The 144,179-nt window shown below is 43.5% G+C and overlaps 1 protein-coding gene across 7 annotated transcripts; it reads left to right on the top strand.

Moving 5' to 3' along the window:
* Positions 1–26,274: 26,274 nt before the first annotated feature.
* pbx3b (pre-B-cell leukemia homeobox 3b) lies at positions 26,275–127,962 on the top strand. Of its 7 annotated transcripts, XM_061260119.1 has the most exons (12): positions 26,275–26,365; positions 27,054–27,814; positions 28,789–28,862; positions 102,100–102,341; positions 105,785–105,975; positions 107,316–107,451; positions 108,549–108,578; positions 117,966–118,131; positions 118,786–118,863; positions 119,481–119,593; positions 121,385–121,474; positions 125,927–127,962. In XM_061260119.1, the coding sequence occupies exons 2-12, from the start codon at positions 27,618–27,620 to the stop codon at positions 126,017–126,019; spliced, it is 1,410 nt and encodes a 469-aa protein (XP_061116103.1). In that variant the 5' UTR covers positions 26,275–26,365; positions 27,054–27,617; the 3' UTR covers positions 126,020–127,962. The 7 variants fall into 7 exon arrangements, with proteins under 7 accessions (XP_061116103.1, XP_061116102.1, XP_061116104.1 ...); XM_061260118.1 differs by lacking the exon at positions 26,275–26,365 and having other exon boundaries at positions 26,426–27,814; XM_061260120.1 differs by lacking the exons at positions 26,275–26,365; positions 108,549–108,578 and having other exon boundaries at positions 26,426–27,814.
* Positions 127,963–144,179: the final 16,217 nt, after the last annotated feature.

Here is a 144,179-nt window from a genome sequence, read left to right as displayed (position 1 = left end):
TTTTAAATAATCCTTCGCTGAAAACTTTGATTATAATCTTTCCTTTTTTCATTTGTTTCTTGTCTTCACCTTGGTGGTATGTATTTCTAAAGTTATGAATCATTGCATTTCTGTTTTATCTGTTTTTGGTTTTGAATTTCAGCAGTAACCTTAATGGCAAAGCTCACATGACTAAAAGCTAACATTTTGTTTTAATTGAAGCCATGTATGGTGGAGCATCATTTCCAAAGGTACTAGAAAGCACTATCCATTAGGCAGGTCAAATTGGTTTTGTCTGCTTTGTCAACGCTTATTCCAACATAAATACATTGTTTTGTCTTGCATATCTATGGCAGCCGGGCCTAATGGTTAGCCTAAAGGGAACTGCTCTAGTGAAACTGAAAGCTTATGGGTTTGATTGCCAATCAACAATTGGGTAATGCCATTGTATCCTTGAGCAAGGTAATTACTTCATTAGAAATATCCAGCTGTATAATACATTGCAGGTACAAACATAGCTTATGCAACTACCTGCAGATTAGAGCAATTCAGTCAGGGGTCTTCATGAAGAGTCATCAGTGTGTATCAGACCTGTCATATGTCATTGTTTTGGATACAAATACTTTCCTACACTTTACTGAGCTTGTCTGGAATATTGGAACCCATGAAATACTCTCAAAAAGTAGTTGGCTCTGTTGCACCAGGCAAGATCAGTCAAGTGCAGAAAGGTATTTGAATCCAAGACTATTACATATTTGACCCAGGTCTGCTGTGCATATAGTAAGGCTTCAACAATGATAATCCCAGTCATGCCCAAGTGAAATATCCGTCAGATGAGCAATGGGCTCAAATTCCTAATGAACAATGCAAACAGAAAAAAGCTTTAAAAAACGATGGCGCGTGATGGCAGACACACCGTTTTTCGCCTTTGGGGCTGCTTTAAATTTGTAATGAACTGGATTGTTCTGGGGCGTACCTTTGCCACTAATTCCACCACTGTCAGCTCCTTCAGGGAAAATTACCAGGTTCCCTATAATATGCTAGAGGACAAGGAAATTAGAGGGGCCGAGACAACCACACAAGAGCCTGCGTGTGTGTACAAAATATATTACACGTTACCGGGGGGTGCATTATACCAGTCGTGTGTCAAACACACACTCACTCTCAGGCACTGTCAATGTATAAGCACTCTACCTGTCCCTCAAGCTGCTGGTGCACGAATACATGCAAGAGCAAGAAACACAAAAGAAAGAAGGAAAGAAAGAGATAATAAATAATCAGCAGGCGGGGGGGGGTGTTTCACAAGAATTTTAAATACAGGATATAAGTGCTTCCAAGATAAAGGTGGGGCTTATGTAAAGTAATGCTGTAAAGTAATGTTAAGATGCGCATTTGAAATTGAAATGAGGCTGACCTCACATGAATAAAAAACATGTCGGAGTACCTGATAAATGCGTTCAATAAATTAAGCATTTCATAGACGTTAAGAAGATACTGATTTGTAACGGAAACTAAATGTTTCAACACTGAAGGCTTAAAATCAGAAACAACACAAAGTGCATAATTATCCTCCTAAAGGAGGTATCAAATTAATGTTCCTTTCTCTTAAATCTTTACTAATATCCCTGTTACATTACTAATGAAGGGCAATAAAATGAGCGCTTTTATAAATGTCACTGATACATGTGCTTCAGCCACCAACATTTCCAAGCTTTTAATGTTACATATTCATGCCCTCTCCCTTGATCTAGGAGAGCCCAGATAACACTTTTCTAAAGGGGTATGATCATCTTCTTACAGATTCCCTTTCACTATTTAGAAGAGAAAGAGATGAAAATGTTTAAAATGTTAGTAGAACACAGCACAATAATGAAAATGGAAAATGTTCAGAAGCTAGATTCAAAGGATAGCAAATCTTAACTTTGCAACTGAATGGCTGGAACTGTCTTCCCTCCAACTGCCACCAAGCCTTTTTTCTCGATTTTATTTTCTACATCTAGTGCAACAATTTCTTTTTATTTAAAATGTTCTGATGCGACTGACTTTTTATGAAGGCAGTTCATTTTCATGCACATTTTTCATCGCATTGTCAAGCAGTGAGATCACACAAAGATCATAACTATTCAAAGCAGCTAAATGTAATTTCTGAAAGTCAAATAATATGGCTCTGTGTTACAGGTCATTCGCATGGTGTAATTAGACTTCTCCTTTATTGTATTTGGCTACGTTTTTCTTCTATCTCCCTTTCTCTGTAAAGATATTCTCCCCTGAACAAAAAAATCCCTCTTCTTTCACAATGATCTGTTCTCAATCACTGTTAATGTTAACTTCATGTACACATAAGAGACTTGATAAAGATTCATTAGTCTCATTAATGGAATAGTGAGAGTCGGATACCCACATCCCTTTCCATAGAAAATGGTTCTTAATTTCAAAGTTGTTCTGCTTTATTAAAGCTCATTACCATTTCTCTTTTAATAAGCACTCTTTAAAGTCATTACCTGCAGTGGAGTTAAAGGCTGAGCTATTAAAAGGTTACTTTAATGTGAATTACAGCCTCCCAATATACTCAAGGTAATTACTATTGGAAACTGGTTCTGGTTTAATTTAATGCTGAAAGCTTAATGAAGGATATGCCAGAGTAGCAAAATTGACAAAAATTATTCATGGTCAACAGACCTATTTATGCCATCTCCTTTCACAAGGATAATATCCTCTTCGGCAGTGAAAGAGACCTGCCTCTTTCACACCCCAACGTTCCCATTTTTCTTTCCCTATCAAAAAATTGGATGTGATGAGCATTATTTTTAAACAATTGAACAGGGATGTCAGATGTTCTTTTCTTATCAGTCATATTCTCTTTTTTCTTCAAACCGCAATCATCGAGGAGAGAGAGAAAAAGAGAAAGAACACCTTAATGAATCTCCTCTTCATCCTCTGTCCTTCCAATCAACCCCCCCCCCCCCCCCCCCCCCCCGCCCCCCCAGCCCCCCTTTGTCAAAGAAGCTAGTAATACCAGAATTTCATCTTTTATGTGTTATCAAGCCCACCCCATCCTCTTTTTAAACCAAAATACCAGCCTGGGACAAAGATAAATATACTGTATGTATGATTTGGAACTGAGAAAAACTGTGATAGCAAAGGCTATTTTCCATTTGTGCCGAGTTCAACCAACAAATCTCACAAAATTTACTGGTGCTTATTTTTTATTATTGCACTGAGGGAGGATAAACCATTGGTCAGAATACAGGACATGAAAACTATTTAGAGATACCGGAACATATACAGGAATTTGACATGACTAAACCACAACGACAACAAAAAAACAGCAACAAATCATCAAAATAACCAGAAAAAAGCAGGCATTTCTTTACTTTATTAACAGCAATGATTCCAAATAGTTTGTTTAGCGTTTGTAGTTCATGGCAGCTACTTCAAAATAAACTCCAAAAGCAGGGACTGTTTTATCAGAAGTATAAAGTGAAATGATGAGGGGAAAACAGGGGGGGGGGGGGGGGGAATGAGAATATTCGGGGAGCCAGGGGAAAATTTCAAAGCACCGGCTGCTACCTGCCCCATCCATAAATCTGGAATCCAGCTTAATTCAATCTGGTTGTTGCATCTGACTTGGCGCACCACAATTCGATTACCACAACTGTACTTTCTAACTGCTGTCAAAAACAAGTGAGCCTTATGTAAACATCTGCCAAGGCGCATGGCTGCTTCCGATTAGGCTGGCCTTAAATCAAACCGCAGCCATGAATCTCTTTCTGACACTAATACTTTTTAACTTCATACACACAATTAAAATGAATTGCGGCCAAACATATAGGACAAAACTGCATTAAGGTCCCATCTTCCAATCTATAGCTGAGCCATAGACTTAACCTTTCAGATGCTTGTCTCCACTCTCTTATTATAAATACGGTGGTGGTGGGGTGGGGGGGGGGGGGTCCTTTTAAGGATGAAGGAATATTTGCTGTTGGATCTTCACTTATAAAATAGAAAAATACTGCTATAACTGAGTTTGAAATGCATAGGCTACTGTTGTTCCACAAAAATGCTTGAAATTATTATTTATATTACTATTACTATTTTACTATTTAAAGTGTCTCCCCTTTGCTTAGACCCATCAACAGAAATGGAGAAGCTTGTGTTTAATTTTAGCCAGCAGATCGTGAGACCCACCAGGCCTGTGACTGACCATGGCTCCGTACTCTGACCTTTGTGCTTTCCCACAAAATCTTTGAAATGTCTGGATTGCTCACATTGATATTCATTCAGCAAACCACTCTTTTACTCTTTTTTTCTAAATAGTCCATAGCAAACTGAAATATAACTACTTTTAACCCAGGGAGGTTCTGATCTTGAGGTTGAGTTTCTTCAGTGCCATCCACTGAAGACATCTTGTGGCCATATGCTCAAGTTCAGATTTTAGTGACAATCCTTTCAATCTCTACAAAGGGAATAAAGACAAGGTAACATGCCCTTTTTTCCTTAGAGAATATCACAACAAGGACAAAGGCAGCAGCATAAGGCCAATTTAGTTTTAATCATGCTGCATTTTTGATTTGCACAAGACTGAACAATGCAATACAACTTAACTAAATAAATCGGCTCATCAGCAATAACACAGGCAAATGAAAATCAAACTGAATATGAAACCGGCGCATTAGGAGCCAGGGCGAAATATGCTGCAGGTGACAACAGCAGCTGCGATTGTTCTCCGTCTCTCAAAGATATTCCGAAAGATGCGCGCGTTCGAATCAGATTCATCTTCATAGCATGTAATTACGGAGCATCAAACAGGAAGTGTTGTTACAACAGCAGCCGTCCGAAAACGCTGCCGAGAGCGTTTCGTCTTCAGCCCGTTAATTGCCTCCGCATTCATATCCATTCAGACCGCGAGTCTGATAGCGTGTGATATCAAGCCTGCCGCCCATTTCTCTCCTTTTATATGCAGCTGTTTTTTTCTCCAAAGAAAAATGTTTAATTTAAAGACCTGTTTCATTGAACTCTAATGCTAATAAACAGCGGGATAACTGGATACAAATGGCCAATAAATTTAAAGCAAATCTCTCTTGCACTCTCACTTCAGAACATATTACATCAATGTATGGAATAGCAGACACGCCGGTGCCAACAGACAAATGGAAGAACAAGAAGTCTTTGCAAACCAGCTAACATTCATAAAGGTTGGCAGGGGAAGAACTGACCTGATTTAAAATACAACTATGACCAGTTTGACATTACCAGCGGTTTCAAAACATAGTTGGAGCTGGTCAAACCATGCTGAGCGTAGAGATGGTCTGAACTGGTCAAGCAGCTAGTCAGGTGTTTCCAAGCCTAGCTTGAGCTGTTTTTTCAAGGCAAGTCAGATATATAAAATGTGCACTATTTCAATGTCTCCCTCTGTGGTCTACAAACAAGTCAAATACACGAGAATGATTTATTAGAAATTGTTAAATTTTATCATATGGGCTCTACCTGAAAAGCTGGATACCAAAGTTTCAAGTGAGTCTTGCAACACACTGTGTCCCTTGTGGGGAGGTGGGGGCATGGGGGGAGGAGGGGAGGCCAGGGTCTGTCTTGAGGAGCAGGAGATAAATCAGAAGGAATGGCCACTCTGCAAAATACTTTTATATCGCTGTCTGCACTGATGGCAACAATCCATTCCGATGGGTTGACTGTATTTCTCAAACATTACTTCGAAACCAAGGACTTCCCAACATAGGTGAGGCTGTGTAAATACGTGTGTACTACCTGTTAGCAACATCCGTGCCCCCGCCTCCCGCTCACCTTCCATGGTTCCATGGTTTAGTGCTGACCTACCTTTTCCTGAAATAATACAGTCTTACTTCAAAGTAACATGAATAAACATGACAGAGAGACATTTACTTTATGGGTGAGAGTGGTGTTCGAAGGTTGATGATATTAATCCATATTTTAAGGTGGGCCAAAAATAGGTTCTTCCATAAAACTTTAACAAATGTTGCCTACTTTTCCCATAGCACCCTGACTAACCTCCCACATACCAGAAGTTCACCAGCAGTCAAGCCGTCCTGCCATCTTTAAACCTCTCCTTCAAGCACTCCTTCTGAGCTCTACTCACACAGACAGACCCCAGCAAGAGAACTGCAGGTTATGTTTGCCAACTGTTCTGCTTTTAACATTACACAATGTAACAATTTAGGGGTAACCTCATCCACCCAACTGACCACCCCACCCCAACATAATAGTAATTATTAAGAGGACAGCAGACGGGAAATGGCAGTTGTAAATGAGAATTCATGACAAATGTGCATGCACAGGCAGATGTGAAAAGATTTTTTAAAAGGCAGGCTGATGAATTTTCACTCATTTCCAAATGTGTGGGGGAGCTGGGGGGGGGAGGGTGGTGGTAGCATATCAATCCCTTTTAATAAACCACTAAATAATTGAACAAAATCACGGATTTCTTTCCATCTGCCATCACACTCTTGTTTGCGAGAGTCTATGAGTAAATTTAAATATATTCATTATACACAGGGCGTGCTGATTTATTCATAAATAAATTCTTGCGGTGTTCGAAGTCTGAAGCGAACCTGTGGATGCTACCTTCTGTCAGCGACGTCGGAGTGAGTTACCATCCCCTCCGCGTTCACTTCAAGGGAATGTTTAGGAACAGCGTTAACCGGAGAAGGGGTGGGGAGAGCTGGGGGCAGAATGTGGAACGAACATCGTCCTTAATTAAACGGGCTAGTTTACCTATCCATCCAAACTGATGCCCACTAAAAGATTGATTGGAAAAGAGTGACTGAAATAGTTTTGATATTGTCCTCTCTCTCCCTCGCTCTCTTTCTTTGTCTCTCAGGCAGAAGGCGGTCTGACGTTCAGAGGTTGTTTTTTTCTCGTTTCTAAGCCAGGTTTCCAGATGCTGGTACCGACTGAGTTCCTCTCTCCACAGTATGACAATCCTCCCCCCCCCCCCCCCCGCCCCGCCATCCTACATCACACCCACCCCCCCGCCCGCTCCTCCTCCGTCAGAGACTGACAGCTGGGCTTAATTACTGCATTTTAAAGATGTGCTCACCGGCGGGCCACAAAGCTTTCAAATCAGCAATTTTCCTTTATTCGCATAACACAAGGAAGAAAAATAATAATAGCGGTGATGATATCGGTGGGTTACAAATTGTCGGGAAATTTTCCCATTTTTTAGCAGCTAAAGTGCAAATTTGCTTAATGTCCAAGATAGCGCGGGGAGCGCATCACTCTTAAATTCAATTTTTATTTGTCTTTTTTGTAAAAAAATATGAATAGTAATTGCCTTTTTTAATTAATCTGTGGAAAATACGCCGCGTGAACGTTTTCGCCAATCCGTTTCTGCTTGCTCTCAAGGTTGTCTCCCTTTAACTCTGAGCCTAAGTGAGACTTATGAAGGCCCAGAAGACCCTCGTCATAAATCTCACATGCCGTTTTGCAGGATGATAATTATTAGGGGGTCATCTGTTCACTTTATTCAAAAATACTGCATTAAAACAATGTAAATTGGGGGAAGAAATTCAGCGAAGTCAACCGGGAGGAGTTATGTGGGGGAGGAGCAGAGTTTGACCTATGTAGCTATCAAACTTAGTTTCCAGGAGTACTCCTGGAATGGCTGAAGAGCTGTTGTGGACTGAGGGAGAGGGTACCACTGCCAACACTCAACACAGTCTGTCCTTGAAATCCTTTCTCCTGAAATGGGACCCAAAGGTTTCTGCTATAGAGTGGGTCATGGGAGGGGACAGACAGATCCCAGCCACAGAGCCAACCAAAGACCCCGTATTATGGATTCTAGCAGTGGAGTGTGTGGAGATGAGGACAAGTCGCATCAAGTTTTCTTGCCAGAATTAACAGTAGGAAGTAGCAGTGGATTCTGGGATTAGTAGTAGAAAGTGTTTATTCCAGAATGAGCAGAAGAAATGGTTGATTCTAAATTCCACAGACAAGCAGTCCCAACTTGCAGTGCTGTTTGAGGATTTAAAAGAACATTCCGAATAGAACGTCCGCTTATTTGATCAATCATTTGATTGCGCCTCATTTACAATGTGATACATTCACATTAAAGAGTAGGGACCGCTACGATGACAGTTAAACTGACAGGCACACGCATAAAGAGTTAACACGGTTGAAGTGACAATGATGACAATAGACAAGCTTTTCAATTCATTTTGTCAGTTGGTTGATGGTGACTGAAAATAAGGGTGATGCTTTAATGCTTTCTTTTCAGGTGTTGGCAGAGTCTACAGACCTATCGGTGACGTGGGCCTCTCTCTCCGCAGAGACTTCTGCTTCTCTTGCTCTTTTCTCAGCCTTTCAAGTCTTCATGCTTTTAAAGCGGATGGGGGAGAGAGAACAGAGCGCAAAACAAACAAGAAACCAACGAAAAATATGATCACAGGGCATTATCATTACAAGTATAATTCTTTCATTTTTCCTGTTGTTGACGCATATCTCCCTCTCCTCTTCCCCCTCAGTTGTGAATGCAGGTTGTCAGGACGCAGGGAAAGCAGGGCCAGGCCTGTCGCTGCCTGTACGGAAATGCCGTCGCTCTTGGGAGAGATTTGGTCTCTCTTCCCCTCTCAGCAGTGAAACAGACCAAGGTGCCGCTCTACGTGTGTCCTGCTTTTCTGCCACTCTGGAGGACAAAATGTCACTCTGTTACCTGACACAGAAGATGGAGAAACCGGCCTCTTAATCGGGATGAGGAGAGAATCCATCCAAGCACTGCGCATGGCCTAAATTTGTTTCTGAAATGAAAATTGAAATTGCAAACAATTGGGTGAGGAAGGGATTTGTCATACAATCAGTCTGATTCAGGAGTCAGATGACTGCTGTTCTAGGGTTAGAATCTAAATATATTTTGACATAAAATGACAAAAATCTAATGCATTGGGAGTGGCCACCCCCCAATACACAGAACAAATTAACATGTACTATTTATTAAAATAATTATTATTCATAGTTGCACTATATTATAAAATAATGGTTATGTATTTATATATGAGCATGAGTCAATGAGAATAATAAAGCCACATAAAACCCTAAACAGAACAGGATGTATTGATATTTCAGATGATAGTTTAATACCCACACTTTGACAGAGACGCACATTACACACATCGCATTACATACATTTTCTACTAATCATAAAGAGACCAAATATCTACAGCAAAGGCCACTCTAAATGTAATTTCAATGTTAACATTATCCTCTTTTTAAACTTGTGTATTTTTTTGCAATGCAAGATTTATAATTGACATTAAAAATCATAAACCATTTCAAGATATCATAAAAACAATATTAACACAGGGGAGAATATTAAAATGTAAAATCCACAGTGATGAATAGGAATTCTGGGAAATAAATCATTATTAATGGTCTTTGAAAAAAATGCTAATGTACACGAGACTCCAATGAATTTTCACATCGAGAAATAAAGATATATTTAAGTTATGGGCTGATCATGTTTAAATAGGGAAGACACCAATCCTTCACTAAAATGTCTCTGCACTGAATTTAGCTAAATAAATAACACCACTTTAAAGATCACAATATTTAAATCAATAAGTAGGCTATAACCTTAGCTCACTCTGTGCTTCCACATACTGCATTACACATTTGTATCAATTTTACTACATGAAATATAAAAACACACACATATATGCATGCACACACATACACACACACACACACACACACACACACAAACACACAAACAGATACACGCACACACACACACACACACACACACACACGCACACAGTATATTACACCTCCTTAACAATTCCTCATTAGTCATTATTCCACTTCCCACATCATATACCAATGAATTTTCACAAATGTTGAAACAAGATTTGCCAAGTGAGGACAGATGCTTTTCACAGGGAATACAAATAATTTTTTCTGAGGTGCAAGCCTAATAAATATGTAAAAGAATAAAAGTGACAGTATTGGACTTTCTTTGCAACACGAGTAGAAAAATTTAGACTGAGGAATACCATTTTACTACAAAGAGTTCTATATCTTATACACTCTCACTGGTGAACTAGGCCAGGCTAATTATTTCCCTGAATATAAAAACAGATTAACTCAAGAACACACAAGGGAAAAATGACTGCTCATCTACTGTAACTAAATAATTACACAGATAAATAAACACATAAAGAGGAATAGCACACCAGGTCACTGTCATGGTTATGCACTGTGTGGAATGGTTCCTGTCATCAGACCCCAGGACAGCCACTGCCCTCATCCCTGTCTCCCAGGTCAGTGAGTCAGTGGACAAGCCAGGGCCCAAAACAGGTGCCTGCATCTGCCTGACGAACGGTCGGCACTGGCAGATTACTTGATTTGATAAGCAGTACAACCCATCGGTAACATAACACATCACAAATTGTTTTGTCAACAATTTATGGTACTATTTATCAAATGACCATCGCAGTGCGCTGAGTTATGGTGTCATATCTGGCATTATGTCAATAGGCTCCACTCCACACAACCTGCCCTGATGGCGGCCGGGCGGTGGTGATTTAGACGCACTCCGCTGTGACCTTTGTGTGACGTTTAATTCATGCGAAAGGAAAAAAAGCTCACCCACTCCAGGGAACAACAATTGGTGATGTGTTTTGAGATCCAGAAGATGAATGAGTGAACTAAACTGACGGTTCGTCCCTTCTACCGAAACCTATGGAATGTCTTGCACTTATATTATCTAGAATATGAACTTGCCTGTGCGAGAGTATTTTATTCTCTGTCCTATTCTGGGAGGCAGAACATTATCTGGATTCTGTTCATGGAATGATCTGGAAGTAACAAAGTAGCTTCACACTTTGTTTTCCACAAGATAGTCGTAATTTTTTCATTGAAGGTCAGAAAGTTGCAAAGACATTGCAATATGTCCCACAGGCCTTACAAACATGACTTTACTGAATGTACTTTGCTACAGATGGCCAGACTGTCTTCAGACTTGACTCCCAGGTAAAGGGAGGGTGGAAAACCAGCAGTACTTGGCCTTGAGGACATTGAGTTGCTGGTCCCTGATGTACTGTAGAGGGAATAATTTCAGTGATTCAGAGTAATCTTCTCACTCTTAACTTTCACTCACACATAAAATAAAAGCAGGATAAAATAAAAAACAGAGCTGGATTTTGATTTGAGGGCCAGAGTTGATGATCCCTGTAGATCCCAGCATTGTGCCTCTGTAAAGCACAATAGACAGACCTGCACAAACTGTGTAAAATACTGACCACAACAAAGGCAGAGTAAAGCAAATAGCAAATATAAAATGTTGCTGATCTGAACAGTCTGTGCTCTGTTAAAGCCTTTGTTGACAAGTGTCATGACAAAAATGGTGCATTTTCAACTGAAGAAATTGTTGCACTAGTACAGTGTTGCACACCTGTATAACTTTGTTGTGTGGTGGACACAGTTATACTTTGTTACGCAGTGTTGATTGGACAGCCAGATAGAACACTTAATTTCACTGTCGTGGATAAGCCAGCCGCCGATGTGGTTTAAAAAATGGAAGCATCAGCTGTTTGGCATCTTGTTACCATAGAGACAACATAACCATTGTCACAGGCCTTCGTGAGTATAAATGCGAAACGTCCTGCAACCCTTTAATTTCTGTCGCACGATCTGTCAAAAAGGTGCAACAAAGTACAAATCAGGCTTAAGTCTTATATGCAGACTGCTCAATCTGTGACTATAAAGCACTGATCTGAACAGTCTGCAAAACACACTGATCAGAGTGCAGACAATGTGCAACAAAGTGCACCTGGGTGAGGAGGATCAGTGGCAGCCCAGCTGTGCTGGTGCTTCTGTGGTCGCTGAAATCCCAGCTGTGGACAGACTGGGAGAAGACTGACAGTGCTGACAGTGTCTCCTCCACCACTGAGCCCCACAGACGACTGGCCTTCTCCAGAACCTCACTGACACTCCCACACATGCCCAAACCCTCGCTGGTCTGGGACTGCCGGATATGGGTCCGGATCATCCAGGACCCGTCTCTCTCTCTTTTACCGCCTTCTCTTTTTCAGAGGACTTCATTCACTTTCTATTCCTCCTTTTCTAGTTAACTCTTCCTTGTTATGCTGTATCCTGTGCCATTAGTATCCACCTGCTAGCAAGGACAAAAAAGACCTCACCATCCTGTTCTGTTTCTTCATCAGAAACCAATGGCTCTATTTGAGGTTTCTTTGAATACCAGTATTGTGCTCCGTAGCCACAACTGCTATCGGGTTTTTTATATGGTAGTAATGGTTAAACCATTGCCTGGAATTTACCATATATTCTTCCATATTAAATACAGGACAATACATTCCATGGCTCTGTTCCTGGTTAGTAAGTGTTCATTAAATTAACCCAGGCTGTCTATTGTCTTCTGTTGACACAGGGCAATATTTCTCATAGTCCAGAGTATGTAAATGCTTTTAAATTTTCAATAAAAAGTGTAACTTCCTACAATTGCAGTTAGCATCCCCACACTCTCAGAAATAAGCAGGGGTATATTTTTCTCAAATGTACCCAGTAGGTAGAATAATGTTCTATTTCAGAACTAATGAGTACCTTTTACTCATTAGTTCTGAAAAAAAGATACAAATGAATGATGGGCAGGGTTGCCGGGTTGGGGCACAATTATTTGTACCGAGAGGGTACCACCCCAGTGACAAGTGTTTGTACCCTTTTAGGCACTTTCCATACATTTGTCTTCTGAGAGTGCAGTAAATGAGACCAGTGGGCCACTGGAACAAGCAGCACCTTCACAGAGTCCCTCTGAGATGAGCGCTAAACGGCAGAGCACCGTGCCGTCTCTGTCATCCCTCCGAGGGAGAAGAGTGTGCGGTTAGCGCGGTAGCCCTCCCTCACATTTGCCAGTGCCAAACACGATGACGATAACTCCTCAACAACGAGCCATTAAATCAGGGGGCCACCTGTTTTAGAGGGGCGCGGTGCCTGCACCCCTTCCCCAATCGAGGCACGGGGCTGAAAGGTGTACGGGAAGGGCGAGCAAACTCCCAATCAAAAATTACTGCTGCCCCATGAATGTGTCATATAAATGTCGGTATGCTAATTGCGCATTTATAACGCTCTTAATGGTGTGTTAATTTACCTCCCACACTATGATTGCACTTGAAATGAGTTAACGACTACAGAGGGAGTTAACAACATGTAGTGGCAGATGCAGTATTTCCCACATATTTATCTACCTTTGGTGGAGTGTGTAGAGAGGCAGCTCAGCTTGGAAGCCCTCAGACCAAAGAAATGGGTGCTGTTAAGCCAAATTGGGCCTTTTTTTAAAAACAACTACAACTGTTTAGTCACAGTTTTTTCCTTATTAGACCATTTTGAATCTCCAAACTGAGCTGTGATCCAGGCCCATTGCAGTAACATCATCTCATCATCTTGTCTTCAGGTGCTTCCACTATAGACACACCTGAAGGCTCATTTGCACTCTTAAATGGTTTCAGAAGCACAGGTATTGAAACATAGGGGCACACCAATAGGGGCTCCAACAAGAACTGATGCTTCCACTATAGACACACCTGAAGGCTCATTAAGGCTCTTAAAAGTTCTTCAAACATTGGTGTATCTACGGCAGGCTGCACCTTACTAACCTGTTCACACTACTTTGATACTCAACTCAAATTTCTCTCCCCAGTCTAGTGTCATACATGGACTAGGACTGGAATCTCTTAAACCTTTTTATTGCTGAGCTAGCCTCCCTTCTCTAACATGAATGAAATAGCACATATTTTACGCAGCTCATACATATGCATATCCGTTCCATATAGAGTATACTAAGCTCTATATGGAGTGCATTAATTAGTCTATTACAAAAGCAGGATGGCAAGATTTGAAAGGCAACATCATATAAAATGCTATATATTCCATTCAATAAAGTATAGATCTAGTTTGTCGAGAAGTGCCCTCCATTTTTTTCAGTACCAAAGAACATAAGCCAGTGTGAAATCCTTTCATGGTTTCTTAAGCAAATCAACTCCATTATATGCACACATAATGCTGTTACTCATTATTTAAAAAAGAACATTCTTGGTCACTACTTAAATACCACCTCCAAACTATTTTCTACTCAAGGTATGTTAAGATGATTTATGTCTGGTTGAGCTGAATTTGGGTTTATATCGATTATAGCAGACTGGTAGCTGGGTGCTAACAGGCCAACGTGTCATGACAGGCCAACGTGTCATGACCAGCTTCCTTGTGCATTTTGGGAACTGGAGGCAATCAGAAAGAATGTGAAAAGACCTCCATATAAACCAAGTGTTTAGTCATCACTTGTCAACAGAGGGTGAGAACATTACTTTCAACCTCACGACAGGACATCCGTTGGAATAAAATGTTGATTTTCTCCACTGTGAAACAGCTTCTTCCTTTGAAATACCTGCTTATGTGTGACCTAAGGAAAAACACTGGGCCTACATTTCATTTTAGATTTAGTTTTATTATTTGGCCAAGTCACCCTAAATGTAGACTTTTTCCGTAATGTAATCCTTTTGTCCATCTGACCATTTTCAAGAGCTTCTGTTTGGGCACTGGTGTGACGAGTGATGAATATACCTTTCACGTGGCGCAGAGGACGACATGCTCCACGCACCCCTTCCTCTCCTTCGCCCTGCGAGGCTGGGTTGGCGGGCGGTAATGATGACAGAGGGCGGGGCGAGGGGAAAAATACCGGGAAGCGATTAAAGGAGTGTATAAAAGGGCCGAAAGGCCGGCCGTAACTTGGTTAGACGAGGCTGTGGCGCTGCCTGTTGGCTCATTTCCTCCAATCTCCCATCAGCAGCAGGAGATCAGGCAGGCGACACCCAGACCAGGACAGACAGAGTCCGGCTGCCGTTGCCATGGGAGCACGGATCGGAACACAGAAAGCCCTGAATCAGACATTGTTTGTTTGGTTTTTTGTTTGTTTCAAACTAATGGATAAATGAGATGAGGTAGGGTACATCCGGTGTCTCCTTCACACAGTGATGCATCATAGCTTTGACTACAGTATCAAAGCAAACATGATCTCACATTACAACAGTTTGTAAAGGTGGTAAAAGTTACACACATCGTGTGAAAATAGGTGGGAGGAGGAGAGGTATTTTCAGATGTCACATTTCATAATTGTATTTTGACTTGATTAAAAACAAGTAAAATCTCAAAGTTGTAGATTGTACCTGACCTGACTGAGGTGAGTGGTGGAAAATGGGAGGGGGGTGGGGGGGTGGGGGTCAGTGACAAGGGATGAGATTTCTGAAAACACGCCCCTAACTTCCTCACTTAAACCATATCCCTGCCATCACAACAGAGCAAGCCATTCTATCAGTAAATGCTAATCTCCTAATTAACAAGCTAATTAGGTAATTACGGCTTTGCAGAGGGATGCCTAAATGAAATATGACAACACAGTCACTGCTTTCTATGGCACCTGTGGGTCTTCTCAGCTGTCAAGGAAAAAAAACACAATATCAATTTCAACAGATGACAAAGTGTTGTCTTTTTACATTCCGTACAGTATCCATGCACTCGGCAGTCTGTGCGGCCTTCAAAGGCTTCATTTTATTAGTAATGATGGTGGAGACTTTAAGCTCCGCGTTTGATTCCTCCGCAGACGATGAAGGCCGTCATTTGAAATCACGCCGCTCTCCTTACCCCCCACAGTGCTGTGTTTCCCCAAACAGATTCAAAGCTGGCTACCTACGGAGGCAAAAAAAAACAAACCGCCTTGCGCGGCAAAGGGTTTTGTTTGTGCGATGCTCGCATGATGTTTATGTACAAATGCAGATTGAAAGGCAATCCTGTCAAATCCTGACACTTAATCAGGGTTATAATTACTGGCACGGCTCAGGGAAGAACTGACATTCGGCCAATCGGCAGCAACAGAAGGAAGGCAGGAGCGAGTTTGCGGTTGGCTGTTTCAAATCGGGCCGAGCAATGGTACACACTGACCTTATGGTGCATCCGTTTCAGATTGCATTTTACACTCTTCACATCACAACCAGCAGTCAAGCACTGAACTGACAGACAGACAAAGGAAAATAAATTTAAAGGCTTGTGTATCTGCAAAGGTCAACCAAAAAATTGTAACCTTTGACTTGACTGTCTGAATGTCATGAAGTGAGCCACCTGTTTACCAGCAGCCACCTGAGACATTAACTTCTGTGTAGCTAATGCAGTAAAGGGCTTTGCATCATGTAAAATAATGGTGTCTTGTGATTTCACATGTGGGATTGAGTTAATTCACTGGTCTGCATCTTAGGTTGCATTGCACTGCCATCCCACCTGACCACTTGATAGATATGCTTTGCTCTAGTTTCAAAATGTTGAGACAGAGAGATGTGGTAAAACACCCCATCAACTCAGAAAACACACTGTTAGCTGTTTGAACCGAAAAGATCACATTGAAGTGGATTACTAGCAATGGTAGGCCTATCTTCCCTTGTACTACGCACCAGCATCTGTAACTGATAAATGGCACTGTCCATTTGGGTTTTGTAAACACAAAATGTGTGTGTTCCAAGATTAGCCAAATAAAGTTTGTGTTTCGAAATCATCTGCCTACCGTCCATGAAGGAGTCAAACCTCAGCTCTATTTGAATCTGTAACCCAAGCCTGAAATCAATGAGAAATATGGAACAATGTCAAATTTGGTGAAGCACCTGGTCCACATGCAGTCTGAGAGGTAGGCTAAATCAGTTTGGGTTAGACAAACATTAGCCAACAGTTAGCCAAGCCAGCTAAAGTAACAGTAGCAACCCATAGCCTTGTTGTCTTACTGTAGGGCTATTCATTTCCTCATGTTTTTATGAGTAGGCAGGCCAATTGAATGTTTAATTTCTACAGTTATTAAAATAGGATGTTAACCTACAGTAACGCATCACTGACACAAGTTGTTCCAAAGGGGAGGTACCATTTTTATTCATCAAGGATCAGATTTCCCAAATGTACCCAGAAAGCACAGTAATATTCTCTTTGGGTACAAAGTACATTTTCCAAGAAAGAAGGTACAAATTAATGATATTGCTGGCAAAGGGTATACATTTTTTGTATTATGACTTTTATTCTATACTTTTTAAGGAACATATGCAAATTATCTCATGAATAATTTTAAAAGTGAAAATTTGCATAAAACACTTTTTTTCGAGTCCGAGTTCATTTTTCTGTTTCAATGTGATGAATGACTCAATAGATGGTAATTTACAGAGGGGATTTTCAAAATAAGTGTTTTATTGATGAAAAAATACTATGTATATGCTGGATTCTTCAGATATTTCCACATAAAATATTGCATAAAACAGAAATGACAAAATAAATCAAAAAAGCTTCTGTAAATTACCAGCTATTCTGGTTAAAAGCCTTTTTCCTTAATTGAAATAAAAGGACATTTTTCCCAGTTTGCACTGCTTTTAAATAAAGCCGTATACTGTGCAGTATTTAAGTTTTTGGGCAATGACACATTTTTGTTACTTTGTTGTGAACTTTCACCTTTAACATCTATATTCAGTGAATATATACATATTATACATAGTCGCCCAAATTTTAGGGGACCAAATATAATTGGACAAATTAACACAAACTGAAATAAAGTCGTCATAGTTGCAAATCCTTTGCAATCAATGACTTCCTGAAGTTTATGACATCACAGATGCTGGGTATGTTCCCTGGTGACGCTCTGCCAGGCCTGTACTGAAGCCCTCTTCAGCTCCTGCTTGTTTCAGGGGCTTATTGCCTTCAGTCTGGTCTTCAGCAAGTGAAATGCATACTCAATTGGATTGAGGCCAGTCAAGAGCATTCCACTTTTTGGCCCAAAAACTTACTAGCTGTATGTTTTGGATCATTGTTTTGCTGCACGATGATGTGTAGTCCAATCAGTTTTTGACCTGAGCAGACAAGATGTTTCTGTATACTTTGGCAATCAAAAATGCTGCCGCCGTCAGCAGTGATATCATCAATGAACACAAGTGAGCCAGTTCCAGTGGCAGCCATATATACCAAAGTCGTAACAATACCTCCACCATGGTGGTATGCTTTGGATGATGAGCTGTTTATTTTCTTTCCATCACTCTGGTACTGGTTGAACACTTTGATCCAGGACTCCAGCTTTGTTCCAGGTTTTTTAATGTACATTTTTGCAAGCTGTAACCTGGCCATTCTAGTCTTGAGGCTTGCCAGGAGTTTGCATCTTGTGGTGAACCCTCTGAGGTTATGCTGGCATAGTCAGCTTATATGCTTATATATGCCCAGTGACCACTTTATTAGGTAGACCTGGGCAGAAACGTGTTGTTAATGAGAGAGGTCAAAGGAGAAGGGACAGACTGGGCAAAGCTGACAGGAAGGTGACAGTAACGCAAATAACAGTGCTATGCAGAATAGCTTCTCTGAACACACAATGCTTCAAACCTCTAAGTGGACAGGCTACAGCAGCAGAAGTCTAAGTTCTAAAAAGTCTAAAAGTCTAATAACTACCAAATAAAGTGCTCACTGAGTGTATGTTTATATAAAAGTGACTTACAGTTGAATAGCCTTAGCAGGGGACACTCCCCCTGTAGCAATGTGTGGTTAAAAGCCTTGTTCAAGGGCATAGATCTTATCATGGCTATACCGGGACTTGAATCACCAATTCTCTGAACAAAACTCAATTTAGTCCAGGACTAAGCTTTAACTTGTATCTGTGAAACCAGCCCAAAATCTCCAAATTGACCGATCCAGCCAAAATCCCTTTTCACCTATGGTGCCTCCCCTTCAGTTCTGATGTGATGTAGCCTTCTGTTGTTTTTTTAAGAAAATAACTAGGCTATTTCTCCAGAATTCCATTCATAACTGCAGGGCCCCAATAATGAAAAGCAAAGTCATTTTACCAAGTTATTTTTTCCAATTATTTAGATTTATCTGGCTCTAAAACATTGTTCTACATGCAAGTTCACAATATCTACTCTATGAATTTAGGCCATGCCTGTTGCAAAAGACCCACAAAGGTTTAACTGCATGCTCTACACTGCAGAGCCAATTTGTCCATTTTCAGATCAGTTTTTCATTCACTTTATTTTAAAGGTCCCCACTCCACTTTCTGTGTTATTGTGAACTAACTATTGTCAACTAAAACTGTGGTAGCCTAGTTGTTTACACGTATAGGCTATTGGCTGATATCCATATGCAAACGGTTTGTAAAAAATTGTATATATTGATTTAGCAAATGAAAACATATTTACTTTTACTTAATTATGGCCCCTATAGTATAGTGACATATTAGACAGAATTGTGAAGTGCCTTATATGTTAACAAAAACCTATTATTCCAGTTCTAGTATTCCAGTTCTATAACGCATACTTTATCATTTCTGTATACACCAAGTGTGTTTTAGTATGTATTTATGTTTTTTTCACTTCCCATCATTGGTAGTGGGACGTGGGACCATTGGACAGTTTTTTGTTCATTCCGGACTCGCACGAACACTGACAGTCTGGACTTGATTGTTTCGGATTGGAGATGGTGACTTGCACTTCAGACTGGACTTGGACTCGAGGTTAACTGACTTGACTAATGTCAAATAGCCTACATTACTCACAAACATGCCAGAAAAAAAATGCTGCTAACAATATAATCACAGAACTAACAAGTTATCTTGCCAGAACAGGCTATAGGCTGGACGAGGTCTGTCCAACACATTTGAAAGGAGAATGGATTGTGACGGCGTATTTGACAGCGCTGGGGAAGCTCACAGCATTTCAGAGAATAAGGCATTCTGAAACCCAAAACGTAAAACTTAAGTAGTACTGTGTGGATGTTGCACATCGATAACAGATGAATTCAGTCATAAGATAGTAGCTTAATTCATTTTATTTCTAGCCTACAGGTAAACGCTTAACACAGGCACTATTAGCCAAATATTTTCAAAAGCAAGTCGCTTGTGTATCTATATTGTCATTTTATTTCAGAACGATGTAGCCTTTGCTATCGTTAGATATAGCACAGCCACTTGCATAGGCGTGTTCTAACAAGCTACCGGATAGTATTTGGCTACAGCCAGCTAATAATACGCAGACATCAGGTCAGTCGGCTACGACGTACCGAATAAACCTGTAATGATGCCAACGGTCATTAACCTAGAAACACAGTTATCAACTGTGCATATCTCTAAGGGTGATTTTTTTACTGTTTTCGCTGTTAGTATGCGGTTTGGCAGTTACCGGAAAGTTTGATAAAACACATTACATAGGTTTCATATACATTTCCTTAGAAGTTTTAACTGGCTCACCTTTATACAGGAAATGCGGAGATTCATCAAACCGGTCAAATGGACAGCGTCCAATGCTGTGAGTGACGTTAAGGTAAGCCAATGATAGTTGCAAGATTATGAGTGATTTCAGAACCAACCAATAAAAACATGTTTCCCATAAGATGCGGGAACAAGGTCCTTTTTCGTAACTCAAACATATTAGAAGCAGCGTGTCGTATATGTAACGTTATAATGTAGATATTTTTTTCATTTCTGTCTTCCCATTCTTATCTTAGCGAGCTTGCCACATATCAACGGGTCTGTGCAGTTGATGCTGATGAACAAACAAGGTACTTAATTCAGATACTCAAATATTTTGAGTTGGCCACCTGACAACCAATCGATAGTCATAACATTGGTTTCGCCAATTGGTGAATAATAGTAATATATTATAGGGCAATGGGTGTGATTTGGCTTTCACGTCAGTTTTATTAAGCAATTTTTGTTGTGAATACTCTCTCTCTCTCTCTCTCTCTCTCTCTCTCTCTCTCTCTCTCTCTCTCTCTCTCTCTCTCATTGTTTGTGTTCATGTGAGATTTCAGATGATACTGTATCATTTATTAGCATATGAACTGAACAAATCTGCTTAACTCAGGATACATACCACAAGTTGTAAATATAGTAATATAGTATATAGTATGGATTCAATAATTTGTAGTGTAGCTTATGGTTTGCATCATTGTCGTTTTTACTATTTGAAGGAAGTGTAATTTTATGTGAAGTGTGTAACTTGCCGGTTATGTTCGTTTTGTAGACATAACTTCTCTACTTAAAAAGAATTGCAAATGTTTTGATATTTTATAATTACAGAACTATCAACAGAACTGCTGACTCCTTTGATATTTTTACCTCTCAGATATCAATATACCTACCAGAAATAGAGAAGCTTACAGTGATCAAAAAATGATGGCCCAAAATGAAAAGGTATGAAAATGTATAGTGTATATTTTTGCCACCTTAAAGAAACTCATTAAGAAAGCAGGTACAGTATAAGAGCTTTTCTTCAAAACAAAAGTGAAATTAAATATTTCAAAACAGGTTTCTCTCAGGTATCACGCTGGCCATGTGTTGTCATGTAGCAAATTAAGTTCTACAATAACATTTCTAAAAAACAGACAAGTGTTCTCTGTTGTTATTTTCATTTAGACATAATTGAGTTTTCTATCCTCATTTCTATCAATTTTCCAAAATAGTGATGTGAGTTTTTGCTTTTCTCATTGCATAGTTTCTATGTGCAGTTTTAGTTGTGTTAAACTTTGCTTTAGCATGGACTACTGCCTTCCATAACAGCAAGCAATGTGGCTGACATTCATGCTAAAATAATAGCATGGCTATTGTGAAAATAGTCAGAGCGCACGTGTTCTTTGTTGTTGTACTACACACATTTTGGAGAACCTTAAAGCATTTTCCAAGAGGATTGGAATGGATTGTGGGAATGGATTGTGGATCTTTGCGTGGGAATGGATTGTGTTGACACGCAGCTGAAGACGGTGGTGAAAAGGCGTGCGATGTAATGCAATGAAGAATCATGCACTGCGGTGGAGGAGAGGCTCCGGCAGTACCTTTGAGCCCTTCCTGACAGGTATGCAGTGTGACTTGACAGCTCAGTATTTCAATGATAAATGCAGCCGTCCTGGGACTCCCATTCACTAAACTCAAGAGTGTGTTGAGCTGATACTTCAAGGTCAAGTGAATAAGAAAGAGTGAAACCACACAGATCGTGGGGGGGAAAGAAAGAAGGGAAAAAAAGAGGCCGATGGCCCAGTGGCGGATCTTCTTTCTCCTCGTGTCTTATAGCCGAGGCAGCGAGAGGAGCTTCGCTGACTTCCTCATCCCTGCTCAGGTCCTTCATTCCCAAACTTCAAACACATCTTAACACACAGAACCATGGCTACAATAGATACAACAGAACTTAAATCAGTGTAAATATTGTTAATAGCCTAAACGTGATAAAGAGTTTCACATATGACACATTACTGTGGTGCACACATACATTTATCAGGTTAATTTGTTTACATTAACATCAGAATTGAATTTTTCAGTGGAAAACTAGTATAAAAAGGAATCTATTTCTAAACGTATCTCCAAGTCCATATATGTGATTGAGTAGCAGAATGTCTGCTCTTTTTTTGTGGAATAAATAAATCAATGATATGCTTATTTTGTCCAAGTTAGAATCACACATTCGTGAACGTATTGTATACCAAACTTGGGAAACAGGTGATTAACTTAATTCAGTAGAATTCATCAAATTTCAGAAGGGAACATTCACATTCAGATACTCATGAATTTCCACATAATACAATGCTCTGGTCTTTGTGATTCAATTGTCTTCTTAATGAAACCCAGAATGGCAATTATCCTTGACCTATAAAATAAACAATAACTGTTAGTGGGGGAAATGAACACACTGGCTGATCCCCCTGTAATTTCCTGTATTTAGGCTCTGTCCACACTGCCATTTCTGTGCTGTTATCCAACACTGGCTCTTTTTGATATTATTAAAATCGACACTCATTATAGTTTGTTAGTTAAAAATTGATAAATGTAAATCAATATTTTGGTCTGTGTAGCTCCTTTCTTAAAATCTTTGCAGCATTCTCCATCTAATTTAAAAGTGTAAGACCATGAATGCAACATTAGGTCACTCTTCATTCCCAACATGCCACTCGCCCCATTCTTCAACTGCAGCTATTGTACCACACACAGCTTGCTTTGAAATGTATCTGCAAATTTGTAACACTGTCATCCAACTAAAACATGCCTGCACACACATGCACACTCACATACACTCATACACACTCACACACATACATAATCATGTGATCACACAGAAGTGGACACAAAATAATCTTCAATGCAGTAGCATGTATGCACTAAATATCTGCTTTTATATTCCAGCATTTTGCTCTTTGGTCGTCGTGAATGAAATGTGACATGCACAATGAAAGGTGAACACATTATTCTTGTCCAGGCCACAGTAATAACAGCCAGTTTAATCAATATATCACTGATATTTTAAACATACGTCCTTCGGTAAATTGCATCATTTGATGTGTGTAAAACAGCTCAACGTTGCTTAACATTTGTATTCAATAGCATTTCTATAAGTTCTGCCGCCACAACCACTGGAAGCAACTCACCAAGTGAAAAATATCAATACCACCAAGCCTTATCAATCAATGTAAATTAATTCCGAGGATTTAAAAATAGTGGTAAAAAAACAAACAAATCTTAACATACTAGTCTTTTTCTGTCATGTCTCGTCTTTTGTTTTCCATCTATGAGATTTCCCCAAAGGAAGTTTAATGCCATGCATACCTGATTATTTGCTATTTAATTATCAAATGTTAATTCCCCTTGTAACAATGTGCCAGGATAGGCAGCCTACAGGGCATTAGAATCAATTCATGCACCATGGATTGTGAATTGGTGCCAACATTCACTAATTCGCAGTGCACTGCTGTGTGCTCACGCATCTGCAGAATTGTATGATTGACTTTCCAAATGTATTCAATTTAACAACTTTATTTTCTCTTCCCCCATCCCCCCACCCCTTTCTCATTTTAGATAATTATTCCCACCTCCATCAAAGCCTGTCACTGTGCCTGTGTAAGAACTGTGGAGCTACAATCAGGGGGTAATATTTGTATTTTATTTTTACAAGAGATTTTTCATTTTAAATACAATTCAGTTATATATTGTAACAATACCAACAGTACCATCAGGTGTATTCTTGTAAAATGAAACCTGTCATGCTAAGAATTTGTGAATGTAATATCAAAATGTATCTGTTCGTTCCTAAATATTATTTCTCCAGTCTGAGTTTCATAGACTTTAAGTACCCTTAAAAATTATAATATCATGCATATGATATGAATAAAAATAAATAATGACCAGCATTTGCCCTGGCATTTCATCACAGAATGATAATATGTTTGTTTGCAGTTATTAGTGATTGTCTAAACATGAATAAACACACTTCATTGAAAGAGATAACTAGCATTTCCATTACTCTTGCAAACATGGAATTTAAAATGACAAATGCGCTGCCACACAACTTAAACAAGGCGGCCACCAAATAACTGAGACTGTTACTGATGGATGGCTGTGACTAGATACTTGAAAACTATGGACTTACCGGTAGCGTGTTTGCAGTGCTTATCATTTTAGATTAGGATTGGGCACCAAGATATGATCAGTACACTCAAGGCTTCAGTCAGCAATTACATTAAGCAGGGCTAATATATAGCACATAACATCTACCTGTCATATATCAATAAATATTTTTATACCTTCCTACACCATTCTACCTTCTTCAAAACTAGTTCTGTTGGCAAACAAGCAGAAGTAGTAATGAAGAAATCTGAGATTACAAATATAATTTTTATGCAAATTGGTGTTCGTCCTTAAGAAGTCAATTCACACCAATGTCACCATGTCCAGATATATATAGATGTTAAAACTTAAAGCAACCATTTTATATTTAGGCACAGATTACTTATTTTACCTGAAACAAAAACAAAAACCACTCATTGGTTATTCAAAGACAATATCAATTCACAATGGCAATATGGCATCAAAATCAAAGGTAAAAAAACACTTTGTATTAATCTGTCTCATGAATGCAAATTACGAATTACAACTTGTATTTTAAAATACATGCATATAAATTATATAAATGTCCTTTCAACTGAAGGAAATAAAATATTTTAATATTTAGTTTTTCTGATCCACATTATGATGAAAACTTGGATTGGGAATTAAGGGGGGTAATTATTATTCAAATCATACTGCCCCATTGCAGTTTTTTTCTTTATTTATGAAGTTTGAGAGATGTTTTAGACAATATATTTTCGAACATGAGAGACCATTTATTTTGGTAAATGTGTTACCATCCGTACGATTGGGGATACGGGGGATGAGACAGCCTCCTCTCCTTTGTGATCCCAATAATCATTCCGTCCCACCTCATTTGTTAAACTTGCGTATAATGCCCTGTTACGTGTACAAAAGCGCGCAGTAAGTTATAAGCAGTTGCACTGAGAGCTTAGTTACTCATGAGCGACACATGTACGTTTGCGCATATTCAACTTTAACTATCCACAGGACAACAAATAGGCCTAAAATTATGTTCCACGCCCCCAGACTCAAACAATAAGTAGCAGGGGCTTTATTTCCTACGAACGTAAAGACGAAAATAAAAACAACTGCAGTTGTTAATCTGAGGAGATACACAACGTTACCGCACAGAATCTTTCGCTGAAAATGTATCCCTTTATGAGCAACCCCAAAGTTTCAGAAGTAGAAAAGAGGGTTAATCGACACGTGTTTTCTGTCAAAAACAGTCATCCATAGCCAAAAGTGTCAAGGAAGAAAATGCAACGAACAAATCAACGTTAGCCAAAAGCATCTTCACATCTGCAAGATCTTCTCCCTCCGGGCACATCGATTTTCGAAGTTCTCCACACAGCTGACAAGCTAAGACATGGTCTAACTGTAAGTGAGACGAAATGCACATCGGATTATCAAAACATGCTTTACTGTAAATAAATATATTGCCAGCCACCACATTGAATGCAAAGTCACTTGATTAGACTTCACAAAGATTCGAGAGAATTTTCCCACAGTTCGCTTGTAACTAACAAAAATACACCCCACATTTACGGGACGCTTATAAAACGTAGCCACTGTATCCTTACATCCCGCTCATCGACTTGTCTGCTGCCATAGCAACTATAGAAGAGGACAAAGCAGCGCCGCCTGCTTGTGCAGTGGATGTCACCCGTGGCAACGGCCAATCAGAAGTTACTGGCTGTCTCCACAACCATGTTGAGGTGGTGGATTCTCTGGGCGGGTTCTAAGAACCAAATGCAGTCTCCCGACAGGACAAGTCGCCCGTCAGTCTCGTGCAGATAAGGCGTGGATTGGTGAGAGAACGCTCAGTTCCAATATTATAAACATGGCCTCTGCCTGCCTACCTTGCGAGCAAGGCTAGGTAGAGACGTCTGTACCATGGTCTTGGAAAGCGGAGAGCGCGAGCAATTCATTATCAGTTTGGTATCAAACAATATAAAACTAAGGGTATGCACTTTCTTTTGTTTGTTGAATTTCCAAGTGTGTACGAGGAGTGTAATGTGATGGCATTTTGCTGTACGCTCAAGTGAGGCTAACGAAAAGTGGGACTCGGGCGATTTTTTTTTTATTTTAGGTCCTTGCTTCATTTATTATTATCACTATTATACATTGCTCTGGTATTTTGTTTTCGGTGTTTTCAGCGAGAAGAAATGACAAGATCATAGACCCCTCCTCTCATGGGCGGAGCGTGCATTTTTATTTCGATTTTGTATTTTTTTTCTGGTCCTGATCTGACACGTCTGCATTGAGTGAGTGGCATTGGCACATTGTCAATCGCTCACTACCGCTGCCATCAAACACCATAAAGCACACAGTCAGAGATTCGGACTCATAAATTTCAAAAGGCAGATATTTTTGCGCATTGCTTTACAGCGTGTAATTAATTTTTCGTTATTGTTTTATTCATTTTCCAAGTAAATCTGCGAAACTTTTTTTTAAATTGAATTTGTATTTTTGCTATCACTATTATTGTTTAGCAGCCGGTACTAGTCATTAAATACATTTATTTTTCATTTATTTTTGGAAACATTTATATGTTGAGTTTCTCAAGTATTTTACTACCAACATAGGTATTGTAAACTACTTTGATTTGCATTGTTTATTTATTTTGTTTTATTATTTGTTTCCCACTTAGCGTCGGATGTTTTGTTTCCTGGTGGTTTAAATTGGGATTTGAACAAGTTTGCAAGAAGAATTACGCGGGGAGACATAATCGCAAGAAAGGTTACTAACATATGAAAGAAATCTGCAAGGAGCTTTAGCAGTCATATCCAACACGTCAAATCAAAGAAAAAAGACCAATTGGAAAGAAGATTCGAACAGGATCAAAGGGACAGCGGCTGTCATACGAATACCGAAGTGTCAACAATGAAAGTATAGATATTGGAACTGCAATTACGAACAAAATATTTATCATATATTTATAAAACGGTGCTTCGATTCAAGGAGAGAAGAAAATATTGCCAGAAGAAAGTGTTTACTGGGACATAGATTCGTCATACTATCTCTTGATAGTGCCTCGTATCAATTTATCGCTCTTTCTTATTTTTTTGTGCGCAGTTGTTTTAAGAATTAACGTTATTCCTTGGTCCCTCTTGTGCCGAACAGACTTGAGAATTGGCTTTGCATGTGATTTTTTCCAAGCTCCATTTCTTTGCGTTGGTTCGTAAGAAGTGCATTGATTGTGTTGCGGCAGACTATGGACGAACAAGCCCGGATAATGCAGGCTCTCGGCGGTGTCAGCCTTGCTGGTCACTCGGTACAAGGAGGCATGGCACTGCCGCCACCGCACGGACACGAAGGGACGGATGGGGACGGAAGAAAACAAGATATTGGGGACATTCTGCATCAAATAATGACCATAACTGACCAAAGTCTGGATGAGGCGCAAGCAAAGTTGGTTCCTTTTTAATGAATTATTTACTGCACAAATTGTTGCACACAGCAGAGGTCTATTGTGTTTATATTGTACAACTAGCTTATTGTTGACGTAGCTTTCCTGAAAAAAAGATACAAAAGCATGCATTTAACGTGTGTAATATTAAAATTGGATAAGGTTGTGAATAACAGCAGTGATGAATGTTAAGGAGATAATGACACATATAACTGAGTTCGTGTAAAAATCATAGTATTGTGGCGTGGTTAGCCGCTCGCCTTCCTCGAGATGGTTACATTATATTTGAATCGTGAGCCAATTTTACTTGATAGAAATGTTTATTAGGCGTAGTATTTGTAGCATTTTGGCACCACATAGTCACTTACAGAAGAGGCAAAATATTATAAAATCAACATTAGCAAAACTGCACACATTATATTGGGAAAATACATAAGTGTGTTTTAATGGACATTTTCAAATGTATTTAGGATGAGTGCTTTGCTTTATTCAGACTGAAATCTGGCTAAAAAACTTCCAAACTGCCAAAAGATAACTTTACCAAACAGCAAGTAACCGTTCTCTTCCTAGGTGTACGTGATAGGTACTGCTTACTATCCTGTGTAATCAGATGTCATGGAGCAAATCTTGCATCGCACACTATACAAATATGAGCGTTATGTACTTTTACTATGTCAAATTGTATGAAACAGGCGTGTGTGAGCAAACACCGACCCATCAATTCTATTATACTCATTCTACGGACATTTTCTGTAGCTTAACTTACAAAAAGCATGCCCACGCTTTCCTAGAGCCGCGATAGAGCCTAAGAACACGTGTGTGAATGAAAACAGGGATGCATTCAGAATATGAAGGCTGTTGTGATAACACGCACACTTATTTCATTCATATAAAAATGCAGTGTATTTTTTTGCATACTTTAAAAAAAAGTAGTGATTATATACATTTTTTTTTGCTTTTCCCTGTACTGAAACAGGAAACATGGACTGAATTGCCACAGAATGAAACCGGCCCTCTTCAGTGTGCTATGCGAGATTAAAGAAAAAACAGGTAAGACCGATACATTTTGTGTTAAGGAAACAATTAAAGAATAGGGGAGTATTGATAGCAAGCTACATTACCGTGGCACAAAACGATTGCACACCGCCATCTTTGCTCTTTTTGTCCCTTGCACCCCATGGTCAAATATGAACACACGTACCACAGTTACATCCCCATTCGTAATCGCATCCAACACTGGAAAATGAATATGGTTGTAGCTTCTGAAAAATAAACAAATAGGCTACACAAGGGTCATAACTGAAGACCCCTTGATATCCGTGCTGTTATTGCGCGGAGTAGCAGGCAGCACTGTCCTGTGCTCCGACCGCTTACTCAACGTCAAATGACTTGGAGAGGAGACGCAGACAACTGGCATGTGCTTGTTTACACTGTCGAATTCTTGCATTCTTCCTTATCTTATCGTAAATAAGCGGAGAAAAAAAACCTTACAGCGCGTCTGTAGATAAACCACACACCACACGGAGAACGTTGGAGTAACAAACCCTTCACCACGCGCCATGCATTTCTAGTTAAATAGTCAATCGCTGTTAATCAACGCGAGGAACGTGTGAATAAATATTTTTTTAAATACATGTATTTGCTACCTGGTAAATATTTTTGTGTGCTATTTAGATGTGAACTTTAAGATAATTGTTTTTGCTTGTTCTAGCGATTATTATTGGCGCGACGCGTAACTGCATCTGACTCGTTCCCACACGCCTTATCGGCAACAATGAATCAATAATGCGAAACGTTACAAGTGTGACAGTCATTTTAAAATATAGTAGGCTATGCATACAAATACGCAAGGTTTACTGAGTAAAACTTTAGGGAACTCTATGAAACAAATAATAAAATGCTGAAAAAATTATTATACGCGAAGACTGTGCATAGTGTAACAGCCTTCGTGAAATGATGTGGAATTATTATTATTATTATTATTATTATTATTATTATTATTATTATTATTATTGAGAGAGAGCGAGATAGAGAGAGAGAGAGAGAGAGAGAGAGAGAGAGAAAACACATTTCATTTTGTCATTAAACCTTTGCCATTCATATATGCGAATGACACTATAGACAACCACGTGGCTAGTTATTGTAGATTGTTTTCATTAATTGAAATTAAGCTAATTTTATTTTAAATATACTCTATATGTACTTATATATCTAATTTGGATGTTATGCATCTAAACTACACTACACATAGCCCACGGTTTCACCTCCCCAAAGACAGAACAGTAATCTCAATAACCATTGTCTTCCTACACACAGTCTATATTAAGCAAGGCATTTACAGGCAACATACTCTAAAGCACCAAGTAATACAAGTACTTTAAATGTTAATCATTGGCGATATTTTCTGTCCATAGTGTCAGACCGCAAAAAATATCCAGATTTACAATTAGCATTGTGCTTACTCGTTTGTAGAAGTGGGAACAAAAGTGTTTCTGTGTGTGTGTGTGTGTGTGTGTGTGTGTGTGTGAGAGAGAGAGAGAGATAGAGAGAGAGAGAGAGAGAGCGCGCGTGCGTGCTTGCGTGCGTGCGTAGCGAAATATACATTTTAAAATGTTAAACGATACGAGGTCATTTGCAATTGGGGAAGTTTTACATTTTACTACGATTTCATGTTCATGTATGATTTATTGTAAATCAACCGAACATTAGAACTCGGATATGAAAACCGCGCTCAAAAGGGGAGAAAGTGTCCGAGAATCATTTGATGACATGAAACATTAACATGTGTCACTGAGTCGCAATAGATTATTTTGTTTGATGGAAGACTCTACGCTTTAATCAAACACGTCCTTAGCAGCGATGCAATGTGCCCAGCATCACATAAACGATAGGGGAAACTATTTAGCAAAGTTTGTCGGAACGGAGCTCCGTACAATTATAAAACACCCTTTGTACGAAATGACGCGAAGCTACATTTTGCATAAAAGGTAACATAGTTTATACGAACATGCGCAGGCGACATTTAATCACTTTTTAGGAAACGCACCATATCCAAACAGCAGGAAAAGAAAAACAAAAGAAAACAATGGTAATGGATTATTCTTTTTTTGTCCTGTGTCTTGGACGAAGGCGACTTCATGGAAATAAGGCATCTCAGAATATCAAAGGTGAACCGAGGCGAACAGGTCAGCAAAAAGGGTTAAAATAGTTAACGTTGAGATGCCAGGTTTTCCACGCTTCCACTAGGCTACTTTATGTCATTTTCGATTTTTCAGAATCAAATAATAACATTAGCTAAATTATTATTTATGCACCGAGCATAGGTTTTCTGGGTTTTAAAGGAAGGTGTATGTCAAACGTGTTCTCTTGTTAGAGTACAGCCTTGCCATGTAATCATTTCAAAGTAGGCTATGAAGAGTATCTGTTGATCCACATCCGAACGGTGAACCTTGAACATACGTAAATATTTTAAATATGTACTAGCCTATATTAAGGTTGTCATAAATAAAAGGAAATGAAGCAGCAATTTGTGAAAACTTTTAGGCTACATTTCCCATTATATTTTTAAAACGTTTTTCTATTGAGTGGTCAATCTTCAAGAATAATAATGCACGCGCAAGCAAATCATTGTTCGCACTGTTTTGTGTGTCACCATTGTGTTTTCACATGTGTGACGGCTTAACATGGTTAAGTGTCTACTTTTATATATCAACAGGTAGGGGACTGCTGAATGTAAGATTTTTATTTATGTTATTTTTGGCCTGTTACTGCTTTTTTCGAAAGGTTCAATTAAGGCATGTTATTATTTTAAAAACTATGTTTGGAAAATTCAGAAGTTATTTGAAACTTAAGAGCCCATGTTTAATGCTCAAAATATTAATATTTTTTGATCTGGCCTTTGACTCACATTTGGCCTTTGACTCACAGCATTGATAAATGTTATTTGTTGTAAACCCGTGTGCAAACGCGAGAATCTTTGTAAATCAGGGTACCCTCAGGCAAATAAGCCCAAACGAGAAAGGTCACGATTACCAATTACAATTAAGATCAATATAATTTGCATTGTACGTTATTTTCCTTCTGATTATTAGTGTGTATCAGTAGTACAGTAAAAGTGGAAAGGGTATGGGCTGTGGTTAACGAAGGAGACCAGCGATGACAGCTGTCAATTTAGTGGCGATGGCCAGAGAAGCAAACATAAAATAGAGCAAATGCAAGATGAACGGCCGACCACAAACGGCCACCCCTGAATGACATTCCTTTACCAGGGGCCTCCTAATAGTGTACGTGATGGGTTGCCAGATTTGTGGCCATTGTGAGGCTTATAAGCAGAAGTGACTTGGGGAACATCATAAAACTTAATGAACTTCGGGGCTCCAGGAGGTGTTTGCTTGGGGAGGGCAGGGCCTGCTTGGCTGCCCTGGCTGCTTGAGGTATTCTTTATGTCTGTAGAGCAGGAGAAAGGGAGAGGGAGAAAGAGAGAGAGATAGAGAAAATGAGAGAAGAAGAAAATGATCACTAAATGTTTTAACCCCGGGGCGACAGCCTGTAGATGTTACTTTAAGCCGTACAAGAGCTCAGGAACTCTGAGGCCAGAGGCGGGAAAAAGAGAAGGAAAAAAGAATTGAGAGAAAAAGACAGAAGAGGAGCGTTAGTGGTTGTGGTTGTGGTTGTGGTTGTGGTCCTAGTCTTAGCTGACAGGGTCAGTTTGATCTGCTGGCACAGATTCAGGAAAGGATGTTCACACGTTGGTCATAGTGTCTGCTCATCATTGCTTTTATGTTCACACCTGTGTGTGTGTGTGTGTGTGTGTGTGTATTCACCTGCATATGTGTAGTACTCTTGTATCAATTTTATTTAAATAGATATTTATCATCACCAATTTACATGTGAATTTTTAACATACTTGCATACAGACTGAACGTTATTCTAACATACTCCACACACAACCAGCATAGCAGTAAGATATTATTAATTTGATAGATGGTTGTTTCTATTGCCTATACTGTATGGGGTACAGTACGATTTCTTTCATATTTATAACATGATAAGGAATTGTTAACTTGATGCCAAACGTTGCAGTAAACTGAGGCTTGCCCCATCACTTGATTTGGACATATGCATCTTTACAAAATGAGATAATTAAAAATTGATTTTACTGATCTAATGTTTATTGAAAATCTCAGATTTTGAAAAGTGCAGATTTTGAATGACAGTCACCACGATTCCGCATTCAATAATGAAGTTGTTAAATTCACCGCATTTATGTTGAACATAAAAACACAACAGTTGGACTGTGCCTTTAAAAAATTAGGTAACATGATTATATTATTCCCATTAATTGAGGCTTCTCGCAGAATAACACCAAACAAAAACTATTTTATCTGAAGCCGGAATTCTTACCGTAGTTCATTCTCCCATCACTGAAAACCACCTACAGCGCCTGCGTTTCCACGTGCACATATTGTGCTGTGTTTAATATATTTATAGCCTATATTGTATTAAAGCTATAATTAAATATGCATAAAGAATAGAGTCCCTAAGTATGCTAATTATTTAAATGAGCTTGTTTACCAGCTGAGTTCTTGTAATCTTCTCTAATCCCTTTGATGTTCACTGTTTGAAGGGTTTTATTTTTTCACAAAGGCTAAAACACTAACAAGGTACTTTGCGCGTTACTTAGTTTATTGTTGCTGTTGACACTGTTGCTATTAAATCAGCTGTCATTGTATTCATACTCTTACTGTACCTTTATTTCCCACTTTTTCATTTTGGCATTTTGGCCATGCCCAGTCTTGCAAACATTAGTACAGCGCTGGGGTTGGGATTTAAAGAGCCTGCCTGCTAAACGGTGTTTGCTCTCTGTATTTGTTTAGCAAAGACTGGCTTTGAGAAAGATGTCGTGTTTGTTTTCTCAGCAGGCCTGTTGAAGGACATTGTCTTATCTGGGCGATAAGCGAACCTTCTTTTGATAAAGCACCTTCCTCATGTCGAGTTTTCTCTTTGCTTATGGGTGTTTCTGTGTGTGCCGTATCTGTGTATGTGTGTGTGCGTGTGTGTGCGTGCATGTGTTTGTGTGTGTGTGTGTGTGTGTGTGTGTGTGTGTGTGTGTGTGGATGACAGACAAAGAGAGGAGGTGATAGAGAGAAAGTGAAATACTACATATACTACATGTGTTTAAGAGAGATTGTGTGTGTGTGTGTGTGCACATTTATGTATGTGTGTTTACTTGTGGGTGTATGGTCATATGGCTATATTGATATAGTAAATATGTACAATTTGTATACCTAATATGTAATCATTACGTGTGTCTAATAATAATGCAGTAAGATGACTCTAGTTATAGTTCAGGATTAAGAATTTCACAGTGTGTCCGCGAGTCGAGTGTAGTAGCTTTGATGCAGCGGAGAGAGATGTTTCTTTCTGTAATCTGACCTGTGGATCTGACTGGGCACTGAGGACAGAAGAGATATAGGGGTTTCTGTAGACTTGCCTCTTATGCTGTGTGCTTTGAGTCCATTCTCCTCTGCCAGTCCTCACAAGTACAGGTAATCCTGTCAAGTAGAGACAATGCAGAGGACAGAGGACTGAATTTCCATTAAAAAATAAATACAGACAAAAAAAGAAAATATAATATCCATGTTGATACAATTTATCCAGGGTTCATTGTGACTTTAAGGCAATGAATGTGTGTGAAAATGTGTAAGGCTCCAATCCAATATGGCTTTATTTTTTTGCAAGATGTAATATGCCATTTTCTAATTCTTGTATTTGCTGTAGTGAAGTGCATTGGGATAGATTGAATAAGCTCTTTGATAAGTGACTGAAAAGACTTAGAGGCAAGCATTCCAGCATATAATGATAAATCAATCTGTTCTCAATTTCTTCTCAATTTCTTCTCTTAATGAGACTTTTTCCAAAGACAATTTTCTTTCTGTGCGAAACCTAAAAAGAGAAAAGAACTGGTAGCAGATGAAACATTCATTGTTGAACTAAATTTCATAGCTGCTAAGGCTTGAAGGCAAACAAAAATTGTTGGATTGAAACTGAAGTGTTTGCCTGGTAGATGTGTAAACAGGGACAGAATGAGGATGTCTGTACATGTGTTTAGGGAGATGGAAATGTGGCGTGTGTAAACGTGTGTGTTTCTGTGTGTATGTGTGCGTGTGTTTCTGTGAATGTAGTGTATAGAGAGGAGGCAGCAGATTAAAGAAAAAAGATTAAAAAACATTCTGTTCTTGATTAAAGGGCACAGGAAGTATCATTGTAACACGGCCCCTGACAAAGTAATTGTCACGGGAGCGTTCTGACTGTGTTAAAACAGGAGGTGGGTTTACATTTGGGGGGGACCCCCCCTGCCCCAGCTCAGCGGGGTCAGCGGCCTGCCTGACCGGCCTGTGCCCGGGCCCTCAGCGAGGCCGTTCCACCGCTCCCCTCGGCCTCGTCCGCGCCATTTCCCAAATTCCCCGGCCCTTTTGGAGTTCGCTGGAGCGGCACGCGATCCGCCGTCATTAAGCCACGCTGAGATCCCACCCCGGAGAAGATGATATTCACTGTAGTCTCCGAGGGGACGTGTTAACCGCACGTACACAGCCAAGCGGAGCTGCCGTCGCAGGACGCACACGTGACTGAGTTCGGCTACGTTTCTTCTTCTTCTCTTCTTTTTTTGGTGATTTAAAAATTAATTGAACGGGGGGGGGGAGGACGGGAGTGTAGAGATGGAAACAGTGATACAAAGATTTTTTTTAGGGTGAAAGGACACATTTTCTCTGAAGTTTATGTAATGGGATTACATGAACATTCGCTTGTGAAATCCAGAGGTCAGTTTGCCTGTACTTATAGAAGGCTCTCTGGTGCATGGGGGCAATAAGGATTGCTGTGCAGTTTACCATCCGGCTGTGAGTTTAGTGACTCGGTAGGGGGGCATGGGGGGGGGGTGCAGAGGGGGGCACTAAAACTTTCTTTCTCCGGCAGGAACAGTAGCTGGCGTTGTGTAGTTGTGAAAAAGAGAGAGAAAAAAACGAGTGCGCGGGGTGAATAAGTAGATGGGAGCGTTTTGCAATGCAAAGCGGTTCGTGGTGGATTGGACCATTTCTTGGCACTCCTCTAACTGCTATTGTAAGCCCAGAGCAGATTTCCCTATTGCTAATGCCCTAGAAGTATTAATTCACTTTGATATGCTAATTAGAGGGCATTATGCAAGAAATGAGATTAAGTGGCAGCATGGAGTCATTTGCCTGTCAGTAAATTGAGTGTTTTTAGCAGGAGGGGTTTGTTTTTTTCACTTTCTCTCGGTTTTGCATTTAAATGAATTGATTGAGAGGTATGAAGAGGAAGCTACTCCAAATTTTCCTTACTTTTTGTTCGGAGGTTTTTTTTTCCTTTTTTTATTTCTTACTCTATGAAATCACATCTTGTCTGGGGCTGGGAAAGAGAGGCTTGGCGAGGGGATGATTTGGAGCGTGTGTGGTTCTCTGTTTTTTTGCATGTCAACGGCATCTGATGGTTTGCATAATTAGCGTGCTGTAAAACTCTTTGCTGTCATTTTATTCATTGTCACCGGTGGTTACGGCCCGCGACTGTCACCGTGCGTACGGTGGGAACCGCGGGAATGTCGACCGTAAAAACCCAACCAAAAGTTTAATTGTCTGAAACGTTTACCCTGTACTTAATTACGGCAACGCTAAACAGATACCAGGCTGAGCTATCTGTGTGTAAAATATTACATTTCCCCTTTGAATGATACCAGGTTTCTCTCTAATTTAGCCAATATGAAATAGCATTAGGGAGTAAAGTCTGTTTGTTGAGTCCATTAAAGGAATGAGCCTGGGAGGATTGTTTTATTCTGTCCTGCCCTTGTTGTTGTTTTTTTACGTATTGATAACTAATATCTAAAAAATATAGTGTAATATGTAAAAAAAATAAAATAATTGGAGTAGTTTACATAGTGAGAGGGAGCGGTCTGAGTTTGTTTTGATGAGACAGGCTTGCGGTAATGAACAGGGTTTTGAATTTTTTAATTTTTACTTAATGCCGTTTGCTTTCTACCACGCTTACCACCCCCACCGCCCCCCCACCCCCCCCTTGTCCTCGGCCCCCTGGAAGCCTGGCCCGGTGTTGCCGTGGGGAACGACAAGAACAACAAAGGTGAAAGATTACCTCCGTACGGTATTTCTGACCAGGGGAAAGAGAGAGGTTCTTCTGCTCCTCTTCTCTTTGATGTGAGGTTTAATCAATAGAGAGAGATTACAGAAAACTATTACAGGGGGCGAGTCTCAGTGCATGGCAGCCAAGGGCTTAGTCCCCTCTCTCTTCCTCTGCTCTCCCCCCCTCCCCCGCTGCCTGTTCCCCGCGTCGCGTCTCGCCCCTTTTAGCCGCGTATTGACTCTCTGTTTTCCTGACCTTTGACTCCTGCTGCTCAGGAACGGGGGAGTTCAGGGGAGGAGAGGGAGAGAGAGAGAGCGCTGGGGAAAGCTTGCGGTGGTAACTGCCCCGGCCGGCGCGGAGAGCAGTGGATTAGGGGTATTAAACTCCAGCGGTGCGGTAATCTCAGCGGCGAGGAAGGGAAGGAGGGAAAGGGAGAACGGGGAAGGGGGGAGCAGGCTCTAGCGTAGCTAGCGGTGGCGGCGCGTGGGGTATTTTTAGCAGCTCGCTCGCGGTGGCCTTTGACCCGGCGACAGTCACCTGCAGGTGAGCTTGTGCGGAGGTGCAGAGGGTGCTTTTTAAACCTCGCGGGAACATCCACTTTAAAGGTCCCTCACTCAGGGCTAATGAGGCGACTACCTTTTAATGTTAACATGATTTTATTACTTATTATTATTACTATTATTATTAACAAAAAATTATAATTTTAGCCTCCTGAGACCCTGCGTCCTCAAACGAGGACATTACATTTGGCTTCTCTGAGCTCTATACAGTATTTCTCTTAACATAAGGGGCATTTAAATTCAAATAAAATAAAATATATATATATTGAAAATATTTGCACTGTTTTTGCCATTCAAGACACGTGTCATTTGACATTAAAGTAATATGTCAAACAAATGTAACATACTCAAACTTTTTTCTTCTTGGGTGTCAGGAGGTTAAAATTAGTATCTATATATTCTGTTGCTGTGAATTAGCCATGGCCTATTTCTTTGTAAGCTGGAACTGAACAATAAAGCTGCATAAATAGGTTATATAAAATTTGAAGTGTTGACAAAAAAATTTCCAAAATTAAAAAAAGAAATGAAAAAAACAGAGTGGCCATTGAGCCGCGGTGTCTGGTGACAGCTTCGAGGCCAGAGACCCAGATCTCAAAGTAAATATTTGTAAAGACGGCCTTGTTCCTCGCCCTCTGGTTTTTAAGCGGCGTGGATCTGCCGTTGAATGGCTCAGTAAATATATGCCGGAGAACAGAAAGCCATTCAGCGGCGAAAACAATTGACTTTGGCTGCTTTTTTTGTTGGAGTGTCCCCCAGTGATGTGTCTGTGGGGACTAGATAGCGCAGGGGCAGAATGGCTCCCCTCTGCCGGGGTCCTGGCCGTCTCCGAGGTGGGGGCCGCTCGGCTTCCTTTACAGCCGTCCGAGGAGCCCCCCCAGACCCCCTTCCCTTTCTCCGAACAGCGGGGGTGGTGAGGGGGGTTTAGGGAAATAAAAACCCAAGAAAAAAAAAAACGAGGGAACGGGAGAGTGAGAGAAAAGAAGTAGGAAGGGGCCGTGTCATAGCCAACCCCCCCCAAAAAAAAAGAAAAGAAAAAGAAAAAAGAAAAATCTGTAATCTGGTAGTTCCATGCGTCTCCCCAGCCTTTGTCTCCCTCCCCTTGTCTATTATGGGGGCGCTTGATGCACCCAAACACCAACACACTGCTCAGAATTGGGAAGGTTTTTTTTTTGCACGCGAATGAATTGCTGTTGATTGCTTCCTCCCCCCCCCACCCCTCTGCCAAACCCCCCTGCCGCAAACACACACATATCCCCTACACCCCTCTTTCTTTCCCTCTCTCTCTCATAGCTAGAAGCGTTTTCTGTGGGCTCCTGTACAAACGCAGCCCATAATTGTTTTTCGCACATAAGTTATGCAAATGAGCCTTTATGGCAACTGGCATAACAATTAGCATCCTCCAACAATATTTTAGCAGGTTAATTGCGAAATTTCTAAATTGTACATCTGAGTTGTTAATTAGGCATGACAGAGGTGGTGAAATAGTTATCTTCAGGCACTGGCAGCCAGAAGCGTCTGCTTCAGACGCAAAGAGCAAGGATTGATTAGAATTGAGGGTTACAATCGCGCAAGCTCGGGACCATGGCTGTTGTCAAGTGGCTCTGTGCGTTTTTTTTATTTTACTCCTCTGTTTTTTGGTGTTTTTATTCTCCCCTTTCTGGCTAGGACACATTGTCCAAAGCGTGGCAAAACAAACACGCACCCACACACAGGTACACTCGCACGCACACACACACACATACACACACACATGCAACACATTCTTAGTGCAAGAATCAGAAACACGTGAGAGTTCAGCGTGTCATTAAAGCTGTCTCAGTCCATGCCAGTCTTCAGTGACAGCACCCCCCCCCCCCCACATAGCAGCATTATCAGTGACACTCCTTTATTTGATAATCTCATTTACTAAATATGACCCCCCCCCCCACCCCCCACCCCCCTCTGTCATATGTACAAATTCATTGGACATGATTTAGTCTTTCATTTAATTACCCTCTCCTCCAGACCCATTGTCATGCTGGATCATTGGAAAGTGAGCTGGAATATTATGGGTGGGATTCTCTTTCTTGGGTGTTAGGATGGTTTCGTTGCAATTATCAGTGTACTGATAGGAAATGCATCATACTAGAGAATTGGGGCTTAAAGCTTTCGGATTGTAAGTAAAAAAAAAAAAAAATTTTAGGTAATTGTACAAAAACTTATGGTGATGTTCAAAAATAAAATCATCAACAAATACGCACAAATATCAACATTTTATTTAAATGGAAAAATAATCTTAGTAGGTGTGGAAATTGTTTGTTCTTCACTGTGTTTTAGTATATTTGTAACACTATTATTTTTGCAATAATTCAATTATTTTTGCTTTTTAAGATTGTCCAGTTGTAATATTTTGTGAACTGCAGAAATGCAGAAATGTTAACCATTTTTTATAATGAAGGAATAATGAGGGAAGTCTGTGTGTATGTGTGTGCATGCATGCGCGTGTATGCGTGTGTGTGTGCGCGTGTGCATGCATGTGTATGTGTGTGCGCGTGTGCATGCGTGTGCATTCGTGTGTGTGTGTGTGTGGGCATGTGCATGTGCATGTTTGTGTGTGTGTGTATATGTGTGTATGTGTGTGTGTGAATGTTGACAGGAGAAGTGGGTTGGATTCTGATATGGTCACTTTTGACCAGCAGCCTGTCACTCAAATGACACGTCTCCCCGCGTGAAAATCCTGCCGCCAAACTTCCCCAGACTTCCCTCAGCATTGGTCTGAAGGATATGGCAGTGGCCCCTCCCCCTTACGTAGGCCACCCCATTCCCCTGCTCAATAAATGTAAGCACATAAATAAATAACAGGGTTTTATTGCCGTGATCTCATTACAGCCCAGCAATCCAGTCTCCTTGTAAACCTTGATCATTTTTTTTTGTCAATGGGAGCAGCTTTCATAATATTTTTTTGTAATGTTAATTAATTTCAGCCGAAGCCATTAAACTCCTCTGAAGGTTAGCCAACGAGAGAGACATCTCCTAGGAATTGATAACCTCTCTCATTGTGGTGCCTTTTCCTTATTTTCTGTAGTTTTGCTGGGTGTATGTGTGCGTGTGTGTGTGTTTGTGTGACCCTCTTATTTCCCCCCACGGTCTAAACGAGGCAGAGGCCTGGTCCCCGGGGGTCGAAGGTCACGGCGTCACCCGTGCGTGCCACCTGCCTCTCCCTTCTCCCCGCGGCGGGGGCGGGGGGGGGGGGACGGTAACGTTTGGGGTCGTTTCAGAGGCGCGGTAAAAACGCTGGCGACGGCTCGCACTCCGTCACTCGGCGGCGCCTCGCCGGCGAGCCGTCTGAGACTGATGTATTCCCCGAGCCCGGCCCGGCCCGCTCCCCGGCTCCGCAGAGATGGGCTGATGAATCTCGTGCCACCTTTGGCTTGTCAGCTATTCTTCCCCGGGTTAACCAAATTGTGCTCGGTATTGAAACATTAAATTTTCATTTAAAAAAAGTAAATGTTCCACCCGCCGCTGCTGTTTTAATATTTTACATTTTTTCCCCCTGACATGTGTATATGGAATAAGTGCTATTTGCGATGCGTTGTCATCAATTATTTTGTCACTGAGAATAAAAGCTGGAAAACTCATCCGCCCACTGCCGTGTTTATGCCACATATGTAGCAAGATATGAAATTAGCGAAGCGATTGAACTTTCCTTGCATCGGCGATGTGCGCAGAGACACATTTCCACCTGTAATGATGGATAATGGAATTGTTTTAACACCCGTACATGATACCCTCCCTTTCTGGACAAACATAGGCTGTAAATCCCTTATTTATTAATTTTTTTTACTTTGTCACCAAGTGTAGCCGACTTGCGCTAGTTTTATTCCGTAGCGCGCACGTGCGTGTGTGTGTCGCTGATAATAATTTCCGTGATTTGCGGACGCCGTCCGCGCTGAAGTCGAGCTTTCGGCTCTCTGGGAGGCGATAGGCCGGTTCCCCCTGCTCTTTCTTGCGTTGGTGTGTGTAGCGCACATGCGGTAGGTAGCGCACGCTCAAGGGCACGAGCCGGCGTGCCAGACTCGCAGCTGAATCCAGAAGCGGGAGAGGTGGCTGCAGCGCCGGTCACGGATACACTACCTGCGAGAGCTTATCTAATGATTTTAGATTGGGTTTCCTGCTAACGCCACATCGGCGAGCGGGCACTGCTCCTGAAAGGCAGGTTGTGAAAGGCGCCGGTGGGGGGGGGGAGGATTGAGAATGTTTTCTTGGGTTTCTTCCATTTGCATCCTCGGCTGGCTAGCTGGCTGGCTGGCTGGCTGGGTGATGCTGCTTTGTCAGATGGCACAGTGATATTGCATTTGAGTTGTTATTAGTGTAAAGAGGGTCAGATGGAAAGACTAGTACAAAGCAAGTACTCTCGCAGTAATGATACTGCTATTTATAGATTCCCCATTTCATTAGCTCCTGTGTTTCAGGGAAGAACCATTCTCCGGGGGGAACTGATACCTAGGTTCATTTACTTTCTTCCACACATTAAATGCGTACAACCTTCAATGTAGAATCTTTTCTCCTCTGGTACAGGGATACCGTGATACTGTTTTCCTCAATGGTGGTTCCTGTATCTGTTCCACTCTTTGTGATTTGTCGGGCCATAGTTGTGTTGTTTCATGCTGAATTTGTATCTTTTTGTGAGCGATTTTGACATTTTGACATTTGTAAACTTGTTATTTATTGATTAATACATTTATTTATTTATTTATTTATTTATTTGCATTTGAACTAGATAAATGAGAGGTTTTGAAAAGTTGAAGAGAGTTTTTATTTGCTGAATGCAGAATCACTTGGCCTACCATGAGTAATGTCCAGGATAGTGTTCTTATTTCACATTTTATTTTTGACTTCGTGAAGTTGCTTTTTGGCTTTACATTTACATACACCTATTGTTCTGCACATAAGCACTTCGCAGAACAAGAATGCTTCCTCGCTGCCTATAAATAAAATCAATAAAATAATTAATTGTATAACGTCTAATGTTTACGTTCTATTAAGCAGCCAATAAAATCCCTTGTAATTTCAGGGATTCTGAGATGTTTCTGAAAGCCTGTTTACGATAGCAAATGATCGATTGAGATATGGCCAGAGTGATCTTTCTGCAGATCTCCATGGTGATGGGGCAGGGGCAAGCATGGCAGCGGGTTAACAGAAAACGGCCAACGCGTGGTCCTGATCAGCTGGGGCTCCGTAGCCTTCATGAGAAGTGACTATATTGTTTCCAAAAAGCCCCCTCCCCACTCATACACACACCCACCTTTTGCACCCAGAGACCCCCCCCCCCCCTTCTGAATTTGCATTCCTGGAATTAAGTCTCCGTGCCACCATTGCACATGCGCTTCATGCATTAGAATGATAAATTGGAAGCAGATTCGGAGGGGGGGGAAAAGACTGCAATGCAATGAAAATTTAATCAGCGACTTCTGCTGCTTTAATAAGGCAAATAATTCTTATTGGCTGCAGCGTTAAGATTTCTAATATTTAATTCATAACAAACCTTGCATTATTCCGCTGTGGCCCTGACAAGCTCCACTTTCCGCCTGCCAAAAGGCAACCATAAAAACTTAAAAGCAGATGTAAACGTCCTAAACCGACGGGAGAGGCCGGCTCTAAAGCCGTCAGTAAAAATCGACTTGTGTGGCGCACTTTTATTAAATGGCGGGAATGATTATTTATTGATTTGTATTAATTTATTTATGCGGCGTCCAGCAGGCCTCTTGTCCGTCCTTTTAATCGCAGCGAGCTGCAGCGGTTTGTTTGGTTAGCACCTTCAAATAAAATTGTCTTTCCGTAAAAGTACGGTAGGGTGAAACCCACGCACCGTAATGAGAAATTACCCACTGTTGAACAGATCCCGCTGTTGAACGGGTCCCGCTTTTGAACGGGTCCCGCTGTTGAACGGGTCCCGCTGTTGAACGGATCCCGCTGTTGAACGGGTCCCGCTGTTGAACGGGTCCCACTGTTGAACGGGTCCCGCTGTTGAACAGGTCCCGCACACTTTTAAAAAATTTGAGCCGGCAACAAAGTGGCTGCACAAATGGTCCTTGTTGCGTCACAGAAAACCATTAACTGTGGGGATGCATCTGCTCTCATTTGTGCGTCGTAACGAGTGAGATGAGAGAAGAAACACAACAATAACAAATCAGGAAAGGATAAAAATAATGGAACAGATTACGGTAGCAGCTACTCTCGTAGAGCTTGGTGCGTTCAGAAGCCCTTCATCATCGACTCGTCCAGAAGAAGCCAGAGAAACAGCTGTAGTGTCCCCACTGGCCTAAAGCTGTAGCATTGCTCAAACGTCCTCCTCACTTTACCCTAGATATTTTTTGGGCCTTAGCAGGCACGTGTCTGTTTGTGGTTAAGTGTGTGTGCGTGTGTGTGTGTGTGTGTGTATGTGCATGGCTGGCTGTGTGTGTGTGTATGTGTGTGCACGTAAAGTCACATTCTGAATTTACTTCTCTTTCCTGCGCTCCAAAAAACCCTTGAAGTTCCTTTGTGTCAGCCGAAGGGATGGAAAAATGGCGAGTGGCCAACAGCTAGGTGACGGCTCGTGTTGCACTGAGACGACCGGTCCTGTTTTTTCGGTCTCCCGAAACGGCTTAATTGGTGTCAGAACCCCAGGGATAAAGGCCTCTTGCTCTGAAACGAACCCACATCGCCGCCTTTTCCCCTCTGCTGGGAGAAACTGGTACCGTCTGGTGGTGACTAAGGAGTGAGCAGTGCCATAACAATACTCAACGATGTTTGGGATGACAGAAATTAATACGCGCTCGCTCGGCGAATGCAGTGATTAATGACGGCGAGCGGGGGAATGCTGTCCTTCCCTTTTTTCCCCGCTTTGATGGGGAGTGAAAAGCCAAAAAAAGGCTGCTTTTTATTCTCTTTCCAAAGTGGAGGTCACCTAGAGTACATTAGAGCTATTTTTCTTTACAAAGGGGGGGTGGGGGGGTGGATGGGCGGTGGGCTGGGGAGGAGGGGAGGGGGTCTTAATTCACTTCGGAGGGCTTCTCCCGCCACCGCTCAGGAGCTGATGTCCTGCTTCCTGAGGGATGCTAAAGGGAGGAAGAGGAGGAATGGAGTTTCAGAAAAAAAACGGAAAAATGGCGCTTCTCTTCTGGTCCGGCGAATGTAGAAACATGTGACCCACGTGATGGTGTCCTCCGGCCCCCGAGGCCCAGTCTAAACCCGCTGCACTTTGGCCTGGATCCTCTCAACACTTTTCCTTCACTTTGATTTGCAGCTAAAAGCCAGATTCTTTTTTTTTTTCACAAACACTATTTGGAATGTTCTGGAAATCGCTAATGAAAAGTGCTGGCATCGCTCTGAAAAAGGTAACGCTAGCAGTTGCTTGTAAGACTGAGTTAAGGAGAAATGTTGATAGAATCCAGATCCGTGACCTTAATGAAACAAAACATATATAAGGGTGAATAACTGTCTCTGTTTACACCGGATACCCCTTAAAATGATCTTACCTAAATCTTTTTATTGTCATATTTGATGTTCTTGTTAACATAAATTGCGTGAAAAATTATATTCCTCGTCTTAACAAATGGCAGGGCTTAGTAAATGAAGTGATTAGATGCGTGACTCTGATGCCTCAGACACAGAGTGTCTTGCTTTAAAATTTTATGTCAGACGTCTAGAAGGTATTTTGTCTGGATATTTACGTTCACAAGTAAGGCTGTAAGTTGGCTCAGAAGAGCAAATGCCTTATTTGGGAGCTAGTGAGTAACTGCTAATAAGCAGAGAGCTGGTGTCAGTTACTTGCTAATTCATTTAATCATGATTCTTGGCACAGTTAGCGTCTATTTGCAATGCTGTGGTAATTTTATTGGGGGAGAGTGTCAGTAGAAACCTTACGCCTATGGTGTGAAGTTGATTAAAAGGTGTGTTGTTTCCCCTGTCAATATGTGCTGGCCCAGTCATTTCTCATGGTTATGACGTCTGTCACAAAGTTAGCTAGCTGAACAGAAGAGGGCAAAATTCCTGAGCTCTTTCGTTGTGTGATATCTGGAAAGATCCGTTGAACGAAGAAGAAAGGTAAAATCATTTGTGAAACATGGTCAGCTTAACGACTGCTCCTGTTAGGTTAATTACGATTATTCCTTCATTATATTATGCACCCAAAGGTTTTTCTGGTTTTTAAAGGAAACTATTATCCTTGTGTACAGTTTTGTGTTGTCCACTCTGCTGTAAATTTGGGTTTGCGGATATTCGTGAGCATTTGTTACAGGCAGTATCCATGTATTTTTTATGGTCTCACGTGCAATTTTCCAGCGCAAAGGACATGTTGCGGCTTATTTTCAGAGGAAAACGGCCCCAAAGTTTTCCCCGAAGAGAATTTCACTAAGACCTTTTTTTGCGTTTCATTTATAAGGCTTTGAAAGCTAACGCATTAAGAAGAATGAAATAAATAAGCACGGGGTAAGAAAGCGAGGAGGCGGGGCTCTGAAGCGGCCATACGAGTGTTTGTTGTTTCCCTGGGAGTGACCACATTAATGTTTAATCCCGTCTGCCCCAGAGATCCACAACCTCTCCCATTCATCCCTTCATCCGTAATGTCCTTTCCACCTCGCACACTATTTCATTTCTAAGTAATGGGGAATTAAAACCGGCATTAGAAGGATGCCAAGAGGCCTTGTATGGAATCGCGAAGGACATTTGTCTCCGCACATTGCAGAGGAAATGTAAAGAGCTGGGGGTGGGGGGTTTGATGGCGGACATTTTGCTGACACCGAGTATTTCACTCACGTCTGGTTCTCAAATAAGTAGAGCCTCTGACATGGTGATTGATACATATTTGTTTTAGACTGCACGTTTCAAGTTTTTTGTTTTATGAGTTCTGGGTTTTTAAGGGGTGTATCAAACGTTATGGGGCTGACTGTTGGACCAGGCCCTTGGGAATCGGCTGGCAGGCGTTAAGCAGGCAGGCAGGTCAGCTTTTATTCTTGTTCTACCTGCGAACGCCGTTGTTAAGTCTCTGAGCAGAATCATTTTATGGTGGCAGATTTGACACTTCCCCTTGAATAGATGATGCCATGTCTTGTTAACGTTTTACTTTTTTATTGGAATGAGGGAAAGGGAGATCGTCGCTGCAAATCAGGCGAGTGTTTGCTGAAATAATTTCTTTTTTTGACATGACAGCAGTTTTTTTTTGCTGGTGATGTAAAGCTGCTAATAACTATGAAGATTCCCTGCCATGTCACAGAACTGTGACTGCGCATACTTTTAAAGATGTCGTTTGATAGATCCGTCACATATCACTTCGCGGGAAAGTCCTTGACTGGCGCCTTGTCCGTTCATGCGATTACAGAAAGGGAAAGACGCTCTCTGGACGTGTGGTAGATGCAATTCGTGGTAGGCTTGCCTCCGGCCATGGGAGGCTTCTGGGCCAGGAGAGGTGGGGTGTAGGGTCTGGAGCGCGGGGAGAGAGCACCGGGTGGCAGAGTTCATTGTTTAAAGTGTCTCCCGCCACTGCGGCGTCAAGTCGTTCCCCTGCCTCCTCAAACCCCTCGCCACACTTCCTGAACCCCACGACCAGAGGGAGGGTGGACATTCACAAAGTCTGAGGAGGTAGAGTTGTTTGGATTTGAGTGGCTCAGGGCTGGGAGGTGGTTGTGAAGAAGCACAGAGAATCCATGGAAGTCTTCAGGCTGAAGACCAGGGGCTTGCATGCAGATGTTTTTGTGAATGGATGTGCATGGAGACCAGCACAGGTTCAGGAGACCTTCGTCCTGCCTCCAGGGAGACTGTTGGAGGAGCTGGTCTCTTCCTGCAAATGCATTCCTAGTGGAACTGGGCTTAGACAGGTTTGCATTTTGAGGCCAATTTAAAGGATCGGCAATTAATAAATTCATTATAGAAATGCAAATTCTCTGGAAAAGAGAGGGAGCGATGGAGAGAGAGCAAGTGAGGGTGGCGAAGCTAACAGAGAGAGACAGACAGAAAGAGAGAGAGAGAGGGAGAGGGAGAGACACGGCTGCTTCAGTCTAACATTTTCATAAGCCATCATCAGTAATGCAGCAACAGCCACAGAAACCAGAGATGATTTCTTCAGGCGTTGCTGTCAAGTGTTATTCAAATAACACCAGCCTCACATTTGAATAACAGCCGACATTTTGAATTAATTAATCAGACGAGATAGTCTGGGCCTTTTCTCATTAGTCTGCGGGTCAGGCTAGGGAAGATATATGTGTTGGTGATGATATACTTGTCTTTAATCGTGATTTATGGAGATTTTGGATTGCGTGTGATTTGTCAAAGGTTCTGGGAGCAGGGGGGAAAAAAAACGGACGGTGCATATTTCATTACCTAATCTTTGATTGATTTCACGATGCTAAGAAGATATAATGCCGTTGTTTAGATGCCTGGAACCCGCACGTCCGTACGGAGAGAACATGACACGCTCTCTCGCATTGTCATGCTCCTTTCCCTCGTTTTTTCCCTCTTTTTTTTTCTTCACTGTCTTTGTTGCCACCGGTGACGGCTGTTAAACTTTACTGCGCGCTGTTTAAAAGCTGTATTTCCGTTAAGAGGGGGTCAAGTCGATGGCGTTATGTCAATTGAATAGGTTTTGATGACGTTCATTTGTTTATGTGATTCTGCGTAAACGTAATTTAAGGCATTTGTGTGTATATGTGTATGTGCGTACATTGTCAAATATGTGCGTGCATGTATACATATGATGTGTGTAGAATGTATATGTAAAATATGCCTCTGGTTTTTAGACGGTACATATCCAAAAACCAGGGGCATATTTAGGGCCCTTGCCAAGTTGAATACAGACAGTTTTGTGTTAAACAAACTCTGTCTCTCTTTTGTGTTGGATGAAGAGGCCTCACTGTAAGGGGATTTAGAGCTAACCTGTGATGATAAATATTTAATGTGAAATCTGTTCTGGCAGCATTCAAGCTACATTTATATCTCACAGCATACATGGTGTGGGATTGGTTTTTATTTTAATTTTATTATTCAAAAACTCATGGGGGGAAAAACTAAATTAACAATCGGTCATTTTTAATACTTTTTGCTCATGCAGAATTAATGCATTATACATTCATAAACATAATAACTTCTAGAAAGTGAAGTAAATCTATTGCGATAAGTTTGTCTGATTCTTGGTACATTTGTGGGCTAGTATTTACAGTTTAACCAACTAGTCATTTTTGTCTTTTAAAATTGTGCCATTCTAATTTTGATTTATAAATGAGTAAAAATGAATTGTTGTTTTCAATCCTGCTGAATTTGATGAGGATACTTTCAGGAGGCAGGGCAGTGTTAATTGATCTGATGGAATAATTGCTTCTTACTGCCATTTCTCCAGCCTGCTACAGAGCTAAGGTATATTTGCCTTAGTTTTCTGTCTTTCTGCTTCTAAACTTAATGTTAACTGACCACTATGACCTGTGAGCTGAAATGACACAACTTAGGTGCATTTGTGTGTGTTTATGTATACGTGTGTATCTATACACTCAGTGAGCACTTTATTAGGTATTTATTAGACTTATTCTTTTTAACTTTTGGTCTTCTGCTGCTGTAGCCTATCCACTTAGAGGTTTCACACATTGTGTGTTCAGAGATACTCTTCTGCATACCACTGTTGTAATGTGTGGTTATTTGCGTTACTGTGTGTGTGTGCGCATTCATGTGTGTGTGAGTGTGTGTGAGTGTGAGTGCATGTGTGTGCATGCATGTGTGTGCGTGTGTGTGCGCATTCATGTGTGAGTGTGTGTGTGTGTGCATGCATGTGTGAGTGTGCGTGTGAGTGCATGTATGTTTATGTGTGTGTGTTTATATGTGTGTGAGTTTGTGTGTGTGTGTTTATGTGTGTGTGTGAGTGCGTGTGTGTGTTTATATGTGCTGTACTGTGTTACATGAGAGAGGCCTGTCTGCAGGAGGAGCACAGCTGGATCAGAGGAGCCTCAGCAAATGGTGGGACAGCTTGTGATTCTGAGAGCTGCTCAAATCTAGGATTACAGGAACACACTTAGAGACCCCATAATGTGTTTGTGGTTTCATATGAACCAATCGTTCCTCCTGCCAAAGACTTGTGTGTGTGTTTGCAAGAACACACGTATGTGTGCGTGTCATCGTGGATACCGTACAGTACGTAAGTGTGATTTGGAATACTGTACACGGATGTGACTTCATAGCCGTGTAATTTGGTGCATGCACTGCGCATTGAGAGCTGCTTATGTACAAACTTGTGGATCAAAATCAGTGCTACAGCTGTCTTCTGAGCAAGTGTGTGCGTGTACATGTGTGTGTGTGTGTGTGTGTGTGTAGACCCTGACGAAGGGTAAATTAGCATCTCTGTCTCTCCAGAATGCATAAATAAAGGAGACCATGTAAGTAACATGTGGCATCACACACTGCTGATAGGTGTGGAATATTCATTAACTGATGAACACGGGAGGTGTTTTTTTCCCGTTTCTTCGCAAACATGGCAGTTTGTTTATAGGGCAACCTGCTGCCATTTCCTCATTTCAGGTTCTCTTTTTAATTACCCCGCATCAATACAGCGTGTCAACGCGTTTGACTCCTGTTTCTTTCTTTCTGAAGCGGAAAGTTGGGCTGCGGAGCGGTGGACTGGGTGCTCGGGTAGTCTCGGTTCGGCTTCGCTCTTTTGATTTGTCAGCGGCTGGGACAGACGGGGCGGCTGAAATTAGACATATTTTAGGTGGGCGGTGGGGATTGGGGCTGGAGGTGTCATTAAAAAAAGGTGTCACCCCCTTCACTCTCGGCCCGGCAGTGAGGTGTGACAGCGGACGGGTATGTTTGGGGGGGGGGGGGGGTTCCTGGAGATACTGGCATCCAGGCGATCAGCTTTCCCCTGAAAAACACGGCGCCGTCTTGACAAAACACTCAAATAAATTGCTGCCGGTGGGCTGAAGAGCCACAGCCGCGGTTTTTATCTGACGAGGGGCCCACAATCGCCGCGTGACAAGTGGGGCTCCAACACCTGTGGGAGAAGGACGGCAAAAAAACTGGATTCGCCAACTCTGCCACATAAAAATAGCTATCGTTACTCAGTATTATTATTACTATCATTACCCTCTGCTGTACATTATACCACACACTACATACTCACATACTGCTACTTACTACACACTCACATACTGCCACATACTACACACTCATATACTGCCACATACTACATACTCACATACTGCCACATACTACACACTCACATACTGCCACATACTACACACTCACATACTGTCACATACTACACACTCACATACTGTCACATACTACACACTCACATACTGTCACATAATACACAGTCATATACTGCTACTTACTAAACACTGACATACTGCCACGTACTACATACTCACATACTGCCACATACTACACACTCACATACTGCCACATACTACACACTCACATACTGTCACATACTACACACTCACATACTGTCACATAATACACAGTCACATACTGCTACTTACTAAACACTGACATACTGCCACGTACTACATACTCACATACTGCCACATACTACACACTCACATACTGCTACTAATACATACTCACATACTGCCACCCTTTTCAGTATTTCAGTACTGCGTTTCCCCATTTGCTGTATCACATTATGTAGAGCATACACCTAATTTCTATCTTCATTAGAGTAGCTATATATGAAACGTGCATTTCCTCCAATATGTAGGTTTACACCGTAGAGCTGCTGTAAATAGAACTGCGTGTATGTTTTTTTTCCAGTTTTCTTTATAGAACTCATTTTGATTACGAGGGAAAACAGAGCTGTTCAGATCAGCCGAAATCGGAAAGAAGCAGCCGCGACCACATCCAGAATGTGCGTGTGTTAATGCAGCGGAATTACACATGACTGACTGCATTTATAATCAAAAAATATGAATGAATCATGTTTGTACTCCCTCGCTCTGTTTTTGTTTTAATGGCGGTGTATGTAATGTGTTAAACGTCTACTTTAAAACAAAAATGAACGAAATGGGAAAACATGGCAGAACTGTTTCATTGGAAGTGTTTTATTGATTAATAAACAATGATCAAGAAAGCTCATTAAATTAAAAACAAGGTTAAGTGGAGACCTTCCTTGTAATCGAGTATGTCATGGGGCTAGTTTACTTGTATACCTAATGGACATGCTAGGTTCTGAGTTGTCACAAGCACTTATATGTCACTTGCATTCTGGGAAAAGGGGGGGGGGGTGTTGCAGTAGATGGGCTGGTGACATGGGGGGGTGGAAGTTAAGGTGGCTGTTTGTCGTTTTTCCCTCTCTTTCACTCGGAGAATCAATTACGGCAAAACAAAACGTTGTTGCCAACGGTTCAGTCAACTTAACGGTGGAATAATAAAAAAAGAAGCAGCCGTCTTTAAAGAGCGGGAGACAGTGGGCACATTTTAGAATCCATTCTCCACTGTATTGTTATTTTCTCTCTTATAGGTTGTTAATGAGAAATAGGGCCTCATTATGATTTTAAGGATGAGAGAGGAAAGCTTTTAATTAATGATATGTAAATGGTTCTGAATTGATTATGTTAGAATATCAAGAGAGATGGGTAGAAGCTGTGGTGTAATATATTTTAATTAAGAATTAATTAAAAATGATGGCAATTTCATAAAGCCTCACAGAAAATAGTGGAATTTACTTTCTGTCAGAAGTAAATTAGCCTTTGATTAAATAAGGGGGCACATATTTATAGTGGAGTTATTTTTAAACCTTGCCAGGAAAAATTACATAGTTTTTCAAAAATAATTAGCACTGTATCTCAGTGGTCGACCAATGGCGGGAATCGCTGGGGGAGCGCAGGACATTTTATAGCAGCTCCCATCTGCAGAGCTGGCTAGTTTGTGTCATGTGCAGTTTATGGATCAATTGTCCTCCTGTCTGTTATCATTTGCACACAGTGCCTCTGAATGTTCTTATTTTTGGACATCCGGGAAAAGCAATTATAACTCAGAAGTACATGGTAGCTTGTGGATTTGCAAATTAGTGTCATTCAATTTTTTTTTCCTTCGCCAAAAGATGTAGATGTCTAAAGCAGGAAGAATAAAACCTTCATGTCGCCTCGCACATTCTAAAACAATTTTCACAAATCTCCCGACGCCGAATTGTATATAAGCTACAGATGAAGCATTATGATAACAGCCTTTTTTTTTTGTTCTCTGAAAGCTGTTATCTTGATAAGCTGTGAATGTTGCAAGACACAGGTTAACCTTGATAATAGCTCGGTTGCTTCCCTTTTGAGAAAGCGGGCGGGGACATTTGAGACGTTAAACACAGCGCCCGCCGGGGCTCACAGGAGACGGTGGTCTTTGTTCTGGGCTCGCGGCGGAGTGTATACTCCCTGTGAAAGTGCGGGATCAATGGCAGAACTGTAGGTATCAGTACACACGCAGAGCGGGCAGAGCTGGGGGGGGGGGGGAGGGGGTCCCTGGTGGTTAGTTTTGATTGGAGCACAGAGTTTTGTGTTGAAAGGCGGAGGGAGACAGGCTTGTGGAACAAAATCCCCCCGGATCAGTGTGTGAGCCTTGCAACGAGAATGCCTTGATATTCGGCCGGGTAAAATGGTGGCAGAAAATAGGAATTTAAAATGACTAAGGCTCAGAGGGAGAGACTATTAGAGTTATGTGAAATGCAGTTTGGAATGGGTGCACATTTTCTCTTGAACTACAACAGAAACGTACGTTTTAAAAGTAAACAAAGTGAACTAACTCGTATTTTTTCTCTCATTAGTAATAAAATCAGCAAGAAGAAATAACTTTTGAAACAATGTCCCTGATTGTTTTTTCCCTTTGAGTCCACAATGTTATCGGAAAGATGGAGAGATTAAGGAAATGGAGGAATGGAGGTATTTCACAGTGATAGTCTGGGAAAAAAGCTTTAGCATCTTCAAAAACTTTATTGGTTTTTAAAATATTATTATCTGATACACCATTTTTTACAATTATAATGTCACTTACACATACAGTATAGACGCATTGTTTACACAATCTCAGTCTTAAACATATAAATATAAATTACACTTGTACAGTATGTATATTATATATACACACATACACATGCACACAAACACATATTCTGTTTTAGGCCTGCTCTCCGCTTCAGCCTGGCAGACTCATGCCTCTTACAGCCACCAAGAGGAAGCGTACAGCTTCAGATTGTACAGAAAGGAAAAAAACAGCTGGACACGGAGGGAGAGAGGGAGTGGGTCTCCAAAGAAGAGAGGGAACGAAAGGAGAAAAACAGGGACGGAGATGGGGATGAGGGCAGGGGTGGCTAGGAGAGGCTAGGAGTTGGAGGAGGTGGGGGGGGGGGTGGTTCCGGAGAAGACAGAGAAGAGAGAAGAGCAGAGGAAGAGAGATGATGGAGGAGAGGAAGCAGACAGAACCCGTGCTCCGGGTGTGTAGTAGTGGAGGAAGAGGAGGAAGAGGAGCAAGGGGCTGTGACGGGTTAATGAAGCAGTGACTGCAGAGTGCATGGCATGGGGGGTGTAAACGGTGTATCATTCTACTTCCCTGAACACCCTCCATTTCACACACACACATACACACACAGACGCACACACACACACACACTCACACACATGCATGCACACACACATAGGCACACATGCACACACACGTATACACACACATGCACACACACACACACACATACACACATACATACACACACATGTGTATATACACACACACACAAATACACACACACATGTATCCACACACACATACATACACACACACGTCTATACAAGCACACATACTCACACACACACGTGTATACACACACACACGTGTACACACACACGCACCAGCGCCTGGCCTCTCCCCTCTCCTCTCCGACACCTGCAACCAGTTGCGATTCATCACTGTCAGTGCGGCTCTCCCAGCAGCCGCGGCAGCCGCGTGTGCGTTACCCACGGAGACCCTCGTCAAAAAAGTTGAACAATCCTGACACGCGCTCCCTCGCGGGAACGGCAGAGGTGAGGCGATGTTGGGGAGGCGCGGTGCCCGGGCGTCACTGTCGGCCGCGCTCTCGCCCCGCGCGGAACTGATTAAAACTGAAGGGGACAATTTATTGTTAGCTCATGCGCTTTAAAGACTTCAGCATCACATCATTTTTCTCTCTGTCCCTCTCTCTCTCTCTTTCCCTTTCCACATTCTGTTGTTTCCCTCCCCCCCTCGCTATGCTAAAGAGAGAGAGAGAGAGAGGCTATTCCAGCTGCAGTGCCTGACTGAGTACTGGCCCTGGGTATTCAAGAGGGTTTTATTCATTTTATTTTATGCATGTGCACTGGTAATGACTGCGTTAGCGGTGATGCTAATTATCAAACAATTGAAAGCTTAAAAATAGAATTATGTACATTCATTTTCTTTTTAAGAAATATCTTTTTAAAATGATATCATTATAATAGCAACATATAATTTATTTATTTATTTATTTATTTGTATAACTTTGGCAACCAACATGGGGTTGAGCTTTTCCAATTCCCACTTCAATAAAAAATGACCAGTCATCTGAAGCAGACTTAATGTTTCATGTTTGTAAATACAGTATATATAATAATGTGTTCTTTACAATTCACTGTTTATTCCTAAAGGAGTATTGAGTCATAATTTAAATTAAAACCCTAGCTGATTGCACTTGTATTCTAACTAAACTTTAACAGAAATGGTATTCATGTTACTAAAGAAAAGATTCAGTGACTACACACTAGCTTTTCATGATGTGGAAAAAAAACAACCTCCAGAAAGAGCAATTTTCTTATTAAAGGGATTCTCTGTCATGCATGTTACAGAGGAACAGGAAGCATTTGTGTAAATGCGTGAGGCCTAATTGCCCCCTTATTTGCAAAGTACAGTGGTATGCAAAAATATGGGAGCCCCAGGTCAAAAAGCCTTTTGCAATTAATATCTACGTGAACAGAAGCAAACCTGACCTCTAAATGGCACAACGTTAAACAAAACATTCTTCAAATTTTACCGCAAGATTACTTTTTAATTTTTGCAGTTTAAATACAAATAATGGAGAAAGGCCCTGTGCGAAGGTCTGGGAACCCTGTGAGTTAGTATTTTGTAACTTCTTCTCTGGCAACTATAACAGCTTATAAAGGTTTCCTGTAACCAGCCCAGTCTTTCAATCCTTGCTTTTGGAATTTTTCTCCATTCTTCTTAGCAGAACACCTCTAGCTCAGAAATAATCTTCAGCCTCCTTCCATGTATGGCATATTTGAGATCTCTCCACAGAATTTCGATAATATTCAAGTCTGGGGACTGTGGTGGCCATTCCAAAACCTTCATCCGTCTTTCCTGGAGGTACTTCATGGTTGATTTTGAGGTTCACTTTCCATCATTGTCTCGCTGAAATACCCAACCTCTCTTCAACTTCAATGTCTGGACTGACCTTTGAACATTAGCCTCTAGAATTTCTTGATATTTGGTGGAATCCATTCTCCCTTCCACTCGCACAATATTCCCTGTGCCCCCAGCTTCCATACAACCTCAAAGCATGGATCCACCTCCTTGCTTTACAGCTGGCAAGGTGTTCTTCTCTACAAAGCCTTCACCCTTTTTTCTCCAAACATACCTTCTTTGGTGGTGGCCAAAAAGTTTGATCAGTCAAAAGCACATTGTTCCAAAAGGCTTCAGCCTTCTCAATGCTTTCTTTTGCATACTTCAGGCACTTAATTTTGTGTTGAGGTCATTTTTTCTGGCAACTCCAACTGTGCCATGTAGGTCTTTGTTTTTTTTAAAGTACGTTGTATTGTTGTCCTGTGAACAGCTAGAGCCGTGTCTTCTACTCTGTTTTGGAGCTCTTTTGCGGTGATGTGAGCATTTCTCACCAGGTCTCGGGCTATTCTATCAGAATTTTTTCTTGGTCTTCCAGACCTTGCTTTGACTTCAACTGTTCCATTCATCTTCCATTTTGTAATAATGCTTCTGACAGTGGAAATAGGTAGTTTGAAACATTGAGTGAGTTTTTTGTAGTCTTCTCTTTCTTGGTGGAAATGAATCATCTTCATTCTGAAATCCTTGGACTACTGTTTATAGGAACCCATGGTTGTTAAAACCAGACAGATCAGCTACTGCAGTTGGATACTTTAGAAGGCATGGAGTTACTTCAGAGTAAAATGTTCAGTCTGGAAATTATACTCACCTGACTCATTGAAGCCCTAGCAAGTAAATCACCTAGGTCTTGGCCTAGTTTACAAAGTAACAAAGAATATGTTTGCACAGGTAAATAAAAACAATCTTGCTTTAAAATTTGCGGAAAGGTCTCATGTTTAACTCTACCATTTAGAGTTCAGGTACAGATTCATTGGAACTGACATTTAATGCCCAAATTTTTGCACCCCACTGTAATTTACTGACAAATAACCAGATTATGGTGAAAATGTCTGCTATTCTTGTGTGGAGCTCTGTGACACACTCTTCGGTTGCCCCAGGGGCCTGGGTGACTATGGGTATCCTCGCAATGCACCCTCCCCCCACCACTCTCCCGTCGATGAGGAACTTTCTGAAGCAGACAGGCGGTTAAACTTCTGAAGGCGTGTGCTACAGCCTACCGTCGCCTCTTGAACCTGACTAAAAATAGCCTCCTATAATGGGGCCCCCGTGCCCCGCACTTTGAGACATGACAAAAGTTGGGAACCGGATACGCTAAGGTCATCTCTATGCTCACTGGTGCGGCGATGTGGCCGCCGTATCGTGTGTCGCCTGTACCTGTCCCTTTGTCTTCTATTACTCCTCAGCTCAGTGTCACCGACGGTACCACAGCGCTATCTGTAACCACTGCACAATGTGTAGTGCACCACGTTTGGACGTGCAGACTTCCTACCACACCCTACTGGCTCTGTGCTTCTTTGTCTTTGTATTTGATATCCAAGGCAGTGATACTCAGAGCTGCCTACTCGAGGTAAGCAGGCAGGTCACAGTGGTCGAGAGGAACGGTGCTTCTACTTCACGTTTATGTCACATGACACCCAAGGTTTCATATTGCTAACATACTCCTTTCTCCTTTCCATCTGCCCACACACACACACACACACACACACACACACACACACATCCTTTCATACTTCACTGCTGCACATCATTTCATATTTCACTTTTGAAAATATGTTAGTCACAGATAGAAAGTTGGAGGGGGTTACATGCTCTGCCCTGCTCTAGGAAGCCTCCCTCAAGAATGCATTCTAAATTCAAAATTATGGTGTTGTGGGCCACAACAACTGGGGGAGTGCTTTTAACTCTGACAGTACATTTGGTCCTGGATTGAGCGCATATGAACTCCATTAGAGTTGGTTTGACACTGAGAATGATTATTTTGTTGTCAGTAGTGGTAAAACGTATGAGGCTTGTCATAGTGCAGTGCGTGTGCTTGAGGGGTGTGGCCGCAGCGGCTTAGGCCTTTCCTGCGTGCGTCTCTCCGCCGCCGTGCGGCTGTTAGCGGGGGGTCAGCAGCTGAACTCGTTGAAGAGAGCCAGAACATGAAATGATGGCGTGGGACCGGCTGGTGGGCGAGTGGTAGAGAATTACAAGCAGAAAGAGCAGGCCTGCAGAGGCAATTACAGCGTAATGGGGTCATTTGGAAGGCAATTGCCAGGGGTTAATGTAGTATGGAGAGATGAGGTGAGATTGAAGTGAAATTTGGGGCTGGAAAATGTGTTCAAATGAAAAGGCAGAGCAGACGGGTCCTGCAGTGAGAGGCGAGGGAGAATGCCGGACTTGCTCCTGCCGCCCGACCACCGTTCTGGAATCCGGGCTCCATTTTCTCTGGATAGCTCCTCGTTTCCTCTCCTCCATCTCCTCTGGCTCTCTTTCTGTCCCTCTGTCCATTTCGACCCCCTCAGTACACCTGTACAAGGCCAAAGACAGGCACCCCGGGTCTGTGCTCTCTCCCTTCTTCTCCATCCTGTTTCTCCCCATGCACACACCCCCCCCCCCCCCCCCCCAGCCCCCAACCTCCCCCGGCTAGTCCAAACCCTCCTGTTCTCCAAACAAGGCCACTGTGTTTCAGCCTCTCTGCTGAATGAGAGCCTCGACCAAAGTGCTCTTTGGCTGAACAGTGCCGGGCCTTGTGCTTTGTGCTTTCATCAAACGGATGTCCGGTGCTTCGGAGGATAATGCTAACATTTATGACTGCAAATGCTAAAATGTCACTCATATCACATGCTCCGGACGGTTAAAACATCAGCCTGTTAAACTTCTCTTCCTGAACCCTTCGCTCAATCCACTAAAACAAGCTTAAGAAGTTACGGTCTACTGAAGGAGAGATTACCCTCTTAAGGTCAAACTGAACATTATTTGAGTGGCCGGGAATGGGGTGGACAGCTGCACTGTTGCATGTGTTCCTGGTAGCCTTGTGGTATATTGGCTAAGGCTAACTTTCAGTCCAGAGGTTAAAGATGTGCCTCCCAGGTAGGTAGCTCAGTTCATTCACAACCCAATGGATATTATTTTTTAACCCTTCATGGTGCAAGGTGACAAAATATGTGATTATAATGTTCTGAACATGAGGCTTGTCATAGTGCAGGCTTGTCCCCGTGCTCCTTCTGGCCATCCATCCTTGAAGACCTGCTCTTTAAAGATGGATGCTCTGTGCAGTTAACAACATAGTATGGGCGGGAGTCAGCATAATACTGTCCCGGGTCAGAACCGCTGGGCTTGGAGCCTAGCGGCCTGGGCTTCTGTCCCCTGATCCACAAGAATGTTAAACTTTGATCAAAGGCGAACTTCCTTAAGGTGAGTGGGCTGAATTTCCAGGGAGCTGCCTGTGTACTGAACCGTAGGAGAGTGTAGGAGGTACTGCAGCACTGACTGCCGGCTGGCTGTGACCGCCCTGGATCACTGACCAGCGATAGCATTATCATGCACTCTTTCCAGTCTTCAGCATTTTTACAGGATTACGCTGAGCGCTCCAAACTCTGCTGTCATCCATGGGGGAAGACTCTTAGAGTACAGCGGCCTCTCTCTCGCTCACTCTACATCTCTCTCTCTCTCTCTAAATCTCTTTCTCTGTCAAACATTCCCTCTCTTGCTCTCCCTTTTTCTCTGCTTTTCGCTCTTTGTCTCTCATCCGAATCCCCTTTCGTTCTTTTTTCCTCCTGTCCTGTGTGACGTTCTTTTTTCCCCATCAGTCTCTATCTCGCCTTCTTCAATTTCTGGGTCCCTGCCGCGCTCACTCCCTGTTGTTCTTCCTTCCTCTCTTCTCTCCCTCTTTTCCTCCTTTCCTGTCTTTAGGCCAGAAGCCTGCCCCCTCAGCTCATTTTCTCTGGTTCCCAGAAGAGTATTTCACCAGAATTCCCATTAGATCTTAACCCATTATCAGCGATCCAAATCATTTACAGAAGAATCTATTTACTTTATATGGTAATGAATTCATTTGATATGACTCTCTCCCTCCATATATGAAAGTAAATGGAATTACAAAGGCGTGTTCCGCATGTTTCTGTTGCGGCTAAACGCATTTCCCCGGTCTCTGTGGAAGTTCTGTTTGATATTATATCAAGTTGGCCTTGCTAAAGGAACAAAGACCCAGTCATGTGTAATTTACCTCTCCTGAAGTCACGAGCGCAATAGGGCTCCTCTGCAATATCGCTCTCTGAAAGGGAGGAGGAGACAGAGAGTAGGGGGGAAAAAGAAAGCAGAAATGAATTAACCGTTAATACCTCTGAATCATGCCTGCATTAAATGGTAAAACAATTAAAATGTCTATTCGTCAAAGGAAAGGTCATAGCACCCCGTAGCAGAGTGTGCTTTCTGCGGCCGAGTGTTAAGCTGTAATTGCACTTAAATGTCTGCGGCCCCGGTTTGGCGTGGCCGCGCGGTTCGGTGTGTGTTATTACGCCGAGATATACAGCTAGAGTTCACACAGCCCACGTCAGGGCCTGTTCTACACCAGCCTACAGCCATGAGGGTCTTGGTGATACAGACCCCCGCGACACATCACCTTATACTGCTTTGCCTCAGAAAAGCCCTTTCGGTGTGGGAATAGCCCCTGAACACACACGCGCACACACACACACACACACACACACACACACACACACCGGGGCAGGCTCCACGCCCACGGGAAGATGCCGTCCCCCCCACCCGAGCTGCTGGGAAAACACAGCAACTCTTCTCTGTTATCATTTTCAAATGACAGGGCTGTGCATTGGGTGCCAGTCGGAGGCTTGTGGGGGGGGGAGGTGTTGGGTGAGTTGTCATTGACAAACGGCATCGACCACCTGGGCCCATCGCCTCCTGAGGGCTGGGTTCAAATTTACTCCAGGTCAGCAGCAGCGTGAACTCCGCAGACCCCCTGGTGCACACGCTCAAGCACGCAGTCCCAGAAGGGGGGGACAGTGAGGACGGTGGCCATTACATCAGCGCAACCGGACGATCCTCCTGGTCAGAGGGCCGTGCCTGTTTTTCCCAGTCAGATTAGGAAGCGGTGCGGTTGTTGCTTGCGCTCCATAATTTACAGTGTACAGTGCTCACTCTTTGTACAGTGAGGGTACATTTCTCACAACGGTTCTGCTCTGGGTAACATACAAGGGGATTTCCCTGCTCCCACCCCCCTGCGTGTTTATGGACGCCATCTTGTCACTGGTTTACATTAGTTCTTCTCGCTTAATTAAACAAACTGGGTATGAAACAAAGCAATTATCTGTTTATAAACAGAATAAAAAGAGAAGGATGAAAAAGAAGGCTCGAAAGCCCTTCCTGCTATCATCCCACGTCAAGAAAGCATAGCGTCAAAGGCTGCCTCTTTCCTGTTGTAAGGAAGAGAAAAATCAATGCTGCAATCTTTTTCTTTTGGTCTCCTCCAATCCGTAATTGAAATGGAAAATCAAATGAACGGCGAGCAGATAATTGTTTTATCAATATTCCCTGCCTGCCCTACAAGGGTCAGCGCAGAATGATCACGAGGCTGGGGATATGACGAGGACGAAATGTGAAATTGAACAGCTAGGAGGCAATAAATCAGCCCTGACAACTAAGAGTGACCAGCATGTAGCTATACCAGGCAGCTCTCTCTCTCTCTCTCTCTCTTTCTCTCTCTCTCTCTCTCTGCCTCTCTTTCTTTCGCTTTCTCCCCACTGAATTTGTCCTAAAGCTGTAGAGAAATTCATCTCATTACAGCCCCTGTTAATGTTATTATCAAGTAGTACAGTCGGAATTCACCAGGAAAACCAAGGTCAGCTTTTCCATTATTCTTGTCATTGCTGTTGTAATCTATATATAATATATAAAGTGAGCTCCATAATGTTTGGGACAAATACATTTTTTTTCTTGATTTGGCTCTGTACTCTTTACAATTTTAGATTTGTAAACAGACAATTCATGTGTGATAAATTGATTCTCAGCTTTTATTAAAGGTTATTTTTTAATACATTTTCAGCATCAAATTAATTCACCTGATCGGAATCCAACTGAACATGCCTTTCATCTTCTGAAAAGAAAACGTAAGACAATTAGCCACCAAAACAAGCAGGAGCTGAAGGTAGCTGCAGTACAGGCCTGGAGCACGTATATGGGTAACATACATTTCTTGAAAACGATATGCAACAACTTTCTTTGACATAACAGACGACTTACTTTTACATAACATGAATATGTCCCAAATGTTATGGTGCCCTGAAGTTGGGGCATGGTGAAACCGAAGTGCAGAAAAATAACCGTTAAATGTAAGCTGACAATGTGCACTTCAGTCACATGTTTCAGTACAGAGGCAAATCAAGGAAAAGTGTGTCCAAAACATTTTGTTTATAAGTACAAGAGTTTCTTTCGGATGTGGGTTTTTTATTTATTTTGGGTTTTGGGGGGTGTTCAGAGCCCCACCCTGCTCACCGACCCGAGATGAGGTGGGACGGTGCCGGTACGCACGTCCATGTCCGCGCAGACAATCTCTGGTTTGTCATCTCTTGACTGCGAAGCGAGATCCGATCTCGCCGCCGAAACAAGCACCCGTGAAATGGGTCACGGGAAGGAGCTGGGGGAAATCAGGGTTTGATACGCTCTGTCCTGATCCGTGAACGCGCCGCTGTCCAAACGGAGCGGCTGTGACGGTCTCCCCCCCCTCGCCGTCGGCCAGCGTTGGAAATTGAAACACAGAAAATGTATTTACCTTGCAGATACCCTCGGTGCGGAGCGACTTACTCTTTTTTTACATATTGCCCATCTGCGCGCCGCGGTATTGAGGCAGCTAGTTGCTTTTCTCAAGGGTACAATGGCACTGACAGTCCTGGAATTCAAACTGGCAACTTCTGAGGCGCAAGCCCAGTTGCCTAACCAGTATGTCAGAATGCTGCCACTTCTTATATAGAAATTCAGGATGGTTAGAGGGTTTCTCTACGTTCAGTGGCATTTATTCTTAAATTATTATTGTGCTGTACACAGCAGGTTCAATCAGATGTAAGCACATTTTTTCTTCAAAGTTGGAGTCTCAAGAGCAAATATTGGTTTAAACCTTTTTGGATTGAAAGAATCTTGTCAGTTTGTTTTGTTTGTTGTTGTTTTTTTCCGTAAACATTTCCAGAGGTTAATTGGTAAAAAAGCAAGCAGGTTGTTTATTTTTCAGTCTGAAAAGAAGAAAATTGCAGTAGAACTGACAGAACTAACGACTCCCTTTTTTTTCCCCTTTCTTTTTTAACTTAAGCTGTATTGCTTCAGGCATCTGCTTAGAAGTGGTTAAGATGGCTGGCAGTAAAGCTGGGGGTGAACGACAGCCCATCTCTCTTCCTCTCTATTATATGTCCTTAAATGAACACATTGTGCTGGCTTTATAAGTCTTGTAAAAACTGCGGATAAAACGGTTGCAGAAAATCGACATCCTAAATCATGTGAAGTCCCATCCCATCCTGCTCAGCCCCTAGCAAGGCATCGACAAAAATATGAAATTGATTTGGTTGAAGGGTGTTAAAGAGCCGACAGGAGGGTGTCACAAACAATGAATGGTCGCGCCGTTGGAGAGAAATCAATGGGGGGGAAGGTTGAAGCCGGTCTGGAGAGCGACTTGGCAGGCGTGCGCCGTTCCAGGAGAAGATCCGTCTTCTGGCCTTGGTTGCGTGATCAAAAGGAAAACTTGATCGGTTTAATGAAGGGAGATACTATAAAACTGACAACAAAAATATAGATATTGCTGTGCGGTGCATTACAGCGCGGAGTCAGCCTCGGCCTGTCTGGCTGATTAAAGATACGTCTTAATCAGTTTGCCCAACGTTGGGGGAGCCGTGCGGCCTGTTTTCCGTGGTTTCTGTGCCACGCGAGTGGGCGGTGGGTGGGCAGGGCACGACGGCGCCGTGCCGCCTGCTTCTCCACAGCTGCCATCCCGCTCAGTAAATGCAGAGCTAAAGTTCCGCCGTAGCTTCCAAATCTTGGAAGTTACGTTGTTATGCCACAGGAGATGCCTTGAGGATGCCTTTTTAGATACTTATTAATGTTTTTCATAAAAGTAACATAAAATTACTCTTTTAACTGATTTTATTGACTGCAGTATTTATAGTCACAATTTTTTGTGAAGCATCAGATTGGGGTTGTTGCCCCTGATGTAGTAATAAAGTACACGTTTATGTGTTTCCGTAGCAATGACATACCCACTAGCAACCCTACCTGGATGCGATCAAGCCTGTTTAAATAATTTAAGGTTGTTACCTGGGGTCACACAGCTCTCAGAAGATGGCCGCCGATTTGCTGTGCGTGTTCAGCATTCATTCGGGTTTATAAGTGTGGCTCTGAACCTCAGAGCTTATCGGATTCAATATTGATTGGGTCATGAGTCACCCAACACATCTAATTGGGGCAGATAGTTTTTTTTGTCAGCTGAATGAGATATCCTATGACTGAGAAGAGCAGTCATGTCTCCTGGCACTCCGTTAAAACACATTCTGCTCTGCTGGACACTCCGGGCGCACGCTGGTAGCCAGAGTTGGCACGGATTCGTGGAGAGCCTGCGGACCCCACCATCCCAGCTCTTCAGTAAAAAAAAGCGCTCATTACTTAAAAACTCCCCTGTGTCACATTCAACTCAAGCAGCGAAGATAATAGCATGTAAAGAGGAAAAAAAACCCGGCAAAAATGAAAGAATCTTTCTTCCAGTGGACGTTATAATAAAAAATGCCCCCCACTTTGTTGGAATTTTATTTGGAAGGCCCACACCATATGTTGGTTTCCTCTTTAGTTGGGATTATGCCATCATTATTGCTGATAAAAGCTGTTTACAGGCCTGGCGCAGAAACAACGCTCTGGGCGCTTTCGAACTGGCACTCTCTCTCTCCAGAAGAGTTCATTTGATGCCAGCTGCTCTGAATACCGTCCCTTTGTCAGAGGTTTCTCTCTTGCTCTTTTTTTAGCTCTGCTTTTTAAAACGTTTTTTTTGCATCGTCATTCTTGACTTTTTGTTTATTTATAGCCGGGACAACAGAATATATGTAGCAGGTCAAGTCAATTTTCTGGCGACGAAAATAGAAGAGGTTCTATTTCTTTTTCCAGTTATATTGTTTGACTGAATTTTGTGTCACCAGCTCATTAGTGCATTTTACAAATATAAAAACCATAATATTCATGCATACAATTCTTTATAAGTGTATTTATGTAAGTGTATTTTACAGATAAATCTCTCCTCATTTCTAAGTAAAAATATGCTGAAAAATCACAGTAGTCTTTTGATTTTATGTGCTTACTGTGTGCCTTTAAATGCTCAGCAATTAAGTTGGAAAAAAAAAAATGGCATTGATACCCTGTGAACATCATATTAGCCTTTAATATAGCTGATATTTTTAAGAGCATTTGTTTGGCGTATTTTAAGATTGTTCTATTTAGCTAATATGTCAAACCTTCATTCAACGAATCTACAATGTGAAAGCTTCTGTACCAATTTCTGTGTTTAAGAACAAATGAAGAGTTCAAGTCTAAGATAATGTGCTTCAATATTTTTCTGCCAAAAGGTTTTGCAGCTAGTTTTAAAAGTCCTCATTCCTAGTGTTATCGGTGCAATCACCAGTTATAGGAATATCCCTGGAGTTTTACACAGCAATAAAACTGTGATAAATCAAGGCTGACTTTAGCATATCAGCCAATATAGATATTTCACTGACTGCTGCACTGAGATAACATACCGTTCCCAGGGCTATGGAGCTTAGCTGACCTTGTGCGTCTCAAATTAATAACGCAAAGTCAACAAAGAGACATGGTCAACTGGTTCCCAGCCAATCACAGCTATTCTTTCACCTGTACTCTGCAGTCACCTTTTTCGGGAAAGTGCAGATAGAAAACATTAACTGAAAACCAATCCAAATTCAGCTTAGGAAAAACGTCAACCGAGCAGCGATTTGTGAAGGGTTATGACTTTTACGATCCAAACGGACTTGCAATGATCCAACTGGGACATCAGAATCTTGAGCCAGAGAAACAGGAAGAGGGTGAAAAAGCGGTCTCCTGCCCTTGTGGAGCCTACTTTCCCACTGCCGTTTCCGTGAGAAAATGTTGAGCTCGTGCCAGAGTAGCAACCGTCATCCCCCCTTTGAAAAAAGTAAAATTAAATAAAAATGTAAGCACCACGCCTTATTGAAGCCAATGACGCTTGACAGCTATGGGTTTTTAACAGGGACATTGGGACCTGTTTGGGTTAATAGAACATTGCTAATGGCCTGAACCAAGTACTTTGTGCTCTGTTGTGCAAATAAATAATCAAGCAAGCACAGCCAGCATCACAAAGTTATTCTCTCAGGGTATTGAAAATATGTAATGATTAACACGCCTGTGCAGGGGATTTATAGACGTTTTTAATTGCGCCTGAAATAAGCAGTGCATTGGGGAAAAGTTACCAGCAATATTTCAAGCGAAAACTTTGTCTCATCGTTAAGTTATGTCTCTCTCTCTCTCTCTCTCTCTCTCTCTCTCTCTGTCTCTCTCTCCCTCTCTCTCTCTCTCTCCCTCCCTCTCTCCCTCCCTCTCTCTCTTGCTTTCTCTCTCACTCTCTCTCGCCCAGCGTATCCTGGGAGATCGCGCTGATCAATAGTTCCCATTTTAGAGGAATTGCAGTAAACACTGAAGGAGAGGAGAATTTACTGTAGCTTTCACTTTGGCTCTAATCAAACTATAATTTAAATCTGTGGGATGAGTGAATGAGTCAGGATTAAAATATAGCGTCTGCGCTTGGCCTTTTCTCCTGTGCTAAAAGGTTTGTGTTCTCTTTTTCTGCCCCTGAATGCTTGATTCAACCTGAGATTCCTTCAGCGATGACTGTGCATATGAGTGTGCGTGCGGGTGAGTGCGTACACGCTTTTCTGGTGTGCGCAAGTGTGCGGTCTTGTGCATTTGTGTGTATGTGCGAGCGTGTGCATATGTATGTGTACTGTATGGGCGTGTGTGTGTGTGTGTGCATGTGTGTGTGTCTGTTAGCAGTATATAAATCAAAGCGTTCGCTCTTAGGTTCTTTTTTCAGAATATCGTTCAAGGACCATTGAGCAAAATACCTTAATGTCCTCTTAACTGTCTCCACACAGGCTGTGGCCGCTGCTTAATAGTGGACAAGCCAGAGTGAGGACTCTGAAGCATCTCTGGGTATTACACACAAGCCAAATGGCCTTCTCTCCTACTTAATGCCTGCACTGTAGTACCGCAGGACCAATCAGATAACTATTTATATCCCCATTGTGGTATTAACTACTGAGGGATTGCAGTGAAGGCAATGAGACCAAATAAAGCGTCAGTCACTGGCCTGTAATGTCAGAGATAGTCGGTGCCCTTTTGGCTGAAATGTAACCCTCCCGTACCTACGCGTGGTTAATGGGTGCACGTTGGGGACGACGCGAAGGGTTGATCCTCTTGAAGGGAAAAGAAAATGGCAGACAGCCCTTTCCCCCTTCCTCTGTGTGTTTTCCTAATTTATCCTGGCAAATGTGTTGGTTTTGGCATTCTGGCACACAGCAGAAGAAACAATTATCTGTAAGGCTTTCAAAGAAAAGAAAAAAGAAGAAGTAAAATATTTATACTGTTCCCTAATGCGGTGCTGCTGGCTGTGGGTATTCTTTCCCTAGCCCATGGGTAGAGTGTAATGTTTCTCAGCCATGCCTGTCCTTATACCAGCTCAGTCCTGAAAACAGGCGGTGCTCAGGGCCGTGTTTGCCTGGCACCTGGGCTGTTTCCGTGCCTGCGTTACCTGCACACCTGCACTGTGGCCTACGCATCCTTTGCGTAAGGCTCTTACCTAGGCTCATTATGTGACAGCTCTCGTGCATGGCAGTGCGCAATGTCACTGTAATCTCTCCTTCGGTCGTGGTGTGTGTGTGTGTGCCCACGTGTGTGCGCGTGCCTGTGCGCGTGCCTTCGTGTGTGCATCCGTCTGTGTGTGTCTCTTAAGAGAGAGTGCGTGAGTGTGTATGAAGGTCACTTACGCTGGTCTTCTTTGATGACTCCATTCATTAGTCAGTGAAATTGATTATTTTTTTTACCTTCTAATATTTTAATGTGGATGAATTCCCACCTTAGAGGGCCACCGAGTTTGCAGGTAAATGTGAGCGGCGTTAAGTGTCTCTGTGCACACAGGGAACAGGCAGACCCCAGGCGCAGCGGAATGGGGAGGGGGCAGAGGGCCGAGCTGATTGGGTGGCGGGTGGTGACAGGCCGTCCGTGGTCCCCCTCACAGGTGTGTGCAATTAGGCCGACACTTAATCCCGGACAGGCATGAAACAGGACCCCTCTCTGACATGCCTGTCAGGGTGTGTGTATGCGTGTTTGCTCCCGTGTGCCTGCGTGTGAGAGAGGTCAGCGGTAAGTGTGTGTGTCTGAAATAGAGAGGGAGTGTGTGATAATGTGCATGTGTGTGAGAGTGTGGGGGGCTTGTGGGGGGGGGGCTTTAAAAATCCACACTTCTGACAGGAAGCTCTGTAACAGCTGAACTCTGCGCTGTGAAATTCAAAGTGTGTGTTTTGAAATTTGGTATGCAAATTAATTTAGTAATGATATTTTATACCCTTTTGTGTTCCTGTTGACTTTTGAGAAACTAAGCTCCCCATGATTGTACCACATGGAGAGAGAAAAAGAACAGGAGGTGGGGTTTGTGTGTGTATGTGTGTGTTTGAGTGCGTGTGTATTGGCGTTGGGGGGGGTGGGTGCGGCTGGAGAAGGTAATGTATCGGAAAATGTCACTTTCAGAACCTCAGCATTGCTTGTCATAGGTCAGGCTTAAAATGCTGCTTGATACAATTATTAACTCTAATCTGGGCATAAACACAAGTCCTCGAGCAACAGCCCAATTAATAATTTGCATAATTAACATGCATTTTAAATAGGGGCTGGCCCTGTCGTTGCCTGAGCGGGGATGGGGGTAATTAGGGCTAACATCGCGGTGCCTGGGGCCCTACGCGCGGACGCATTGCAGTCATTTTCAGCGCGGCAATTGACAACTGCTCGACAAGCTCTCCCAGCTTGGAGCGAAAGCCCGGTTGACAGAATTAATAGTTGACAAACTGCTCCTAAAGCCGTGGCATTGTTTCTGTCAGTTGTTTGGTTTGATGTCACTGTTAGACGTTATAAATCAATAGTGTCAGGATTTGGTAATGTTTATAGCAGAGGCAAGGTTTATTATTTCATGTGACTGTCATGGATAAATACTATTTATCATAGCCGTCTATAAATTACTGCGGACAGACTGTTGGTTTACCCGAAGCCCCCTTGCTCTCTTCTTGGAGGGACAATTCCGGCGTCCACTTACATATTTAGAGTAATTTATTTTCTCAGCTGCGGCCCCGCTTCAGCCGCACGCCATCCCCTCTCTCGCCCCGCGTCGATTGCCAGGCCTTTTCGTCAGCGCTAACGCTCCCAAAATTGTTAAAAGGCAGACGCTGTCAAAGGCGTTTGAGATCCCCGACATGTTAAACTATCCCAGGTTTTCTTAATTTATTTTTGTACCTCTCCGGCCAGGCCTTGGGGAGACCGGGGAGGTATCGAGCCTCGGCAGAGACATATTTATGGATGTGTTTACCCCCCCCCCCCCCCCCCCCCCGGCTCTGGACGCACACAAATTCACTCCGCTCGGACACGCCGGTCGCTCCCCGCCAAGCGGCTAGGGGAAGGGTAGGGGGAAATGACGGAGGAGCTCCAACCGCAGACCCGCCTGTCATCTCGTCAGAATAACACCTCACATACCAGGCCCCCCCCCCACCTCTCCTCCTCCTCCTCCTCCCCACCAGCGGAGCTCCAGGCTCGTTCAACAGCGAGCCAGCGCCGTCAGCTCAACACAACCGCCACTGCTACTTCACTCCGCGCGCCTCGTGAATAACTCAAGAGCTGTAACCTTTGCTACAGTGCTTCGCTAATCAAGGCAATTAGCGCAATCAGTTGCAATTAAATGACAGATTAGTCATGACGTGCTAGGGATCTGACAACGCGGGCACAGGTACATAAATTGTTGGCATAATGAGTGATTGATGTCGGCCGCGTTTATTGATAAAGGCAGCGACGCCGTTCGGTTCCGACCGGGCCCTCTCACCTTTTTGTTTGTTTTTTCCGGTGGCGGGTGAGGCATTGTGGGTAAAGGAATTAGCATCTTGCGAGATGTTTGTTAGTTCATATCCCAGGTGGGGACACAGCAGTCGTACCCCAGAGCAGGGTACTTAACCTGGACAGCATCAGTAAATATCCTGAGATTTATAAAGGAGTGAGGTGAGCACTGTGTCAAGACGGAAGCCCGCTGTGGACATAAATAACGGGATCTGTTAAGCAAATGCATAATTTTTATTTCATGCACACTGTCAAACACTGTAGAGGCAATGTGTGGCAATCTCCCTCCTTTCAGTTCAGAGTGCAGCGGACATATCGTCTCTTCATTAGGAACATACCTGCCCCCATTCGCTCGTCATCTGACTCTTTCCCTCTCTGAGTCACCCCCTTCTTAAGGCCCAGGAACGTGGCTCCGATGATATCGAGTCCGGGTTCGCGTCCACGTCTTAAAGAAACGCGCACGTCCCGGCCCGGCGGTCGTGAAAACGACTCTTCAAACGCGCTCAAAGAAAAAAAAAGAAAACGAGAAGTTGCCAGGGCGCAAGTATCGATCAGTGGCCCCGATCGACTATCAGTTCCACTCTCCGCAGGGAGGGTGTTCGTTTCCCCCTTGCCGTAATTCATGGGAGAACTGGAACGCTACAGCTAGAATGCTAATGCGGCCTGCCATCTAACGGAGGGGGGCAGAGGGTGGGGGGGGGCAGTGGGTCCGTGGGCAGCAGCTTGATGCTCTTTAAAAAATAAAAGAAGAAGAAGCGGTTTCGCGGGGGGACGTCGCCTGGCGGTGCCACGGACCCCGGCCCCCGCCAGCCCGAGCTGTCCGGTAATGATCCAAAAGAAAGATGACATTCGGTGTCCGCATTTAACTTGGCGTTGGCTGTCCACTTGAGAGGGCTGGCACGGGTGACCTGCCTTGATGAGGCCCTGGGCCGCCTGGAACCGTACCCTTCACCACGGAGACAAAAAAGAGCGAAAGAGCAGAAAAGGGAAGGGGGGGGGCGAGGGGCGGCGGTGGTGGAGGGGGGTGGGGGGGGGCAGGGGCCTGTATAATTGGGCCAAGTGAGGCGGCGGGAGGTAGCCAAGTCCTCCGCGTTGCCTTTTGTATATTCATGACCCCCCTGACTTGATTGATGGAAGGATAGCGTTTGGTGACACTGTCATTTGCAAGTTGAAGAGGTAGCGCAGTGGCTGGAGCCCGGGCTGGGCGGGCGATGCCTTAAAGGGTGCGGGGGAGCGAGAGGACGCCTCATTTCCATGCTGATGACATCCACCCCCGTCTCATTTTCTTTGTCTCCAATGGAAGGACATCTGCTGACAACAGGCACTTTCAAGAACGGGAGGAGGAAGGGGGGGGGCATGGGGGGGAGCATTCCTTTTGTGTGTGTGTGTGTGTGTGTGTGTGTGTGTGTGTGTGTGTGTGTGTGTGTGTGTGCGTGTGTGTGTGTGTGTGCGTTCATTCCAGCACCGGTCTTTTGCTTAATTAGATCGATGTTTTATTTCTGTTCAGATTTTTTTTTAATTCTTCTTTGAGCCCCGTCTGTAGTTCTCTGAGTCCCTCAGTTTTGTCAGTTGTTCAGTTCCGCCCTCGGAATGGCAGACGTGTCTCAGTGTGCGCGTGTGTGTCGTTGCATTGTGCCTTCGTGCCTCTTATTTTTGTTGTTGAGGCTTCTGTAAGAGTGGAAAAATATGTATACGTCCTGACTGTCTCTTTACCTGCCAGCTGGGAGACAGTTAAAGTGTAGCAGCTGCCAATCTCTGTTCCTATTCAACAATAGTACTCTCTCCCTGTCTCTCTCTCTCCCTCTCTCTTCCTCTCTCATTTTCTCTCATCTCTATACCTCCACCAAGAAAAAAAGAATAAAAGAAAAACCCAAAATGAGACCTTATTGGTTCAGAACACAGAAACAAAGTACAAGAAAATTTGATCGTAGCACAGCCTATGATCAGCTAGTGTGAAGACATGTTCCTCTGAGTCCCTGTACCACTGCCCTTTTCACTGCCGATGACTGGAAGGACAAAAGACTGGGTTAGACTGTGTTACACTGTGCAGTACCACCCTGGAAGCATGTATTTACAGTTTGGTTCTTCTTGGCAAAAGCAATCTGGGCCCAGCCAAATGTCTGAAAGAGAGAAACCTGGAAAGTGTTACTTGGAGTAAAATACTTTCATGAAGGAAAATAAGAAAATAAGTGCTGGGGGAGAGAAAATGGTGCTCTTTGGAACAAGGGTCAAACAGTTCAGAATATAGGAGCAATCAATCATTTAAAGAAGAGGAAGTGGCCATTTCTTTTGAAAGCCTGCATTTTTGCCATAATGCGGCAATAGGGCGGCCATTTACTGCAGCAGTTACATTAATGAGCGACTACCAGAGGGTTGTCGGTTCAGTTCCCAGATGGGGGTTTAGTCATTTTACCATTTAGCAAAGCATTTAGCTAGAATTGCTTCAGTAAACATTTCAGCAGTTTAAAGGGAAACCATGCAAAAAGAAATTAATAAATATAAAATGCAAATTATGTAAATCACATTGAATGAAAACATCTGCCAAGAATGTAAGTGGTAACACGAAATATAATGACCAAACCACTGCTCATAACTTCCGGCACTGTGTTTCGCAAGACAATAGTAAAGCTTTTAAAGTTGTATGCGCATTTGTATTTAAAAAGAAAATCAGGTTATTATCCAGCTGGTAAATGTCATGTAAAAAAAGCTCTCCCAGGAGATACCTGCACTCCCACCTCCCCATACCCCTCCTCCTCCTCCTCATCTCTCCTTCCAACACCTCCCTCCTCTCTTATCAGAGGCGCAATTTATAGCCGCGCTGTGAAATGCGTGCCTGCAACTCCCATATTCGTATTTACACCAATTAACACATAAACTCTAATTACCCAGATCAAGGGAGTTGGGAGTCCGTGAATGGGAGGCGACATGGACACCCTTGCCAGCTGACAGAGACACGGAGAGAGAGAAGGTGGCGGTAAACGGAGAAGTATCAATTAGGCGATGGAGACGAGCTGGGAGGAGTCAGGGAGGCATGGTGGGGGCGGGGCAGGACAGGCTCCATGTTACACACACACACACACAGACATACATGCGCACATATCTATACACATACACACACACACACACACATACATGCGCAGATATCCATGCACATACACACACATACATACACACATACATGCGCACATATCTATGCACATACACACAGACACATACATACATGCGCACATATCTATGCACATACACACACACACACACACATACATGCACACATATCTATGCACATACACACACACACACACATACATGCACACATATCTATGCACATACACACACACTTGCATGTGCACATATCTGTGCACACATACACACACACATACACACATGCGCACATATCTATGCACATACACACACACTTGCATGTGCACATATCTATGCACATACACACACACTTGCATGTGCACATATCTGTGCACACACACATACATGTGCACATATCTATGCACATACACACACACATGCATGCGCACATATCTATGCACATGCAACACACACACATGCATGCACACATATCTATGCACACACACACACACACACACACACACACACATGCATGCACACATATCTATTCACATACACACACACACAGACACTCATACACATTCACACACAAATGCATGCGCACATATCTACGCACATACACATAAACATGTACGCACAGCACGTACCACGAACGCATACACAATCTAACGCACATACACCTGCTCATGCACTTAATCACACGGGCATGTGCAGGGGCAATCCTTGCATCTTCTTGCATCAAGTCCCACAAACATACACTATAAACGGAAAGCGCACACACCTTTACAAACACGCACTTATTACTCCGATACAAGAAATAGTGCCGTTTTACATGCCACTTGCAAAAGATGAGTGCACAGGTGATAAAAATATAACTATATATTTCTACTTTAAAAACATGTAACAAATTGGATTTTATGTCATTTTCTATAGTTTTTTTAGTCTTTAAAGGTTAATGCAGCACATTGTATTATGTGTAATGGTAACCCATAGCAGGGAGATGTTCATTTGAGTGGGTAGACAGAAAAGATGACAGCTGAAGTTTGTCAGTTTCCCTGGGATGGGGAATGGGATTCGCGCCACACTCAAACACGTCCTCCGCAGATGAATAACGCTGTCTTCGCTTTCCATCTCGGGAGCGAGGGGGGGAAGTGGCTTCTTGTAATGATTTCAGCTGGATCACAGACTATGCATGAACTCCAGGTTAATCCCGATAAATTGAACTTGATCAAAGACCACAGCCGTAAAAAAAAAGAAGTACGGCGTCGCACATTAATCAAGCGAACGCATAAAACGGGGGACCCTGCGTCTGCGCTATAAATGAAACGCTCGGCGCGATAATGCTGATGTTACGAATTTCCACCGAGGCGTTTCTGTGAAGGCTTTTTCTCTCTCTCTTTCTCGCTTTCTGTTTCTCTCTCTCGCCTTCTCTCTCTCCCTCTATTCCTCTCTCCCTCTCTCTTTCTCTCTCGCTTTGTCTGGGAAGTGTGGTAGCTCCCCCTTTTCCTCCATCTCGAGAGTCGTTCTCCCGTTCCCCAGGCCTTGCGGAGGCTCGATTTTTGTGTGATAATAGGGGGAGGATGGCTAAATGATGAATTTGCTAAGGAGCTGTTTACAAGAGAGTGTAAAGCATTAAAGAGCTGCCAGAAGGTCCATTAACATAAATGTTTAAATCAGACAAACAAACTTATGTACCCAAATGAAAATGCATCCCACATTAATCTGCCGCAGAAGGCACCAGCAGTACAATTAGTGGTGGAATTCTGTCTCTCTCCGTCTCTCCCTCTCTCCCTCTCTCTCTCCCTTTCTGTCTCTCTCTCTCCCACTCCCTGCATCATCCCCGGCCTCACGGTGCGCTGTTTATGTATAAAATACCTGGTGCGGCAGTTCTGTAGTCCGTCGGCAGTGCTGAGACAGCGGCACCACTCTGAGAATTTTTAAATAATTGTCAGCCGCAGGTATTTGGACGGGGTTTGTCAGAGGCCCGTGAAGTTTAGCAGACCGCTTGTAAAGGAACGGGGCGCTGCGTCTTCCTCTCTTCCTTCATTCCTCCGCAGCACGCCGTGTCTATCGGCGCATACTTGTGGATCCGGATAGGGGCTGTAGCCCTTTGATTTAGGGCCCAGTAAAAGTGTCTGCTTTTTAAATACTGTTTGCCTGCCGCCCCCCGGCAGACATTTCATATGCAGCCGATTCACATTATGGTCATTATTACGACTTTATGAGGCGCGAACTCTTTAAAAGCGCGGCCTCGGAACTACACGGAACGGGCGAGATTGCGTACGCTGGCGTTAAGCGCATTTTCAGGTCGCCCCCCCAAACTTACGTGAACGACGAACCAAGGCGCTCAAGGAGCAGGGTCAAAATGACGCTGCCCTTCGGGCCTGGGCAACGCAGCCCTCGCCGAGGTAGGCCGTAAAAGCAGTCTTCGACAAGCGAAGAGACGGGGGGCCGTTACGGCTTGACCCCCTCCACACACCCCCATCCAACACACACCCCACCCACCTCCACTTCCCTTCCACTCCGTTCCACCCCCAACCTCTTTCTCCCCTCAGTATATTTTACATTAAATCCCAAGAAAAATGGAAGTGATTTAAGTTGCCCTGTGCTACTGGTTGATAATTCCTGCCAGTTTTCTGGAAGTAACCTTGAGCGTGACAGTGCAGTGTAAATTCTACTGGTGCTTCACGCCGTTCCTTTTTCTGCTGTGATAGCTGTTTGAATAAACCAGCCGCTGGCCTTTTCCGGTGCATTGTGGGAAGCCATATCAAAGAAGCAGCCACTTCTCAGCTGAAGTAGATTTATTTTTTGTCAGGTGCTTTTCATTGATCCTCATGATTATTTTTAGTTCTTGACTTACTACTTTGAATACTTTATTGCTTTAAACGCAGGCTTGTTCAGGAGTGTGATGAAATGGCTGTGGCTAAAGAGCACTTGTTGACTCTGCAGCACCACGTATTCACTCTACATCTTAGCATGACAGGGGCTATGTGCTTACATTTTTATATGTTTTATTGGTGAAAAAAATAACATTCTTAAAGGAATATGCTGAGGGAATACTTAAGTTTAGTCAAAGGTGTCCTTTCGCACTTTAATTCAAATTGGCTCTAGGATCCTAAGACAAAACATCAAAGCTTGCTTTTCTGCCATGAAGCTCTCTGAGCACTTGTGCCCCTAGAAGAGTCTCAACCTAAATTCAGCTCCCTTTAAAACAAAAGGAAATCATAATGATGGTGGGGACACATTACAAACACCAGTGTTTCTTGTGTGAGTCGGGTCACTGGGAGGAAACGGAAACACATGACAAATGAAGAAAGGGGTTTGGACTGGTTCTGCTGTTACCTGGACGGGCTGTCGATTTGGCGGGGGGTTACGGCTGTTTCGGTAAGTGCGGTGGGGTGATTTGCTGCAGGCCTGAATGATAGACTTGAGCAGCCTGGAGCGTCCCAGTGTGTTTATACGTGGCTTGTATGGCAGCTTTCAGAAGACATTTACCCCATGATTTGCGATGAGCTTATGTGTGAATAATTAATGGCAATTAATCCTTAATTACAGTAATTAGGCAAGTCACAGGAAATTAAGCTGCAGCTGGAGAGGCCTGTGCCGGGGAAAGCAGGGCTGGGGCTGGGCTCACGTGCCATTTAGCGCCGGCTCGGGCACCGCGCGACCAGAGCGCTGGCACCGGGGGCTGGCAGCCGGGGCAGGGCGCGCGGCGGGGCGGAGCGGCTGAGCGGAGCGGCTCTCCAGCCGGGCGTCTGGCAGAGCGAGGCCGCGGCACATCCGCCGATACCCCCCCCCCCTCCCTTCCCTTTCCCGCCGGGAGAGACACGCGCCGATGATGTCACCTCCCTCGAAAAAAACGACCCAGAACAGAAAACGTGACTCGCGAATTTAAATGTAAACTTTCGCTGTTTTTTTTTCTCCCCGGTTTTGGAAAGTTGTCAACAGATGTGACCGAGCTTGACTGATGTGCTGGAGTTTCGACAGCCATTACGTTAATTTAATTTCTCCCTTTTTTTTTTCTTCTATTTTTTACAGGAAAACTAAATTTATGGCGTGGCGGTGCACCTGAGCTATAAACGCCTGGTGCCAAGGCTGCAGTTAACACTTTGTTTAAGATCCCTGCAGTCCTGTAACTCATTTCCACAGGGCTACGTGGGTGAAAGGGCCGTTAAGTGGCCAAAAATGTTAACAATAACTGCTTTGGAAAGAAACCCACAAAAAAACAGTAGATTGCTATGCATTTGTGAGGCCATTTTGTTGTTGGAGGTATTGCTCCTTGCTGGTAAATGATAGCAGAGGTGGGGGGGGGGATTGGGGGGGTTTCCTCGTATCATTCAGAGCTCATTTGCGCCTCTTCATGCTTGCCTTGAAGAATTTCCCATCCTTTCCGCTACTGTTGCTTCCAATTACTCTGTTATTCAGATTACTAATTTACATGCCAGTCTCTCTAGATGAACCATGGCAAATATGTTACCCCTGGTCCTTTTTATAAATCGCCACTTTTATTGATGTGAATCGGGTAGGCCCAAGAAGTGTTCTTTATAAATACAAAGCAAAGTCTGCGGCCAGAATCCAATCAACATTCATCCTTAATGTTTGAAAAAAATGAGCTCTTGAATTTAATCAGGAGTCAACGTAAAGGATATACGCTCAGTGATCACTTTATTAGGTAGACCTGTACACCAGCTTGTTAATGCAAATATAATAATGTGGCAACAACTAAATGCATAAAAGCATGCAGATGTGGTGAGGTTCAGCTGTTTTTCAGACCAAATCTGTGATGAAATGTGATCTAAGTGACTTTGACTGTGGAATGATTGTTGGCGACAGACAGGGTGGTTTGAGTATCTCAGAAACTACTGATCTCCTGGGATTTTCATGTTCAGCAGTCTCTAGAATTTGCAGAGAATGGTGCGGAAAACAAAAAACGTCCAGTGAGCAGCAGTTCTGCTGGCAGAAACACGTTCTTAATGAGAGAGGTCTGAGGAGAAGGGCCAGGTTGTTGGCAGGAAATAACCACACATTACAACAGTGACATGCAGAAGAGCATCTCTGAACACACAACGTGTCTAACGTCTAAGTGGATAGGCTACAGCAGAAGGCTTAAAAATAAGTTTGATAAATACCTAATAAAGTGCTCACTGTGTGTATCTCAACTGAACTGGCCTATTACAACAAGCTTTGGAGGATACAAAACATAGCCGTTGCGTTGAAATACAATATTAATGATATTACTTTGTTCTCTTCTCCCTCCAAATAAATTGGGAAAAAGAATCTATGCATGTCTGCAAAGTGATTTTTGTTCACAGCGAAGTTAACTTGCAAATTCATTTTTTTTTCACTGTACACAGGAGTGTTTTACTAATAGGGAGTTAAAGTGGCTTGGAGAGGTGTCCAGCTGTGATATTGCATTAACCCATGGCGCTTTGACATGCCACGCAGTCGCTTCGGGATAAAGAGCATCTTCCTCCTCACACTTTAGCTTTTCAGAATGTTATTTGAAATAATGAGGATTTATGGCACTTTTTGCCGTATAGTAATTTTGTCTCTTGATAAAGGGAGTGAGAAGATGGTTTCCCTCTCTCTCTACCCCCCGTAGTCCCCCTCCTTTCCTTGCCTGTCGAGCACATTCGCGGCCTGCGTTCCGATGGACGGGCTATCGGCCGCGGAGGGTGCCGTTCACCTGTGCGCCGTTGCCGTGGCAGCACCAGGTAGTTCCCCGGGCGGCGTGGCGCTAACCAGAGTGACAAGGTCAGCATGTCGGGCTGGCGGTGGGGGCGGCTGCTCGCAGCCCTCTCAATAAGGAAAATAAATGAGGCGGCGTTAGCCGTAAAGTCACAGCGTGACGCCTGTAAGCTAAAGGGTAACCGCGCCGACTGAGGCCTCCAAATCTGCTGTTTAGAGACGGAGAGCCGGAGGTTCCCGGCCTGTGGCCCCGTGAAGTAACTGTGTGGGAATTGATTGATCTCATTGACTCAAAGGGGCTGTTCGCGGGCAGGGCTGGCAGAGCAAGCAGGTTTTTTAATGTAATCTTCGGACGATATTTTGCCGTTATATTTCAATACGGCGGGCTTAAATACGGCGGTGCGTGGCGCCGGCGGCGCGCGGGGTTGTTAAAAGCGGCGTGATGTATGCTCCGAGCCGCTTTCTGCGAGACGGGGGCGTGAGGCGCGAGCTGGCAGCGAGGCGCGTTTTCCCAGCGCAAACAGCGACGGGAATTCAGAACGCCGGCTCTCGGAAGAGGAGCCGCGGAGTGGTTAAGGCCGTCCCCGTATCTACAGTGATGTTTACTCACACAAGAAATGAAATATTAATGCGCTAACAGTGTGGGGTTGCGGTGATAGGGGGTGTGCAGACTTTGGAAAGGCAGTCTATGAGCGAGCAGTTCAGCACAGCGAGAGCTTCAAACAATTCCCCTGAAGTGAGCGCGAGGCTCGGGAAAGGGGGAAAAAAGCAGCTTATTATAGTTGAGGGCTTTTTTGTTTCCTTCCTTTTTTTTCCCGGGCAATGGGATATGTCGTTAATGTCTCGCTCATGAATAGGGAACATTTTTATTTGTTTATCTCAGGTATTGCACACACGCGAAGAAAATCTGATTTATAACGCAGCAGGAGTCCGGAGATTGCATTCAGGGGTTTGTGTAAGGTTGTGTAATGTGGGGCTGTCTTTTTTTTTTGTAGTTTTTTTTTTTTTGAGCAAATAAGTGAACTTCATTGGAAGGTATGACATTATTGCTGGACACCGGGGCTCAAAACGCAGTAATAATATAATAAGGGGGCAATTTGTGATTACTGCCCCTGACTCCTCAGACAAACCCCCCCCCCCAACCACCCCTCTGCCCCCTTACCCTGCCTCCCTCCCCCTTTTCATATCAATCCTCCTCATTACATGAATGAGAAACTTGCAAATTGGGAGAATTAGGCAAAGCAGCATGCAGAGAACATTCCGGCATCCAACCAGTGCTGGACTCCACCTCCCGGCTATCTTCTTGTTTGTGTGAAAAGTGTTCCTTCGTGCTCTGGTATTAGGTATCTAATAATTTAATTGGTACTGTCTCCGGGGTTGGCATTAGCGGTGTAGTCTGGTTCAGCTTGTACTTTTCGGAGTCTCGAGCAGTTCCATGTAAGGAGATTGTTCCTGTCTATTGTGAATAAATAAATGAATGACTCAGATTTATTTTTCCAGGGGGGTGGGAGGGTGGCTGGATAGGGTTGCCTTTTTTTAAGTGCACGCTAAATCATAACCATTTTTTTGTACCTAAATCCCAGTTGTCGTTTTGCCAAATTCTTCTTTTACGTTTAATAAAGTTAAAAATAACATTTTTATTTATTGTTTTAGATTAAATATTACGAGTGGTAGCTGCAGAACACTTTAGTGGCAGTGTATTTAATAAGGACGGGGGAAACAAGGCAGTATTCTCCCCAGTACTCCCGGAAAAGTGGCTGGCCTGGCCTGTACCGTCTGTGGGGCCGCGTAAAACGACAGCGTCGCTGATCCGCTAATGGACCCGGACCTGTAAGGCAATCCCTTGGCCTTTGTCTGACCCCTTTGTGGAGCAGAATTCCTCAGATGTTTTCAGGATCAAGTCACTTAATCTGCCGCACAGTCGGGGGAGGAAAGGGAGAGGGGGAAGGAGAGAAGGAGGGCAACCGAAAGAGATGCCTTTTCTCACATTCATCGCCCCCGAGACGGGATCCGCTTGAGACGGGATCCGCTTGATCCCGACCGACCCAAACCAGTTTTGCGTAGCTTCTCGGAGATGGCTGTCGTTTTGTATGTTGGACGTCATTTAGCTGAAGAAACTAGACTAAACTTTCTTTACCTTCTTTGTTCCTGTTATTCCTTTATTAATGGTGTGTTAAATTCCACCAGTTTGCGTAGCTGTATACTCGGTTTTATGGTATGTGTTAATGTTGCCATGCCTCTACAGAAGGAAAACAACAACGGTGTAAAAAGAGTTATCAGACCTTCTGCTGCCTGCTTTAAATTCTAATGGGTCCGACAGACTTCAGACAACAGATACCCTAAAACATTAATGAAGGCTCCGTTCGAATTAACATTAACACAGCAAATGGGAATAGTGCGTCTCCCTCTGTTCAACCAGTAACACCCCCACCAACACCGCCCCCCCCCCCTCCCTCCCCAGCCTGCTCTGGGAGATGGAATTTCAGTGTGCGTCCCCCGACCACTCTTCCCCGTCGCCCACCAATCACTGGAACATCTAGAACATTCCCATCAAGTTACAACTGCTCCCTACGCGAAAGCAGTAATCCATAATTTCAGGTCTATATCACACGAAAAAAAGGAGAGAGAGAGTGAGCGAGAGAGAGCACTCTCCGCGTCTAATGGCTTGGCGAAACTGATGCGAAAAGGATATAGCTTAAAGGCGCTGAAATCTGAAGAAATATTTGGGAATCAGCCGATGATGTATTCAGCTGTGGGGGGGGGGGATGCGTAGCATAAATAATGTATGTGGCAGAGCTCCTGAAAGTAAGCTGGAATTTGCTTCAGTACTTTTTTGTTCTCAATCACCTTGATGAAACAATCCTGAAGCAGCAGGAAGGAGAGCCCCTGACAGGCCGATTTTCCACCCCTGGCGCTGTGCTATGTTCCCCACTTAATGTTCCCTGATAAAGTGTTGCACAGAGGTGAAGCAGAAGGGTCCCGGCTCCTGACACCAGCGACAGCGCCTGCATTCATTATGCAGTCTGTGGAGGAGGGGGGGCTGTGCTGTTCAATGGCAAAAAAAATGTTTCTCAAAAGAAACAGCAAAGAGTGAGAAAGGAATTACAGGAGAGAGGGAGAGAGAGCATAGAGGGAGAGGGAAGGAGAGAGGGAGAGAGTGAGAATAGAGGGAGAGGGAAGGAGAGAGAGAGAGAGGAGTGAGGGAGAATAGAGGGAGAGGGAAGGAGAGAGAGGAGAGAGGGATAATAGAGGGAGAGGGAAGGAGAGAGGAGAGAGTGAGAATAAAGGGAGAGGGAAGGAGAGAGAGGAGAGAGTGAGAATAGAGGGAGAGGGAAGGAGAGAGAGGAGTGAGTGATAATAGAGGGAGAGGGAAGGAGAGAGAGAGGAGAGAGGGAGAATCAAGGGAGAGAGAAGGAGATAGTATGTCACGGGTGCATGACTAGGAGGAAGTGTAAGTGGAGAGCGAAGTGATCTTTTCTTTGTTCTTACTCGGGTGTTTTTCTTAACCGTCGAAGCCGCCTTAAAGCGGGAGGGCGGGCCTCCCCGTTCAGCCCAAAACCTGGCCTCTCGCCGTTCCTCCTCCTTCGTGTGATGAAGCTGAGGGACACACAGGGGCACACGGAGCTGAGCCCGGGCCCAGCGTGAGAAATAAAATAGCCCTCATTAGCGATGTAGCAGCTACGCGCTCTGATCCCGCTCAGGCAGGGACCTGTGGCGGGCTGCCCGTGGAGGTTCACAGGTTACATAACATCCTGTCTTTATGCGCTTTCATTGCACCATTTTTAGCCTTGTACTTCCCAGAGTCACCTGGTATTCTGGCTGTCCCCTCACAAACACTATCTTTCTGCCAGCTGCTGATTTTTATATGCGTCCAAAGTCACACCGTGCAGTTTGGGTCGTTTTATGTCCTCAGTGATTATCTGTATGTGTGTGTGTGTACGCGTGTGTTTGTGTGTGTGTGTGTGCATGTGCATGTATGTGTGTGGATGTATGCACGTGTGTATTTGTGTCTGTGTGCCGATGTGTGTGTATGAGTCTGTATGTGTGTTTCTGTGAGTCTGTGTGTGTGTGTGTTTCTGTGAGTCTGTGTTTGTGTGTGTGTGTGTGTGTGTGTGTGTGTGCGTGTGTGTGTGTGTGTTAGTGAGTCTGTGTTTGTGTTTGTGTGTGTTTCTGTGAGTCTGTGTGTGTGTGTGTGTGTGTGCGTGTGTGTGTGCGTGCGCGTGCGTGTGCGTGTGTGTATGTGTGTGCATGTGTGTGTGTGTGTGTGTGTGTGCGTGTGTGTGTGTGTGTGCATCAGACGTGTCAGCAGTACCCTGGTGCAGGCTGAGGCTGGCAGGTCTAGCGGGCGATGAGGAGGGACTCGTCGATGGCGTGACCAAACAGCAGTGGCAGGCCGGCACCCACGCGCCCAGGCAGAGGGGGCTAATTTTAAACCCTGTCCCAGATTTACAAGAGCCAAGCACAGCACTTTCTACACAGCGTGCCTGTCCTCACACACGCTGCACAAAGCCAGCCTCACACAGCCCCTCACCGACCGATACCGCCAACGCCCCCGCTGCCCTCGAAACACGGCCATCCTCTGTCTTTTAGCTGCTGTCAACCCCAAGCGTTCCCTGAGTTACACAAGTATTTGTCTCTTTTTGCCACCATTCCAAAACCCTTACTGTATTACTTAGTCATGCATCGCCATGCCCAGGAGTTCCCAATAGTGGGACATGGTGGAATCATCCGGAAGGATTAGATTTTGAAACTCAGTATGTGCACGGAGAGACGTGGTCTGCCGGTACTATCTCGCTGTGTGTTGAGCCGGCGTGCAAAAACAGGTGTGTAAACAAGCAACAATGGCATCAGAAGCCGCTTCTGAAAAGCACCCTTCACCCTTGTCTTTCAACGTCAAGATGTTTAAGGGTAAATATTGTACGGGTGACAACAGCTGGCATCGTGCTGGGTTATGCAGTATGCAAACACTGCATTTCACGGATAGAGCGAGCTCAGCTGTGCCCAAATGTCATGTGTGTGGGGGTGGGCAATGTGGAAAACAAGGATCTGTCCTTGTATCATTGGATTGGGACACTGCTGTTTTACCCTAGGGCAAGGCAGTTCACCCAGAATTGCTTGAGTTAATACCCAGCGCTACAAATGGACTGTATACTGTACATGATGTCAGCCATACAAGTCACCCTGGATGGACACATCCGCTTAGCAGGAAAAATAGATTGTTTGTTTGAATCCATATCCACACAAATAGAAATACCATTTAAAGTAATTTACTGCCGCACGAACAGTATGCACTCCATGCACAACACCAAGAAGATTTAAGAAAGAGGTTGAGATGGAGTGGGGAGGTGAGGGATGCTGGCTACAGTTACAGCCTGAGAGTGATGCCAGCTGGAATTTTCATACAGTAAAGTAGACGAGGGGTTGTCTCATGTTACTACCTTAACCCACTAAAAATGTGTTTCCTAATTGAAGTTATTAATTATAATAATAATAAGAAGAAGAAGAAGAATAAGAATAATAAGAATAAGATGAAGTTTAAGAAGAAGAATATCTTTTTATTGAACTGGATGAAATGAAATGGGCAGGGATAACTATGGCTAACTCAGGGCAGGAGGAGATTTTGTATTGATTAGACATTGCTTCACAGGATCAATGAGCCTAGTGCTTTGAAACACCATCACTGTGTCAGTGTCTTTTGTAAAGCCCTAAATTGTCTTGTCTATTTTTTTTTTCAGTTCAAAAAAAATATTCTAATAAAAACAGAAAATAAACTAACTGACAAACGAGTGAAAAATCCATTGGGACCAGAAATGCTTTGCAGGTCCGTGGGGTTATTGAAAAAGTGAGGCTGTTTTCTGACATTTAAATGGCAACCAATAGAACTTTTATATAAAAAAGTAAATAAAAACAAAAACGACTGGTCTCTCTTTTTTAAATCGGAAAAGGAATAATGGAATCGGCCCCAGCTATAAAATAGTCACTCTTTTTGGATAAATCCATATCTTTATTCTCCATGATCATACAAAGCCTCATTTATTTTGACAACAAAGTCTAATAGCAATGTCTCCCTGATATTAATCCCACGATGCCACGCGGCACATCTCTAACATTCCCAGTGCTTTATTACAAACTAGGTGGCCTGAAGGAAAATGTATGTATTCGTTCCTTACGGTATAAAATATGCATTTAGGTTCCTCATTTCATCTCCAATCTGTGTTATTCCTTAAAAATTCACAACTGCCTGCAGTCCCCTTTAATATTTAATTTGACAACTTTTTAATCTGTCATTACACCGTGATGAAATAATCGTCAAGTGTCGCGGAAAAGAAAAAAAATTAAATTATACTTGGAAATAGGAATTGGAGTGATTTAAACATTGGGTGGCTGTATATTTGTTTTGTGGGAGCTTGTGCGAAAAGAGACTTCACTTTATTCTGCTACTTATTTTTTTATTTAGCCGTCTCTTTTTTTGCCTACACAGTATAAAGCACCATTCCCTTGCGGCTTGCCCTCATTGGTTACCTGCCTCTTCTAAGGCCTCCAGTTTATTGTGCAGAAAGCCAGGCGAGAGGTGGAAACTAGGGCTCAGATGAATGAGTGCTGTTAGCATCTTAGCTGTGTGCTGCATGCGATTTTCTACCACGGCCCAATGTATTTGCATCACTACTGTATATCTTATGAGATATGGCGATGAGTTGCCAATGTATGACAGTAGGTTTTTGTTTGTTTTTGCAATGCAACCGGTGAAACAGTGCAGATGACAGGGATTGGTTCAAAAAGAGAGGGGGGGAAAAAACATTATTAGAGATCTGTCCTCACTGCGAAGTAATCACAATCATTCAAAAAGGCACCATATCTTTTCAATTACGGGTTTGCCGGTGTTACTTTTCCCTGTGCTCGTGGTCATATTTGGAGAGTTGTGAACCTGTTGTCGCCAGGTTGTGAATCTCAGATGACGTGGACTAAATAACCGCTCGTAGAATGTGCTGAGGATGGCAATCTGTCTGCGGATTTGACCTTGATACCAAAAAGAGGGATGCCGATTTTTTTACTCTCTCTTTTTTTGTTGAGTCCTAAAAAAGATGCATGTTTACTGTCAAGACACAGTGCCACTCGAAAAGTTTTCTTCAAGCTATTCTGGGCTGCAAACTTTCGGGAAACAAAATTAACTCAGTTAGCCTTGTGTGGTTACAGATTATTCTTTAGGCAGACAAAATGCTCATGTGGAGATTAGAACCAGATTACACAGGAAGCCATTACAGCATGGACATACGAATCCCTGCTAACGGCAGGATTATTTGAGTAGGGGAAAATCCACACACATCTGCTAAAGGTTACTGAACATTCATCTAGTTTGTTAAAAGCATTACTGTAGACATATTGACTTGCCTAAGTTTGAGACACATCTGTTCTCTGCGGAATAGATTTAAAGTTGAATACACTCAGTTATCACTTTATTAGGTAGACCAGCTTGTTAATGAAAATATTTAATCAACCAATCATGTGGCAGCAACTAAATGCATAAAAGCATGCATACGTGGTCAACAGGTTCAACTGTTTTTCAGACCAAATACAGGGATTTTCACGCACAACAGTCTTTATAGTTTGCAGAGAATGGTGAGACAAACACAAAACATCCAGTGAGCAGCAGTTCTGTGGGCAGAAACACGTTGTTAAGAGGAGAATGGCCAGACTGGTCAAAGCTGACAGGAAGGTGACTAATGAAAATAAACATGCAACAGTGGTATGCGGAAGAGCATCTCTGAACACACAACACATTGAGCCTCTAAGTGTATAGGATACCGCAGCAGAAGACTTATGCACAGACTCTTCCACTCTTCAACAAAAAAATAGATTTGTTCTGAAACAATCAATTAAAACTGATTTAAAACAATTCAGGAGTCAAGTAAGGTTGTATCCATTTGAAAACCCAAAATCGGACTTTGTTAACCTCCCCCATCCAATCTGGCTGTGCGGGGTCCCCACTTTGGGACAGCATGGCTCAGAGTGACTGCGGCTGAATGAGACGCCCTCCCCCCCACCACCACCCTCAGGCTGCCTTTACCTCTGAATCACACTTCAAGGTTAAAGTGCTCCCTGTCGGGAGTTTAGCACCACCTTCCACTTGGACCTGGAGGGGGGGGGGTGGGGGTGTTGTGGGGGCTGGGGAGGAGGGGGGGAGTGGAGGCTTAGAGGGTTTTTTTTTTCCTGAACACTGTCTCTAACGACAGGTTAAAGGAGATGGCTCTGAGACACTGCCAAATCCTGTCCCCCCTTTTCAATATCAAATATGTGGCTATTGGAAACATGCTCCGTGTGGCGCACTGTTTATATGTTTGTTTCTGTAAAGACATTCTCATTGATTTTTGTGTGCCTGGACTGGGAGTGGGGGTTGGGGGGAGGGGGGGCTAACAAGGAATTCAATCAAGGAGACCATGTTACCCAGTCGCAAAAAAAAGAGGCAAAATTCACAGTCAGGAGCTTGTGATTAATTTCTATTGATCCGCATTTAGCAGCGCGTGGAGTTTATAAGCCACGAAAAGCAGGTAAACTGAGTGTTTGTATAACTCGGGCCGGAGAAAATTGGATCAAGTTAGTGAGTGGACTCCTTCACCAGCATGTCAAAGGGCACAACGGCCAACATCGCTTGTGCTGTAGAGGATTTGGAAAATTCTGTCAGTCTGAATTCTAGTGACCTGTGATTCTTCATTTTAGTAGTGAAAACAATCTTTTTTGTAACTCAGCTGTAGATTTGTGGGAAAACATACATTTTTATATGTCTACTTTTTGAAACACCTTCCAGTTTTTCTCTCTTTTTTTGCACCTATGGTATTTCGGTGTATTTCAGTACACTATTCGCTTTCTGCTGTTTTCCAGAGCAAGATCCGTACTCTATAAAACGACATTGTATGTTTTTGGTAAATACCACCAGTAGTCTGGAGTGAAGGATCACAGATTTATGTATCCCACATGTTTAATACATTTCATTTTGTCAGGGGATTTAGTATCTCTATGGTAGGTTTTTTTCTCCCGTATTTGTAAAGGATGTAGTCTCTGCCTGTGGTCTTGGAGTGAAATATCCTGCTTTATTTATTTATTTGTGTGGAGATATCTCATGACACATGCTGCCTCCATAGATGTGGCAGTGATATGTATGGGCTGCTGTGCACTGTGTGTGTGTGTGTGTGTGTGTATGCGCGTTTGTGCTAAACCCCAAATGTATAATGCACCCTGGCGAGAAAGAAATGAAAAGCAGGTGGCGTGTTAGAATAGCCTTTGCGTCATGATTGGAAGTCAGATATGTAGCTTAGGCATCTGTGAGACTGAGGCCGACTTCAACGTGGTCTGTCACCTGGCCTCCTTCACTGCACAGCTCGGGGTGTGCTATCTCCTGCACTGCAGCCTGCTCCCAGCAGAAAGCCTGCCATTGGTTAATGTATCTTACGGAGATAGTAACAGGGGCAAAAAAAAATGCAGACAGAGAGAAGATAAATACAGCTAGGCCAGTTGCTAAAATATTTACTTTTCTGAAGTGCTGGTTGTACATATATTGGAAAAAAAACACTGGTGGCAGACGTGTGACCCCTGAGAGACCTTTGATCAGATAATGGCTGTTTTAGTGCAGTGTTTGCTTACTTAATGGTGTTTCCATTTCGATCTGCCCCCGTGTCAGCACCTCTCCATTTCGGCAACAAACAGGAAGGTGCTTTACCTTCTCCTGGGGCACCTGTATGCCCTGTCAGGCTTTTCAAGAGAAGGAATAAAAAAGGGAAGAAGAGTGAGAAAGAGAGCTCAGAGCCGGCCATTGCCATAGCTGGACTGAAAGCCTTTCGGCGGACATTTTGTCTGCGCACATTTTGTTGGTGCTTGCAATGATACAGATACAACATGGGGTGAGCAGTTGAGCAGAGGGGCGAGGCCTCGCGATGCCACTGTGAGCGTTGGGCATGACTGAAAATAAGCAACATGCCTCTCATTTTCATTCAGGAAAGCACAGCAGACATCCAGGGCCCCTCATGCCCGGGAACTGGCTGGCCTTCACTACTGACCACTGCTTTTATATGGGACCTACGTGGTCTTGGACTGTGGTTGTTTATAGTTTCCTTATTTTGGTTGAGCTCACATATGTAAATGCACACAATGGTCAGAGCACACATAACCACAGTTACAGTCAGACACAAAGACTGCTGCCACAGCATCAGGCATACAGACAGACAGACAGACAGTCACAGACATGCAGCAAAATGAAGCGTAGGCACACATGCCCATACAGTAGCTGGCACACTATAGATACAAAATCACTAGCACACATACACACACAGCTTGTTAGTCATGGTGTGGTTTTTATTAGATAGATTTATTTTTATCCTGTTACTTATATAGGCTGTATTCTGGCTAGCACTGAAAAGAACAGTGTGAAAATTCAAATGTGTTTCTAAGAAGCGGCCGACCCCTCATTAAAATGCATCTTCCACACACTTAAGGCCTCCTCAAAAGAAGCTATCCAGCATACGCAGAACAGAGATAAATAAGCCCATGAAGTCCTGAAGTCATTTCCTGGTCATATATTTGCAAGATTTAGTTTGAATCCATGGGTTTTTTTCTTCATACTTTCTATTTACGCAAGAGTAGCTATCGTTTAACTGCACTGCGAGATTTGAAAGTGAATGGAAATAATCTAACAAAAGACTTGACAGCCAAATCTGCTGAAAGGAGAGGCGCGGGGGAAAATGTTCACTGTGTCTGAAAGGAAAATGAGATAAGAAACAGAAATAGGAGCAAGCCTCTCTTTGGGAAAAGCAATGATGGTGATCCCCAAAACAGTATTATATTTGAATTATTTTTTTCAGCTTTTTTGAATAAACTGCTTTTGTGTTCTTCCCCATGGGGATATCAAAGTCGCCTTAACTCTAAAGCTGATTTCTCCTATCCCCCTTTCTCCCAAAAAAATGACACCAGAGCAGGGACTGCTCGTTTATGTCAACCGCTTCCAGATGCAGGCCAGCAGTACTCAACAACGGTCTTAAACACGGACGGCGTTTAGCTGTAAAGGGGGGTCGTAACAAAGTGTCTTGAATTCCAGAAACACTTTCCTCTCCCTGCTCCGAGGGACCTGAAATGGCTGTGCTTATGAGAGGGGTATGGAATTTCACTAAAACATTCTGAAAGACGATACTCTGAACCGAATGAACACTTAATGCGTAAGTGGCAGTTACCCAGGAGGAATAAAATGGGGTTATCGGTACGTGATGTACTGTTTGACCTGGAATTGTCTCGGCTGCACTATCCTTCTTGAGCTACATACTCTTCTGAGCCACATCACACAAGAGCGATATTTTAAATGTCAGCCAGTTACTTTGCAGGAAAACAAAGTTGATAGGCACCCATTTCTTCACATGCTTCTGAACGCCATTTCAATTTGCAGGAAGGGGATTCTGCCACAGCCGTTATAATAAAACTGCGTTTCTCTGTCCACGATGAATAAATACAACTGAAAGCCAAGTGAATTGAATAATGAGATATTTTTTTTCTAAGGGATGTGGGAAGTTGAAAAAAAAAAAAACGGTGCAAAAACAAAAGCATTAATTGCTCGGATACAGTAACAAAAATGCTGTCAAGAGCCCGTGCTCTCATTAACCTGGCACCTAATTATCCACCTCCTGTCGAAGTGCTGACAAGCCCCGGCGAATGAACCCAGCGCTTGTTGTGTCAGCGCGTCAACAGCACGGCCCAGCCAGCCAGGGCGGCGTTAGGTGTGTGTGAAACAAAGGCCCGCGCCCGCCAACGTTACTCCCGTTAATGCCTTCCCTTCCAATTAAATCTGCAACTGTTAATTACTGTAATTACGGAGCGAGCTCCTTCATCGCCCCGGCTCGCCGAACGAGCGGCGAACGTCTACGCGGCGAGCTGTCTGGCGTTGCGTTCCTGCCGCTCCGTCCCTGCCTGGTGCGAGGGATTGGGCGACGGGGGTGCGTGGGAAGATTAGGCGGCTCGTCTCCAGCGAACCGAACACGCGCGAATGCGCCACGGGCCACGCCTCCGGACCGACTCGCGAGCCGAAAAGTGTAAAAATGCGTTTTAGAATAATTACATAATAAATGGTTTCATCAAAACAACGCATTCTCACTAGGCGATGTCACTACAAAGAGCTGCTCTCTCGCGAATAGGCTATACAGTATCAGAGCACCGAGAAGACTTCGGCACAAACAACAACAAAGGACTGTTTCATCTACAAAGCTGCTGCAGCCCATGGTCTCGTAAACACAGTCATTTGGAATTAATTCATATTTTCACGTTACGGTCCTCATCTCTGACATTCTCTCCCGCACACTTGTCCAGTGGTGATATCTCAGTGTCCTGGGACACTGGTAGCTAAACAGCTTCATCTTTTCACGGGGGGTGGGGGGGGGGGGCGGAGAGACGTTATCGCTCCTTGTGGATGAGTGAAATGAGACCCGATTAAGTGTGGATGACCGAGGCAGGCTGTCGGGTCGTCTCTGCTCCCCTCGTCTTCCTCGCTGGCCTGCTTCTGTCACTTCCTGTCGCGCTGACCGGACGTGATGTCCGGAGCGCCCCCGCGCTGAAAAGGCAGCGCGTCGGGCGGGAGCCTCAGCGCGTGAGCGCCTCGTCGAGCGTCGGAGTTCAGGTGCGCGTGGTTCCCCGCCTCGGGCGTCGGGCTGACCCCAACACCCCCCCTCCCCCCCCGCCTCGTTCTCGCCAATTTACCGCCTCCCCACCGGCGGCTGAGCTGTTCGACTCGCTTAGAAACACTGCAGAAAATGTAGCTGTTTCCTAAGGTGAACTACACATCATTTTTCACCCCATTGGGAGGAATGGGGGGGGGGGGGAAAGGCAAAACAAAACAGTGTGAGGGCCTTTGTGTTTTATAGACAGCTCATTTACGTCAGAGCTGCTACTGCTTCCTCTTGTAATTGGTGCTCCATAGGTTGGCGGGGTGTTCTAGAACCCAGGGCGATGTTAATCTTTAAATTGGAGTCATATTCTCCCTTATTAAATAGACTCTTCTGAGGGCAACGTCTCTCCCTCTCCTTCAGGCAGTGCAGGCTTTTTCTGTGGATACACCACAACAGAATCTAAATGATGGACTGTCAACTCACACAGATACACCACAGCAAGGAATAATTTATCTGGCTCTAGATCACAGTTTGCTGTATGTCTTCAGCGGCGTTTGCAAAGGCGCGCGCGTGCGCACGGGTGCCTGGGAACGCGTGCCTCGAAGCCTCAAGTCCGTCTCGTGACCACAAAGAGGGCATGTTCTGAAATCTGGGATTAATGAGACAAATGTACCGAATAGAATTACTTATTTTGTTTAAAAAAAAAAAAAAGAGTCATGTGGGCGCTCACCTGCGTCTTATTTTGTTTTTGCGTATTTTGTGGGTTAGTGTGCACCCCTGTACATACAGGGCATGTGCAGCTCCGTCACCTGGTTTCGCACACTCTCTGCTTCATAATTAGGGGTCTGTAAAAAAAATACTGAGACTAGCCGAGGAGAGATTAGCAGCCTATGGGCGTATCATGAGTGGCTTTGAGGGCCGCATTTGCATGACTTGCCTGGGGTATGAATAAAGAATCACACACATACGCCCTACTGTACCTTGGGCGGCAGCGGAGGCTAGCTGCTTAATGAGAGGAAGGGAAGAGCGAGCGTTGTTTCAGGACCCAGAAACACCGCTGTGTCTTTTTTGATCTCCGGTGGCTCCCGTACTTAAACTGACACAGGCACTCATTTCCATATTCCCCCGAGAATCCCCACCCGCCAAGTTTTCCATGCACTTGTACGTCGTTTGGAAGCAAAGCCGAATAACTCAGTGTTCATAAAATATTAAGATGTCTAGATTTTGCTTAGTTGGACTGTCTTTTCTCTCAGCGGATTTTTGACTCATGGAGTTTGTGTCTTCACAAAAACAAAATAAAAATGTAATAACGTGCTGCTACGCATTAAGTATGAAGTGCCAGACCGTGGATGTTGCAGGCAGCCTTGACCATGAATATGTCAGTTAGACCGAGGGAGACGGTGGTAATGAGTGGACGCCCTGCAAAGCCCCACAGCGGAGCTCTGTGCCATACAATGCGCTGACCGGGCCGGTCGGGCGCGCTGACCTGCAGCGGAAGGTCGTGTCCGCCCGTTTGGCCGAAGTCCCCGGTCGCCGTGTGTAGTCGCCGCAGCATAGCCAGAGAAGTGATCACCGCGCCGCTTGGCCGTCGGCCCACTTTGGGTCCGAGAGGGCATTGGCCAGAACGCGCCGCGCCCAGCGACAGCGGCCCTTGTTTACCCACAGTCCCTTCACTCCGATCTCTTCCCGCCACTCCCCCTGGACCGCCATGTCGTGTGTCATTTTTCGAATACGTCAAGCGATTCATTATTTTGGTGCGCTTGGTGAAATGTCTGCAAGATGTTGGCTTGGGTTTTCATCCCCTCTTCCTCTCCCTGCCCACCCGCCTAACTGCCCTTTCCCCCCGCCCCCACCGTGTGTTCCTGTCCGAACCTCCTGCGGTGCGGGTCATGTGATGGGGGGAGGGGGGTCGATGGACGCATCATCATCGGGTGACACAAAGGCTACATGAAGTGACAGGAATCTTCTTCTGTGGCTGCAGACTCTTTTTGTCACCTCTCATTTCTGCCCCCCCCCTCCCCACCTTGTCTGTTCAGAGAGTATAAGTGGAGGATGATGGGAAAAAGCCTCGACCTGACACCGGGAGGGGGGGGGGGGGGGCTGGGGCACTTCACTGTCATCAGGCCCGATCAGCTTATCACTCACAACACCGGCAGGAAACACATCATAATAACTGGCCAGGATTCCCCACATTTCATGCTTGAGAAAGCAGAATACAGGCACGGTCTTTTCATGTTTAAAAAACATTTTCTTACCCTTGCCGTGTCATTCTCCATTTATGATTTGACTGTCCTCAACTGACCTCAGTGAGCGAGTCATTTGGTGTTTACTGAACGCGTAGGGTCTTTCTGTGGCCTTTTGTCTCATAAAAAACTGACTTGCCATTTTTAAAAATGTCATCAAGTTAGCGGGTCTTTATCCTTTGGGGCCGATCAATGAAGACTGGGCCTCGTAAGGCCTCCTCATACGGTGAAGAAGCCCTGAATTAGCCACAGTGACCTCAGTTTCAAGCTTCACCTTATTTATTGCAGTGAAACAAAAGCAAGTATTGTGTTCCGTCGGATTGCAGTTTTGGCAATTAGTCTGCCATTAAATTTGGGAATATCTAATATGTATTAATGTGTTAATGGCATGTTAATTACTGTACATGTTAGAAAGAGCCCTCAGGCTTCTCTTGCTGCTTAGCTTGCCTGTACCATGTGGATGTAGGCCAAGCTTTAAAAAGACTTTAAGGACATCGATGAAAGAGAATCTTAATGCTCTGTTTGCCAGAACAAAAGATTTCCAATGGCGAGCTAATCTGGTTCACCTCTCAGCTCAACTGCCGGAACGTGGAGTCCACTGATCCAGGAATAGTGTGTGTTTTTTTTTTTTTAAAGGATAAGCGCTCAGGCCGTTTTTCAGGTATCTTTATCTGTTTGACGTTGAGTCTGAATGCACTGCACTTTAGATGGCGAGCGATGGTTAGGGGATGGATTAGTAGTCAAGAGGAATGAACTTTATTAATCCCCGTTGCTGCGTGGCTGGGCCGATTCTGGTGGGAGTTACGATCTGTGGCTGTCCGGCGATTGTAACCCGCTTTAAGAGAGATGACCTTTGCAGATATCGACAGTAAATAAATTTCCTTTCGATTTAGCCGGCTTTGGGAGCCCTTTTTCGGATCAATGCAATTAGATGCGGGGAGTGTCAATATTTCGCGCATGAGCATGCGATGTTGGCAGGAGGGGGCCAGGAGATCACTGGACGCACTGCATTGAGCTTCAGATGACACTAACTCTACAGTCTGTACATAAAAATGCTGGAAGATGGGTAATTCTGGTCCATACTAGACTTGTGTAAAATACGTAATTGTTTAACAATTACGTATTTCGGCTTGCCTGGTGCAAGTGAGGCAATCAAGGGGACCAGAAGGCGGGCACTTTTTGGGAGTATTTCATAGGTTTCAATACACCAGACAAGCTCAGTAAAGCATAGAAAAGTGTCTGAATCCGTAACAATTATGGATCTGACACAGGTTCTGGTCTGTACTGCTGGTTAGAGGGGCATTTTTTTGCCTGAATGCATGGCAGGTCACCAGGTCATGTAACAGAGGCGAACCCCACTGTGATGTTCCAGTCCGGGCTTGTCACGGTGGATACTCTCTCTGCGCTGGGACACCAAGGATCCTCCGTGGTCTGACTGGCCAGTCCTAATCATCACATATTCTCTTGTTCTTATGAATCCCAGGTGGACCACAGCGTTTAACCTTAGCGCAAAGCGCTTAACATGAACAGAGACTGTAAATACCCAGCGGTGGAGTCTAGCAAATAAAAGTAAAAACCGTGCAAGTTCACCATCGATGGGGATGTCAGTCGATAATGCACCGGGAATAGTGTGCACGAGCACAATATCTTTGAAACATGCCGGTTCCTTGGGTTCGGAAAACCGGCCCCTCGCCGAAGAACAATTTACGAAAAGGGGGTTAAAAAGACTCAACTGCATCATCTTAAACGAAAGGAGAAAGAAGGAGTAAAGATCTCGTTCTCCCCCAAATCTCTGAGTTTCATGTAATAGCAGACAGAGGGCCTCAGGGCCATAAAGAGGGTTTATTGTCTTTCTTTTTTCTCGCTCTCTCTCTCTTTTTCCTGGCGGCCTCTCAGCCCTCTCAGACAGTGGCATACAGTAAGAGCTTCCCGGCGCACATTAACCCAGCAGGGCTCAGCCTTTACGACTCTCCTGCTTGCACTTCACAGATGAGAGCAAACAAGCGCAGGACCAAAGGTCAGATTAAACCACTGAAAAAAAGAGAGAGCCAAGGGAGAGGAAGGAGGAGAGGAGGGGAGGGAGGGCGAGGGGAGGGAGGTGGGGCGGGCGTGTCAGCTCAGTGTCAGGGCTCCGGAGAGGATTGACAGGGACGATGCTCGGGCCCCCGCGCGCGATAACGTCAAGGCAACAGAGATGTTCTCGGTCCGAGGACGCTCGGGGAAGGGGGTGGAGCGGAGCTGTTTTTGTTTTTCCCGTGATGTCACGTTTTTGCCCATCCCCCTTATCCGCGTTTGGTATGTTGAGGAAAAACAGTCGAAACCGAGGGATAGTATTATTAAATGTAATATTACCCTAATCGGCAATTCAAAGAAATGGGAGTGAGCAGCAGTGTGGGCTGCCCGGTACAGTGCGTGGCAGAGTGCCACGGCTTAAGGGACAGTGAGTGAGTGGCTGGAGCAGAGAACTAGGCACCACACTGTCCCCACACAAATTATTTGACGCTATCATCGCCATTACCATTAGCGTTATTGCTGCTGTCTTTGTTGGTATGCTGCAATTATTGTCAGTCACTTGTTATTTCCTGTTTCCTCTTCACTACCGTAATGCATTGACTTTTCGGAAATACAGTAATGTACATGGTAGTGCAGAGGTGATTTTAATCTACGTGAAAAGCTTTGAGGAATCATTATATTAGCAGGGTTAGTCCAGGCCAAGATTGGACAGGCGAGGTATGACAGTGGATCAGAAACTATGCAAGTCAGTCTTTCTATCCCACACTGTTGGCTTTATTTACCTATTTTTTTAATGTATAGTAATTTATCAGCATTATTTTAGCTCATGTAAATTCATGTAAAGTTACCCAAGTGTAGATATTAATGTTTATTGTTTATTGTTTAGGAACCCCATTAGCACATGTGACAGGCTAGTCTTCCTGGGGTCATGTGCCTTGCAATGGATTGTTGACCTGTCCAGGGTTTATTCCTGCCTCTCACCCACTGCATGCTGGGATAGCCTTAAACCATCCCGCGACCCTGACCAGGAATAGGCAGGTTAGATAATGGATGGATGGATGGACAGATAGATATTACAGTGCACATTCTGGTGTCATGACCTTTTGTATGTCAGTACGGCACGTTCTCTGGATGAGATCAGCATGTTGTTCGGTATTTCAATGAAAAATAAGGAAAACGAGAAAGCCAATGTAAAAGAAAGGCCGTTTGGGTCTGCCCCACCTCCTGCAGGCACTGTCTGAAGTTTGTACGAGCCAGGCCGGCTTGGCGGAGACTACTCGCACGTACCCACATCCTGAGCACTGTAAAGAGAATCAATCACCCCCTGACACCACGCGCAGTTCAGGAATAGCAGCAGGATTTTCAGATCCTTTATAAACCACCAGAAACCGGGTCGATTCTGCTGCTTGGGCCTGTGTTTTAATGCCAGAGATGTAGCAGCCCATGTCAGACACAGATTTAGTGGTATGAAAAGCATTCAGCTTGGACCCCGACTCACTTTGAACTTCCTAAAAAGCCCACGCCGTCTTAACCGCCAACCAAAGATTTAATCTCACTAAATCCTATTTGCGAATGTTATTATACTGCGTTTACTCAGCTTTTTAATCTGAAACATTATAGGCTGTTTTTTAAAGGAAAAAAGTATGGCTGCATTTTAAGTAATGTAATAACTGAGTTCACAAGCCGGAATATTTTCTCCCTGGAGTATTGGATTTGTGTCTTTTTTGGGATGTAGTTATTGTAAAGTTACTTGCTTTTATTTCAACAAAATAAAGTACACACTCGCAAGACACTTCATACTGTTGTGGACATGTGGACACTGCATTTGACACCATAAAATCTGAGCTCCAGAATTTTTGAAGGGGTGTAAACCCCCAGTTGGCTACGTATAGCATTAGCCATCCCTGAGAGAGACCTCTCACATTCAGCACTGTGCATAGCTAAGATGGTACACAAGTCTGTGGAATTTGGGGGAGGCGGTTGTTTTGATGTGGCGCGGAATTGTCTACAATCTGCCACTGCTTTATATCTTCTTTCTGGGGGTTGAGGGCGGAGGTCACAGCAGGCAAGGGAGGGGGCAGTGTTTCCGCGCGTCGTTAGCCCATTAGTCACGGACGTACCCCGACATCCGCGTGGGCGCAAACGCACCCCGATGGATTTTTTCCTCCATGGGGAGGCGAAAATTTGAAGGGGGCCGGACGGAGTAATGATTTTTATCACGGTGATCTCCCCCAAATGGACGGAGACGCGTATGATGAAAGTGTCAGGCCCACTCGGTACTCTCGGCTCCCTAACCGGATTACGTGTCACTTCCTAATGTCTCGCTCTGTTTTTCTTTGCTTTGAATGGCTGCATTATTGCTCACAGGAACTTCTTGGTAATATATGGTAAGAGACAAGTAGCTCTTTATGGTCTGTGATTATTGGGTTTGAATGAAACCTGTGATTTATGTCCATTTAACTGAAAAGCCCCTGTAAATTCCCCCCGCTGCAGTTTCCTTCAACAGAGAGGGAGGCGAGCGAAAGTGACAACCGGGTTGGCGCGGAAATGTGCAGTGCGTCTCGGTGTTATATTTAATATACCTGACATGAGTAACGCGCTGGAGAAGCCGCCGCCGTCGCCGGCAGCGGGGCCCGGCCGCGTGTCTGCCGGAGCGCAGGACCGCGTAGGGGCCTACTCCACCGTGCACTCGTCCGCACACCCGCCATTCGTAAACACACATTTCATTTCTGATTTTTCTTTTTTTTTTCGAGGGTGGGGGAAGGAGGGGGGTGTGTGGTGGTGGTTTATGTATTTATTTATTTTTTATTGGTTTTATATGTTATATTTCTGTCAGCTTCCCTCTTTTAAAACTTGATGTTTTTTGCTTATTTTTTTTATTTGCAGACTATGCCCAGCCAGGGGAGTGCTGGAGTGCTTTCATAAATTTTTCGCACCTGGTTTCTCTAAATCTTTCATGTGCTCTTGTTTTTTTCCACTGGCTCAGAATCTGTGTGTGGGTGTGTGTGTGTGTGTATGTGCATGTATGTGCATGTGTGTGCATTTGTGTGTGTGTGTGTGTGTGTGTGTGCGCGCATGTGTACATGTGTGTGTGTGTCTGCGTGTGCCCGTGTGTGTGTGCGTGCGTGTGTGTGTGTATGTGTGCATATATGTGTGTGCGTGTGTGTGTGTGTGTGTGTGTGTGTGTGTGTGTGTGTGTGTGTGAGCATGTGTGTCTGCGTGTGTGTGTGTGTGTGCTTGTGTGTGCTTGGGAGTGTGTGTGTGTGCGTATGCATTTGTGTCTGCGTGTGTGTGTGCTTGTGAGTGTGTACACGTGTGTGTGTGTGTGTGTGTCTACTTGTGAGTGTGTGTGCGTGTGTGTGTCTGTGTGTGTGAGCATGTGCTCGTGTGAGTGGGCAGGGGTTGTGAAACTCATTTGTGTGAAATGGCGCTGAGGGCTTTTGGCAGGGCCGGCGATCTCCTCCTCGGTGGTTTGTGCAGTGGTCAGTGGAGCGATGGCATATTGTTCATTAGGGGTGACTCTGGCCTGGTGAGCCTGACCTGCCACTGTTTAGCGTCCCCAGCTCAGTGTCACCCACACAAATAGCCCCATTCATCCCGCACTTTCACACCATTACATCTGATGGCTTCTGTGTGACCAATGACACGCTCTCCCTCTGAAGCCAGGCACTCAATCTGATGTGGTCATGTGATTGCCAAACGCTGTCTGTCACTGGAGCCCTATAATCAAACTGATCGCTGTGTCACCTCGTAGAGACAATAACAGCCTTTTAGCAGTTTGTGCTGGATATAGGTAGCATGAATTAAAAATAACTAATTTAATTTAAAAATACAGGAAATAAAAAAGGTATGATCTAATGCTACACAGAGCAACGTGTGTGCCTGTGTGTGTGTTTATGCGTGTGTGTATGTGCCTGTGTGTGTGTAAGTGTGTGTGTGCATGTGTGTGTATGTGCACTTGTATGTGTGTGATGTGAGTTAATGTGTTTTTTAATGCGTGTGTATGTATGTGTGTGTGTGTGCCTGTGTTTGTGTATGCGTATGCATCTATGTGTGTGCAAGCCTGTGTGTGTGCGTGTGTGCCTGTGCGTGTGGGTGTGGGTATGTGTATGCGTGCATGCCTGTGTGTCTGTGTGTGTGTGTGTGTGCGTGCATGCATGCCTGTGTGTGTGTGTGTGTGTGTGTGCGTGTGTGCCTGTGCGTGTGTGTGCGTGTGCGTGTGCGTGCATGCATGCCTGTGTGTGTGTGTGTGTGTGTGCCTGTGTGCCTGTGTGTGTGTGTGTGTGTGTGTGTGTTCGTGTGCGTGCATGCATGCCTGTGTGTGTGTGTGTGCCTGTGTGCCTGTGCGTGTGTGTGCCTGTGTGCCTGTGTGTGTGTGTGTGTGTGTGTGTGTGTGCGTGTGTGCCTGTGCGTGTGTGTGTGTGTGTGCCTGTGTGTGTGTGTGTGTGTGTGTGTGTGTTGCCTTGCTCCACTGCTCTCTCTCTCTCTCTCTCTCCCTGTGCTGGGTCAGTTGGTCAGTTCCTGGCGGAGTGCCTCTCACAGTGCCAGCGTAGCACAGCCACACAATGGAGCCGCTAATCTTCTTATTTATAATTCAGAGGCTCCCCATATCTTAATGAAGCTGTAATGAGCTGTTGAAAATCCCAGAATCACAGTCAGATTATTGAATTGAAACAGCCCCTGTAATCAGTGTGCTGCGGGCGCTTTACACGTCTGCTGCACATTTCCACCCCTCTTTTCTTTCTCTTCTTTTTCCCCCCCGCTCTGACCGGTGTGAGCTCGTTTGGATAATAATTTTGACCCGCAGTCTGTTTGCTGGGTCCAGACGCCATGGCACTATTATCTGCCAGCACAGGTGCGCACAGACGCTGAATGATGGCTAATTAGGATTTGTTGAAAGATATGCAGAAAGAAAGGAGAGAAAAGAAAGAAAGAATAAGAAGAAAAAGGGGGAATAAAGCGGAGCCAGCGGCCCTGATAACGCAGCTGAACGCGGGCGTGGAACAATGTGAGGGCTGTCTGTGTCTGGAGTCTTCTTAAAGCCCTGCAATAATGAAATACATGTCCTGATTAAAGGGGCTGATTAAAATCTTTTGCAATATAGAAGCCTTTTTTTCACCGTTAATTATTCTTTAACATTAATGGCGTACGCCGCATGGAGCGATGGGGGGGGGGAGGGGCGGGAAGTAGGAGAGGAGAGGAAAGGTAGAAGAGGAGAGAGGAGAGGAAGAAAAAAGAGGGAAAGCACTGACAGGGGGGCTCTCTGACTAGAAAGGCCTCTGATATCTCCATGACTCACTGTGTTCTTTATGAATGTCATGCAAGCACAAGTTATCTCCCCCACTGACGATGATAGTGATGATATTTTATCGGAGATTATTAACAAAGCATAAAGGAAGACGCTAAAACGAGAATGGAACTACACAAATTTAGAAAAGATATATATTTGATAGTTAATTTGATATAAGCATGTGCACTGTAAATGAAAAGAAGGCTATGCGTCTTGTAAATGAAGCGACGCAGATTATGAACCGTCGAAACGGAGGCGGAAAATCCGAGAGCGAGCATTCTTTAACTTAAGCGATCCGCGGCGTCACGCCGCGAGCTAATGTGCGCGCCCCATAAAAAAAGAGAAAAAACAGTGAAAGAAGTAGACGCAGTTATATTCTTTCTGTTTAGCATCCTGTAGGAAAATAGAAACGCCACGTTGCAGTTGAACATTTGTCAGTTTGTGGATGTCGCTGTCATGTACGTGTCGGGGAGCGCACGTTCCGCGGAGCGGTGCATTGTGTGAGTACGGGGAGGCCAGCCCTGGTTCTGGCGACGTGCGTGTTCCACAAACGCGCGAGGTGCCAAATCTGCACCCAAGGGGGCCGCTGGTATCCCCGGCGTCCTCCGCACGCCAGCGAATTAAAAATCTTAATTGTCCCGCATTTTTCATTTTTATTTTACCGACTGTTTTTGTTTTTTTTTCCTTCTTTGTTTTCAATGCGCAAGAGGACTTTTACAATTCAGTTTGTCGGAACTTCAGTCACGCTGGCTTTTTTTCTCGCATTGGTGTGCTATCTTCCTTAGCCAATAACCAGTGCTCCTGGGAAGGTGGTGTGTGTAGTGCTTGTGTTGGGGGGGGGGGGGTTGGTAGCACAGTGTGGTTTTAGCATTGTGAATGCATGGCCTGGAGGAGCCCAAAAACATTAGCTTTATGCTGATTTTTGCATAAATGGACAATTAATTGTGCATGCAGGTAACTAGTTTCATTTTGCCTGCAGCGGTACTGCTGTCAAATGAATAAATAAATAAATAAATAAATAAGGGAAACAAATTCAGAACGGCGACCCCATGTTATTTATTTTCCCCCGTTGTCTGTGTAAGTGAGGTGACCTGACCACTGTCACTCTCTGTCGCCCCCTAGGGCTGAGTATCCGCGGGGCGCAGGAGGAGGACCCCCCGGACCCCCAGCTCATGCGGCTGGACAACATGCTGCTGGCGGAGGGCGTGTCCGGGCCGGAGAAAGGGGGCGGGTCCGCCGCGGCCGCCGCGGCTGCCGCCGCCTCGGGGGGCGCGGCCGACAACTCCATCGAGCACTCCGACTACAGAGCCAAACTCACCCAGATCCGGCAGATCTACCACACAGAGCTGGAGAAATACGAGCAGGTGAGCGAGCCCGTCTCCGGTATGCTAACCCCCCACCCCCCCCCAGGATTCAATTAAAATCGACCTTTGGTTGACTCACACACTCCCGGTTTAGTCTAGTACTCCATTACATGCATGTGTTTTTGTTTTTATTTTTGTCTCAACTCTCATATTATGTTTGGGGTCAAGTCAGTGTTTGGTGTGGTTAAATAGTACGCATTTACAGACATAATGCTGTGTTTTCAGAAGTCCTGTGCCACATTTGGTGTTATGTGGGGTCATTGGGGTAAAATGGAAGAAAATCTATTTGTTCATTTGATTCTACCTAGTCAATTGGGAGACAATAACGTGACACAAAGTGTTGCAAAGGTTTTATGTCAGTTTAAACTGTTGATCTGTTTGATCCCAAACATAAAAGGTGTCATAGAATTTCAACATCATTGGAGTGTTCCATTGGCTTGCTATATTTTTGGAACTCGGAGGTGAAGAGCTGGCTTAACTTATCTGAAGAACATATTCACTGAAAACTGTGGTCCAACAAAAAAAAAATTGAATTGTTTTGACAGACCTTGTATTGGAGGACAAAAACTTGAAGGTTGTGTACAGTAGGTACAGTATTGTATAAAGTACAGCCTAGTAGAATATATGGTTCTTGAGATTAAGGTCAGGGTCTCATGTTACATGGGGTACAGCTGAATTACCACGACTTACGAGGCCAGAACACGTGGAGGGCTGGCTGGGCTGACTAGGGGAAGCACTCTTCGGTCACCTGCTCAAGATTTCTTAAGAGATCTGAGCAGGATAATGAGTGTACTGTCTCTCCTGCCTGCACACATTCTGTCCGTGAGATGCGCTGTGTGTGGTCGCGTGGTTCACACATGCTCTTCTGAAGTCCTGGCTACACTCACACGGCGTTGGGATGAGCTCACTGCGCTGGGAATTCCCTGCTCTTCATCCGGAGCCTATTTTTAGGAAGGGCTCCCTGGATGGGGAGAGACAGACGCCTGTATCTCTCTGGGCGCTATTCCTCAATGGTGTAAAAGCCGCTTCATTGAAATTCAGTCCAAAGAACGAGGTTGCTAAAAATTATCCCGGGGTCCTCGGCAGCAACGATAAGATGCATCTAGGTCTTCTCACACAGGAAATCAGAGGCACTGAGGTCATACTTATTAACCTCACTAAACCTCCTGCTCCCCCAATCACCACCAGCAGCACCTATCTGCATATTGTATTTGATCACAAGATATGTATTATATTCACAAAATTAATTTTCTTCAAATTATATTTCCTGCCAGTATCATCTCCGAGTGCCCATCAGAATCTTTGAATACAACAAATACTTGCATGTCTTTGAAGTACAAAGAGAAAATAGCTATGTAGCTCCTCTTATCCTCAATGGTATTTGCTAGTCAAATACAATTAAGCACATTGCTTAAATTGAGTTTTTCTGGAACTGTTTTTGTGGCCCAGTAAAATTATGAGATTGATTATAGCATTTATCTGTTTGCAATAAAAAAAAATGGCTATATAATTTGTGTACATGTTAATTCTGCTGCTAGCCTACAGTCACTAGTTTCAGAAAAACGTGTATATTACACAGAAATCAATACCATCACACACATTGTTAAGCATATTTTAACGTCTGTTATTTAGGGGCTCTGAGTAGACGGCATTGAAATTTGCGAGAATGCTTTTTTTTACCTGGGGAAAGCTGCAGAACATTTCTTATTTTGTGTTGTCATCAGGGGTAACGTTTCCTTGTTCCTCTCTGGAACGGGAGTTGCCCTGTGGGCAAACTCACTTCTGCCGATAAAACCTTGCTTTACTTCAGCGCAGTCACAGGATCAAACATTCTGCACTGAGCACCAACTTCAGTGTCGGAAGACAAGTCTATAAGAGCTCTACCCTTTGAAGCGCTGCCCTCCTAGCATGGCCTGCAGTTCCAATTCAGTGATAAAATTGATTCATGTTAAAACAGATGAGTGATTCACCAGCTGCTGCCATCAAAGGCATGAATTTCCTCTGATTGCCACAGAGTCTGATTCGCTAATAAAATATTATTTCTTGGGTTATCTCTGTGGATTATGACAGAAAGTAATGTTTTATTAGAGTGTTAACATAGACATTGTAAGGTAGAAATTATGACGTGCTTTCTTATTATGCAAAGACTTGGACTGTGGTAAAGCAGGGGGAGAAAATAGCTTGAAAAGAACAAAAAACAGCCTATTTTTTCCATCAGTTTTATCCCCTCTTTTGAGCATTATGGAAGTGAAATCTGCACTTTGAACTAAATCCAAAAGCTAAATCTAAAATCTTTAAAGGAAAAAAAGTGCAATTTAAGCTAAATCTGTCTGAAAGCCGCCTTAATTGCTTTAAGACTCCTTCCACGCAATTAAAGCACAAATACATCCAATTCCCTTTACAGCCACTGCAGGAAAATAAATCTAAGATTGATGGTGATTGAAACAGGCTATAAAGCAGGCCTGAGATGATAAGTATATGTGAAAAACTCAGCGTGTCCGCGAGCTGGCTGGGCACTCCATCCGAGGCCGATTCGCACAGCCTCGTCTGCGTTCACCATAAACACCGCCCGCTGCCTGCTACCCGCCACCACTAAAATAAAATCCCCCATTCCACATGTACCACACGTTTCTTCCTCATTTTGAGACTGGAGTATTGTGTCTCTGACAGTGACACGGTTATAGACTAATGTTAAAAAGCAAATAAAGCTATTTAATAGGTGTGGCGGTTTGTGTGAGAAAGGCACAAGGTCTTTGGGAGATAAAATAAAAGGTGTTATACTGATGGCTCAGCAAGCCAGTGTGGTAAATTAGACTAATTTACTTCCAGTGCACTGAGAGGGGAGGAAAAAAAACACAAGGCTGTGCCTGGAGTGAATGCATCTTTCTTAAGGGTGTATCCAGATTTTAATTATCTAAATGTAAATACTTAACGAATTTTACTTAGAGTAATGAGCTAAAGTGTGCACTACATAAATGAGTTGTTCTAATTAATCATGTATGAACTACTGGTTTAACGAAAAGCTGTTTAAATTCTCTCTGCGCTGGGCAAATGCCAAATTGCAAATCGGCATTTGCATTCATAGATGACTTCACCTATTAAGTTGTTGAAGTGTACGGCAGTCGCGCGAATGCGCTGCTCTCCTCTTCAGCCGCACTGGAGAAATGCACTCAGTTGAACTCGGCATAAAATAAAAAGATACTAATTAAAAATGAAGAGCACTGATGAAACCTTGTTGGGGAACTGCTCTTGACCCAAGCTTGTCAGAGAGTCTTAATATTGCCCAATGCAGACACCATCTGTCTTAATTGAGCAATTTTGCTCTTTTAGTACATTTGAAATGTTTATATAGGTGCACTATTTTGCAGAACAGAGTGATTGAAATAATACAATTCTGACAGATTTTGTCGCCCTCCCCCCACCCCTCCTCTCTGCATGGCCAGGCGTGTAACGAGTTCACCACACACGTGATGAACCTGCTGAGGGAGCAGTCTCGGACCCGGCCCATCTCGCCCAAGGAGATCGAGCGCATGGTGGGCATCATCCACCGCAAGTTCAGCTCCATCCAGATGCAGCTCAAACAGAGCACCTGCGAGGCCGTCATGATCCTGCGCTCACGATTCCTCGACGCCAGGTCAGTGTGTGTGTGTGTGTGTGTGTGTGAGTGAGTGAGTGTGTATGTGAGTGTGTGTGTGAGTGAGTGTGTGTGTGTGTGTGTGTGAGTGAGTGTGTGTGTGTGTGTGTGAGTGTGTGTGTGTGTGTGTGTGTGTGTGAGTGTGTATGTGTGTGTGTGTGTGAGTGTGTATGTGTGTGTGAGTGAGTATGTGTGTGTACGTGTGTGTGAGTGTGCATGTGTGTGTGTGTGAGTGTGTGTGTGTGGGTAGGTGAGTGTGTGTGTGTGCGTGTGTGTATGTGTGTGTGTGTGTCTGTGTGTGGGTGGGTGGGGTATTCCTTTCTATTTAGGCCATTACAGAAACAGAATGAGTCCATGCGGTGCAGTATCTGGTGTCTACGGGGTGTGAATGTTCTACATGAAGCCTGTCTGGATGATTGGGATATGCTGGGGAAATGGGGGGTTGCCTTTGGTCAAAATCACCCAGCAGGAACAAAGGTTATTGGCCCACACCTCAGCCACTGATTGGCTTTTCATGCAGGGACAAGTAGGGGGTGTACAATTTAAGATCCTGTCACACACAAAACCTTTGGAGAGGCAGGCGATTGGTGGATCTTTCCAGCCTGCGGCCGTGAGCTAAGCAAATTAGCGTCTCCGTGCTAGAACGGTGCAGCTGGGCACTGGAGCTGACCCAGGGGGGCGGAGGGGTCCTGACCACACGGCACATATCTCTTTCACCTTTGTCGAGTCAATCTATGGGACGCACCTGAGAGCAGTTAGCCAAATGAAGTAACGGCGATGTAATTTGGGTAAAGCGTGGCTCTTCACCAGGTGTGTCCGATTACCGTAATCGCAGACAGTTGGTGGAGCTGAGGTCCGGGGGGAGCGGCGGGGGCGTGCCTCAGAGCGAGGGGAAGCGCATCAGGCAGCCGCCGCTCACGCAGACGGAAGGCAAACAAGGCGAAAACAAGTCGCGCTCGCTAACGGGATGAGCAGCGCTCCGGGGGGCGCTGCACCCTCCGTTAACGCGCGCGGTTACCGCCGCGCCGCGTCACTTCACGAGTGATGCTCAACTGGGCATGTCCTGATTTCTATAATGTAGACGGTGCAGCTTCCACTGGACACGCTGCCCTGACTAAACGCTCCCATTAGCCTGCCTGTCCTCTACGCTAAACTTCCCAGATTACACGCCCTACGTAGGCTACAGGCCCACGCAGGCAGATGGAACAATGTGTGCCAGGGCGCTGGTTCTGACGTGTAGAGGCAGGGCTTCCCGAGTCAGACGAGGATGGTTTTGGACCTAATGTCGCTTTTCCTTTCCTCACTGACGTCCCGCCCTATGTTGTTTGCTCACTTTTCAGGCGGAAAAGGCGAAACTTCAGCAAGCAGGCGACGGAAATCCTGAACGAGTATTTCTACTCTCACCTTTCGAACCCTTACCCCAGCGAGGAAGCCAAAGAGGAGCTGGCTAAGAAGTGCAGCATCACCGTCTCCCAGGTGGGTCGCGACCCCGTCCCCTTAACCCACCACCCCACTCCTGTCCCATCCTCTCATCCCAAGCCTGAACCCCCGTCCCTCCGACACTCTGGTGGGTAGGCGTCAGGGTGGAAAAGGCAGAGCAGGAGGCTTTCTACTCGAACCCAGCCCTAAAGAACAGGCCCAGACGGTCGCAACCCGACCTCAAGATAGAAACCGGAAACTCGTTGGTCAGAGAAGAAGTCGGGGTGGGGGGATGGCCCATACCGTCTCCTCCTCATGCACCTCCTCTTCCTATCGGGTTCTAGAGCCCCCCTCCCCCCCCCTCCCCCTTCTGTCTTGTCCCCATCCACCATGTACATCCCCTCAGCCTGCCCTGCCGGTACTTGCCGCTTATGGGCAGAGTTAGGCCCCACCGTCTCGATGCCTTTGCCTGTATTCGCTTTGCTGTGGGCGGGTGGGTGCACGGGCGTGGCCAGCCAGGCTCCGCAAGCGTGAACTTTTTAAGGCAAACGCGCGAGGTCACATGCGGTCAGCCGGTCGCAAGCCTGCAGACCGGAGAGTCCGCGGCTTCTGTTAGCCCGCCGGGGTTATTGGTGCACGCTCCATACCCGCCTCACTCACTCACATCCACTTTTGGTTTTGGTCAAAATGATTACAGAAAAAAATCACAGGCCCCGCTGTTTTAGTGCAGTGGCCATTTTTTTTCTCTCACCCTGGCCTTAGAATTAGAACCACCCCTGAAGGCGATCGTGTCCCACACACCCAACCCCCACACTCCCACATCTAATAGAAAATGCAAAAAAAGGTAATAATCTGATCCCCCTGACCCCACCCAAAATTTAGCCACCTCAGTACTGAGGGGGGCACGGGTGAAGTTGGACCGGGGGTTGCTTCCGAACACCTTCAAATTCTCCAGCACTGATCTCAGTCCAGTTCAGGCAACAAATTCTTCTCCCTGTTTGCTCCCCTCTTTGAAATTAGATGAATAAATTATTCTATTACTGATAAAGATATATTTATGATTTGCATTGTCTTCACTCTGTGGGGAGGGGGTGTGGTTGGGTGTGTGGAGTGTAGAGTCAGATACTGTAAAAGCCATTCTTTTTTACCTTCAGGGGGTGGGAACCACCATCACAGTATCACAGGTATGTCACCACTTCTCCTGATCCGCTGTTGTTGTTTCTTTTCATTTACACATATTTATTTTCTTTTTTATTTCCTCGTATATGTATGTGCACAAAACACAGTCCCCCCCCCCCCCCCCCCCAAAATGCACGCTTCAACCATGCCCCCTCCAACCCCCCTCCCCCCACCCCCCCACCCCTGGTTTTCTGACACCCAAACCAACATGCAGGGGAGGGGGCTCAGAGCCTCAGTTGATCAGGACAGATCCAGGTGCACAACACCTCCTCAGACAAAAAAGGTTTTTAGAACGGGGCATTTGTGGCATTTTTTTACCCAGCCAGAATTTTACCCCCTCCCCAGCACCCCCTTTGAGTCTGCTATATCTTATTTTAAAATTTAACGGAAGCATATTTATAAATGCAGCCGAGTTGTGTTCATACTAACCTGTACAACATTCTGCCTGTTACCATGACGTCATACAGTAGAAACAGAGCACCCCCCCCCATGTCTTTGTCACACTATGTGTTAATGTTGAGTGTTTTGCAACTGTTTTTCTTGCAGCTCTGACTCAAATAAGTTTTATTTGTTGATTCAAGAGTCCTTTACTTGTTCGGTTCAAGCATTGATTAAAAGGAGCTCAGCCCTAAACTAATGGCTATAAGTAAAAAGCCCGTACCTGCCGGAATGTACCATGTCACATCATTCAGCTTGGTGTGCATGTGTGGGTATTTTCGTAAATGTCAAGAGGTCTGTGTGATTACTGTTACAAATGACCGAGCCTGTGAACAATCAGCAAGTCGGAAATTTTTTTGCGCTCTTAAGAACCCTGCGCTTGACGAAAGAGCATAATGTCTGAGTCCTCTGGGGAACTAAATCAATCCATCAGAGCCAATCGGGGCACAAGGGGCCTTTTCAGAACTCACTTGAACTCATCTCGAGCACCATTAGCGGGGCCCTGCTAGACTGTCTGCCAGCCTTTTGCATAGGCACATTCACGCCATTGTTTGGTGCTTGAATTACTGAGGGCATACCAGAGTCAAAAGATGAGGACTTTCTTTCGATGGAAAAACAAGCATTGCACCCCCCCCAATCTTTTTCCACTCTTCTCAACCATGTCTGGCCTTGGACAGATTCCTCTGTGATCCATACAGAGAATAATCCATTCAGAAATGTACCTCCTAATGAGAGAACTCAAACACTGACCTCTGTGGGCACCTTAAGGTTTTTTAATGTGACTGTAAACCAGTGTGGTGGCACGGATGGTGCAGTGGGTAGCACTGCCGCCTCACAGCAAGGAGGTCCTGGGTTCGAATCCCCATCGGCCAGGGCCTCTCTGTGTGGAGTTCTCCCCGTGTCTGCGTGGGTTTCCTCCGGGTACTCCGGTTTCCTCCCACAGTCCAAAGACATGCAGGTTAGGCTGATTGGAGAGTCTAAATTGCCCATAGGTATGAGTGTGTGAGTGAATGGACTGTGCCCTGCGATGGACTGGTGACCTGTCCAGGTGTATTCCTGCCTTTCGCCCAATGTATGCTGGGATAGGCTCCAGCCCCCCTGCGACCCTGTTCAGGATAAGCGGGTGCCCTGTGCCCTCTTCCCAGAAGTCATCCATAGTTCTATGAGCCAGTACCCTCCAGAGTGATTCCAGGCATTTTGCTTTGTTTTTGACTGGGGCCGTTGACCTGGGAATCAAACCTGCAGCCTTTTGGTTGCATGCTCAGGTCGTAATGCAATACTGCCTGTGCGTAATGGCTGATTGTTCTTCAGGAAAGGTGTTGACAATGATTGTGAAACTCTTGCTTAAAAATTGATGGTGTTTCAGCTAGTTCAGAAAGTGTAACACTCAAGGATAAAGCAGTATTCCTCAATCCTGGGCCTCAAATTGCAGACTCAAATTGGACTAATTAGAGCATAAATCAAGCATGGAAGTTAACGGTCATGTGATCAACTATGTCCCAAACTCAAGTACAAATCTGGCAAGTTCACATCGAATTCACCAGAAGTTTCTTGTACTTGGGAGGTCGGAAAATTGAAGTCTGCTTCGAAGCACACTTCCTGTTCCCAATAGTCAATGCTTTTTTCAGAGCTGACAGCAAAGAAGAATTGGAATTTTAAATATGCAATCAACTATAAGCTGTCTAGCTAAAAACACAATGCAGCAGATAATGAGGGCATTAAACTACATATGCTAGCTAACATCACTGACTGGTGATGACTAATATACCTTAACCTTAAAAATATACATACTGCTATGCATTGTTCCCTTTTTATACAGTACGGTTTTCTGCTATAATATTGCAAGCTAACAACTGTCACTTCAGAAGTCAGTCTCTGCTGCTAGTTTAACCTCCACTGGATGCATTTATCATAACGGTCAGAAGAGTAATGATGTTATAGTACAAGTGCATCTCAACAAAAAACAAACAAAAAAGTTGTTGACTTGTCGGTGCACTTGTAAATTAAGCTTATAAGAACACGAGTGCACAATTACAATTTCAGACGTAGCCCTGGTCCGGGCCACAGATTCTGCTGGTTTTTGTTTTCACCTTGAGATCAGCGATCAATTCAGACCCAGGAAACCAGGTGACCTGAGTTTGTTGTGTAATCGACCTGCCTTAACTGATCAACTGCTGTGCTCAAGTGCTGAGTAACAACAAAATCCAGAGCACCCTGTGGCTCTCCAGGACCAGGATTGAAGACCAGTGTAAAGTGTAATAACACATTACCTGAGGAATGCACTGGACAAATATGATGAGGAGCATAGTACCTATACTATTCTCAGTCATTTCTGAATTATACCATTCCCATTTTTTTGCATTGTCCTTAATTCTCTATGTATTAATTACATGTAGATAATGTATGTAAATAAATATTATATCTGCTGAAATGCTCAAGGTTAAGTACAGCACAGGGGTTCAGCAGTAGTATCCTACTTAGGATTTGAACCTCCGACGTTCAGATTAAAAGCCCAGATCCATAACTCTATGTAAATAACAATGTAATCTTTCCTCTATTTGCTTGCCAGATATTTTTCTTATGTTTGCATACTGATGTTATGCATTTATACTGTACGCAATGTGTTAACAACTGACCAAATGGTTTTTTGAGGCCTGTTCTTGGCTTGTGCAGTATGGAAAAGGCACGTTGGAAAAGGCTTTTCCATAGGTGCTGCAGTTGCCGGAGCCTGTATACGACAAATGTGCCTCTTGCGTTTCTCAAAAATGAGGAAATCAACAGTGGCAAAATAGCCCTGTGAATGACACCATTACACCTGATTTGATGGGTCGGCTTGAGCAGATAAGACAAATTGCAGCTGAATAAGAATGTTTACCGTCGGGTAAGGATAAGCCCGTTTAAGCTCAGGATTGCGGATGACTTGTTTGTGGGTAGAGCAGAATAAATAATTCCCTCGATGAGGTGTCAGGGAGAGGGGCCCGGGCCAGCCTTCAGCGTGGCTGCAACCATGGGTGATGTGAAAGGAGCTAATGGTGTTACTGATGAAATCACTGCACTTCATCAGACAATTGTTCACGAAAATACACCACGGCGTCTCGTTACTTCACACGCAGCTGTTGTTGTTTTCGGTGTGCGTGTGTGTTTGTGCGCGGTGCACACGATGTCCAAACAACGGCTTCTGCTGTGGGCACGGTGTGCTTGTTTCCATTTTTGTGTATGTATGTAATGCGCTCCTCTGCAAATGGTGTGTGTGTGTCTGTGTGTCAGGGTTCATAAAAAATATAATGTCCCATTTTGAAGGTGAGAGGGTGGTCAGCGTGACTCAGGCTGCTTTGCTTACAAAGCTCAGCCCGGGCTGCTGCTTATTTGCGGCTAACCCCGCTCCAATCACGAGCCCCGCTCAAATGAACGACACTTATCAATATTTCAACTCATTATATATTTAGAGGAACAATGCCCGGGGTTAATGTGTGAAGTATTAATGAATTCCACTCTATTATTGATAATATTAGCGGCGGGCCCACTGAAAGCACCTTTGTCAGTATAATTAAGACCAGGTTTGAGGTTTCATTAAGGGGTCTCAGCAGTGAAGATTATTAATCCAGCCGTATTGAGACCTGGGAGAGAACATCCATCCGCTCGCTAAATGACAGGAGAAGTCTATTGACCCGGTTCGAGGAGGGAGCGCTGGTGAATTATTAAGCGGGGGGAACAGACCTGGTGTCAGGTTCTTTTAAGGAGCAATGCATCCCCGGCACCCCCCGGCGCACAGGTCAGCCCGTTTGGTATTGCATCCGGTCGGGGTGAAGAGTCTGATGCACGGTAGAAGCGGAGTGGCTTGAACCGCCGTCTCGAGCCTTGTGCCCCTACGGTTTCTGTGGATTGCACGGACGGAAGGTTCCGTAAGGCGAGGGATTAGCGCAGGGAGAGTGGTCGCTCTGCACTAGGGCATCGTGAGTGGGCCAGTGTGTTTTTGCGTGAGAACTTTTGCGTTGTGTAGCCAGATAAGAATCACTTGGGGTGCGGTTTGCAGTCACCATTGTGTAGTCTCCTGTCTGTATTCGTCTTTCATCTTCTTTCATCGTTTTCTATCTATCATCTCTCCCCCTCCATCCGAACACAATGCACAGTATGTACAGTAAGTGGTCAAATACACATGAAAAAACCTATTTGTTACAGTTACATCCTACATTGTCGTTCTGCATTTAGCTTTTGGCAGTTTGACATGTATATATAAATTGATAGATTACTTGTCCGTTTTATATGGGGAAATATGCTATTGATCTCAGCCATTGTTTGGCCTTGTTCACCTTGTGCTAATAAAGATTGACTCGTGTCAGCTTTAAAATAAGACCCATTCCCATAATGTATCAATACCTGCTTTTTGATGGTACACTGGCCCCTGTGTATAAGGTCTGTCTCTGAGACTGCTCCTTTATTGTATCCTATGTATTACATCTATATATCCTGTAGATATTTTTGGAGAGTCATATTGCATGTTTCAGGTATTTATGTCTTGGCTCTGTTAGCCTAGCCTGTTACACATATGGGTGTGAGAGGTCTGTTGATTTTTTTTTGAAGTGGTTGACTCACACTTCTGTGATTTTATGTCCACATGGGAGAGTGTATATACAAGTGTGTGTGTGTGTATGTGTGTGTGTGTGTATGCGTCCGTGTATGTGTGCCTGTGTATATGTAGATTAAAAACACGTTGTGAAGGAATATATGTGTGCAGTGCATGAGAATTTGGACGGCGACACTTTTTATGTTGTTTCGTTGTTTGAATATGAGGTTAAAATGGACACTGCTCATGCACGCGAAAGCTAACAAAATGAGGACCAAATAAGTGTCAATGCCAGTAGAGCAGACCATCATGAGCATCAATCAGTGACATTGCTAAAACAGTGGGTGTGTCAACACCAACTGTTTGATACATTGTCAGGAAGTAAGAATACCCTATTGAGCTCAGTAATAGCATACTACCTGGACCACAGAAGATGGAAGAGGACTCCCTGCAAATCATTGGTTAGAACAGAATGGCCAACATAGAGTTTACTATAACTTGATGAAAAGGAAGGAACTGCTGATGATCCAAAGCACCCCCATCATCTGTGAAACATGGTGGAGCTAGTGTTATGGCTTGGGCATGGAACTGGCTCAGTTAACTTCATTGACCACTGACTGTAGCAACAGGGTGAATTCTGAAGTACACAGAAACATCTTATCTGCTCAGATTCAGCCAAATACCTCAAAGTCCTTTGGATGGCATTTTGTCTTGCAGCAGGACAATGACCTATATATTGCAACCAAGAGAGCCAAAAAGATTAATGTTTTTGACTGGCCAAGTCAATCACCCATTCTGAATCCGATTAAACATGAAGTGTGAAAAGACCAAAAAGCCCCCAAAACAAACAGGAACTGAAGATGGCTACAGTGCAGGTCTAGCAGAGCATCACCAGGTAAAATACCAAATATTAAATATGACAACGTTATTTAATATTACATTATTTTGGCCAAATACCTTTGGTCCCCTAAAATGGGGGGACTGTGTATGTATATGGCTGTATGTAATTCATGCATGGATGGAAACTGTGCTGAAAGAAGACGTTTAGTACTCTGAGTCATTCATCATTTGAAACAATCTTGCCATTATGTGACCATCAGTAATTTTATATAAAATATGCAATATATATAAAAACTGCTTTTTTGCACAAATATTATAATTTTATGAAGAAAAATACTGAAAGAAATGTGTTCTAGCTGAGATGTGTTCTAGCTGATTATTATTATTTCCAACAGTACATTAAACTACTCAATTATGTTGGTGTGAACTTATACATATAGGAAGTTGAAGTGATTATCACTTATCTTTTCTTTTAGGTTGCATATAATGGATTCATTACATACTACAGTATCTTTATTATGCCAACAATATTGCATCAATCGTCAAACTCTGTTTATAAATGCCGTGTTTCCATATGTGCCAGTACTGTACATACTGTACAGTATATTCACACACAGTTCTTGATTGTTTATTAATGAGTAGAGTTCTGTATGGCTGATATGATTATAATTGCTGACAATTAAAGTGTGTGTGCATGTAAGGGTAGGGTGTTAATGAGGAGACAGCGGATGGCATTACAGGAGGATGGCATGCGTTTCCTCAGATGGAGACATTTACAACTGCTGTTGCTACAGAGGAAAAGGAGAAAGCAACACGTCGGAAAAGTGTATTTATTTCAAAATGTGATATGCTGAACTATTAATCCCAGATAAACCATCCATGACTATAGAACAAACAATAAGAGAGGCAAGATAATTCAGCAATGATAATAAAAGCAAAATAATAAAGTAATAAAAATATAAACAGAAACGGCAATAATCATATAATGTAATTATTTAATAACTGTGTTATTATTTTATTGCACAATGCAAATAAGACACATTCAAAAGTCTCGGGGTGCTTGAGTGAGGATCCATCACAGCCCCGCCCTTATGGTAACTCCAGGTCTTTCCGGCATGTTCTGAGGCCGAGAGGCCTACAGACGTTATTGGCAGCCTGGCTCCTCCAGTAGATTTTTGTAACGCTGTGGGGCTGCTCCGGGTCTCTATAATAACCATCACCGGGACAAGCTCTCGTTATGTGTCACTGTGTTTTTTTGTGTTTTTCTAAAAGTATTAAATGCAATCTGTTCCAGCACACTCGGCTCTGCTGCCTTGTGCCGCAAGCCTGTGTTTAGAGTAAAGGAGCATGGGATTGATTCCCGTTCTTACGTGCTCCGTCCATATCCTGCACGTGACAGTGACCGTGGCATGGACAGCGCTAGCCAGAACGCAGGAGCTGTTCCTTTCACTTATTCGCACCCCGAGCGAGCTGAAAATAGTGTCTTATTTGACGATTATTAGACAGATCAAATTCTGTAACGGAAACTAAAAAGAAATGTAATTCTGTTTCCACGTGTGACGGCAGTCAGTATTAATCAGGCTCTTTCATTCGCGTTTTCAGTTATCTCGTTTCATCCTCCTTTTCTCCCTTCTTTTAATCCGAATGCCTCAAGGCTGCGTCTACTGCGGAGTTCGGCCTATCCTAATTCATAAACGTCAGTGCCACGAGACCCGGAGATCATTCTGGGGGCATGCTAGCCAAGGCCTTTCCGGGCCATTCTTTATGTGTTGATACTGCAAGGGAGGGATCGCCAGAAAAGCGGTTGTTGCACCGTGCCGTGTTTGTTTTGTTTTGTCTTTTTTTGTTATTTGTGTTGTTGTTTAAGGGGATTGCATGTACAGTTTCTGCCCCTAAAAGCCTCCGTTAGAAGGTTAAGTAAAACGGATGATGGCTAGCTCATTCATTGCTTCCAATTAAACCCAGCTTGTTAGTTTAACCTCTAGGTAAACCCATCAAACAACTGATGTGAAGGAAACACAGCCAGCAGTGGCTTCTCTTGAATGGTCATTAATTTTAATTGCCCAGATATTAAAGATTTAGAAGAGCGGAGTCTGGCGGAATAGAAAATGATCTGGTGGCGCGGCGAATCCGCGCTTTCCGCCGCCTCCATCCGGCCGGGGCGTGATATTAAAATTTAAGCGCAGGGAGGGAGGTGAAATAAACCTTCATTAGGGACAGCCGCTCTCGGGCTGGTCCGGCACCGGCAGACGGGGGTGTGGGGTGGGGGGGGGGGGGGTTTGGGGTTGGTGGGGGGTATGTGAGGGAGAGGCACGCCGTGTGTGGGGGCGCCCTAATTTATAGGGCTATTACAAAGGAAGAAATAAGCGGCAACAACAAGAACAACAATGTAATCTGTTTAATATTCCACTGTAATTGCAGAGCAAGCATTTCCTCATTCTATCAGTGTCCCTTATCCATATTAGGTAAGGGAGTATTTCAGTGATATCCAGCAAAATCCATTGTATTATTATTAGTAGTGCTAGTATTTATTTTGCTTTGCTGAGGATTACATTATACAGTTTAAAGCCTTGTTGGCTGATTAGGTGCTTTATATAATGTACATGGTGTGATTCTGTTTTCCAAAAATAAAATGACAATTGATCGTGCTCACAATTTTATAAAGGGTTACAGTACTACAACTACTAATTTTAGAAACACTGATGTATTCTGATTACATGTTCTTTGTTTTATGTGTTTTATGTATTGTAGACTGATCTAGTACTATTGTGTCTAATTATAATGTGTAAGTAATGTATATCAAAGTGGAAATGGGCAGAGTGAAAGACTTTAGATTTGTTGTACATTATAGCATATTAAAATTCCCCAGGCCAGTGTGGGGGGGGGGGGTGTATTTGGTGCTGCCTGACCTCATGGAACAGGAAGCCGAATTGAAAATCTGTCTCCGGCTCAGACCTCACCCTCCCTGGGCTAACACCGTGCGCTCGGATTGAGGTTCCGCCTGTCAAAATCCCTGTGAAATGTGGAAAACCCCCACATTCCCAGTGATTAATACCCCCTCTCTGCTGTACTTATCCCTGCCCCTGATCCAGGCCCCTCAAGGCCAGCTCCTGTTGAATTTGCGCCGCAACCCGGAAAACTGGGAGCGCCGAGCATTCCGGGGCACTGCTCGCTTCGGAGGAGCGGCGTAGTTAGCGCGGGGCTCCGGCGACGCAGCGGCTTCAGGAAAAGTTTGAAGGGGCGGATTGTCGCAGACGAGCCGCCCCCCGTGTATTGCCTCTGCCAGGAGACAAACAGAGAGCGTGTCACGCTCGCATCCGTAATAACGCGCAAGCAGTCCCTGATTATTGCTTAATTAGTCCGTGCACCCAGCGGATATTACCAGCGGAGGTTGGGAATTGTGTACTTGATGGACCCAGACTTGACATCTTGAAGCAATCACACTTCTCAGTGCACAGTTCTTTGCCTGGCTTCGCGTTTGACACCTCTGCTCCTCCCTCTACCCCACCCCCCCTGCCCCCCACCCCACCCACACCTCCCTGTCCCGCAGGTGTCCAACTGGTTCGGCAATAAGAGGATTCGGTACAAGAAGAACATCGGAAAGTTCCAGGAAGAAGCCAACCTCTACGCCGCCAAGACGGCGGTTACAGCCGCCCACGCGGCCGCAGCAGCGGTGCAGAACAGCCAGACGAACTCGCCGACCACGCCCAACTCCGGTGAGCTTCACCGCACACGCAAACCCCCCTAAACACACCCCCCCCCCAACCAACCAACCACTGCACCCACCCACCCACTCCACTACCCCTCTCACTCATTCACAGTCAGACTCACTCAGTCACACGCACCATGCACACTGGCAGGATTGACTGACAGTGCTCCCAGCCAAGGGAGTTCCCCCCCTCCACACTCTTCCTATCACAGAGGCTGTAGATGCCAGCCGAGACAGGCACACTCACGCTTAAAACAGCATGAAGAGCCTGCGAAGCGAGAACCAAGTCTATTTTGGTGGAAAAAAAGGGGGGAAAAAAGAGCGACAAATCAAAACGGAACATGTTAGCGTGTTAGCATCCTCGCTCTTCCCCATAACACTCCTAATTTGTCACGCCATATTCCCATCGTGGTGTTGTGTATATTGCTCATGACAGATTGAAACTTACCCCTAGGAGCAGCTTTGACTCCGCATACATCACAGAGGAAAAGAGAGACGTAATTAAAGTAAGGACTAAAATGCATCAAAATGTGAATGAGAAGCTGAGAGGAAGCCTGAAAAGTCAAGGCGGAAGAAGTGACTGTGATGTTATGCTGAGTTTGGCGGGCCGAAGGGGGAGTGTGGTCAGCTATTTGAAGTGGTCCCGTTTTCTTGTGTCCAGGATTCCAGATGAAAGATGAAGAGTTTCAGCTGGACTCCGCAGAGAGCAAAAACACTCTTTTAACCAACATGTTCACTGGTACTGGACTTTTCATAAGCTTATTCCTGTCCTTGTCATTGACATATATTTTCCCCACCAACCTGTAACATGAGAGAGAGAGAGAGAGAGAGAGAGAGAAAGAGAAAGAGAGCAAGAGAGAGAGAGTGAGAAAGTGTGAGAAAGAGAGTGAGAGAGAAAGAGTGAGAGATAGAGTAAGAGAGAAAGAGTCACAAAGAGAGAGAGAGAGTGAGAGAGAAAGAGTGACAAAGAGAGAGTGAGAGAGAGAAAGACTGAGAAAGCGAGAGAGGACATGTACAACCCTTGGAAGCTTGAGCTTGGGCAGTCAGATATTGGCTCTGTTGTTTTGTTCGTTTATTTGTTTTTTTTGGTCATGTAGTTCTTCTGTTGCCTTTCCTTTTTTGTTGGAGGTCCTCTGCATCCTCCCTCACCGTGGCAGTTATTACCCATGATCCTCTCTTTTCTGCCCTGGCTTTTTCCCCCCTACTGTACATCCCTCTATGTTTTTGTTCACCCCTGCTGTCCCCACACCTTTGGTTGCTTTCCGTAAGGGCTTTATTTTGGGGTGGTGGGTGGCATGTGCGTGCGTGCGTGCATGTCTCTCCCGTTATTCAGCGACTTACCTCTTTCCTTTCTAGGTTCCTCAAGTTCTTTTAACCTCCCAAACTCTGGGGACATGTTCATGAGCATGCAGAATCTGAATGGGGATTCTTACCAAGGGGCACAAGTTGGAGCCAATGTGCAGTCTCAGGTAGGAGATACTAAACAGGTACACAGACCTGTGTGACAGGAGAGAGAGAGACCCCCCTCCATGCCTTGCCATTGCTGAGCTGTCAGCCACGTAGCCCAGAGACAAATGGCACCCCTGTATTTACAGCCAACCAAATTTTTCTTGGATCATACTTTCCTTGTCCTGATTGGCTCGCTCCCCTCACTGCTTCCCCTGCTTTTTTGTTCTGGGTGACTCTCATTGGCTATGGATGGATAATCGTGGTCTACCCCAAATTGCCCCGCCCTTCCTCCCTTCCTCCCTGTAAGCCTTTAAATCTTCCTATTTGCGATGCCCTTAAATATAAAAAGAAACGGCTGAAATCAGATTTACATCCCGTTCATTTCAGAACGACGATTTAACTCGAGAGAAATCTTTAGCTTACCGCCATTTTGAATCTCATTATCGGAAGAAAAAAAGCATAACGTTCTGACTCAAGTGGATTTGTTGTGAATGCCTTTGGCTCTGACTTGAGCTCTGGGGATGGGACTGGGTGTGTGCGACTTCCTTCGACGTTTCCGTCGTTTCCCCCTCGTCATCGTCCTCCATCCATCGTGACTGCTTTGTGGGGCTGCACGATATGATGAAAACACGCCACATGCCATAACGTTGTGGAATATTGCAGTGACCATATGACTTCAATAGATAAACAATATTGAAGTGTGCACAGTCTTTCTGCTTTAGGTACACTGCTAACATAAACCCCAGGCAATGAATAGCCTATGCCCACCTAATAAAGAAAAAAATTATTATTTAATCATTTCCAACATGCTTTTATTGAACAAATTGCACATGAACAGCCAATCAATTTAACAGAACATCATTTGAATAAATACTATTAATCGCTGTACACAGTCTTTTGCAATGTGTTTATCTTGCATGCTCATATCTCGATGACGATGCGATAAATATACGATATATCTTGCAGCCCTCGTGCTTTGTGCCTGCTGTCTCTTTCACTCCACCCCTCCCTCCTCTGTTTCGCGGTCATCTCACGCTCAGGGAGGGGCGCCCAGCATACGAGACGCGCAGCGTTTGTGTTTGTGGAGAAGGAGTGGTCCACAGGACTGTTATGAGGGAGAAAGGCTTGGATTTTACGGAGGAACATGTACTGTATGAGTGAGAGTGTTAGACCAGGGGGTGGGCGTTTGTTCACACGCTTCCTCATTTCGTTCTTGCTCAAGCAGATTTGGGTCGTACTGTTGCTCTTCAGATCAGTGCAGTGTGGTCATATGTATGTACAGTATGCTTGTGTGTGTGTGCGTGTGTGTGTGTATGTGTGAGCCTGTCTCTGTGTGTGTGTGCATATGAGTGCGTGCACACATGCGTGTATGAGCGCATGTATACATATGGTATTACTGGACATTTAAGAAGTTAGTGATGCACCTCACAACAAAAGTGTCAAGGGTGACTGGTAGAGGGGAAAAGGGAAGATACACTGAGCCGTGTGATTGGCCGCTCGAGAGTCTGCGTCTCCTGCATCACCTGGAAGTAATTAAAAGAGGAAGCTCAGTGCAAACTCTCTGAAAGCAACCAGGAGTCCATCAGAGGTCCACATTCCACCGGTCAGCTTGTTGGTGTGTCACTTGGCTGTGTCCCATCCTTGTGTTCTGTGTGTGAGGGGGGTGGTGGTTGGGGGGTGAGGGGTGGTGTCTGTAGGGGGGTCTGCATTTGTTTAGGAGGGGGCCAGAGATACTAGAACTTGACAGGCTTGACCATCCCCCTCCCTCCCTTTCCCTCTCTCTCTCTTTCTCTCTCTCTCCTTGAATGCAGGTGGATACCCTGCGTCATGTTATCAATCAGACGGCAGGATACAGTGATGGCTTGGGGGGAAACTCTCTGTACAGTCCACACGGCTTGAACGTAAGTCACACAGATAACGATGATGGTTGTGATGGTGATGATATGAATGGTGATGATGATGACAGTGATGATGATGATAAGTATGACTGATTCTGATTATATAATCAATATTAAATCAATCAATTATTTAATACATGGAAGATGATGATGATGATGATTATTATTAGTAGTAGCAGCAGCAACAGTAGTAGTAGCAGTAGTGGCAGTCGTATTAGTAGTAGTAGTCGTAGTATGCTTGCTATCATCCATGGTTTTATGCTTTTTTTCTTTTTTTTTACTATTGCCTAGAATGTTTAAAGTCGCACCCGCGTTTAAAAAACAGAAGCGAAGGCAGTGGTTGAAAGACGGTGACGATGAGAAAGCATGGTCTTGTGTAGCCCTGTCAGTCTGAACGTTTATGTCATGGGGGCAGCAGCCTCCCCGTGTACAGAGAGCAGAATATACCACAGGGAAGATTAGGGACGGCAGGAGAAGTGGGAGCCATTGCTAATGTGGATATAAAAGCATTGTTTAATATCCACACACATATACGCCCGGTCACACACACACACACACACACACACACACAGATACATACACGTACGCACACACACACAGGGCGAGAAAGAACCAAGTGTACGAGAAGAAGCAGATTTTTTTTTATAAACGTCAGTCATCTAGCCCCCTCCTCCTCCCCCATTGCTTCTATAAACATTTAATAACATCGTAACCTATAGCAAATAGGCATGAAAAGCCTTTTATTTGTGTATCTACGTTTTCATTTAACTGTTTTGAAATGCTTCAGAGAATTTGCCGTATCCTTATCAACATGATAAAATATGAATCTGGGATTGCCTGCAGCCTTTTCGCAGACATGAATTCCATCTTCCCTGATGAGGGTTGATAAGGAGTTTTTTTCTCTTTTTTTGTAATACAGTGTACAATCTGAAACCACCAGAGAGAGTAAAGATTAATTTATTTGAAGAGAGAGAAAGGGAGAAGGAAAGGAGGGGAGAGAAAGAGAGAGAGAGAGAGAGAGACGGAGAGAAACGGTTGCTGACATCTTTCCTTCAGCAATATCAGAGAGAGAGAAATATTGGCATTTGTAGTCTTTATGTGGCAATGAAAAGGACGGTAGCGACTTGAAGGCTTTACACGGCTTCCCTTTTATCTGTTTTCACTCACAGCACACAGCTCTTCTTCAGGGATATTTAATATTTTATAATGGGAGTTGGCAGGGCACACCGAATAAAAATGAGTTTTTATTCTGTGTTATTATCTTATTTGCATTCCATTGATTATTAGAATTGTTTTTATGAACGTGTGTTCTGAAAATTTCTGCCATATTTCATTGTCTTGCTTTTTCAAAAAATACAAATGAAGGGAATGGCAGTCGTCGTCGTCCCCCCCCCCCCCCCCCATTCTGTGATAATTATAAACCCCAGTAGGTTCTGTCGTATTTCTAGGCCGTACATCATTAAAGGGCCTGTACACCCAATTTATGGGTTGATGTTACAATGTATTTTATTGCGCATGCAATTTAGGAAATTCTACCGGGAGCAATTGGGTTTCAATCGGTCTCAAGTGACCGGGCTAACGCAGCAGACTTTTTTGAGAGTCACTGTATTCCAGGCAGTATTACTGTGGCCCAATCGTAACACCAGAGGCAGATCTGTTTTTATTATGATCCACATCACTGAGACGGGCAGTTCCTGCATTTCATCAATCGATAATTTCAGTGGTGGGTAGATGACTAGGTTCCAGAAAGCGAGATACCTCTGCCCGTTATTCTGATTCTGTAGATACGTTAAAATTACTGGTACGTCTTTGGAAATTTGAGCGTAATTTGAGCGTAATTTGAGCGGAATTTCAGTGTACCCACCACAAAAAGAATCCAGTCCCCCTGCAGCAGATGTTCCATAGATGGCTGAAATGCTCAGGACTGACATTGACATTTCTGCCCTTTTTACCATTGAAATGTAAGTAATCTCCAAAATATTGAAAAAATTATTTAATTAATTAATTATAAATGTAATCTTATATTCAGACTTAAAAAACATTTTTTTGCTAAAAGATTGGCAATCAGGTCAAGATTTCACGTATTTTTACTTCGTTCAACTTTTTCAACTCAATTTCACTTGTCAAGCAAAAACTTAGAAATATTTTCTGCTTGAGAGAAAAAACTGAAAGTGTCGATACAAGTCTAAAACGCTTGTCCAGACCTTTTTTGCAGTGAACCTTGCTCTGGTATCACTGAACTTCCTATCTTGTTTTTGGATATATATTGGTAACACTTTATTTTACAGCCTGTTTATTACATAGTACTTACTGGGTAAGTAGTACACAGCTACTTGTGTATTTTATAGGTAAGTACTTTGATCTCCGTGGTAGGTACTATGAAACAAAGTCAGTAAGTATCATGTGTGAGTACTATGTAAATACCTTTTACATCCCTTTTCACACTACTAACCACTGAAATCAAAATAGTTACATACCAAGTACCTGGTATGTACAAGTACTATGTAATTAACAGGCTGTAAAATATTGTGTTACCTATATTTCTCATATTTGAGAAATGCCTGCAGTACAGTATTAACCAAAACAATTTTTTTTCTTCAACTAAGCTCAAGTTGAGTGGGAAACATTCCCGCTTTGGCGATTTGAGTCAGTGTGCCCCCGATAACTGCTTTCCTCATGGCAATATGAGTGATGAACTGACGATGTGGTTTTTTTTTTTGAGTGACAGATCTGTATTATTTCCCTGACAATGCAAACCAACAAACAGCGATACAAGAAAGCAAACTGACAGAGGAAGTCATTAGCGAACACACTGTAAGGTGTCATTTTGGTTTTCTGCCGAGTGTCGTCTCGCCTGAAGCTCTTGAGACGGCACGCCAACCTTTAGCAGCCCGAAGTGAAGTCTTTCACACGTTCTCATACGTTCTCACACGTTCTTCTGCATTTTTAGGCCAAGCCACAGTTCATCGCTGGGCTCCAGGAACATAAGAACTCCCAGAATAAAGAAACACTAATTTCCAAAACAGCTTGTGATTGCTGTTTGCTATATCTGGAAGAGGAGGGAATTAGAATGAAGAAATTTTAATATAAAAAAAAACACAGCGAAGCAGAATTTGTAAGGTGAATTTTAGGGGCAGTTAGGGAGTCTTCCACAGAATACTCTTATTTCAATTCAGCAGACATACACTGCGGCCAAGGAAACCAGATTAATCTATTTATTGACCTATTCCAGGAACTCTTAAATCAGCGAAATACTAATTCCGCCAACGAGCCAGCACGAGCGCTATAGCTTCCAGTTTACAGTAATGCAGACGGATTGTTTTGAAAATGAAACGCATCATAAATAAATTAGCATACGCTAACCTTTTGGGCGGTTTTTTGCACGCATGTTTGTGGGCTGTTGGTTCTGTGCGTGCGGACGAAGAGGTGCGTGTGTGCACTGGTAGGTGTGTTTGTGTGTGTGTGTGTATGTGTGTGTGTGTATATGTGTGTGTGTGTGTATGTGAGCCTGTATGTGTATGTGTGTGTGTGTGGGTCATCACGGCCGTGTGGGGAAGGGAAAGGCTAGTCCCCGCCGTGAGCGAGCGAGTGGGCCTACACGCTCGGCCCTGCTGGGCTGTCTCTGGGAAAGGGCCCCGCTGCGAGCCTGCATGCTCGGCCCTGCTCGGGCTGTCTCTGGGAAAGGGCCCCGCCGTCACTTCCACTCAGCCTCCCCCACCTCAGCGGCCCCGCGCCTTCCCTCTTCCTGACTGACAAAAAAATATGTAGCGACAAGCTGTCTGCCACTGCAGAAATCTGATTAGACATTGATTTCAGCAATTGCTTCCATTGGCCGGGACATAAGGCAAATTTGTTTCTGAGAGTCTCTTGTTGCTGATGCAAGTGTAATGCAAAGACTGCCCGTCGGCAGGCTGGATACTGTATCAGGAGAAACGCTCTTTTGTTATTTATTTTTTTAACGTGTTAATACGGACAGGGCCGTGTGCTCGTAGACACACACCCGCATACCAGGGGTGGGTAGGAGATTAACTTTTTTAAATCTTGGCTTATTGTTTTCAGAAATGTCGCACCCATCATCTCTCCCATCGTGTGCTAGCTGATTTTCTTCTGTGTGTTTTATGTTGTGTGTTTTATTTGTCTTACATTATGCGTGAGAGTGTTTTATGGTAAAAGCCTTGCATTTTGTACTGCGTTAGTGACAAAGGGAAGCTGTCTTTCAGAGACACAGGCAATAAGGCCCAAATATATGCGTATGAGCAAAATACTTTAACTGTTTCATTTTCATTTCTGCGGCCGTTTGAATGTGCGTATTAATTAAAATGATTTTATTACACTACATTACGGCCTGTTGCGGATATTGGCATGTGTACAAATGCAGAATACGAGCATTCCTTAATAGAGCGGCAGTCATTTACTTCTCTTTTCTCTCTCTCTCTCTCTCCTTCCTTTCGCTAGGCTAATGGGGGATGGCAAGACGCAACCACTCCATCTTCTGTTATTTCCCCAACAGAAGGTCCGGGAAGTGTACACTCCGATACCTCTAACTGATGACACTGACGCGTCCCTTCCCCAGCTGCAGAGCCCCAGATTCACACAGACTGACCAATCAGAGAGCCTGACCATGAACAAACTCTTTCTGAAAACCAATCATTCGCCGGCATCTTACGGGGAACCCTGCCCCCCCTGCTCCTGAGTGACATTCACACCATCTTGGACTCCTGGGGAAAAAAAAGTATTTGAATTTTTCTTGGGCAAAATCAGAGAAGTCCATCAACCTACACCTACACGTTTCAACTGGATTTCTTTTTTTTCCCTCCCGGAAGAGCTTTTCTTTTCTTAATAGATATGCATCCGTATAGTGTATAAAGTATTAATATCATTTTGATGAAAAAATGCCTGCCCAAAGGTTGTTTGGGAATGATGGGTTGAATTCTTGCGGACCTTACAAGCCAAGCAAGTGTCAGAAACCCAAATCAGGCTACACTCTCAGAGTTGTTGCCTCCTCAGATTTTTAAAATCTGTTCATTTCTTACATTTTTACGATCTATTTTGCAGTCTTCTTCACTCCACTCTAGAAAGACCCTTGTTCCCTTTGATTTGAAAAACACAGGAGGTCCCAGTGAGGCTTAAAACTGCCTCAATCATAACTTGCTTTAGGAATGAAGTGTTATTACTCTGAATCAATATGATTTGGGAACTGCATAGCACACCATTAGTGACCATTTCGCATATTGTGTTTTTCTATTGGTCCATTTTTCATAGTTATATGCTCTATAGCCTATTCGAAAAGCAACATTTGCATTACAAGTTCAGAAAGCGCAGAGTGATTTCTGACACTTCTGTGCTAATTTGTGTGTTTAACAGGGCTAAAGGTTACAATTTCTGGCAGCTTGGGGAATTCATTTTTGATTACGTTTTCGCCTTACAACCCAACAATTTGCAATGTTTGAGAAATCTTTGCTGTGGCACTGAATTAGATGTGTAAATTAGCCAACTGTGCATTCCATTCTTGGGAAATGCTTTTTAAAAGTGACAGGTCCTGACACCATTTCTTGCATAAGTAAGTAAAAGATGACCATTTACCAATATTTGTAACTTTTTCTTTTTTACTTGGAAGTCATATTAAATGTCTAACCCATTCTTGGAAATGATGGAAATAATGGGTCTTACAGTAAAACCAACCAGTTATGGTACTCTCTCAGCAACTAAAGACACCAATCACACAAAGCATAATGTATATAATGTAGCTTAAGAGTATATATACATCCCACCAATCAAAACACAGCTTTATTACCTCATGCGAACTCATAGAAACCAATAGAATTTCAACATGTTCTATAGCTTAGAGTGCTCACTTACTACCTCTAAACAATATCACTACCATTTTTTCGTCTTTTTTCATTTTGTATTTTTATTTAGTTAATTTGATTGCATCTTGTAATAAACACTTTGTTTCCCCTCATGTAATCTAATGTATATTTTAATCTTTTAAGAAAATGAAGTTGCTTTGTTGCAATTTTTAAAAAGTAAAAAAATACAATAAAAAAATAAATAATGACGATGATAAACCGTGCGTGTGTGGGTGGGTTGTGGGAAAGGGACAGGGAAATCGTTGGTCGTAAATTAACACCAAACAGTAAAACTGTTGTAAATATGGAAGAACATTTTGAATGTTGCTCATCTTGTTACTAATCCATGCAAAAAAAATCATAATTAAAATAGCTGTAATGCATAGAGGTTTTCAGTATTCAGAACTGTACATTTCACACCCTGTGTGACAGGGTGGCCCCTTTCTCTCTCTTTTTTGTATTGTATGTGATTCTGAAACTGATAAGGTCATGAAAAGATTATTTGTGGCAGTGATTCTAATGTATTAAAAAAAAAATGTTTCGTGTTACTTTCTAACCAGACTACACCCTGGACTGAGAAGTCTTCCTTGTGGTAGATATGTGTAGTTTCAAACCATGAATAAACTTTTTGCTTTCATGATAGTTGTGTCTTTCTTTTATTCGCTGAATGAAGTCGGTAACAGGCAAACAGGACAGAAGTTAACATAAATATTTGAAGTGGGATATTCTTACTGCTGAGCCTACATCCACTAGCGATCCATATTATGCAATAATAAAACGAACTTTATAGCTTGGTGACAATGTGAATATATATTTAATATACGACGGCTATGAGGAGAGTGCTCTCAACTGCCTCAGGATGTTCTGTACATCAGCCTTGTTATCAAGAATGAAACAGCGTTATTTGCGATGAGCTTTCTGTACATACGCACACACACGCACACACACACACACACACACACAACACAGAATACTACACGCACCTTAGAACGATGAGCTTCATTCTAAATATGCATGTGTATCCCTGAGCAAACCAGGCCTCTGTGATTAGAGAGAGAGAGAAAAACTGCTTAGTTAACCTCATAATCTGACCGACAGCGATATACCATTCTGAAATTACATTGATGACATTTTAGATGGAAATGAACTGTGAACTAGACGAGTGTGAGCCATGTATGTACAGTATCAGAAATTGACGTATAACGTGTTTGACAAACTAACAACCCACAAATATTAATGACCTGACTTTTATTGACAGTTCTCTTATAGCAAGATTAATTCACTTTCTAAACCCCTGGGGTCAGTCCCTGTCACAGCTGAATTTGGGGTGCGGTGCGTGGCGGAGGGTGCTTCAGGGCTCATTAGAAGTATTTTCTGTGATAAGAATCACTGGAATAGTTTGGAAGCGTAGTTTGCGCTGGGGTGGCATGTGACAAGATTGCATTAATAGTGATAATTGTAGCCTGAGCATACTGACAAATGCGACTAAATTAATTGCCGTGTTTAATTGAACTGTTTGCAGATCCCGCCCGCGCTGAGCCCAAAATCCTGAATTAACTTAAACAAACAAGGAGATGTGATTCCTCCGGACAATGAATTAACATTCCTGAGGCATCGTACAATGCTGCTGCTAATACTAAACCTAAGGGTAGAAGCCATAGACAAGAAGCATGGGATCTTTGTGCAGCGAAGTAAGAAAAGGAGCAAAGGAATTGTAAAGATTCGGAGACTTAAACACGCAACACAGTAGCCAGCCATGAACAAAAGCGCAGCGAATGCGAGGTGGGGTATACGAGGGATGACAGTCACAAATCAAATGAACAGCGAACAACAGAAGTGGTGCAGAGGCCTTTAGCTGCTGAGTCGTGTCCATTATCTGTAATTCCTCCTTTGCTTTTAATATGTTTAGGGTGGAATCTTCACAGGAGCGGACGGGTTTCGGAACGAATCGATTACCGGTGGCGTGTGCGGATGCTTGTGATGTTTTGGGTTTTCACTCACACGTGAGGGGACGTCTGTCACACTTCCCGGTCTGAGCGAGGCCCGTGCGTCAGGCCAGCTCTCCACACCACACACACATCCACGCTACCAGCCCCTGTCACTTACATCAAGCGGGCCAATGGTACGGGAGGCCACAAGGCCAGGGCATTTGCGAGCACCGCCACTGAAATTTATGTCACTGAGCCGTTTTGCGATGCAGCCCAAATCCGTAAATAAAACGGGAATATTTCAGAAAATGGCCGACCAATAAATAATGCAAATCAACAACAATGGAGTTCACGGGAGTACAAGAGAATGGCCTGTTCCACACATAAGCATTACTGCATGCACTCACACTCTGCATAACATGTATAATTAACACATAAACGCAAGCGATACTGAAATGTGACCCAGGCTGTTAAGCAGATCATTCTATTTAGGCCTATTGTCAATTCACATCTAGCGTAGGCTAAGTGCAGACAAATATGCAGAAGCATGTGATCACTTATAAATTCAGCTCTAAATCACTCCTCCAGTCTTACTTTATAGTGTTTTTAGAATGAGTAATCAATTTGGGCCAAGACACAGGGCTTACTAATGAACATTTAGGAGCCCCCCCCCCCCCTTCCCCTAGCTCCCCCCTTTGATCAGGTTGTCGGTCGCCATAGGCAACAACCTGTCCCGCTCTGATGGGACTCAGAGGAAGGCCATCAACAACCCTCTCAGCCTCAGCGCCCGCACACATGCCGTCGGGGGCGTTATTAGGACTTTAATGGAGTCTCCTCGCAAAATCAGGCGTGAGGGACCCCAGCAAATTACAGCCACCGTCGCCGTTCGGCCCTCCAGTCCAGCACGCGTGTGCTGACAACCTAAGGTGTGTCTCTTCCTGATGGTCCGTAGACTCGAGCAAGGCAGGAGAACAGTAGCTGCACTTTAGCCTAGCCACAGAATCGTGCGGTTGTGGATTCCGTTCCTATGCAAAGCATTGCCCGGTGGTGAGCTTTCTGTGGTACTAATGGATAATGAAACTTGTGTGTAAACAGCAGATGTCCTCTACAAATGAACCGCCTGATTTCTAACATTATTTAATAGTTTGATATGGATGTTCTCGATGCGTGTGGTGTCTGGTATTTTTCACCATTAAAAGGTTAAATCAGGCCTATGTACATCAGGGGAGAAAATAATATCTGAAACTGACAGCTGGAAAAAAAATAGTTTACAACATTAATTTATAGGTTAACAAAGCAAAGAATACATGGCTACATTTTAAATTATATATTAAAATCAAAATGACCAGTGATGTGTTAAAAAATCATTGACAGTAGCAGGGTGGTCATTGTTGGGTAATAAATAGATTGATTCTCTTTCCATTACAATTTCACTTAGCTGGAGATGTAAAGTGGATGTATATTGATATGCAGTTTATGAGACAGAAAGAAATATCGCAAACAAAACAACTGGTTGCTGATTTTTTATGAGTTTATGCCCTGATAAGAATCGGTATGCTTGTTATTACATTAAATAAATTCTGTTGCTGATCTTTTTTTTATAGCATCAGTAAGATTTCAAAGACATTACCATGACAGATTTTTGCCAAGGTGACTTCATACAGTGTATTAGAAAGGATATAGCTTACAAATGCACCTGTTGAAGTGTACCGTTCCATAATAACTCTGATATTGAGAACAATATTGTTTGCCATTTGAGCTTTAAGTAGGAGCTCAGCTTCACAATAAAAACTCATGAAACTAAAAACGTTAATGTATTTTTGATACATATAGTATTCAGCACTCATTGAAATTCATGATTTTTTTTTTCTGTAATACAAGCATATTGTGTAACATCCTTTTTTATTTTTATATTTTCAAAATATAGCATTAGCTAAACTACAGCAAGCATGCCATTGCATTCAGTACACCACTAACCTCCTCTATTAATACCAAAAAAAATAATTTGTTAAAAAATATGATTTATTATTATTTCATCATGAATGGATTCATTTAAGAAAGGTCGAAAGGATGAATGAATGAATGGAGTGTTGGAGGGGAAAGTTTAATAAACATTCACTCAGAAGATCAAATCTCAGCTCTAAGCCCAAAGCTTTGACCAACTTCTTTTTTCTCATCTCATAAAATTGTAATGATAATTACTACTGTTTTTCAGTTACCATCCTATAATAAGTTATTAGTGTAATCTTATACTAATAACTTATTAATATAACATTTTAAAGGGATAATTGCACTGCATATTAAAAATGTTATTCTAATAGGTTCAGACATAAAATATTTACAAATTAAAATGGGAAATTAATTCACTTTAATGCTATAGCCAATGTGTACATAAGTATGTAAATTAGCTAAGGGATTAAGGCTGGCATAGATGGCCAAATTACATGGCTAGGTATGTACACAAAGTTCATACCTCGGTTTTGCATACGCTTGGAAAATTTGTGCCAAAGTCCATATAGATATGTACATTATCATTAAGGTCTTGGTCATAACCTCTTTTAGTGTATATCAGCTTAATGAAAGCATTGTTTAATTTTCTTTTGTGAGAGGAAGCTTGGTAATAGCCATTCCAATCATGTTCTGGCTCTTTTAGGCCATGAAAGCTTTTATTGTGTAAATGGGCTTTAAAGCTGGCAATGGTCACTGAGGCACAAGCATTATGCTCACATTGACTTTATGAAAATGACTTGGGCAAGTAACAAATGTTGCTGGCTTGGACAAATTTGATTTTATTCATGGATTTATTAATCTGTTTTTTGGCAAAGGTCAGCCATATTAATCAGGCCAGGTATGGGCCGGAGGTCTAGTGGTGATGGATATTTGCTTGCAGTTTGAGATTTTTAGAGCCCGTCCTCGTTTAGGCAAACGTCCAGAGAAAAGAGCCAGTACTGTGCAAATCAGCCCCTCGGAAAGACTCAGGGTTTCTGCTACTTAAAGCATGTGTAAAACAAGCTTATATTGATTCAAATTGCACAGAGGCAAATGTGGTATTAGACTCTACAATCTGCTAAGCTCAGCTACTGGGGAAAATTGTGTCTAATTCTATCAGGTTATGACTTTGGAGGAAGTGACAATCCTCGAGCTAGGCAAAAATGGTAGAAACCCAGGATGTCACTGATAGCTGAGATCAATATGAAAGAAAGGTTATGACTGGCCATAAATGCAAATGACTCAAACTTCAAAGGCAAATAAATTCAATCTAAGAGAAATTCTGTGAACACTGGCTATTGATGAGCAAGCCTTTGTAAAACAGGGATTGATACCCTTTTTAGACAACATTGCCAGACTTAACCGCCAGAGACAGAAAATCAATGTCCAAACTTTGTCAATAGTCCGATTAATAACTGGTTCTGTTTTGTAACAATATTTAAAGGCCATAGTTTAAAAAGAATCTGTCATGTATTTCTAAACAATTTTACACACACATTTAAAATAATTTTATGATCAAAATACAGTATGTGTTTGGCAAAAGCAGCCTGTTGGAAAAGTGTGGTGGGTTGGGGGGGGGGCTGATGGTAGGATATTGGTGTAGGCGCAGAAATAATAAAACTCCTGGAGATTCATTACCTGCACCACAATTGATGATAAATAAAAAATAAATCAATAAATAAATATTGATAGATAGATATTGATCAATGGATAGCAAGATCGATAATATTTATCTGCACCCATCTTCCATAAATTGGAAGTTACAGTCATTAAAATTTCATCTACTCTCAAGCTTAGGATACGGAATACAAACAGCAATGAGAGGGAACAGCAAGCATTCATTACATTCACTGCTAATACAAAGGGGGTGGCAGGAACAGATGAATAAAACAAAGCAACAAGGATTTCCTTCATGTTCATGGTTGTTTTTAATCGTTGTTAAGTCCAGTTTTGCATACGTTTCATATTCACGATCCAAACAGCCCACGGAAATAAGTCTGCAGCGCTCTACTCGACCTTCAACTGGCGTTGCGAGCAAACCATATTAGGAGGGACTCAATCAAGTGCTCCCAGTGGTCAATATGGTTCTTAATGAGGGGCAGTGGAAATAATATACAGACCCTGAGTAATGAAGGCTGAGTTAACAGCTCGCCTTATGTTCCGGCTAAAGCGATTTGACTGCCCGTGAATTCCTTCAATTACCTCATTTGTTTTTGTATGTGTTTTATGATGTTGATAGGCTGTGTGTTTTGGCTCTCAAGGGGTAAGTACATAAAGATACTGTTGGAAAGGTGTGGTGGGTTGGGGGGGGGGGTGATGGTAGGATATTTGGGTAGGTGCAGAAACAATAAAACTCCTGGAGAATCATTATCACATCTTTGCACCAGGTAAGACAAACAAAGGCATACTGTATTATATCGAGTTTAAAGGATCCTGAAAGGATTTAAAAAGCTTACAGTATATATAATTATGCAGAATATTCATTCATTGTTCTTGGGTAAGAATTATCTTCCTGAAATATTTGAAATAAAATTGTTCTCACCATTTATTTCACTTGAATGAACTTCTTGAAGAGGGAGTGACGTAGTTTAACAGCATGTGGCCTGGCACTAAGGCCTGTGTCACCCAGATTTGAAGAAATGAAACGGAAGACGCACCCAGGGACAACTGCTAGTCTTTACTTGAATTCCTGCAAATTCCTGCAATACCACCACCTATCACAGTGTTATTTTGTGGCAATGACCATTTTTAGGCCGTTGTTGTTCACATTTCTCGCAGGGGGAGAAGCGCTCAGAGAAGGCCGTGCCAGCGTTTTTGGCGACAGGACCCAGCAAGCTGCCAGGCCCCGAGACGGTCCATCACCGAGGCGTCCATTGTCCAGACGCCCCGAGAAACATGCCAGCAGAACCCGGGGGGACGTGCCTTTCGTGGCAGGGGAACCCCGCGGCGGGGACTTTTGGCGGGAACGCGGGTCCTGGAGGGAAGATAAGGGAGAGCTGCTGGTGAATGTGTGTAAAAGGAGGCCTTTCAGACACAACTGATATCTCTTAAAAACAATAAAACACAACACAAAGCCACACCGCCTCGCTGTGTCGAGAGCTCAGGCACATTGTCTGTCCGACAGAGGATCTGTCTGCCCACACAGTGGTGACAGTGAACCTTTGAGAATGGCCCCTCATTCATTTTATTTTATTTTATACAAGTCCATACTTCTTTTTTACCTTTGCCAAACTGACATGGCCTCAATAATTCAATGCCAATCGCCTGCATATCAATGAAATACTGCTGCCAGCCTGAATTAAACCAAAATGTGTAATTGAATTTGACTCACAGTTTAATGAAATAGTAATTGTATTCATCTTTACAAAAACTTTGGTCTTAAGTTCAATAATCACAAATCACAGCTTGGTAAGATAAGATCGGTGGCTGTTCATATTAATACCAAATGCTTGCAATGAAAATGAAACTATTACTTCAATTATTTTGTGAAATAACCAAATAAATATTTAGAATTTTTGTGTAGCCTGTAGCCTTGTGGCTAAGGTACATAGTTGGGACCTGGAAGGTTGGTGATTCTCACAATAAGATCCTGCTGAGCCCTTGAGCAAGGCCCTTAACGTAGGGGGGATTGTCCCCGGCTTAGCCTAATCAACTGTAACTCGCATGGATAAAAGCGTTAGCTAAATAACAAATTATTATTATTTGTTATGAAGACAATGTTAAGGACAAATATCAATTTAATCCATGTTCAAAAAACAGAACAGTGCACATACAATCACACGCGCCTTTAAAAATGACTGATTTACAATAATAAACATGTAAGAAATAGACCGCGGTCTGAAGCAAGAGACGGTTTGAGGGCCGCTGTCTGTTTAATCCCCTCTTTAACAGTCCTTTACTGAGGTATTAACATCAAACTGTCTTCTGCTGGGCTGCATTTCAGTCTTCCAGTACAGAAGCCCCAACTGTCTTCCCCGTGATGGAGGGAGGTCTGAAGGGGAGGAGATAGCTGTGAGCTACACCCTTCCAGTGGCTGCATTAACCCCCCACCCCCCACCCCCCAACCCCCCAACCTACACCCCTCACCATCACAACATATTTGATCATCTGCCCTGCCCGCCGAGATCATTGCGAACGATCCGAAACACATCTAAACTTTTCCCCTTTAATGCGAGATGCCATCCCTGTTCTGCCTCACAGTTACGGTCGCAGGCTGAGAGGGCAGGGAAGCTGTGCTACAGGCTGGGAAACCCTCTGCTGTTCTCTTCAGAGAGACGTCGAGGAGACAGCTCCCTGTCACTGCAGTGTACTCACACGGCCATGCCAGTGCCCTAGAACTACGGCCTGGTTATGAGAATCTCCAGATCCCATCTACAGGATATCTACACGCGTAGGGTCGCTTCTCTGCCTTTTGGCTAAGATCAAGCACACAGTGATAGCCGATGATTGGTTGAGGCTCCTGGAATGGCCGACCAGGTGGTCCGGCCTTTGTGGTCTTATGACAGGAGTTTTGAGAGCACTGTCGGACCTCGTGGCTGTGATTTAGGCTTGGGGGATGCCCCTTGTTCTGCTCGAAGTTGAAGAGCAGTGTGAATGTGTTTGAGTATGTGTGTGTGTGCGTGTGTGTGTGTGAGAATTTTCCCTTTATGTGAGTGATTTTCTTTCAACAGGGTTTTCCCTCCAAAACAAAAATACATGCATGTATAATGTCATATTTTACTTGGTACACTGGATGTTTGGAATAAAAGTGCTCACTTTAATTCTGCATTCTTTCAGTTGAGACTCATAGATCTTCCCTATTAACCTACCATACTCTACTGTACATGACTAGCGCAAGTGGCACGCTCATTCCCTAATTGACCGCAATTTAGTTTTTCATCTTGTTCAGAAACATTATAATAACACTTTATGTGAAATATCATATTAAATATAAGCGGCAGAAATAAATTGTCATATCATACTTTCATTTCTTTCAACCATTCTTATAATGGAACAATAGTGTGCAGTATAACGGATGGCTGGTGATGGGGACATCAATGGATTTGTGGTTTAAAGCAATAATAAAGCATCTTGTACAGGGACGTTATGTGTCGGGAAACAAAACACTAAACATATGAACATATTAATTTTATCGCATTTTCTCATAATTATACACATAAAAGTTATTTTTTCATTTTGTGCTGGTCATTCTGTCCTCAGATAAACAAGCTCTTCCCTCACAAATTAGCGAGGCATGGATTTAGATGCAACTGGCCTGCATACTGGCCTGTTTGTGCATATCTAATGTTAGCCAAGCTAATTACAAAATTAAACTGAAGGTATTTTTGTATTTGACCATGAAACAGAGTTTCAGCCACTGTATTTTGCCAAACATTCTTTATTCGAGGCTGAATTTATGGATGAAGAGTGGCAACAGATAGGGAGGGTGAACTGACATTCAAGCACCCTACCTGAGTGCAGCTAGCCATGTCTTCAATAGATCTGGGTGGTCTAACTGTAGTTGGTGAAAGTGACATGAAGCCGTTTTTGTACATTTCTTCCCGTAAGTTTGAATTGCACAAGCAGGAACTATTTTCAGTCCTGTCGATTTGTTGCTGCTTTGAAATGTTTCTCTCATGTCAAGTACTGTTGATGCAGGAAGCCATTCTTCCTCTTTGAGTGCAGCTGTTTCAGGCTGCTCACGTAATAGGAAATAGTTCCAGCTGAAGATGAGAATAAATGTAACGTAAAAAAATATTCAGGTAATATACACACATATACCTCTGGAGGCATAACCTTGAAGTGTATTTTCTTGCCTTAAACCACAAACCCGTTGATGACCCATTGTAAAGTCGGCAGGTCCCAAGGAACTGCTGTAAATCTCTAGAATACCATTTGTCATACGCATAGACAGTCTGGGCCCATCAAAAGCACAGAGTAAAACCAAAATAATGTTTTTTTCAAGTGGTAGTGAACTATCCCTTTAAAAGAAAAATCTTTCAAATACGCCAAATGAATTCCGTATAAATGTGCTTATGTTGAAACCAATAACGCTATGACCATGTTTGAACGAGCAAGTGCTCTTTTTTTCTCCTCTTCTATTTCACGGCACTGAAACACAGCGTCCTCACCACCCTCTCGTGTGCTTGCCCAAGTTATTATTCTCATACATTTATCTACAAAACAGTGAGTGGGCAATTATAATTTGATATAAAAAAAATGTATCTCGGCTCATTTATGTGGTGAGAGGCCACTGCTGGCACACAGAGCCCCTATCTGCTGAAGTGGCCGTTGTTGAGATTTTAAAAGGGTCTGGGAGGTGAGGCCTTAATTGAACCTGGTGTGGAGGTGACTGCGAAGCTGCTGGTCTCGACGCAATTAACTGAAATGTCAGCCGCTTCTAATTCAAGTTATTCTGTCCGTCCACGCTGGAAAGCCTGCCTGTATGGGTCATTGGTTACCAATTTAAAATGGAAATTGACATCCATTTATTCCCATTTTCTCTCCACAGAGTCCCAGAGAATGAGCTGTACTCTTCACAGAGACAGAGAGAGCGAGAGCAGTCAGCCATTTTGCATCTTTTGTTTATGTGGCTTTCTTTAAGTATAACTGTGTGCGTGTGTGGTTTGAAATAGCCATAAATATATTGTAACGGTCCAAATGTATTTGTATGGCAAACATTGAATACATGTATCTGTACCCTCTGTTGTCATATGGGTACTTTGCATGAAGAGAGATGTGTAAATATGTTTAGCTGTTCAATTTGCATTATCTGCGTGTTCAGAAACAATAAGTAACCAAAAAACAGAAACAAAAAATCAATTGAGCAAGTTGTTTCTTTGTCCTTTGGTAACTAAAGAGAGCAATTGAGTAAATCTGTTTAAATCAGCAAAATTGACCAAAAGACCTTTAGAATAAGAGAAGTTACATTTGTTAAAGAAGAGGCCTATTAGAGCTTTCTCCAAGGTTCATTAAAGGCAACATTTTCCAAGTAAAATTTAGCATGAAACGCATGCATCATTAAATATGGAAATCCTGAATTTTATTAGCAATCTGCTAGATCTGAGCTGACGCCAATTAAATAAAAGGAAGATATCATTTATTAAGGCAGAGTTCATATTCTGTTAAATATGAAATGTAATTTTCTCCCATTTTTGATTTATTGCTGGTGGTAGATTGTTCAAAGAGCCATGTTACATTTCAATAGAGAAATATTGTTTATGCATTAAAATTTTAAACCCTTCTTATTGCTTTGCACAGCTCGCACCAAATGAAATTGTTATGATTTAAAACATAAATTAATAAACACATTTGAAAGTACAAGGAGAAAGGCAAAGCTCCTATTTTTCATTAGAGCGCTTTAATATTTCATTTGTTCGCCCTGTGTTCCTATTACAACAGAGGGTCCCAGCTTCTTCATCTGGAGTTAGGTGTGCAGAGAAATCTATTGCAACCCAACCACCTATTTCATTTTCACCGACCGGAGACACAGCCGGGAAATGGATTACTCGCGGAAATTAAAGCGAATTACTGCTTTGTTGCTGTTTCTTACAATGTAAATAGCCAGCAGAGTATACGTTAGTACTCATATGTTTTCATCATTCTGTCAGTGCGAAATCTGTCCTGTTTTTACCTTATTATTAGAATAGCAAACCTGTGCTGGCAATTACCTCTGTGACACCATCACTTTGAGAGACCATGGAGAAATAATTAAGTCAGTAACCTCACACATTTACTTCGCTGAGTGTATATATGGACATGCTTCCATACTTAGAAAAATGATCACATTTGAAATTAACTTAGATAAATCGCTGCAGACCCCACAATGGTACTCAATATCAATAGGTTATGAGACGTAAAAAGCTGTCTAGCTTTTTAAACTGGCCTCCCCAAACCCTGCAAAGAACAATCCCACCCCACACAAAATTACTCAAGAGCTCATAGCCTATTCTTCCCAACAGTGAGCAGAAATAGAGAAATATTAAGCCATACAGAAATGTGTTGATTGGTACTTGTTAAAGTATGATGTATGACTCTTTTTGAAAGTACAGCTATCTGGAAGTCATTATATCGCTACTTATTTCACTACCACAGTGAATAGCACATTACATTCTAAAGGAGAAATGTCCGGCTTTTTAATATGTGAATACAAATGGAGCGCTTATTTTAAAACGAGAGTGTGATTTATTACGTATACTTTGTCAAATTAAGTACACTTTGGGGCCGGTAGTTAAACTGAGCTCTGAAGTTTTGCACTGTACTTCAATTCACACTTTGTTCACAATTACAAAATGTCACTGAGTGATTTATGTGGATGGGAAACTTCTGGCCAACCAGGCATATAAGAGAATAGTGACCCAGGAGCCCTGAGTCTACTTTGAGGAGAACACTGAACTTCCTGCTTCTTTACATACATATACATATATGAGGGAAATGAATAACCACACACCAATGATTAGCCCGTGTTTCTGGGATATATGATGATACCTTTACAATATAAAACTATTACAATGAAACGAATGAAACAAACATGCTCAGTTGTACAACTTTTGTGTCAACTTTAAGACTGACCAAAACAACTCTCACCAGTTAATATGGTTCCTAGAAAATATGCAGAATTTGCCAGATTTATTAAAGGAACTAGCTTAAATTTCTTAAAAGTATCATCGTTAATTGACAGGATTAGTATTACTGTTGCAAATTATAAATTGTTCTTCTTATGGGTAAGAGTTGTTGTTATTGCTATCATTCTGTGTAAAACTAGGTCCTAAAAAGGATTAACACACAGATTAACATGCATAGTGGTTTACCCACGAAAGGACTTCAGTCCTTTAACACCTGATCAAGCCTTTAGGCTCAATCCTGCACCTTTAAAAGGGTGTGTGCCTTATTCCTTTTTTTACAGTAATACAGAGATTGTAGTTACTAAAATAATGGATCTCTCTCTCTCTCTCTCTCTCTCTCTCTCTCTCTACCAGCACATTGTCAAGTTTCAAGTGAAAAGACCCCCCTCCCCACTCCCCCCCCCTTTCTCCCCTTCCCAAACTGATGATGGCTTATCTTACCTTGTTGGGTAATGGCAGGCCTGTGAAGGCTGGTGACAGAACACAGATGTTCTCTTTGCCTCTCAGAAGAAGCGTGTCAGCCAGTGTGGGACGCCTTTGTGCTGTTAAAGTACTCTGACATCAAGTCGCAAGAAATAGAAAAGGGAAAAAATAGGCATGTCAGTGAAATCGGACCATTCCTCTTTCTCTCTCTCCCTCTTTCTTCCCCCCTTTTCTCTCTCTCTTTATCCCCCTCTCTCCCCTTTCTCTCCCCCCTCTCTCTTCCTCTCTCCCCCATCTTTCACTCTTTTTCCCCCTCTCTTTACCACCCTCTCTCCCCCCTCTCTCTCTCTCTTTATTCCCCCCTCTCTCCCCTCTCTCTCTTTATTCCCCCCTCTCTCCCTCTCTCTCTCCCCCTCTCTCTTCCTCTCTCCCCATCTTTCTCTCTTTCTCCCCCCTCTCTTTACCACCCTCTCTCTCCCATCTCTCTCTCTCTCTTTATCCCCCTCTCTTTCTCTCCCCCTCTCTTTCTCTTTATTCCCCCCTCTCTCCCTCTCTCTTTATTCCTCTCTCTCCCCTCTCTCTCTCTCTTTATCCCCCCTCTCTTTCTCTCCCCCCTCTCTCTCTCTTTATTCCCCCCTCTCTCTCCCTCTCTCTCTCCCCCCTCTCCCCCTCTCTCTTTCTCCCCCCTCTCTCTTTATTCCTCTCTCTCCCCCTCTCTCTCTCTTTATTCCCCCCTCTCTCTTTATTCCTCTCTCTCCCCCTCTCTCTCTTTATCCTCCCCTCTCTCTCCATCCCTCTCTCTCTCTTTCTCTCCCCCTCTCTCTCTCCCTGGAGTCAGTTGTACGGCGGGGTCTGTGTAAACGCCTGGCGGGGGGAACACAGTTTGGCTCCTGAGTGGAATCGGATCGGCGTAGCCCCCGTAAAAGGAGCGCGAGTCCGTCTGGTCTGACGCCGCGCTCTGGTCTCCCTCGCCGCGCCATTTATATTTTATATTTCATGTTTTGCACAATCTTAACAGCTGCAGTTTGTCTTCGCCATCTGTGGGCGATTACGTTTCTGAGCTGGCTCTGTAATAAACAGAGCTCGTTCTTTCTGCGTATCTCTTGACAAACAGCTCACACCTCTGACAGGTGCTTAGGGTTTTTGCTCAGGTGGTATTTAGCACTGAATTCTGTCTTCTTTTGCACAATTTGGAAAGAAGCTAATGTTTAGGATTTTGCCCTTTCTAACAATGTGCACTGTAAAATATTTATCATAAACTTGACAGTGATCTCCATGGGTAGGACACAGAATTGTACAGCATACAGAATTGTTGTTATGCTGTTATGTTGTTCTGTATCGTACGGATAATCTTGTTGTAACTGTCGTGTGGTGGCAGCAAACTCTTTTTCCAGGCCTCATCTTAAATAAATAATACATAAATATATAACATGTACGTTTTACACATATTCCAATTATACGGCCGCAATCCTGCATGCTCTTCATGATGTGGTTAGCTTGTCGTTTGGTACTTCTCTGCTTTACCTTTTTGACTTTCTGTGAGCCCCTCCACGACCCCCTCCCTCCCCCCATCCCCCCACCCATTCCCATGACCTTTTTTCTTTTCACCTTGCCTTGTTCCACCTTCCTCCCCTTACCTCGCTCTTTCTCTCCCTCTCTCGCTCGGCCCGTGCCACTGTTCGATGGTCTACTTTCGGTATAATAACTTAACACTTCACGTTGCATTAGTCTTAGTCCAGCCAACAAGGTTATGTGACCTATAGTGTCAAAGAGCATACTCCATGCCCGCCTGGAGTAGCTATTTATCAAGACAGCCATGAGCCAGCTATGATTCAGACCTGTATAAATACCAAGGCCAGCTGAGCCCAGGGAGGGAATGTATACAGTCCAGGGGCCAGTTGCAACAGCTGAGAATAAGTAAGAGCTAAGCCAAGTTGTAACGTAAATCGCTACTAAATTACAACTTATGCACTACTAAAATAAAACATACAACCACACAACATGGCTAGAACGTAACCCTATGTAAAAACAAAATATTTACGCAAGCCATTGATCAGGAGTAACAGTGTAATAATAACGTTTCAATGGTAGCACAGTTTGACTATATTGTAGAATTGCTTGAAACCTCGACTTTGCGTATGTTATGAGTACAACAGGGTTGAAAAGAAGGAAGAAGAGGAAGAGGAGCAGGTCCTTCGTGGAGAGAGAAGGAATGTGTGTGTGTGTGTGTGTGTGTGTGTGTGAGTGAGAGAGAGAGAGAGAGAGAGAGAGAGAGAGAGAGAGAGAGAGAGAGAGAAAGAGAGAGAGATAGTTTGAGACAGAGAAGTTGAACTGCAACTTTAATACTCACACCTTCCTTAACCCCCGCAATAAAGCGATTTACAGTCAGTATGAGACAGATGTATCTCATAGGAAAGATATTTTACTTTTCATTCAAATCACCTATGACAGTGTAAGCTTTTTCTGTTCTCCAACAAAAGACGATATACTGTTAAATTCAGTCATGCAACTGTAATCATACCAAGATCACCTGTCCTCCCAGATTTCATCAAAGACCACAACATTTTTGTCATCATCTACACTTTGAAATCAATCACTACTCTAGTTTTGATGGAGCCTTTGAATTCCAACTCTACATCCTGCAAGACATTTCTCTTGATCATGCACTTCCTAGTTAGGAGAGACAAAGAGAACAAGTCAGTTGTTTTCTTTGGAAATACTCAACAATATGCTGTTGTGTCAACAAAGCATATCTGAACTGAGGAAACAAACAGATATTTTTTGCATTCTTGAGAACATATTTGGCAAAACAATTATTTCAAAAAAGTTTGACCATTTGCTTGTTTGTATTTAGTATACAGTATGGAATTACTTATGATTTCTTTTTTATATTTGTTTGACATTTCCACAGATGTACACATGTAATACTCAAGATGATATTGATGATAATGATGATTATTATGTTTATTATTTTTTGAATACATAGTGCTGGTAATTAGTATACATTTTCAATACAATTTGAGTGTTTGTCATGCTAATAAAGCATAAATGAGAAAGAGAGAATTTAGAGAAAGAGAGAGACAGAGAGAGAGAGGAGAGGGAGAGAGAGAAAAGAGAGAGAAAGAGACAGAGAGAGAGAGAGAGTGAGAGAGAGAGAGGAGAGGGAGAGACCCTGAGGAGGTCATTAGGAGACCGGTGACCTCACTGGTGCAGGGCTCTGACAGGCCACCCACCGGCATGATGTCATACTTCACATGTCATCGCTCATCACGGCGCCCCTGGCCACCAACGACGCCGGGCCATCGCAGGAGCAACACAGGAGCAGGCCACGCCAAGGAGGAAACGTGTTAATACCAAACACAGTGTAACTGATAACAGCAGGTCCGGCGTGGCCTTGAGTTAAACTCTCTCACAGCTTCAACCGTCTGCTGTTGTACAATGTCTTACTGCAGAAACCTTCATTCCTAAGCTTTGACCAATGTAATTATACCCAAAAGTATTTGTTACATTGTTATGTTAATTGACATGCATTTTGCATGATGCTGCCCATTGCATGGAATAAAAAAATAATAATAAATGTATTTAATTAAAAGAACTGCAATGGATAATGTCATGTAGCAACTTTTCAACAATCTTAATTCCTAAGCATTGACCAATGTAACTATACTGAAAAGTATTTGTTACATTGCTATGTTAATTGATGTATGTTTTGCATGATGCTGTTCATTGCAGTTCTCTAATTAATTGCATTTATTGAAAAAAATCCCTTGCAACATTTATTGGTTACTAAATCTTTGTACTGCCTTTATCAGTGAAATCACATGCCTTCGCCATTAAAAACAGTCTGCTAAAGAACAGAATCATTTAGCAAATCAAATGGATGCAATACATGGTCAGAAGATAAGTAATTACCAAA

Source organism: Conger conger, chromosome 11 (genome assembly GCF_963514075.1).
Source record: "Conger conger chromosome 11, fConCon1.1, whole genome shotgun sequence".
NCBI classification, from domain to species: domain Eukaryota; kingdom Metazoa; phylum Chordata; class Actinopteri; order Anguilliformes; family Congridae; genus Conger; species Conger conger.
The sequence above is the reverse complement of the archived record's forward strand: the minus strand, read 5'-3'. Positions and strand labels throughout refer to the sequence as shown.

What these genes read in the sequence shown, in the direction of transcription:
- pbx3b (XM_061260119.1), top strand. Translation starts at nt 27,618, where the DNA reads ATGGACGAACAAGCCCGGATAATGCAGGCTCTCGGCGGTGTCAGCCTT. An exon ending in CGAGATTAAAGAAAAAACAG is followed by an intron (nt 28,863 to 102,099) that starts GTAAGACCGATA and finishes GTCGCCCCCTAG; the next exon opens with GGCTGAGTATCCGCGGGGCG. An exon ending in GCAGCATCACCGTCTCCCAG is followed by an intron (nt 107,452 to 108,548) that starts GTGGGTCGCGAC and finishes TTTTACCTTCAG; the next exon opens with GGGGTGGGAACCACCATCAC.